Raw genomic sequence first — 144,179 nt, 5'->3', positions numbered from 1 at the left:
GCTGCTGTCCCCACATACTTCAATTCCCAAGTATCAGTATATAAATTTAATCCTGAAGATTGCTCTTCTTTTAATTTTATGGCACAGGAAATCTCTTGATGTTGTACATACAACAGAAATGCATTGCTATTATGAGATAGAAATATAAATATGATCATTCAGTTGCATTAACTTTGATTTGTACCCCGCGCCTAACACACCAGCAATATTCAGGACAAAGACACGAGACAAGTTGCTGGATTTTCTGTAATTGCATTGCTCCAAAAAACTGTTTGACAGACAATATTCTCATTGTTTTGACAATGTGCATTGTTTTGGTTTTGAGATGCAGTGAAAGCAATTTCTGACTTCTTTAGCTAGCAAGGAGATAGAACTGAGTATTAACTTTCTCATTGGTACATGTTTCATAAAAATATTGTCATATTATACCAGTATATTCTTTGAGAGTTGTTCAAGCATTTTCCCTGCCTTCTCCCTGTCTTCCAAAGATTTATTTCAGTATTGAACAATTACATTGTGTTAGTTTTCATTATGCACCCTTAAACTGTTATTACATTTTTCAGAATTTGTATTTTGATTGGTTTTTGTAGATAGTTGAGTACATTTTATTTATGCTGTAATAACAACAAATTCATATATGATTTGTTTACAAGATTTTTAATATCAGCGGTGCACTATTCAATGCATGCAGACATTTTGAGCCTGTATGAAGCCCTAAACCTGACTTTCATCTTTTGATGGATAAATTCAGCACATCTGGCAGCATCTGTGGAGGAAAAAAAACAATTAACGTTTCAATTACAGTTACCCATCATCAGAAGGAAAACTTCTTATGAGTTATTTCATTTTTTAAGTACGAGTTTGCCAGATTGTGCAAGGCTGCTTTTTGAAGTGCAAGTCATGTTTAACATTCCATCCAATGTTCATCTAAGCTCTGAATTCCCCAGTTTGACACCTGGGTCTCATTTTCATGTTTAAGGTGAAGTTCCTACTTGAATCCCATTTGAAAGGATAGTTGAATACTTGGGGTAATGGGACTTTAGGCAATAGAAAATCATGGCCATTTAAAGAGTTCAGAAAATGATCCATAATAGTAAGTACGTGTGCTAGTTAATTTAAAAAGTATATAAAATATATTTTCAGATGTTTTAGTGCTCAGGATGACTAAGATTTGTTTTTAGCTTAGAAAGCTGTATCTTGACTGAACACTCAAATCAAAGACAGGTGCAAAGAAATTCTTCACCACTCCTCCCCCCATTTCTATGATTCACCAAGTTTCTGACTGCAGACTAAAACAGCACCCTTTTGTGCTTTTTATATGTATCTATGCAATATTAATTAGATATACCCAGTAAATTTCTCTCAGAGAAAGAAAGGAAACTAGTCAGAATAGAAAATAGCCATATAGAACTTGAGAAAACTATTTTTCAATAATCAGTGTGTTGCACGTAAAATAAAACGCCTGGTTAAAATATTTTTCATTGCCTATACATGGAAACATGTACGTTTTATATATGCAAAGGAAAATTATGCTCAACTAAAGAAAACTAAACCACGGAAATCTAAAACAAAGTCGAATTACTGAGACATAAGCTGTTTCTCCATATTGAGCTGATAAAGAGATGAATGCATGTGAAACAAATACACATTTTTTTTTGAACAAAATAACCACTTCAAAATTCAAGTACAACTTGACAACACTCCATGACAGTTCAGCTTTTAGAATTAAATATTATAACAGTTCCTCTCCGTGCAAACCATAGACTAAATACAGTTGGTGCATTGGATTAATTTGGTCAGAGCATCTGACCAGTTTGATTGCTTGTTTAAATAACGTTAACAGCAGCCAGCATTGAAACGTTTGTATTCTACATTTGGGAACGTGAATTCAGTTTCTGCAACACTATAAATATTTTGGCCTCAGTTAATTTATTTCCAGGGAAGCTGAACTATTGATCATTTTTCCTTTGATGTGTCCTAAGAATGTAAAGAAATGCTAAATCTGACCTTTTTTTATTTTTTGAAGTTGCAATATTTACTAGAGTGGAACAATATTGAATCATCTGTTTTAACATTTTTTAAATTGCTTTTTGTGCTGAGCAATGATTGAACTTTTTCTGATGTAGTTCCCACCTGTAAAAATGTGTTGTTTTTATGAGAAAATAAGAATCAGTCAAGCTGAAGGACATTCTGCGCATTGAAGCACATCCCCTTAGTTGTGTAACTTTTTCAATCTCAGAATTAAACTGCATCTTAAATTGCTTTGCTGTCTTGTCATTTGTCTTTTTATCTTTCTCTTTGATTAAAGGATGCTCTTATTGATTTAAAGTGTATTTTTTACTAAATTAAACTTATGCCTGTTACTGTAATTCGGCTGGCTATTTTGATTGGTTGCCTCAGCTGTGCCATTTAATATTTTGTGCATTGATTAATTTTCCTCTCCATTATAGCTCTTGAGATTCTCTAACTTTTATAAGTGACCTTCACCCAAAATATTAACTTGTCTTTCCCTTTAAGATACAGACCTATTTTCTATTTCCAATATTTCTGTTTACGGACCAAGTTTTCCCCTCCTTCTGTCTTGTCATCCATCCTAAACATTACGTGACCCTCCTTCTTAAATTCTGCATCTTTTCGAACATGGCATATATACCTATGACATTATAATGTGTTGGCTTAATTGTATGCTTATTATTGTACACAAATTGTATTATAGCTCTTCAGTGATATAATGCACTTAATGTGCTCCTGTCCTCAAAAATGAACAGTTGAGCATGAATAACTTACAATATGCTCACATTTTTTTTGTTTGTGCTGACTGTATATCTAATGTTTACCAAAGTGTGAAGTAATCATTACCTTTTGGCTTGAATGCTGGAGCTTGAAGGAGTGCATCATGTGTGGGGAACAAGGAGGTGAGAACACAGGTCTAGAAGCCCCTCTCCCTCTTACACCCCCACCAGCATCGGTGTCCCCACCACCCCTTCCTCACTGCCCCCTCGTTGTTACTGTCTGCTTTCCCGCCCTTCCAAATTCCTGCCTCTGTCTCATTCTCGCATCCATATCCTCTTTCCACCCTCCCCAACCCCAATGTCCGCACTGTCCTCCCTCCCCATATGCTCACTGTCCCCACCCCACTACATTCACAGTTTCATCATGCTTTTGGAATTGCGAAAATGCCTGTTTTTGGATTAGTGTGCATGTTCAGGTGCAAGTGACTCTGTGTGTCAGCAGACACCACTGTAAGTATGTTACAAACTTCTCTGCTGAACACTTCCACCATTCCAAAAGAGATCTGAAATCTTTTGCAACAATCAACTTATCAGTGATGCGTGAAACCCCAGACGGTTGAGTTTTTGATTGTATCTAAGTCAGAGAAATCCCAAGAGGTTTTCCTTGACTTACCAAGCAAATTTAGGCATTCTTTGACTGATATGCCAGTCTGAGGATTTGCCTTTGGGTTTTGCTCGCAGACACCTGTGAAAATTCATGTTGATGATCCTTAATTCCCCATTGGACACTCTACCGACTGCAAGTAATCATAGCAACATTCCTCTGGAGTGGGGCTGCGACGAAAAATTCTAGGTATTGAATTCAGTAACAATTAATTTAAATTCATTGCATTAAGAAAATGTAGAAGAATGTTGCATATCTTAGGAGAGAAATTAGAGATGTTCAGTTCTTTGGAAATAATTGCACCATAGATCTATCCTGTAATTTCTCGCAATGATCTGAACCCCTGAGAATAGAAAAAAGCTTAAATAAAATTGTTCCACTGTAATAAACATCAAAAAATTTGTCCCAGGATGAGCACGCGAGGAGTAAGCCTCACAGCGCCAGGGACCTGGGTTCGATTCCAGCCTCAGGCGACTGTCTGTGCGGAGTTTGCACGTTCTCCCCGTGTCTGCGTGGGTTTCCTCCAGGTGCTCCGGTTTCCTCCCACAGTCCAAAGATGTGCAGGCTAGATGGATCAGCCATGCTAAATTGCCCATCGTGTTCAGGGGTTTGAGAGTTATAGGGGTTGGGTCTGGGTGGGATGTTCCAAGAGTTGGTGTGGACTTGTTGGGCTGAAGGGACTGTTTCCGCCCTGTAGGGAATCTAATCTAATCTAATATTCACTGTCCCTTACTTTACTTCTAAATTATTTACTTTGAAACAAAAGCTGAGAAGTTGTCCACCATTGTCCTTTAAATTTTCCAGCTGTGATGCAATTGATCAGTGGCTTTGATTCAGAGGGCTCCTGGTTCAATTTCCATTCCAGGACTTAAGCACCAGAATCAAGCCTGACATGGCATAACTGAGGGAGTGGATATTCTGACTGGTTAAGAAGATAATTAGCATGCTCACCTTCATTACTCAAACCGTTGCATAAACGAGCCACTTTGAGTGCTATGTTCAGTTTTGGTCACCTTGTTATAGGAAGGATATTGTCAAATTCGAGAAGATTCAGAAATGATTTACCAGGGTGTTGCCAGGACTGGAGGGTTTGAGTGATAGGGCGAAGCTGGGTAGACTGAGACTTTTCTCACCAGAGCGTAGGAGTTTGAGATGTGACCTTGTAGAGGTTTATAATATCATGAGGGAAATAGCAAAAGTTCTTTTCCTAGGGTAGGGGAGTTCAAAACCTGAGGGCATATTTGTGAGGTGAGAGGAGAAAGATTTGGAAATGACTTGAAGGGCAACCTTTTCGTACGTGGAATGAACTACCAGACTGTAGAATCATAGAATCCCTACAGTGTAGAATTAGGCCTTTTGGCCCAACAAGTCCACGCCGACCCTCCAAAGAGCATCCCACCCAGACCCATTGCCTATTTATGAACATATCCAAGTGGGTTTTAAACGTTGTAACAGTACCTGCATTCATCACTTTCTCTGGCAGATCATACCACACACGAACCACTCTCTGTTTAAAAAAAAAGTTGCCCCTCGTCCTTTTCTAAAATCTTTTAAAATCAGCTTAAAAATATCTCTAGTTTTGAACTCCCTCGCCCTAGGGAGAAGACCCCTGTTATTCACCTTATCTGTGCCGCTCATGATTTTATAAACCTCAATAAGATCACCCCTTAAGAAGGGTCTAAGGGCCTGAAAAGTCAGTGTATGTACTCCTCTGATGCTATTTGGCCTGCTGCATTCATCCAGCTCTGCACCTTGTTATCGCAGATTCTCCAGCATCTGCAGTTCCTACCATCTCTAATATATGAGAGGTCCCTTCATAAGCCTGACAACAATGGGGAAGAAGCTGTTCTTGAATCTATTGTTAAGTAGAGGAGTGAATATTGAAGCTTGTTGTTGGGATGCCATTCAAACAGTCTGCCTTTTCCTTGATTGTGCCAGGCTTCTTGAGTGTTGTTGGAGTTGCACCCATTCAGGCAAGCAGAGTGTATTGTGCCACATGCCTGAGTGGGCCTTGTAGAAGGTGGACAAGCAATGGAGAGCCAGGGGTTGAATTATTCACCACAAATTCTAGCCACTGAATGGCTCTTGTCGGCACAATCCTTACCTAAGTTGTTTCTAGATATTTAGAAAACCCGAAGTGTCAAAGAATTATGCCTTGTCTAAGTTGGGCATGCAAGACCCAATACATATATTCACAAGTATCTTGTTAGTGTGCAACTTATGGTGGAGTAAGAACATGAAACAGTGAATTCAATAAAACCCTGAAATCACTTGTCACCATCATAACAGTGTGGTGTTACTTCATTTTTAATTTAACTCATAGTTTGAACTCTTAATTTCTTCTTTTTTTCCAAAGTAGCTAAATTTTATGCTGTTTGGTACACTTAGATGGCCCTGTCTAATCTTTAGTGAGATCATGTGAGGATGGTGTCAGTTTCTGAAGTGGGGTGTCACGTTGAGGCTGTATTGGACATTGGTGAGGCCTCTTCCGGAGTACTGTATTCAATTTTGGTCACTCTGTGCTTGTTGTAGGAAGGATATTATTAAGCTGGAGAGGATGATGCCAGGAATGCAGAGTTTGAGATATAAAAATAGACTAGAAAGGCTGGGACTATTTTCACTGAAGTGCAGGAGGTTGTGGGGTGACCTTACAGTGGTTTATAAAATCATAAGGGGCATGGATAGGGTGAATGACAAGGATCTTTTACCCAGGGTTGGGGAGTTCAAAATGAGGGGGCATATTTTTGCGAGGAGAAAGATTGAAAAAGCACATGATGGACAACTTTTTAAAGCAGAGTGAGGTTCGTGTGTGGAATTAACTTCCGGATGAAGAGGTAGATGTGGATACAATTACAGTGTTTAATAGACACTTGGCTAGGCAAGGTTAGGAGGGACATGGCCAGGAGCAGGCAGGTGGGATGAGTTTAGTTTGGGCTTATGTTTGGCGTTGAGTGGTTGCACCGAAGGGCCTGTTTCCATTCTGTATGAGCCTGTGACTCTTAAGAATAGACTGGAGAGGCTGGGACGTTTTCACTGCAGGAGATTGAGGGGTGACTTATTGAGGTTTATAAAATCATGAGGGGCACAATAAGGTGAATAACAGGGGCCTTTTCCCCCAGGTTGAGGGAGTTCAAAACTAGGGGGCATATTTTTAAGGTGAGGGGAGAAAGATTTTAAAAAAGTACATGAGGGGCAATTTTTTCTTTAAAACAGAATGGTTTGTATGTGGTATGATCTGCCAGAGAAAGTGATGAATGCAGGTACTGTTACAGCGTTTAAAACCCATTTAGATATGCTCATAAATAGGTTTGGAGGGATACGGGCCAAATGCAAGCAGGTGGAACTAGTTTAGTTTGGAAACATGGTCAGCGTGGACTGGTTGGATAAAGGGTCTGTTTCCATACTGTATGATTCTATGACTATGTAAAATGAAAAGATATATTTTAGCAGCTTATTTTTCCATGTAACTTATTTGAGAGAAGCACTAAATAAGAGCACTTTGAGGTGTGAAACTGTATTTTGTGAACTTTTCTGGATTAATCTTATGAAAAGTGAACAGTGGCAGAACTTATTATCAGGGTGACTGGCTATGTACCTCGAGCTCATGTTCCTATTCTCTAATCATCCTGAAAATAACTTTTTTTTAATGTGTGGAATACTGATAGGCTAACACATGGTTTGGAGACCCTCATTATCAGCCTCAAAAGATATTGTTTAGCATTCTTTTGGATGATATACCTTCTGCCCTGAGATCTTTTCAGAGAGATTGTCGATTCTTTATTGCACTTTCTTAGACCGTTCTGCTCAGGAAATATTGGTCACCATTCATGAACTCTGTAAATATTTTCTTACTTCATTAACTTACATTGTTCACGTTTATGGAGAAGAAACCCTTCACAAATAGCTAAACCTTATCACTTGGCACATCTATTATTTACATTTAAATTTGATGTTATTTTCTCCAGACTTTCTATCAGTTCAGCCAGTAATTGATTGATTTCTGATTACTGAAAATGGAACTATTTTTGTTTTGATGGCTGCAGTCATTAGCATCCTTTAATACCTTGCTTATTTTGTTCAATTTCCACCTGATTCAATCTGTGATCCACAGAAATTTAATTCTAAAATATAATTCCTCTCTTTGCATTTCTGTTTACTACTAGCCATTCAGACTTACAATGGTCTGTGAGTAAATGATTAACCTTGAGTGCCGTATGTTTGACTGGACATATGAACCTGCTGTTCTTCGGTATTGGCCTTTGTTATTTAAGTTTAATCTGTCTGGTGTGTATGATGTCATACCACTTTTTATTATGAAAAACCTCTGCTAGTTCTTCTATGCTTTCTGCACTTTTGTTTCATTAGACCGTGCCTTCATAACTTATCTTCTGTAAAACCAGGATCATTTTATGAAAAGAATTATGAAAAAAAGAAATATTGAATAAAGTCGTTAACTTTTTACTTTATAATTTTACCTCGAAAATAGATGTACTTGAAGTTAGTGCCAGAGAGAATTTTAAGAGGATGCAGAAAATCTTCACTTTAGCTCCTCTAATTCCATGGATAGATATGTATGGAGACACAGAAATGTCCACGTCTCAGTCGCTTTAAACCAAATTTTAAACTAAGATAACCAAGGTGGCTGGTAGTTCAATAATATTTAGCATGTTGTTCAGAATAATGCCAACAGTGAGTGTTTGATTCCTGTTCTGGCTGCAGTGGACTTTACCTCCTCATCCTGTCCCGTTGAGTGCAATGCAATGACAAACCACCATTGACAACACTGCTGAGAAATTAGCTCCAGATTAAGTAGACACTGAGCAAAGGTCTAGTTTTAGGCTGGGCACAAAGGAGCAATGAATATTGAAACAACATTGACAGAAAATGTGCATTTTCCTTTATCACTTGATCCATTATGTGACATTTAGTCTTTTTTGCTGTATTTAATGGAGCATTTAACAATATCATCCAATAGTTAGTCTTGCCTGTTTAATTTAGTTTTATTTTCTTTTCAATGGCAAGTTTTTGAAAGGGTGAAATGTCACAGCAAGAGAAACATTATAGATCTCAGTTGGCAGGACAAACAGCTGTATGCATTCCAAGACCATCACATTGAAGGATCGTGAATCTTGCAGCATCATGACTAGAATAAAATATAGTTGGGTGAATTCAGTGTCAATTGTGTATAAAGAAAGAAATAAATTGAAGGGTATTTTTCTATTTACTGATGGGATGCCAATATTTATTATCCATTCCTAGATCCCTAAAGGGAGCTATTGAGCTGTCATCTTGAACTGTCTGTAATTTCTTTGGTACCAGTGCATCAACAATGTCATTAGAGAAAGGGTTCCAGCACTTTGGCAGAGTGATATTTTTCTAAGTCTCGATGTTGAGCAGCTCAGAGGGGAACTTGCAGGCGATGACTTTCCCTTGTATTTTCTGTCCTTGTTCTTCTGGATGGTGGTGTTTGTGAATTTGGAAGGTTCTCTACAAGGAGCCTTGCTGAGTTTCTGCAGTGGATTTTGTAGATGCTGCTGCTATGGACCAGACCAAACCCCCTCAAAACATATTAAGGAGATAGCCTAGAACCTAAGTATTTTTTTCTTACTTGATTAGTCAAACCAGCAAAACACACTTTATCCATACACTATAATTAAAATACAGACAAAATAAAAAGAAAAGAATCAGCTTAGGTGTAAGTCTATCAAAATACTTAATGAAATAATAAACTACTCATCAACTGTTCCAATTCGGTAACATCCCATAATCACACCCTTGGCGTAGACAGAGTCAGTAAAATAGATCATTTCTCAAGCAATTCCAGCAGCAGGAAAAGGATTCACTGCTTTTAGCTGTAACAGAGAGAGGGAGAAAAAAAGCTTCCCCAGCTAGCCTCAAGACGCCAGCAACTGCTCAAAGCTAAAACTAAAAGTCTTGATTCTGTAGAAATTTAACAACACCTATTCAGGCTACATCTATTGATCTAACTTTTGAAAAAAACAACACAAGCTGTTTGCTTCATTGGCTTGAAACAGACCACTTGACACCTTCCTCAGCCTCTCTTCATAAACACAAACAGGACAAGATGTACTTCTTAAAGCATCATCATGGTACACACTGCTGCTACTGAGCATTGGTGGTGGAGAGAATGAATGTTTTTAGATATTGTTCCAGTCAATTGAGCTGCTTTGTCCCAAATGATGTCAAACATCTTGAGTGTTTTTGAAGCTATGCTCATCCATGCAAGTGGAGAGTGTTCCGCCACACTTCTGACTTATGGCCTCGGAATGAGTGACCAAGTCCATGTGGCAATTTGTTTTGACATCCAAGAGGATGTGCTCACTTGCTGTCCTATGCCGGCATCACCCCACCACATTTGTGAGCCGTCTTCAGTATGTTGAGCCCCATGGATGGCTGAAGTATCTTCACCCAAGCTTAGTGGAAAATGCAGTAAACTCTGAGCTTTTCAGCCTCTTACTTCTGACAAGACCAATGTGCTATAGCTGGATTCTGTTCCCATCCTGCATGTTTGGATTTGCTGAGATGATTTGAATTCTGAGGGAACTAGTTGACAACAAAAGTTGAAGCAGCCACTCACATTGCCACTTGAAACCTACAGTGCAATTTTTCAATTAGTGGAAACTTCTTCACACTGCAAAACGTTCCTACATGTTACATATTGTTGTTCGATCACCTGGTGTGGTCATTCTTACTATGTAGGAAAAATAGCAGGAAACTATGAAGTAATATTTTAGACTGTCAGTCAGGAAATGTAATTAATGCCAATCTTCCTCCTGTTAATCTCTGAACATTCTTTTTAAAGCTGCATTGGACTTATGTTTTGGTAGCAGAAGATATCATGTGGAACGAGCAGGCAGGAGAGAAATATAGCAGGGCAAGGATTTTAATTCCAATTGTTCTCTGATCTCATTTTGCCTTTGAGAGGAATTTTGTGGAGTTGACAGGCTCCAGATGGGTTTTCTGTGTGAGGAAAAGAAGGTTGCTGAGAGAGTTTTATTTGATTAATTGTTAGAATAGAAGCAAATTATTGATTGTCTTCAGTCTGGGAGATGGTTTCATAGAGTCATTGCAACATAGAAAGATAGCCCATGTCATAGTCAACAGTCAATTGAATGCTGGGTACTGGGTTGGAAACAGCTGACACTTGGTCAAATGAGAAAGCAGTTAAACTGGTCATGTTGATGTCTGACATATTGACCTATAGTGGGTAAGGACAGCATGTTTCCTCCCCTAAAAGACCATAAGGTGTGGCAGCAGAAGAAGGCTGTTTAGCTCTTGAGTCTGTTCTGCCATTCAGTGAGAACCTGGCCGATCTGATAGCCTTAATTCAATTTTCCGATTTTTTTTTCCTATAAAACCTATTTCCTTAGTGATAAAAAAAAATCTGTGTACCTCCATGTTGAGTATACTTAATGGTGCAGCCTTTCCAACTTCCTGTGTTAAGAAAATTCCATGGATTCACTGTCCTTTGAGAGAAGAAATTTCTCTATATTTCTGTTAAGTAAATCAACCTTTCTGCGTTGGCTCAGTTAAGTCCCTAAGAATCTTGTACGTTTCACAAAGGCCATCTTTCACTCTCTTAAACTCCAATGAGTATAGACCTAATCTATTCAACCATTCCTCATAAGACAATTGTTCCAACAGTGATCCATGTGTATTTTTCTGGCAATCCAGTAACTTCAAGGTGTTTGTATATTTTTAAGTGAGAGTTTAAAATTCACGAACTGCGAGGGTGTAATTCTGATTCTCGTACTGAGATGTTCAAAGCCCAATTGTGTGAATAGAAATGGCACAGTATTGCCGGTGAATTAGTTCATGTTAATTTAAAGGGATGGTTTGATATTTTTAACAGTCCCTTCAACAGTGAACCAGCTGCATTTTCTGATATCTTAATGGTCTTTATCCGTATATTTTTAAGTAGGAATTTAAAATTCACAAACTGTCATAGTGCTGTTTTGATTTGCATCTTGTGATTTTCAAAGCCCAATTATGTGGAACAAAGTGGCACAGTATTGCAGGTGAATTGGTTAGTTCTAATTAAATGGAATGGTTAAACATGGAAATAAAATGAGGCATCATGTGCCAATAGAAGATGTTACCATTAGTTCAAGATGTTTGCATTTGTACATGTAATGTTTATGGTGTTTGAGAAGTTCGAGCCTTTTGGGTATTGCTGTCTGGAAATCCCACAGCGTCACCCTCAAAGAATTGGACCTTGTTGTGTAATATGAATGATTAAGTTATGCAATTAATGCCTGACAAATCATTGTTGTCATGTGTATAATAATGAAACCTGAGCTTTTGATATACTTGAGTATAGAAATTGAGAGCAAAAGTCAAGAGATTTTCCCAAATCATTATAAAACAGTTCAACTAGACTGTGACTTTGGCCCGATTTGGTGTGGTGGATTTTGGGCTGCATGTGTTGGTGAACCTCTGACCTCCAGGTGATTCCTCAAAGTATGATCTAACGGTTGCTAGGTATTTAAGAAAGACTGTAAATGTTGAACTTTCAGCTTTATTTCTTTATTTTCTACTTAAGACTAAGGAGGTCTGCAATGTGTTACTTTTAACCTTATTTCATATGTTTTACGCTATAGTGTATCTTTTAACTTTGTTCTTTCTTTCTACCTTGTTCTTAAGATTCTGTAAGTAGATACTTATACCTAGGATGGCATCATGTGTGACAACATTATACACTTTTCACTGTACTCCTGTACTTTTGTACTTGAGTACTTGTGACAACAAAATCAAAAATTCAATAGAAAGAAATGCTGAAATCTGAATGGAATAGGTGGTGACTCCTGGAGTATGTGTCTCAAGCTAGATCTTTGTTATGGTCATCCACGCAACACAATAATATTTTAAAAAATCAATTGTGCAGAAGAATCAATGGCAATAAAAGAAGTGGCTGAGTTGAGTTTAAATGCCAAAAAAACCCTTTCTTAAACAAAGATAACCAAATGTGACTAAGAGATATACTGGACACAAAAGATATATATTCTAAGCCAAAAGTTCAGGGTGAACATGGGGGGAAGTATGACTTGTCGGATAAAATATGGTTTAACACACCATAGAATGCACTTTAAATCATGGATACAGTAAACAGACATCCCATCTGGACATTAGTGACACTGTGGAACACCAACAAGTTTTTGGAGCGCTGCTCATTCGTCATTTGAAGTAACTTCACCTGACAAATGAGCATCACTCTGAAAGCTTGCGGTTTCAACTAAAGCTGTTGGATTGTAACCTGGTGTCGTGTGACTTCTGACTTTCTCTGATCCCAACTTTCTATTTGTTAATCTCTTCAAGCAACATAGCCCCAACCTTATAACAGATTTCCACTTCAATTACATTTATTTTATTTTCTGCAGTTAGATTTTATGAAAACTAAAACACAAGAACTATAAGCTCGATACTCTCAGCACATCAGCACTGACTAGTGCACAGTTAGAACTGAATGGCCTGCTTCTGTTGCTGTATATTTAGTGTAAGTGAGAAGCAATTTCGTATTGAATTCTTATATGCAAAGTAGAACTACACCACAATTGTCACAAAATGTGTTTGTAGGAGCTACACACTGAATTATTGTTTGAAGTTTCTCAAATATTAGCATAAAATATAACTTCTCTTGCATTTGTGTGTTGCAGTTTATTGTTGCATTACATCAGTTAGTATTACATTTTAAAACATAACAATATTCTGTAATTTGTTTCTTATTTTAAAAAAAACAGCTGACAATGAATAGACTTTGACTCTTCACAAATGTTCCTTTGATGTAAATGTTCCTTTCCAAACCCAACAGCAAAGATTTATCCTGTGTGTGTTTAGCGTTTCAAAAATTAATTTCTTGGAATTCCTTTCTGATTTTAGAAAGAAGGGAGAAACTGCATGCATCTGTTCTTTGAGAATATGTTCCTGTGTTGAACATCAGGTTCCTCGACTATAGCTTTCCTGATGTTTTAGCATGGAATTATTGAGTGCTTAGAAATACCTGATAACTCCAGTACATATAACTCTGAACCACAAATCTCTGTTAATATTTCACAGGATATGCTCACCAAACCACTCAGGATTATTGATAATGCTGAATGTTTTGTCAACCAAAATATTTTTGTCAACCAAACTAAAAGGCTAGTAAATGCAGAGCAACAAATTCCTTAATGATTCATATAAAAACTCCTATAATTTTTCATTTTCTATTGTATGTATAATTCAAGCTACTATACACTTACTACATATTCAATTCAATTATTTTAACCAAGCTTCAAGAACATATTTAGCATTAAAAACTTAGTTTCAAATCACAAGAACCATCAGCCACTGCCCTCCGCTCTTAGGTCTCCATGATCTGCAGTCCTGCTAGCAAGGTGGTTGTTGCCAGTGTGAACATGGAGAGTAAGAATTGTGAAGTTGCATTTAATTTTATTATTGAGAAGGCCACATTCTGCATACAGTAGCACGATGAGTAGTTTCACAAAGTTGAACTTGTTTTTGAAACAGAAGTCGTCAATAGCACCAATTCTATAAATATTTCAACCTTTTTTTTGGAGAAAGATGATAATTCCACAATTAATTGAGCACATGGCCAGAATGTTCAGTTTTGGCTTTGGAACTCTTCTGTTGACTCAGCTCCAAATCCTCTAATCTCACGACATGACCACCTAGATATTTAAATGAAGAGTCTGATTAATTGCATGGAGCAGTCTTTGCACCTTGTCAGGGACAACAGGAAAGTAGCCAAATCTGGAAGACCAATGGGTGGTCCACCTATCTATGATTGGCAGCCCCACTGGCCAAGGTGATAGTTGTCATTGTGAACATATAGAGAGCAACAACTTAAAGAAGGTAAGCTTGAATTTTTATTTTTGAGAAGGTCACAGGTGCCTGCCATCCTGGAGTAGCAACTTCTTTAGCAGATGTCAGTGGCTGCAGCTGTAAACATCAGCCATTTTTGATCTGAGTGGAGGAACAGTTCTTCTGTTGATTCATCATGCACCCATCTCCCTTTTCATGTCAAGGCTACGGTGTTAATCAGGACTATTTCCAAGCCAACATGGATTACCCTCTGAAAATTCCAGCTCATGGGGGATGTGTGTTTTAATAGCCTTATAATTAAGAATAATTGTTCTTAATTGATTGCCTGCTGCTTCCTGGTGGGCAAGTAATCTGAGCTATATCCACCATCATGAGAAATTGCTTGAGGTCAGGATCATGGCAGAGAACTGGCACATTGTGTATCCACCCATCTCCAGTTTCACTCTGACATATTTAAATACAGATTTAATTAGGAGTGAAAAGTTGTTGTTGTGCCCTCATAAAGAAAATTTGCAGAACTAACAATTCGTTCAGTGAGACTTGAAAACTCTGTTCCACTTTTGCCACCATAATCAAAACTAGGTATTACTGATAACAATGCATTTGACTAACATATGATTGAGCCTAATATTTAATTCTAATCTTTCAGAGAATCTTTATATTCAGATGCATACTTTCAAGTATTCTCCTTACCAGTAATTCTATTTTCATTGAATAAATTTGAGTAGGATCTCTTGTGTACTCTGGATTATTTTGTTCACCGATTCAGTTGATAAGAAATATGTTTATCAAATGTCTAGCTCTGCAAGTGTTGTAACATAAGGGATGAGCGAATAGAAGACAGCTAGCAAGACAGCAACATCAATTCAAGAAATTCAGTTACAGGTGATATCTTACATACAATGAAAGCCATTTATCCACATTATAAACCCTTAATGATCCTGCTGCTGCCTGCCTGACTCAAATGTCTCCGATTTATCTTTTGTTTGTGATCCAGTTTGCATTCTGATTGTGACATATTATGAATCTTAAGTCACCTTCAAAGTGTTTAAATGTATTTTGCGGAAGTGAAGTGAAAATAGTCAGGGAATTTGAATGTTTAACTTTGTATATGGTGCTAGGATTTCATGAATTTGTGCAGAGTTTTAAGTTAGCTAGATGGTATAATAGATTTGTCTAATAGATCTTCATTTTGTGCATGTACAATGTTATGTCATGGTTAACTGATATTGTTCAAACTTCTTGGCTAATATTGTTGATACTTTCTTAAAATTCAGTGCAGCATTCGTTTATAACTTACATTTTCTTCACAATTTAAAATATTTTTTGGTAATCTTATGGTTCTAATTTACAATAGCCATTTCTGGAGTTAGTAAGATTTCATGCCAGTGTTGTATTTTCAATACACATACAGATTACTTTATTCAATGTTGCCATAGGCACAAGACACATGGGAAATGTTTTCTGTTCAAAAATTGTTCTGTTCATTGGACTTTTTCATCATTACTACCTTGCTGTGTTAGCACACAGTAATGGTGCTTTTAATTAGTTGGGAATTATGTAGTTGTTATATTCATTTGTAAGCAAATTGAAGTATTTTCTATGATTTTGCTTTCATATTTCACAGTTGTAATTACTCTAAGCGGTAAGATACTGAAGCTGAAACAAGTTGTAAGATGGCTTCAACACACTTTTCATTCGATCTGAATTAATGTATGTGAATTCCTGTGCTATCCTTTAAGCTCTGGTTTGACTTTTGCTAGCAAAGTCATACGTAAACCTAGATGCTAAGTAATTCCTGTTGTGTCCGGCATACAAAGTGACTCAATTAATGATCCCGTTTCCGTGTTCCTCAACTAACCAAGAAGTTAGTTAGACCCACCTGCTGAAGTGCTTTTACTGGAGTTGGACAGCTCCATATGAAACCAAAGTATCTCCCCCTCAATGTTTCCTCGTCTTTAAATGTATCGCAATGAAGATTACAATCAGTGTGAATGCTGATAATTCACACTTTGCATTAGCATATGATGTCAACAATGAAATGAAGCTGATTGCAAAGCATCACTGAAATTGCTGCAGCTTGTTATTCAAGATCATTTTTATTGTATTATCTGAACTAATTCAAGATTTTCTGGCTGTCTTCTATTGCTGTTAATATTAGCTGTGCTTTCCTTGCTGAAGATTTGTAGCTCTGCTACAATGTATGTTTGAAAAATGCAAATAATCCCAAGACTCTTCACAGGAATGTAACTAGGCAAAAGATGATACACATGCCAGATAGAGACATTGTAAGAGGGAAGTTTTAGCAGAAGAAGGAGCGGCATATAAATTTAAGATATAAGTTCACACTAGGGGCCAAGAGAACTGAATACACAGCTGTCAATAGTGAGGTGATGAAAGTGTGGGGTGAACAAGCACTTATCTTTCTTCTAATTATTTATAATGTGTGTTAATGTGGTTGTGCCAACCGTTTGTAGTGTTGAGGGTCTGCAGATCAAACACATTAGTTATGTTCGTTTGATCACAAAAAGAATTTATGGAGATCTTTGTGTCATAATGCAACATAAGCCCATGCATAATAATTTTATAAGCTTAGTACCCATGTAAAACAGGTGCTTAATGTCTACAATGCTGGTTCTTGTTTGTTAAATGGTGTCTAATAGTTGCATCAAATAGCTCTATATGTCACCAGCAATTTCATTGTTCCATGTTGTCCTCAGGTTTGCTGCTGTTAAATCATGTTAATGCTGCATTTCATATGTGTTATGTGTGTGTTTGGCAAAAAAAATTAAAAATAATGTTCTCCTACATTGAATTACTTATATATTATATCATAGAAACAGACAGTTCAATACAACTTGTTGGTTTTGGTGCATGAGCAAAATAACTCTTCTTGGGCAGTCTTCGTCAGCTCCTCATAATGGACCTTTATTCATTGGTCAATTGCTGCCCTACATAGTCCTCTTTACCCAGATCGTTTCTGTTTTTATTGTTGAGGCTCCCCAACTCAAATTATGGGTGCATTGTAGCCGTAATTTTAACCTAACTACAAATGTTAACCTGTAGAGCCATTCATCCAGTTGGTTTATTTAGCTAGTCTGCCTTCTGTCTGACCGTGTTCTTGGTCCAATATTTTATTTGGATCCAGAGAGCAAGGTTAATGCTGTGGGGATATAGAGTCAAATCCAATGACAGCAACTAGCAAAATTTAAAATTCAGTCAATAAATCTAGAATTGAAAGCTAATATTAGTAATGGTGACCATGAGAATATCATAATTTGTTATACAAACCCTTTTGGTTCATTCATGTCTTTTAGTGTAGAAACCTTACGGGGCAGCGTATGATAATAAAATGTGAGGCTGGATGAACACAACAGGCCAAGCAGCATCTCAGGAGCACAAAAGCTGACGTTTCGGGCCTAGACCCTTCATCAGAGAGGGGGATGGGGTGAGGGTTCTGGAATAAATAGGGAGAGAGGGGGAGGCGGACCGAAGATGGAGAGAAAAGAAGATAGGTGGGGAGGTAGGGAGGGGATAGGTCAGTCCAGGGAAGACGGACAGGTCAAGGAGGTGGAATGAGGTTAGTAGGTAGGAGATGGGGGTGCGGCTTGGGGTGGGAGGAAGGGATGGGTGAGAGGAAGAACAGGTTAGGGAGGCAGAGACAGGTTGGACTGGTTTTGGGATGCAGTGGGTGGAGGGGAAGGGCTGGGCTGGTTGTGTGGTGCAGTGGGGGGAGGGGACGAACTGGGCTGCTTTTGGGATGTGATGGGGGAAGGGGAGATTTTGAAGCTGGTGAAGTCCACATTGATACCATTAGGCTGCAGGGTTCCCAAGCAGAATATGAGTTGCTGTTCCTGCAACCTTCGGGTGGCATCATTGTGGCACTGCAGGAGGCCCATGATGGACATGTCATCTAAAGAATGGGAGGGGGATTGGAAATGGTTTGCGACTGGGAGGTACAGTTGTTTGTTGCAAACCGAACGGAGATCGAACCGACCCTTTACATGAAAATGTTGCCGTCCCTTTTAAATTTTTTCCCTCTCACCTCAAACCTACGTCCTCTAGTTTTGGACTACCCCACCCCAGGGAAAAGACCTTGGCTATTCACCCTAACCTTGCCCTTCATGATTTTATTAACCTTTATAATGTCACCCCTCAGCCTCCGATGCTTCAGGGAAAATAGCCACTGTATATTCAGTCTCTCTCTGTAGCTCAAACCCTCCAATCCTGACTACATCCTTGTAGATCTTTTCTGAACCCTTTCAAGTTTCACAACATCCTTCCTATAGCAGGGAGACCAGAACTGAACCCAGTATTCTTAAAAAAAGGTCTAACTAAAGGCCACAACATAACCTCCCAACTCCTATACTCAATGCACTGACCAATAAAGGCAAGCATACCAAATACCTTTTTCATTATCCTGTCCACCTGGGATTCCACTTTCGAGGAACTGTGAACCTGCACACCCTCTTTGCTCAGCAACACTCCTCAGGACCTTATCATTGAATGTGCTAGTCCTGTCCGAGTTTTCCTTTCCAAAATGCAGCAACTCACATTTATCTAAATTAAACTCCATCTGCCATTCCTTGACCCACTGGCCCATCTGATCAAGGCCCCATAGTATTCTAAGGTAACCTTTGTTGTCCACTACACTATCAATTTACTGACTATACTTCCTATGTTCTCATCCAAATCTTTGATGAAAAACAGTGGACCTAGCACCGATCCCTGTGACATACCACTGGTCATAGGCCTCTAGTCTGAAAAGCAACTGTCCACCACCCTCTGCCTTGTCTTTGAGCCAGTTCTGTCTTGAAATGTGATCTAACCTTGCTAACCAGCCTACCATGAGGAACCTTGTCGAATGCCGGAAGAGTACGTCCACCACTTTACCGTCATCAATCGTCTTCATTACGTCTTCAAAAAACCTCAATCAAGTTAGTGAGACACTGTTTCCCACTTACAAAGCCATGTTGACTAACCCCTGTCAGACCTTGTCTTTGCAAATACATGCAAATCCCGTCCCTCATGATCCCCTCCAGCAACTTGTCCACCATTGATATAAAGTTCACCGGTCTATAGTTCCCTGGCTTTTCCTTACCACTTGTCTTAATAGTGGCACCATGCTGGCCAACATCCTGTCTTCCAGCACCTCACCTGTGGCTAGTGATAATACAAATATCTCAGCATGGATCCCAACAATCACGTTCCTAGCTTCTCACAGAGTTTTGGAATACACATGATCACAGGTGTAACCTGTGGGTCACTATGCCTCAGGCGAGGGGAGATGGTGACAAGGACAGTCCTTCATGGTAACCATAGTCAATCAGGAAATTGAACCCATACTGCAATGCAAACCAGCTGTCCAGCCAACTGAGCTAATCTTTTCAGAATACTTCTCAAAAATATATTGACAAAAATCTCCTAATCTTGCAAATCACCATCTGTGCAATTCCAATCCTCCTTTCTTCTCCAAAGTCCTACAATGTACTGTCACCTCCAAAATTCAAGCCCATATTTCCAAAGACTTAAGGATTGAGTTGATCCAATCAGATTCCCACCATTATAACACTCCTGAGGGTTAGAGGTTTATAAGAGGAATTAAAGCACTTGAAGATGATTATCAACCTATTAGATTTCACACAGAAAACTGCAGAAATGACACTGATCTTTTGCATTGGAATGCAAAGTTGGCTAATTCTAGGTAATTCTAGTACTCGCATGTTCAAATAATAATAATTTATAAAGTTATGGCAAAACTCATGAAGAAAAGGCTTCAACTTACCATTTACGTTTAAGACACCCAATCTGTAAAATAGCTATTGCAGTCCTCTTCTGTGGTGGTGTCTTTGGCACTGTGAATAACTCGTGTAGAATCATGGAATTCCTACAGTGTAGAAAGAAGCCATTTGGCCCCTAGGGTCTGCATTGACACTCCAAAGAGCATCCCACCCAGGTCTAGCCCTGACCCTGTCCCTGTACCCCCACGTTTGCCATAGCTAATCTACCTAGCCTGCACATCCCCGGACACCATATGACAATTTAACCTAGCCAATCCACCTAACCTTCACATCTTTTGACAGTGGGAGGAAACCAAAGCAACCCAGAGGAAATCCACACAGACAGAAGGAGAACGTTCAAATTCCATATAGTTGCCCAAGACTGGAATTGAATTTGGGTCCGTCGTGCTGTGAGGCAGAGGTGCTTTCCATTGAGTCACCATGCCACTGTAATAAAAATGTAGAGTAAATATTGATAGTCATTTTTGTACAGTGTTTCAGATGTTATCTTCTTTTAATCCCAAATGAAAATTCTGAAATGCCCTTTTATATGTACAGTATTTAGCTTCTCCTGTTGCAAATGTGTCAATGTTTTTTATGTGCATAAGAAGATTAAGGCATACATGATTACCTACAGTTTAAATAAAAACTAGTTGAATTGGTGTACTGAACACTTGCTGCTGCATGCTTGATGAAGGGTTCATTTCTATATTGTATCTGTCATACTCAATTTTCATATTTACATCATGTGATGCTAATGGTTGTGCCGGGTTCAATCAGGCATCGGAAAGAATAACAAAGTATGGGAATATCGTAATCAAATAATATTATGCAATAAAAAATGCACAGAAGTTGACATGACAGTAGCGAGAGCAATTATTTCTTTAGTTGATTAGCCATAACATTTTGATGAGGCACAGTTATAGTCAATTAAAATTCAGTTTCAATTCTGATTGACAAAAAACTCCATCCAATGGCCTTTTTTTGTTTCAGCAGCTACAGCAATTTGAATTTTATTCATTCTCTGATATCTGTATCTATTCCTGTCTCAGTTTTGTTTAGACTTAGTGTAAGCTTATTATAGTTAATCAAAATCCAGAACTTTGATTGACTGCCTAATTCATTAAGGATTCAACAGCTTATGTTAAGGATAATTTCAAAAATGTAATCATGAAATATACTTGTTGGCAGCATTTTACTGCGTGGTATCTTGTTATGTCTCAGATTTCCTACCGACCTGCTTACTTTTCAGAAACATCTAAACAGTTGTGCTATCATAATTTCTGAAAAACACTGCATTTATATTAATCAAGAATATATCTCCCTTCTTCCAAAAAGAGAATGGGCTGCTCCTATAGCTTTGTGTCTTACCTTCACAGACTTCTGAATCTCTCTCTATTCTTCTCACCAAAGGATAATTTCAAATAGTACTTAATTAATTAATTATTCTATGAACCAACATTTTATGGATATATTTAGAATTTTTCCACAATAAACTAAGACCTAATGTTGCCGAACTCTTAAAACAGACGTCAAACATTAACAGGCATATTTGAATTTCCAGTTCATTCCAGTTAATTTACTTCATGTGATCTGAGATTTGCTGATATATTGGGAGATGCACTGAATCATGAGCACTATAAATTTATATAAAATCTGTCTCTTTATTCTGTAAAGGTGAAACTGAAAAGTTTTGTCATACAGTTTCTGTGATTTGGATGTTTACATTTCCAAAATAAAATCAAACAGTCACTAAAACTAATTGTGCAAATATATAGCATAACAGTAATATTTAATGCTCATATTTTGAAAAGCCAACCTCTAGTCTTTTTTATTCTTGGTATTCATTTTATAAATCTATGTAAACTTAAATATTGGTAATTATGGATCAGAACATAGGGTAGGAGGGCTGTCTAAGATATTCTTTTGTGGAGGATTGTCAACCATTGTTGAATAATCAAATTGGATGTATATTCAAATGTTTTTCTTAATTATCTTGGGATACTAGGGAGAATTTGAGAGGAAAATCTGTCTGTGCAGTGGAAATTTCTTGTCTGAGTCCATGATAGGCTAATCTGAGAGTTTATTTTTGCTGATTTGGGAGTCTAGACTGCAACATAGCCTCAAGACTGGTCAGACTTATGCAGACGCGAAATTAGGAAATAACTCTGCACACAACAGATAATAAAAATTGGAACTCTCTTCAAAAACTGGTAGTTGATGTTAGGGATAATGGGAACTGCAGATGCTGGAGAATCCAAGATAATAAAATGTGAGGCTGGATGAACACAGCTGTCTGTTTCACATCAGAGCTTGATAGATCTTTGTCAACCAAAGGAATTAAATGATATGAGGCAAAGGTAGGTATATGAGGCTGGGTTTTACAGTGTTACTGGGTAAGCGATTTGGTGGTGGGGGGGCAGGGGTAGAAAAGAAACAGGGTGAGTGGTGTTTGTGCCCCATCCTTAGCTGCCCACCCCAGGGTAGTGCCATTTAAATCTCTCCTCCCACTGCCATTAGATTTTTTTTGCATAGTAGTGGAAGCATACACTTAGTGTCAGGGATATTCAATCCAGATAAATATGAAGTGATGCACTTGGGAAGGGAAAATATGCAAGAGATACCGGATGCATGGTCGGACTCTGAGAAGCACTGAGGATCAGAGAGACTTTGGTGTGCATATACACTGGTCAATTAAGGTGTCAGTATAGTGGATAGTGTGGTAGGAAGGCAGATAGCAAGCTTGTCTTCATTAGCTGATCCATAGATTTTAAGAGCAGGTACATGATGCTGGAACTGTATAAAATGTTGGAGTGGTCACAGCTAGAATATTGTGTGAAGTTCTGGAATTCACATTGTGGGAGGGATGTGATTACACTGGAAATGGTGCAAAGGAGAATTTCAGCTATGAAGAGGGTTTTGACAGACTGGGATTGCTTTCTTTAGGGCAGTGGAGATTGAGAGGCAACATAATTGAGATGTGCAACATTGAGGGGTATAGATAGGGCAGGCAGGGAGAAATTTTAACCCTTGATGAAGGAATCAATGACCATGGACTTAGATTTTAAGGTAAAGAGCAGAAGGTTAAGAGGAGATTTGTAGAAAAATCTTTGTCACACAGGATATGGTGGGAACCCGGAACTTACTATCTGTAAGGATGGTTGATACAGAAGCTGTCATAATATTCAAGAAGTATTTTGATGTGCACTTGGGACACCAAGGCATACAAAGCTGTGAGCCAAGTGTTGAAAAATGGGATTCAAACAGTTCAGTGGTTGTTTTTGGCCAGTGTGAACATGATGGGCCTTAGGGTCTTCTTTCTGTGCTGTAGATCTCAAAAAATAACAGTAAAAGCTGTTGACATCAATTAACTGAGAATGCAAAGATACCTGCACATTGCGCTACAGCAGGAGATGCATGTCAGCAATTGAACAGCAGTTGTCTGAAGTAAAAGCGAATATCTCAAAGACTCAATAAGGGTTTTTTTTTCCTAAAACTGCACTGTTTGATATTTCATTTTGTACTAGACACACTCCCATTTCTAAACTTTGTAATTCTGTGTGTATGTTAGATGTCACGTTTTATTCATTTTCTCAGAATAGAATTTATTTATTTCGCTCAAGAGAAATTTTATAATTACCAGCGCTTCGTCGGAGGCTCACTGATGATGTTACCTAGAATGGTGACGAAACGTCTGAAAACGAACCTTCCAGCTCAGCGAGCAAACTCACATCCAGAACTTCAACCTAAGCTACAAATCTTCTCAAAACTCGCTATAATTGTCTCCTTCACTTTTGATCTCGTAAACTGCATTTTGTTTCAAGTGTGATAAAGCTGTGCTGTAAATAAAAAAATTAAATCTTTTAGCAGCCAACAGTGAGGCGAAAAAGACAGAAACTGATTCACCTCTTCTCACTTGGTTGTTTATTGTTGCACTGTAGGTGATGAGAAGACTGTGGATTAGCCAGCTCCTTCCCAAAATGTAGCGCCCAGAACTGTACACACTTAATCAGTTGGTGTCTAACAAGTGTATGATACAAGTTCAGCGTAACTTAATTGTTCCTGTACTCGATACCCTTATTAATAATTTGTTTTCATAGCTGCTCGCTCTACCTGTCTTGCCATCTTTAGTGACTTATGCAACCATAGAATTGTGTCTCTCAACTACTGCTTTTGGTCAGCACCTTTTAGTTTGTAATGTTGTGATCAGCAATCATGTGCTAATGGGTATGATTGTCCACCTAGGAAATTTCATGTCATTGGTCATGGGTCCTTGCATGGCTGCTGAGCCCGATTATGGAACCACATGGCCAATCACTTAATTGGCACATGTTTCATTTGTCATGGGCCTCAGAATTACTGACATTTTCTTTTCGTGCTTCCTTCAAAGGCCTTAAAAACATAAGGACTGAACATTTGCTGATTGCAGTGTTTGTGTATTTGACACTTGTGAAAATGCATAGGAATAACTGATGATTTTGAATGGAAGAAAGTGATCTAAAACTGTCAGTTGAATGACAGACAAAAGACATTGCTGGTTTGAAAATGAACTTCAATAATTATTCAGCAATGTGAAAATGAGCGTGTGAAAAATGTTACCTCTGTTCTAGTCTAAAATTGACCTTTTTCTCCCCCAAGCTTCAACAGTGCAACGAGTTTAATTGAATGGATTTGGTCACCGTGTGCAACGATGAAAAGCCTGATTGTAACCTATCATATCATCTTGTTAATATTATTCACTAAATTATGTGATCAAAGTTTATATTTGCACGTCCCGTCAGCAGCAGTGCAGCAGATTTGGAGACTAAGTCCTCTGATCCCCAAATGCATAGGATAAAAGTGCAGTTGCCACAGTTCTAGAGGACCACAGGACTCCTTTCTCATGAGAAAAAGATGACAGGCGGTTATTTAGCTTGAGTGTTACCATGTCTCGATGAGGGGAAAGGTTGAGAAGGAGAGTGCTTCATGGTAGGTGCAGGGAATGAACCTGCACTGTTGGCATCACTCTTCAAAACAAACCAGTCATCTCGTCAACTGAATCTTTAAACTCAGTATAGTTAGCACATTCCATTGATTCCACTTCCAGCAAGCTGCTCCTTTAATTGAATAGTAAGGTGGTGCACAACTCAGGCTGATTATTATAATGACTCTCAACATGCTTCAGTTCCTGCATGTGCTAGGAAGAACAAAGATAATTTATCACTGAGTTGATCAAATTGTCTTTATTGGACTTATGGTTGCAACAATACTACCATCCAGAATCCACTGCCACCTACTCCACCTATACTAACTGCCAGTATCTTCTGTAAGGCTGCAAGTGGGAAAGAACTCGGCAAGCTAAATTATCCTTCTTGATGGTTAGTTCCTACAGAAGATAAAATGTTCCAAATACATTGAATATATTTATGGCAATTAACATGTAACTTCTTGTCAAAATCTTTACAACTTCAAGACAATTAATAATTAAATGCTTCATGCCCTTCAAGTGATTAATGGGAAAGTAAATCATCCTTTTGGACACGCGATTGGAAAGTTTTAATTTAGAAAAGAAAGCCAGACAAAGATGAATCTCATACATGAATCGTGAAGAATAATGTTAGCTCAAATTTGTATTATTGTTGAGCGATTTTCAAAAAAGAATGAGCCATTTTCATAGAATAATCCATGGTTCACCTCATTTTCATTTGGATAAGTTTAAAACAAGCTTGTTCTCTTCTATTGTGTTCACTACGACTTATTGACACCACAAAATGTGGCATATTGTATCCTCGTTGACACTGATCATTTCTACATTCTGTGTGTTTGATCATATCTGCCAATCACAATTCCAGTTTTGCATTGGATTTGGGTCTGTATCTATCTAGAATGTTTTTAGTTCTTGCACTGAAATACCACTGAATATTATAAAAAAATGATGACTACAGATTTGAGAATAAGTATGTTTTGAGGAAACTTTTGTATAAGAATCTCATCTGCCCCGCTGACTATTGTGGTCTTGCATTCGGTTTTTCCTGACGTGAGTTCAAGTGAAGAAGACCTTTAGTCTAATTTAGTTTCTTTCCAGAGTACAATCTGAATCTCACAAATGAGTCCTGGCCCTCCTGATGATAAATTCTAATTGTTCTCATGTATAAATGTGAAAATACTTTCTTACGCCTGTAATAAATTCACCATTTATTCTCCTGATCCTATGCTCACTTGGGTGCTACCTTGGTTCATCTGAGCATATTGTTTTGCAGTTCTGAAGAAGGGTCACCAGACCCTAAACTTTAGCTCTGATTTCACATCCAGTCAGACCTTCTCAGTTTTCCCAGCAACTTTTATTTTTCTAATGCTTTCCGTTTGTTTTGTTCGTTGAAGTATCTTGTCTAGCACTATAAAATGTCTCTGAACTGCCTCTTTTGAGGGTTGTGGAACCACAGTTGATTCAGTCATTTCTATTAACTTTCTCTCCTGACACTGGGACCAGCCTCATTAAAACACACTCCTGACTCGTTCCATGCCACTTGTATACTGACAGCAGAATTGTGCATAAAATTCCAAGATGCGTTCTGGTTAGGGTCCTTCATGGTTTTGTCATGATTTCTGAGACAAATCTCAGCTTATGAGGCAAAATAAACAAGACATCCATCAGAGATAATGGGAACTGCAGATGCTGGAGAATCCAAGATAACAAAGTATGGGGCTGGATGAACACGGCAGACCAAGCAGCATCTTAGGAGCACAAAAGCTGACATTTCGGGCCGAGACCCTTCGTCAAATAAAAAAGACATCCGTTATCTTTGGTTCAAGTTCATTGTATTAAGGAAAGTCAGTAACCAGCTGGTATGTTGGAAAGAAGACTGCCCTGCAGCCATAACAGCTGTTGTGGCCGAAACTGCTCAAAAATTAGTGATCTGTCCCTCTACCCCACCCTATTGACCAGCAGTTCTGGCAATACCAAAGCTTGTGGTGGGCACTGCCAAGACTGCACATATTTGTACATTTGATTTGGTGTCCAATTCTGAAGATGTTTGAAATCTTAGGAATTGCATTGTCCACATTTGAAAATTTACCGACCTATTGAATGAATCCAATATTGTGATTGTTTCTGATTGAAAGATAAGGACCAGGGAATTTTGTTGCATTAGCTGATTGTTGATAGGCACTTACAAATTGACTACTTTCTTAATTTGGATGGCGGTTGTTAGGGTTTTGATCTTGTACGCTTATTTCATTGCTTTGTTATAATCTTCGTTAATTAGAGTTATTGAATCTGTTATAGTAATAAAACTGAAAGCTGTTGAGGTTTCTACTGTTACAAATGCTGTTTTTCCTGACAAGTTTGCTTTTCCTTAACCAATATGGCATCAAGTTGAATGAAGATAATCCTTTTCCAAGGTAGCAAAAGGATTTTTAAAAGATCTGTGGTGGACAAAAAGGAGGCTGGAAAAATGTAGCAAGCCAAGCAGCATCTGAAGGAGGAGAAGCTATTGTTTTGGGCATTGCCCTTCTTCAGGATTGCATGTTGGGGTAGGGGGAACGGTGAGGGTAACGGAATAGTGGTGATAGGTGGACACAGGTAGTAGGTACAACCTGGTTGGTCAATGAGAGGGATGAATCCGTTTGGTAGCTGTTCAGCCCGGAGGACCTAACTTTTGATTTCTCTAATTTCAAATAACCTTTCCACCCATCCCCGGCTCCCTTTCCAGCACTAACCCCCACCCCACCCCACACCCTTCCATTCCAGCTACCAACCAGATTCCATGTTGTGCTTATTACCGTTGTCCACCTATCATCATCCCACTATCCTTCCCCACCCCTGTTGCCATCTACAACTCCTCCTACCCCCACACCCAGTCCTGAAGAATGATAATACCTAAAACGTTGATTTCTCCTCCTCCAGATGCTGCCTGGCTTGCTGTGTTTTCCAGCCTCCTGTTTGTCTATCTTGGATTCTAGCATCTGAAGTCTTTTTTTGTCTCTTTGAAATATCTATCACTACAAACTTTCTCAAAATAGCGTCAACCAGTAAGATTCATTGATTTTTGACTTTGTCAAAGATAGCTGCTGTGCCACTGATCGCATGAAATGTCTCCACATCAGAGATATTTTTGCAGTGAATTTTACACCATTCAACCAGATTCAAGCTTTTCATGTTATTTTTGCCGGTTTTAGGCAATTAAAATCTGCAACACGTCTTGGTTACTGAATGAAACTTGGGTATCTCACTCAAACCATTGAAAGAATAAAGAATTAATGAACCTCCTTCTTTGGGCTCTGAAACTTGAAATCCAAGAAATGATTTTTATTCCCAGTTCTTTACTTTAAGTCTGTTGTTCAAAAATTTTCTTGCTTGTTGTCAAATTTCACGTTGAATAAATTGTCCAAAACAATGAGATCACTGCTAGAACTCTGAACTGTGTTTCCCAGTCTATTTTTGTTTCAGGGATATGTTTTCATCTGAGCATAAAATCGACTTTGGGCGACCAATAAAATCATACAGTACAGAAGAGGCTGTTTGACCTACCATGTCTGCACAAACAAAAACTACTATAATTCTTTATTTAGCCCCACTTCCTAGCACTTGGCTCATTGCCTTGAATGTTGTGATATTTCAAGTGCTCATGCAAGTACTTTTTCAAGGTTGGAAGATTTCCTGTCTCAGCCACCCTCCCAGGCAGTGCATTCCAGATTCACACCATCCTCTGTGTGAAAACATAGTTTCTCATATCCCCTCTAAATTTCTTGCTCTTCATCCTGAAATTATGGCCCCTTGTTATTAGCCCTTTAACTAAGGGAAACAGCAGCTTTCTGTTAATCCTGTTCATTCCCTTAAAATCTTATACACCTCAATCAGGCCTCCAACTCAGCCTTCTCTGCTCTAAAGAACATGGCTATCCCAATTAATCTTGGGGAAGTTGAAATCCCCTAATATATTTAGACTATTTTTGAGTTTAATGCACTTCAGTAAGTTGTCTGTGTGTCAACTTCAGTGTTGCTCACTGACTGTTTTTGTCTAATACATTCCCAGCAGTGTGACTGCCCCCTTTTCATTCCTAAGCTATACCCACAAAGCCTCATTAGAAGAGCCTTCCAAGAATCGTTCATCCTTACTGCAGTAACTGATATTTTAATTAATGCAAATCCACCTCCTCTTTTACACCCTTCCTTATCCCGCCTGAAGATCCTATACCTTGGAATGTTGACTTGCTACTCCTGTCACTCTCTTAAATGACCTTTGTTCACTGATGTTCAGTCTGGATTTATCGTCTTATCTGATGGGGGATGTTTACTGCTCCCACTGTGTTCTTTTCCCCTGTAGTTTGATTCCCTATGACTGGCTGTAAAAACAGCTTTTACTACCTCAATTGCCTTTCCTAGTTTCTTTGTAGAAGTTTTCCATTCAGAGATTTTTCCTTCACAGCAGTTGTTGAGTTCTGTGGCTTTTTTTTGGCTGGTAGCTGGTCTTAAAGATGTAGTGAATATTCTTTCATAAAAATGATTTTTCATGTTATTTCTTTCTTCTAATGATTTCTGTTTCTTTATTTTCACTGCTTCCACTAGTTTTTAGGCTGTGGATCACCACCGTTTCTAGTCATGCACTTTTATGCCCACAATTAAGAGTTTGGATTCAAAACAAGCTGATCATGGTCAAGGATTGTCTTCAAGTTAGATTTCTTTGGGAAACCATTTATTGCATATGAATAATTACAACGATACATGGTAACTTGAGATATACCAGGTGCTAAACTTAGTATTAAATTATTTATACTATTCCCTACACATGCTTCTCTCTTAAATCTAACTTAACTCTGTTAACTCCGCCGCATCTGCTCCCACGATAAGATATTCCACTCCCGCACATCCCAGATGTCCAAGTTCTTTAAGGACCGCAACTTTCCCCCCACAGTGATCGAGAACGCCCTTGACCGCGTCTCCCGTATTTCCCGCAACACATCCCTCACACTCTGCCCCCGCCACAACCGCCCTAAGAGGATCCCCCTCGTTCTCTCACACCACCCTACCAACCTCCGGATACAACGCATCATCCTCCGACACTTCCGCCATTTACAATCCGACCCCACCACCCAAGACATTTTTCCATCCCCACCCCTGTCTGCCTTCCGGAGAGACCACTCTCTCCGTGACTCCCTTGTTCGCTCCACACTGCCCTCCAACCCCACCACACCCGGCACCTTCCCCTGCAATCGCAGGAAATGCTACACTTGTCCCCACACCTCCTCCCTCACCCCTATCCCAGGCCCCAAGATAACATTCCACATCAAGCAGAGGTTCACCTGCACATCTGCCAATGTGGTATACTGCATCCACTGTACCCGGTGTGGCTGCCTCTACATTGGGGAAACCAAGCGGAGGCTTGGGGACCGCTTTGCAGAACACCTCCGCTCAGTCCGCAACAAACAACTGCACCTCCCAGTCGCAAACCATTTCCATTCCCCCTCCCATTCTCTAGATGACATGTCCATCATGGGCCTCCTGCAGTGGCACAATGATGCCACCCGAAGGTTGTAGGAACAGCAACTCATATACCGCCTGGGAACCCTGCAGCCATATGGTATCAATGTGGACTTCACCAGTTTCAAAATCTCCCCTTTCCCTACTGCATCCCTAAACCAGCCCAGTTCGTCCCCTTCCCCCACTGCACCACACAACCAGCCCAGCTCTCCCCCCCCCCCCCCCCCCCCACCCACTGCATCCCAAAACCAGTCCAACCTGTCTCTGCCTCCCTAACCGGTTCTTCCTCTCACCCATCCCTTCCTCCCACCCCAAGCCGCACCCCCATCTACCTACTAACCTCATCCCACCTCCTTGACCTGTCCGTCTTCCCTGGACTGACCTATCCCCTCCCTACCTCCCCACCTATACTCTCTCCACCTATCTTCTTTACTCTCCATCTTCGGTCCGCCTCCCCCTCTCTCCCTATTTATTCCAGTTCCCTCTCCCCATCCCCCTCTCTGATGAAGGGTCTAGGCCCGAAACGTCAGCTTTTGTGCTCCTGAGATGCTGCTTGGCCTGCTGTGTTCATCCAGCCTCACATTTTATTATCTTGGAATTCTCCAGCATCTGCAGTTCCCATTATCTCTTAACTCTGTCCGCCTTGTGTTTTAAGGTTTTATCTGCTGACTTCCAAGATACATGCACAGCCGATAAGATAAATGCCAAACATCTTAAAATTGTGATTGAAAGCTAGCAGACAGACAACAATGAAAAATATTAAATAAAACTATATATTGAATGTGTAAAATGATGAACAAAGTCTTTGTTCGTTTTTAATTTTTTTTTTGTTTTATATGTGTAAATACATATGCTTAGAAAAAAAAGATCAGAGGTAAGCACGCGCATTTGGCAATTATCAGTGTCATTTGCCAATTCACCATTATCACTGATGTCAGCAAACGCTTCTGTGTTTTAATGCCCACTGGGGAGCATCTCCTTGAGATCAACAGAAGATTGCTTCAGGGTCCTAAAACCCTTCACAACACTACTGTACTATGGCTTCTTCCACTGCAGAAAGAAGTGTTTGTTGCAAACTGTATTGGCCCATATATGCTATATTAAAGGCCTAATAATTCCTTATACAAACAGATTTAAGTGATCACAATCAAACTTGCAATTTTCTTAAGCATTCTTTAAAAATAACTTAAATTTCCTGACTGCGTGCAATTCTGGTCTCCCTGCTGTAAGAAGGATGTTGTGAAACATGAAAGGGCCAGAAAGGATTTTCAAGGATGTTGCCAAGATTGGAGGGTTTGAGCTATAGGGAGAGGCTGAATAGACTGGGACCATTTTCCATGGGGCATCAGAGGCTGAGAGGTAATTTACGGAGGTTAATAACATCACGAGGAGCATGGAGAGGGTAGATAGACAAGGTCTTTTCCCTGGGATGGAGGAGTCCAAACTAGTAAGTGCATAGGACTAAGGTGAGAGGGGAAAGATTTGAAAGGGACCTAAGGGGATAACTTTTTCATACAGAGGGTGCTGCATGTATGAAATGAGCTGCCAGAAGTGGTGGAGGTAGAACGACAACATTTAAAAGGCATCTGGATGGGTATATGAATAGGAAAGATTTAGATGGATATAGGCCAAATGCTGGCAAATGGGACTAGATTTATTTTGGATATCTGGTCAGCAGGGACGAATTGGACAGGGGCTGTTGCCATGCTGTATATCTCTGACAATAGTAGCATTCTGTTTATTATAAATTTATGAATACTGTTTGTATTGTTGGAGAGAAGCACCTTATTTAAAGTCAATCAAAACAACGCTTTTGCAACAGCGATCTCTAAAAGTAGCATTTCTCTCCAGTCGCGTCTAATATAGCTTATAATATCTTTTACATAGAACAGTACAGCACAGAACAGGCCCTTCAGCCCACAATGTTGTGCCGACCATTGATCCTCATGTATGCACCCTCAAATTTCTGTGACCATATACATGTCCAGCAGTCTCTTAAATGACCCCAATGACCTTGCTTCCACAACTGCTGGCAACGCATTCCATGCTCTCACAACTCTGTGTAAAGAACCCGCCTCTGACATCCCCTCTATACTTTCCACCAACCAGCTTAAAACTATGACCCCTCATGTTAGCCTTTTCTGCCCTGGGAAATAGTCTCTGGCTATCAACTCTATCTATGCCTCTCATTATCTTGTATACCTTTTCTAACATACTTTCTGCAATTCACAGTCCGTCAGCATATTTCCAAATAATTTGTCATTTTCATTTAAACAATGGAAATAGTTAGACTAAATCTTTCAGTGGACATATTTTGACTCTTTGCTGCAGCAAGGTTCCGAAACTCAGCTTCCATCCAACAGTTAGAGACACGGCTATGTGATGCTTTGAGACTAGAGAATGTGTTGTATCTGAAAGACATTGAAAGATTTAAATGTATGAAAAACTCTCCGAAGACAATTGACATATGAAACATTTGGCCACATAATGCTACATGGAGTATTCAAATGATAAAATGCTGCAGGTTTTGAGGGCATTTTAAAATTTTTGAACAATTCAGAATAGGCTTTGATCTGCCATATGCAATAAGGAACATTGAGAATCATCAGTTTCAAAGCAGAACAAAGCTAGATTATACAATAATTTCTCCTCGTAATTGCTGTTGATGACAATGAATTCATTGGTTACATCTATGTGAGTATTAGGAGGAATTACTCTGAACTTTTTGTCAGGAAGTTTATCACAATTGTGCAGTCTGTGAATTTTGTCTGTGATCACTTCAATTTTTTACGAGTATGTTTGAAAAAATGATGACACACTGGTCATGCTAGTTGCTATTGTGAATGTACAACCAAGAGATATTGCAGACATTCAGTGAGTTATGAAGATTAGGGACTTGCTGGTAAATTTATCAGCTCTGCTGTTCCGCAAATGATATATTGTCCTTAGACTTTAGGTTGTTTTTAAAGTTTTGCTGGATTTTCGCATCAGTTTTCCACTACATTTACACACAATATTTGGGCTCCCCTTTAAAAAGAATATGCCTAACTATAAAAGAACAAGCTAATGAAATATGAGGCTGGATGAACACAGCAGGCCCAGCAGCATCTCAGGAGCACAAAAGCTGACGTTTCGGGCCTAGACTGTGCTCCTGAGATGCTGCTGGACCTGCTGTGTTCATCCAGCCTCACATTTCATTATCTTGGATTCTCCAGCATCTGCAGTTCCCATTATCACTGATATAAAGAACAAGGGTCTGCTTAAGAGTCATCCGTACATTTGGTTTGTTTTTTCCTATAAACTTAAAGAAAATCAGTTACAATTTCAATTTTGTTTTAACTTGTACTTTGTTTTAGTTTTTTTTCTGCTTTAATTCAGTGTGTGTTACCTTTTCATTCTCCCTGTGTAATTTGACATTAATTCATGCACCTTAATTCACGCACCTTAATTCACCTTCCATCTCCATCATTGATTGTTTATTTATCAATCCTGTTGTTTAATGAAATAACTTGTCTGGTCCATTATTCAATAAACCTCCATTGCCCTCTGCACCCAGCACTTCTAGTAAGTTATGGTAGAATCATAAATGAATTTGCATGTGCAGAATAATGTATAACGTTACGGCACATACCATAAGATCTGCATGATTTAGCCAAATCATTTTCCTTTTATCCTGAAATGTTTGTGTCATAAAATGGAAGGTGAAACTGTCTGGTTTTACACTGAGAGATAGTAGGAACTGCTGATGCTGAAGTCTGAGATAACAAGATATAGAGCTGTATGAACACAGCTGGCCAGGCACAAAGTCACCTGCCCCTACAGACTGAGATACACCTGTTCCCTCAGTCACCATTGCTGCTGTCAGATGGACCTTTTTGAGAGAGAACCCACAGGCTTGCATGGAATCCCCAGGCACGCAATCAGACCCTGCACATATCAGTGGGCCTGAATATTCACTTAGATCTTTAACCTCTCCTTACTACAATCTGCTTTAAGAAGACCACCAGCATCCCAGCACCAAAGAAAACTCATGTATCCTGCCTCAATGAATACTGCCCAGTTGCTCTGACCTCCATAATTATGAAGTGCTTCGAGTGGTTAGTCATGACTCGCATTAACTCGAGTCTCCCAGCCTGCCTTGATCCCTTGCAATTTGCTTGCCATTGCAACAGGTCCACAGCAGGCGCCATCTCCCTGGCACTAGACTCATCTCATCCCTGATACATCTAGATAACAAGAATACCTATGGCAGGCTCCTACTTAGTGACTACAGCTCTGCCTTCAAACCATAATTCCAATCCAACTAAGTTTCTGGTCTACTCTCTGCAACTGGATCCTCGACTTCCTAACTCTCAGACTGCAATCAGTAGGAATAGGCAGCAACAGCTTCTTATGGTAATCTTCACAAGCCTCACAAGGCTGTATACTCAGTCCCTTATGATACGCTCTATACACTCATGACTGTGTTACCAAATTTCACCTTAACTCCATCTAAGGGTTTGTTGATGACATAACTGTTGTAGGTCAGATCTGAAACAGTGACGAGGCACAGTACAGGAAAGAGAGCAAGTGCATGGTGTAAAGATCACAATCTCTCCTTCAGTGTCAGAAAAACAAAAGAGCTGATCATTGACTGCAGGAAGCAAGGTGGGGTGCATGCCCCAGTCTGCTTCAGTGGTGATCGACGTGGTAGAGAGTATCAAATTCCTGGGGGGTGATCACCAACAATCTGTCCTGGTCCCTCCATGTTGATGCGATGGTTGAGGAAGCACGACAACACGGCTACATCCTCAGGAGGTGAAGGTAATTTGGCATGTCCGTAAAGACATCTACAATTTTTATAGGTGCACCAAGTAAAGCATTCCATCCAGCTACATCGTGCCTTGGTATAGCAACTGTTCTGCTCAGGACTGTAAGACGCTACAGAGAGTTATAAACCTAGTCCAGTCCATCGCAAAAGCCAACCTTCCATCCATTGACTCGATCTACACTTTCCGCTGCTCAGGAAGGCCGCCAACATCAAAAACCCCTTCCACTCCGGTTATAATCTCTTCTTTTAGACAGAAGATACAAAAGCTTAAACGCACGTACCAACAGTTTCAAGAATAGCATCTTCTCTGCTGTTATTAGACTTCTGAATGAACCTCTCAAATTTTAAATTTAATGTTGATCTTACTCTTTGTGCACTTTTTCTGCAGCTATAACATGGTATTCTCCACTCTGTTCTTGCCATTTTGCATTTCATGCAAAACAAAAATGCTGACTCTACCTAGATACATGTGATAGTAATAAATCAAATCAAATCAAAGAATAGAAACCCTCCATGAAGCTCCTTGAATTGGGTGACTTTTGGTAGATTTCAGCCCATTGGTTTCCCTCGGTGATTTGATTCCTTGCCATAAATTTTTGAACAGAAGAAACTTCATTCACGAACCATCAAGAAATTAAATTGCATGGCAGAATTTCAAAATATATAACAAGCAAAGGTCACGTGCATGTAATATATACATGCACCAGGCAGACATTGTTGTCTCTAATGACCAGAGGAATAGAAGAGATGTGAATCAAGCAGTTTGGTCATATTTTTGTATTTTCCAACTAAATAAGTTCTGAAAACACAAGCTGAAATACTGCTTTGAGGTTTGGTGTCAAGCATAGCTTCAGTATATACTGATGACGTGGAGGAAGGAAGTGAAATGTATGGAGGGTTAAACTTGCAGATGGCACAAAGATAGGTGAAAAGGAAAGTTGCAACAGGAATACAATTTGCAGTAATATATTGATTGGTAACAAAGTGAACAAAAAGCTTGCAAATGGAGTCTGATCAGAGATAATGGGAACTGCAGATGCTGGAGAATCCAGGCCCGAAACGTCCGCTTTCGTGCTGCTAAAATGCTGCTTGGCCTGCTGTGTTCATCCAGCTCCACACTTTGGTATCTCTGCAAATGGAGTGTAAAGTGGTGAAATGTGAAGTTGTTAATTTTGGAAGTAAGAACAAAAGAATTGAGTATTATTTAAATGGAGAAAATCTGCAGAAAGCTGCAACTCAATGTAATTCGGGGTACTTGTACATGAAATATGGAAAGCTAGCCTTATGGCCTTATCCTGTGAATTAATTAGGGGAGAAAACTAAAGTGGTCGTGAGTGAGAGACCTATTTGAGGGGTGGCACGGTGGCTCAGTGGTTAGCACTGCAGCCTCACAGCGCCAGGGACCTGGGGTCAATTCCCGCCTTGGGTGACTGTCTGTGTGGAGTTTGCACATTCTCCCCGTGTCTGCGTGGGTTTCCTCCAGGTGCTCCGGTTTCCTCCCACAGTCCAAAGATGTGCAGGTTAGGTGGATTGGCCATGCTAAAATTGTCTGTAGTGTTCAGGGGTGTGTGGGTTATAGGGGGATGGACCTGGATGGGATGCTTCAAGGGACGGTGTGGACTTTTTGGGCCAAAGGGCCTGTTTCCACACTGTAGGGAATCTAATCTAATCTAATCTAAACTAAATGCAAAAGGTAATCAGGAAGGCTCATGGAATGTTGGCTCTTATTTTAAGGGCTTGGAGTATTAGAATAGGGACGTCTCACTGCAACTGCACCCGGAGCAGACACGGGGAGAATGTGCAAACTCCACACAGACAGTCACCCAAGGTGGGAATTGAACCCATGTCCCTGGCACTGTGAGGCTGCATTGCTAACCACTGAGCCACCGTGCCACCCCTCAAATAGGTCTCTCACTCATGACCACTTTAGTTTTCTCCCCTAATTAATTCACAGGATAAGGCCATAAGGCTAGCTTTCCATATTTCATGTACAAGTACCCTGAATTACTTTGAGTTGCAGCTTTCTGCAGATTTTCTCCATTTAAATAATACTCAATTCTTTTGTTCTTACTTCCAAAATTGCGGGTGAGACAACCCTGGAGTACAGTGAGCAGTTTTGGTCCCGTTATATAAGGAATTATAATATTGCATTGGAGGTAGTTCAGAAACATTCACTAGAATAATTCCTGCAATGGAGAGATTGTCTTATGTGCAAAGGCTTAATATGTTGGAACAGTTCTCACTAGAGTTTAGGAGAATGAGAAGTGACTCATTGAAACTTGTAGGAATCTTAAGGGACTTGATGGTAAAAGTTGAGAGTATGTTTACCCCGTGGGAGAACCTCAGACCAGGGGGCATATTCTCAGACTAAATTAAAGACTGAAACGAGGAGGAATTTCTTCTCCAAGGGTTCAGAGTTTTTGGAACTGCTTGTCACACACAGCTGTGGGACAGAGACATTGTGTATATTTAAGGTTGAGATAGATAAATAGATTCTTGATCAGTAGGGGAATCAAGGCTTATGGGAAAATGGAGAATATGGGGCATGTTGTATCAGCCATGGTCCTATTGAATGTTGGAGCAGGCCTACTCCAGTTCCTATTTCTTTTGATGGTGACTGGGTAAATTTATTCCATCGAAGTGAGCACCAGAAGGTAGTGGATTTGTGAGGGATAAATAGCCGGAGGTATAGCTCTGCATAATAGTTTAAACACAATAAAAAATATGAGTCTACTGAAGTATAATGCACCCGATCTTCTGACAACTGCCCTTTGCTCAATGCAGTCAGTTGATGACCACCATTTCTATCTCCCTCCATCAAGTACTTATTTATTATTAGAATGGGAATTCGATTGTTTATTTGCATATACCTTCACTTATCTGACATAACTTGATGTGCTTGAGTGAAAATTTAATGAAATGTGTAATTTGGTAGTTTAATTAGACTATTGGCAGTTAAATGGCATTTTATGAAATAACATCTCCATGAGAAATGGATGTTTAACACCTTCTAGCTTATTTGGCAGTTTTAGACGTAATTTCACATGAAACTGCTCTTTGCATAGAGCCTCCCTGAGTGGACATGAAATTTGTAGAAGCAGTCCATGGAGTTATTGCTCATTTTCAACTTACTCTTAAGGAATTTTTACTTCGTAATAATTGGCTGCTGTTCTGACATAGCTCAGTTAACTGTATGTTTGTTTTAAAATAGAGAGTGATGCCAACAGTGCTGGTTCAATTCCCAGACCAGCTGAGGACATCCATGAAGGCCGCCCATTTCTCAACCTCACCCCTACTATGAGCTGTGGTAGCCCACAGGTTACACTTATCGTCTCTTTCCAAGGAAAGAGTAGCCATAAGGTCCTCTGGGACTATGGCAATTTTACCTTTACGCCTCAGAGATAATGGGAACTGCAGATGCTGGAGAATTCCAAGATAATAAGATGTGAGGCTGGATGAACACAGCAGGCCAAGCAGCATCTCAGGAGCACAAAAGCTGACGTTTCGGGCCTAGACCCTTCATCAGAGAGGGGGATGGGTTGAGGGTTCTGGAATAAATAGGGAGAGAGGGGGAGGCGGACCGAAGATGGAGAGTAAAGAAGATAGGTGGAGAGAGTATAGGTGGGGAGGTAGGGAGGGTATAGGTCAGTCCAGGGAAGACGGACAGGTCAAGGAGGTGGGATGAGGTTAGTAGGTAGATGGGGGTGCGGCTTGGGGTGGGAGGAAGGGATGGGTGAGAGGAAGAACCGGTTAGGGAGGCAGAGACAGGTTGGACTGGTTTTGGGATGCAGTGGGTGGAGGGGAAGAGCTGGGCTGGTTGTGTGTTGCAGTGGGGGGAGGGGACGAATGGGCTGGTTTAGGGATGCGATGGGGGAAGGGGAGATTTTGAAACTGGTGAAGTCCACATTGATACCATTAGGCTGCAGGGCTCCCAGGCGGAATATGAGTTGCTGTTCCTGCAACCTTCGGGTGGCATCATTGTGGCACTGCAGGAGGCCCATGATGGACATGTCATCTAAAGAATGGGAGGGGGAGTGGAAATGGTTTGCGACTGGGAGGCGCAGTTGTTTGTTGCGGACTGAGCGGAGGCATTCTGCAAAGCGGTCCCCAAGCCTCCGCTTGGTTTCCCCAATGTAGAGGAAGCCACACCGGGTACAGTGGATGCAGTATACCACATTGGCAGATGTGCAATTCCTCCGCCTCCGCCGCATCTGCTCCCACGACAAGACATTCCACTCCCGCACATCCCAGATGTCCAAGTTCTTCAAGGACCGCAACTTTCCCCCCACAGTGATCGAGAACGCCCTTGACCGCGTCTCCCGCATTTCCCGCAACGCATCCCTCACACCCCGTCCCCGCCACAACCGCCAAAAGAGGATCCACCTCATTCTCACACACCACCCCACCAACCTCCGGATACAACGCATCATCCTCCGACACTTCCGCCATCTACAATCCGACCCCACCACCCAAGACATTTTTCCATCCCCACCCCTGTCTGCTTTCCGGAGAGATCACTCTCTCCTTGACTCCCTTGTTCGCTCCACACTGCCCTCCAACCCCACCACACCCGGCACCTTCCCCTGCAACCGCAGGAAATGCTACACTTGCCCCCACACCTCCTCCCTCACCCCTATCCCAGGCCCCAAGATGACTTTCCGTATTAAGCAGAGGTGCACCTGCACATCTGCCAATGTGGTATACTGCATCCACTGTACCCCGTGTGGCTTCCTCTACATTGGGGAAACCAAGCGGAGGCTTGGGGACCGCTTTGCAGAACACCTCCGCTCAGTCCGCAACAAACAACTGCACCTCCCAGTCGCAAACCATTTCCACTCCCCCTCCCATTCTTTAGATGACATGTCCATCATGGGCCTCCTGCAGTGCCACAATGATGCCACCCGAAGGTTGCAGGAACAGCAACTCCTATTCCGCCTGGGAACCCTGCAGCCTAATGGTATCAATGTGGACTTCACCAGTTTCAAAATCTCCCCTTCCCCCACCGCATCCCTAAACCAGCCCATTCGTCCCCTCCCCCCACTGCACCACACAACCAGCCCAGCTCTTCCCCTCCACCCACTGCATCCCAAAACCAGTCCAACCTGTCTCTGCTTCCCTAACCTGTTCTTCCTCTCACCCATCCCTTCCTCCCACCCCAAGCCGCACCCCCATCTACCTACTAACCTCATTCCACCTCCTTGACCTGTCCGTCTTCCCTGGACTGACCTATCCCCTCCCTACCTCCCCACCTATACTCTCTCCACATATCTTCTTTTCTCTCCATCTTCGGTCCGCCTCCCCCTCTCTCCCTATTTATTCCAGAACCCTCACCCCATCCCCCTCTCTGATGAAGGGTCTAGGCCCGAAACATCAGCTTTTGTGCTCCTGAGATGCTGCTTGGCCTGCTGTGTTCATCCAGCCTCACATTTTATTATCTTGGATTCTCCAGCATCTGCAGTTCCCATTATCTCTTTCTATTGGCACTGCTTTGAGATCATAAAACAATTCCAGATTCTACAGATGTTATAAAGGAAATTTTTGTTTTCCTTGATAACAAGGTGTAGAGCTGGATGAATACAGCAGACCAAGCAGCATCAGAGGAGCAGGAAAGCTGACATTTCGGGCCTAGACCCTTCTTGAGAAATTATGTTTCCCTTACTACACTGCTTCTAGGTCAAAGGTCATAATCGAATTGATAGAATCCCTACAGTATGGAAACAGGCCCTTTGGTCCATTCAGTCCACACTGAACCTTCGAACATCCCACCCAGACCCATCCCCCTATAACCCACCTATTCTATACATCCCTGAACACACTGGGAAATTTAGCATGGCCGATCCACATAGTCTGCACATCTTTGGACTGTGGAAGGAAAAATGCTGACACAGAGAGAATGTGCAAACTCCACACAGACAATTGCCCGAGGGTGGAATCAAACCTGGGTCCCTGGCACTTTGAGGGAGCAGTGCTAACACTGAGCCACCATGCCACCAGATCACCACCTAACAAGTCTTGCTGGAATTTACTCTGTTGTTTTCTATATCAAGATCTACTTTATTAATGTCAAACCTGTGATGGAATTTAATTTCAAAACCATGAGTGCTTAACACTGTTTAATTTGTTATTTTTATATTAACTGAAAATAAAATCTAGCGAATTTAACTTGTAATTTGTGCTATTGCAGAAATGGATCTGTAGATAATTCAAATCAACTAAATTTCACCAAGGTTTTGGAAGTTCACACAGAGATGTCATTTCAGTAACATAATCACCTGTGATGACCATAAATGCAGCCTTTCTAGAATGGAACAGAATTGTGTAAACTGTTGTATTCATGGTGGAAAGCCTTTCTGAGATTCTTTCATTGCTTCTGTTCAGAAGGCGTTGCAGCCAAATTGCTGTTGGAAATATTTGAAAGGAACTACTTCGTCATTAACCACTAACAACTCTGTAGACTTAAAATTGAAATTTCACTAGACCCAATGATAAACTAATACAAAATTAAAATACTGAAAATGCTGGAAGTTTGAAACAAGAACATAAAATAGTGCATTACTTTTTTAACTAAACTTCATTATAAACATTAATTTAAATTGAAGTTGGGGATAGCATGTGTTCAAGAAGAGAGCAAAGGATAAATCAAACTACAGGCTGATCAGTCTAATCTCAGTGATGGGGCAACTATTAGAAGCAGTTCTGAGGGACAGAAGGGGAGATCAAATCTGACAAATTTGATGGAAATTTTTCAAGAGGTGGCCAAGTAGATTAGATTAGATTCCCTACAGTGTGGAAACAGGCCCTTCAGCCCAACAAGTCCACACCGTCCCTTGAAACATCCCACCAGACCAATCCCTCTGTAACCCACACACCCCTGAACACTACGGGGCAATTTAGCATGGCCGATCCACCTAGCCTGCACATCTTTGGACTGTGGGAGGAAACCGGAGCTCCCGGAGGAAACCCACGCAGACACGGGGAGAATGTGCAAACTCCACACAGACAGTCCCCCGAGGCTGGAATCGAACCTGGGTCCCTGGCGCTGTGAGGCTGCAGTGCTAACCACTGAGCCACCGTGCCATCCCAAAAAGTCCACACTGCCACTTGAAGCACCCCACCCAGACCCATCCCCCTATAACCGACCCACCCCTGAACACTATGGGTAATTTAGCATGGCTAATCCACCTAGCCTATCATAATGAGGGGTTAGAGGATCATGAGTCTTTGAGCACAAGACACAGACCCTTCGGTCCAAACATTCCATGCCAATCATAATTCCAAACTAAACTGCCTGCACTTGGCCAATATCCCTCCAAACATTTCCTATTCGTGTAGTTATCTAAATGTCTACTTCTTGTAACTGTACCCACACCCACCATTTACACTCCAAGTTCATTCCACACTCAAAAATATTGCCCCTCAAGTCTTTAAATCTTTCACCTCTCAGCTTAAAAATATGCCCCCTTGTCTCGAAATCTCCCACCCTAGGGAAAAGACACCTGCCAATCACCTGATCTACACCTCTCATTATTTTATAAACCTCTACAAGGTCACCTCTCAATCTCCTGCACTCCGCTGTAAAAAAAGTGCCAGCCTATCCAGATTTTCTTTATAACTCAAAATCCTCTATTCCCAGCAACATCCTGTAAATCACGTCTGAACTGTCTCTAGCTTAATAATGTCCTTTCAATAACAGGAGACTAGAACGGAATGCAATACTCCAGAAAAGGCCTCACCAACGTCCTGTACAACCTTGATGTAACGTCGCAATTCCTACACTCCAAGGTCTAAGCAATGAAGGGAAGCATTCTAAATGCTTTCTTGCCCACCCAATCTAAACGTGAATTAAACTCCAAAGAATTACATACCTAAAGCCCTAGGTCTCTCCATTCTACAACACTGCCGAAGGCAGTATCAATCTTGTCCTTGTTCGTTTTACTGAAGTATAAAGCATTTCATTTATGTAAATTAAACTCTATTTTCCACGCTGACCCATTTGATTAGGATCTCTTTGTAATCTTAGATAACCTTCCTCACTATCTAGCATACCACCAATCTTGATGTCATCTACAAACTTAGTAAGCATGCTTTGTATATTCTGATCTAAATCATTTAGATATATGACAAACAAAAGTGGACCCAGCACTGATCCTTGTGGAACACCACTGGTCACAGGCCTCTAGTCTGAAAAACAACCCTCCACGTTCAGTTAATAAAATGTGAGGCTGGATGAACACAGCAGGCCAAGCAGCATCTCAGGAGCACAAAAGCTGACGTTTCGGGCCTAGACCCTTCATCAGAGAGGGGGATAGGGAGAGGGAACTGGAATAAATAGGGAGAGAGGGGGAGGCGGACCGAAGATGGAGAGTAAAGAAGATAGGTGGAGAGAGTGTAGGTGGGGAGGTAGGGAGGGGATAGGTCAGTCCAGGGAAGACGGACAGGCCAAGGAGGTGGGATGAGGTTAGTAGGTAGCTGGGGGTGCGGCTTGGGGTGGGAGGAAGGGATGGGTGAGAGGAAGAACCGGTTAGGGAGGCAGAGACAGGTTGGACTGGTTTTGGGATGCAGTGGGTGGGGGGGAAGAGCTGGGCTGGTTGTGTGGTGCAGTGGGGGGAGGGGACGAACTGGGCTGGTTCAGGGATGCAGTTGGGGAAGGGGAGATTTTGAAACTGGTGAAGTCCACATTGATACCATATGGCTGCAGGCCTCCACACTCAGTCGCTGGTTCCTGCCATTAAGCCAATTTTGTATCCAATTAGCACGGCCTCCCTGAATTCCATGTAATTTTCACAACAACACCAGTGTTGTGTTCTGAGGAAGGGTCACCGGACCTGAAACGTTAACTCTGTTTTTCCCTTCTCAGATGCTGTCAGACTTGCTGTGTTTTTCTCCTATGTAATTTACCTTTACTAATTAGTCTACCATGTGGAACCTTGTTAAAGGCTTTACTAAAATCCAAGTAAACAATGATTACTGCTCTGCTTTTGTCGGTTTTTGAGGAAGTAACCAAGATGATCAAGTTTGAGACACACTATTTCCCTTGCACAAAACCATGCTGACTATCTCTAATCATTCCTTGCCTCTCCAAATGCATATAAATCCTCTCCTTCAGAATAATTTCTAATAGACTTACCCACCAGGAAGTCAGACTCATAGGTCTATAGATGACAGAAATATTTCTGCAAGGGACTCCACAATTTCCTCCCCAAGTTCCCACGAAGTCCTGGATTACATGGGATCAAGTCCCAGAGATTTATCCACCTTTATATTTTCTAAGACCGCCAGCACTTCCTCTTTTGTAATTTGAGCTGTTTTCAAAACATCAATATTTATTTCCCAGAAATCTTTAACCTCCATTTCTTTGTCCACAGTAAAAACTGATGCAAAACATTCATTTAAATATCACTCCCATCTCCTAGGGTTCAACACAAAGATGACCTCTTTGCTCTTTCATCGGCCTGTGGGCAATGTTTTTGATGTAATCCATTTGGACTTCAAGGCTTTGGATAAAGTCTCCCATGGGAACTGATAGCGAAGGTAAAAGCTAATTGGATCTAGAATTCATTCAGTGGCACAAAGCAGAGTATGATGGTTGGGGGGTGATTTTCTGCAGGGAAGCCAGTGTCCAGGGACAACTGACAGGGTTCGGTGTCGGGATGTATGCTGTTCATGTTTTATTTAAATGATTTAGACTTTACTGGAGCAAAGTTAATCAAAGTTTACAGATGATACAAAAAAAATTGCTGGGATGGTTAACAGGGGGGAAGGATAGCCTTTCAGATGGGTTGATAAGTGGCAAATGGAATTCACTCTTCGATCTGGATAAATGAGAGGTGATGCACTTGGACAGAACAAACAAGGCAAGGGAATACATGATAAATGGTCAGACCCTGGGAAGCACCTCTGATCAGAGACACTTAGTCATGCATGGACACTGGTCCCTTAAGTTACCAGAACAGGTGGATAAAGTGGTTAAGAAGGCATATGGTATATTTGCATTTATTAGCCAAAGCATAGTGGTTATGAGTAAGAAGGTAATGTTGGAACTGCGCAAAATATTGGTTACGTGACATCATGAGCATTGTGTGCAATTCTGGGCTCAACATTGTACGAGGCATGTGATAGCAATGGAGAGGGTGCAGAGGAGATTTACCAGGATTTTTCCTGGGTTGGAAAGTTTCAGTTATGAAGAGAGATTGGACGAATTAGGGTTGTTTTCCTAAGAGCGGAAGAGATGTAAAAGGGGCATGATAGAGATGTATAAAATTCTGAAGGACATTGCTAAGGTAGACAGGAAGAAATTTTTGTCCTTTATGGAAGGATCGGTGACCAGGGGGCATAGATTTAAGTTAAGGAGCAGAAGCCAACTTCATTCAGAGGAAGGTGAGAATCTGGACTTGCTGCCTGTCACAGTGATAGAGGAAGAAATTATTGTAGCGCTCAGAATTTAGGTGTGCATTTGCAGTGCCCAGGCATTACAATGCATTGGGCCGAGTGCTAGAAAATGGGATTAGAATAGTTAGCTTGGTGTTTTTGCTTGGCGTGAATGCAATGGGCTAAAGGGCAGTTTTATGTGCTGTAGATCGCTCAGATTCTAAATGGCAACAGTCACAAATACAATTTCCATGTTTAATTTCTGTTAAATGTCAGAAATTGATAGCCCTTTAAGCAATTTAAATTTTATTTATACCCCTTACAATTATCGTTACAGGTGTGTGCACATTTGTCAATTACTATGTCCTTTACCAGGAATAGACTTCAGATATGCAATAAAAGAGATTAAAGAGTAAACGAAATAGTTATTCTTCTAGTGAACCTGACAGGCTACTTAGGATACATCAGAGGTTCTCCCAAATTTGTGATGCTCCTTGCTTAAGAAGTGGCAGATTATTGAGAGAAAATCTCAGGATCCTGCCAACAGTTGCTAGTCTTTATATTTAGTGGCATTTTTTGGTTTTGACTATGGGTTTCATTAATTTATTTGTCTCCAGTTTCTTTCTTAAGATCATTGACCTCAGTTGAACTAGAGATAATTAGAGCTCCCTAGATACAAAACCATAGACATCAAATGTTAAGAGTGCTCCCTTTATCTATAAATGATAAATTATACATGTTGACATTTAATTATGATTCAGAAAAGCAGAGGCTGAAGAAATTTGTTTCTGCTGACAAAGTAAAAATATAACTCATTAGATAATTTAAACTTGCGTGTAGCATATATTTTAATAATAGAATGCTGCATTTGTGATTATATCCAAATGTGCCACTCTTTACTGTTATAACACATAATTTGCTTTGGGTTCTCTCAACTTGTGGAGTAACCGAATGACACAAGAACTACTACTGTGTTCGATACAGACTTTATAATGAAATACATCATATATTTGTGAATTTCAGAATTGTACAATATTCCTCTGGATAAATACTTAAAAAATAATAGGCCCTGCTACATTAAATATAATGATCTTGTACATTATGACCTGAAAATATGGGCATTCTCTTTTACTGAAATACTGACAAGCTATGATGTGGAGGTGCCGGTGTTGGATGGGGGTGGACAGGGTCAGAAATCACATGACACCAGGCTATCGTCCAACAGGTTTATTTGAATAAACAAGCTTTTGGAGTCCTACTCCCGCTTCAGGTGTTAGTGAGAGATGTAGTATCAGACACAGAAGTTATAAGTAAAAGATCAAAGGGTCACACCGCTGCAAAGGATGAACTAAATCAAGTCTAAGATGATGTTACATCTTTAATCAGTTAGAAGGTTTTAATTGATTAATTAGCTGACAAATTAAGGAATGGTAGACGCACTTCATTGTGAATAAAAGTAAGATGATGCATTTTGAAGTAAGAATTACTTGAAAGATTTTCAAAGAAAAGTTGTGGATAGTTATTGACAGCTCAGGGAAACAATTAAATTAATGTGAAGCTCTGATCAAGTACCTTCTCCTTAAAAGGGAGATGTATTGATTTAACAAGCACATATTATAAAATGCCTGTAAGCGCTCTTTTATATTTTGTAATTACCAGTAAGGATTGTTTAGGAATAGACATGTTAGTTAAATGGAAAAACTAGAGAAGCTGGGAGTTGATCAGAACAAGTCAACAGGAGATTTAATAGCAGAATTAAAAATTACTTAGTATTTTGATGTCAGTAAGGGTGTGGGACTAATTGGAAAGCACTTTAAATGAGTCAACTAAGCCACAAAGGGCCAAATGGTCACTTTCCGTGCAGGTCCTTTTGGCTATATCAGTACTCTTGCCATCTCATTGGTCACTGATGTTTTGAGTGGCATGTGCAGCTCCTTGCTCAGCATCCTCAGACTTCATGCTTTTTTTCTTGTACTGTTCGATGAAAAGAAGGCCATTTATTGCCATTCTCAATTCCCCTTCATCTGAATGGCTTGCTAGGTGATTTCAGCATGCAGTGAAGAACCAACCCCCATTAACCATGAAGGGTCTAGGCCCGAAACGTCAGCTTTCGTGCTCCTGAGATGCTGCTTGGCCTGCTGTGTTCATCCAGCTTCACACTTTATTATCTTGGATTCCCCAGCATCTGCAGTTCCCATTATCACATTAACTGTTTGTCCGGATTCACGAATGGGCAAGAATTTCTTATTTTCTTCCCTGACGGACATTATTGAAGCAGATGGATCTTTGCAACAATTGATGCAATTTCCTGATATCATCTGAGACAAGCTTTATTTCCAGATACCCTCGGAGCATTAGCATGGATCTCTGGATTATTAGTCCAGCGACTACCATTGCCTGATCGGCTCACCCTATTATACCCTGATATTTACGCTTAGGGAGGTAGACAGTCTGGAAACTGTGGCTTTAACAGCAAGATTCCAGCTGGCTGTTTTTAATTTGATTCCCATTCAAAGAGAAAAAGCAGCTTTTGTTGAAGAAAAGCACTAATATCACTAACAAAAGGAAAGTGCTAGTCAGGCAGCCCTGTTTTTAAATATGCAAAACAAGTCTGACCAGCATGTGTCATTTGCGTATTTTGCTGGTATAAAGTGCAGTTTCCAGCTAATCGGGTAAAGAGACTGGCTGGCTGTGGGTCCGAAAAGCCCATCAGAGAATGCTGTAGATGTGGTGTTAGAGGATGGGATCTGGAATGTTTTGAGCATAAGTTGGAGTGTTTTGTTTTGGCAAAATAACTTTGGAGTGCTGCAAAAATACTTGCCTGCTGGATCCCACTTCCCCATTGTCGCATTCCCTGAGCCCTGGGAAACCCAGCTGGCATAAATGTTTTTGTTTTTAAAACTGAGACGTGCAAGCATATTAGCATACTTGCATTACTGGTCTACCTGTTGGAAAGAGGTAATTCTCAATTCCCTAATTTGCCTTAGTTAAATGAAGAGATGGTGCAATCTTAGCGGGTTTCAGATTGTTCAGAATTTAGCTCCTTGCCTCTTGCCCAACCATTCAGGTGAGTTTGGTGCAGTTGTAGTTCTCATCTCCACACTCCTCCTCCCCGAACCCCCTACCACTACCACTACAGCACTTAGTGTCCCAATTTTTAAATGGCCATCTGATGGGAATTGTGACATTCCGTCTTTTCTCCTTGATTATCTAAGCTTTCTGCCTCTCTTTCTCTTTCCCAGTTTAAATGAATGCTTCTGTTCTTTGGGAATTTTTCACTCTTTTATGTTGTTCACTGTTGTAATTCTTTATTCTCCATACAAGAAGAGAGATTATGTTTCTGTTTATAACATTTTCTTAGACAGTTGCTGAGACAGGCTGTTCCAACATACATCACAGGAACTCGGTTGGTGCTTTCCCAGGCTGAAATGTTTATTTCAATTTGCTTGCTTTGCAGAATGTACTGCTCATTTGTCTTTGATATGCATTTTACTTATCATGCCTTAGATCCGTTTTTAGTGAATTGTTTTTGAAAAGGTGGCAACTTCAGTGAATTATTCACTCACTTGCTTTAATGACACTAGTGTGCAATTTGAGTGATGCTAAGTACAGCAATAATAAGGTAGCTGCACATTAATAATACAGTCATTGTGTTGTTTGCTTTCAAAAGACGTGTAATGAGAGCCAATTGTTGGAATTAAAATTCAGTCCTTAAAGCTTAACTGCATAGAATGGTTAAGTAGCATGTTTACACCTGACATCAAATTTGTACATGATAATTGTATATTCATGAATTTATATGAAACGAACATGCTTGGCTCTAAGTCCCAAGATTATATATTTCAGACAATACATAATTTCATTTTTGCAATATGCTTCTTGAGTTTTTTTTGAGCTACACCTTTTTTGATCTAGTGAGGTTAAAAATAAGGCTCTTTGAGAAGATGCTTCATCTTTAGCTGAATAGGGAAGTTAAGAGCAGTATTAAATTAAAACCGGTAATGTACATATTTGCAAGGATTTGTGATATGTCAGATGGTTGGACAGATTTTAACAACAAGCAAAGAATGACTAAAATGGCAATAAAGAGGCAGTAGAAAACAAAGAAAACTTGCGGAAGATAATTGAATATCAGGAGGTTATAAAGAGGGGGTGAACTTGAGGCAATCACCATCACCAGGGAAAAGCAGCTAGTGAAAGTATTGTACCTGATGACTGACAAGTCCAGAAGACTGGATTACCTAGATCCTCAGATCTTAAACTAAATGGTTGCACAGATGGTCAGTGCTTTAGGTTATAATTTTTAAAAATTCTTTGATTCTAGACTAGTTCTAGTAGATTGGAAATTACAAATGTAGCACCGTTATGCAAGAAAGGGCAAGACAAAAAAAACACTGTTTAGCCTACCATTTGTCATGTTAGCATGGATGAAGGATTAGTTCACTACCTGGAAACAGAACAGGAATAAATCGGCCTTTTTCAGATTGGCAAGATGCCACTAGTGAAGTGCCACAAGGTTCAGTTCTAGTCCCTCATCTATTTACAACCTATATCAATGGTTTTGAGAAGGGTACTTACTGTAGGGTACATAAATTGGCCAACATTAAAATAGGTAGAGAAGTAAGTTTTCAAGAAAAGGCAAAGGGACATAGGATAAGAGCATGATGAAAGAAATGGCAGAGGGAGTATAGTGTGAACTCATCCATTTTGGCATAAGGGATAAAAAAGCAGGATACTACTTAAATGGAGAGGGATTGCAGAACTCAGAGGAATCTGGGTATCCAGACACATGGCTCACATTTTAGGATGTAGTCATAGCAAGTGATTCAGAAGGCAAATGGAATGTTGTTTGTTGCAAGGGGAATGGAATATAAAAGGAGGGAAGTTTTATTGTAGCTATGCAGGGTGTTGGTGAGGCTACAGTTTATATGCCCGTTGGAATTTAGAAGAATGAGAGGTTATCTGATTGAAATATACAAGAACTCGTGGGATCTGGCTAATGTGGATACCCATAGGAGGTAACCTCTGGTGGTGACTAAAAGTAGTGTTTAGAATAAGAATTCTCTCTTTTTAAGTCTGGGATGAGGAGAAACCTTTCCACCTGAGACTCATTTCAGTGTGGAATCATCTTCCCCAGAGGTAGTCTTCAAGTTAATTCAAAGACAGACTTTTGATTGACAAAAGTGTTAGAGTTATGAGATACAGATAGGAAAGTGGAAATAAGCATGGGAGTTTAAACCAGATCAGCCATGATCTTCTAAAATGGTAGATCTGGCTTTCAGAGGAGAAAACTACTGAGCAGTAATATCTCTAGACTCTTAATCCAGAGATTAGGATCTTGGGATCGAGGTTCGAATCTTGGTATAGCAAATGATGGCATTTAAATTCAATAAAAATTTAAAAATAATGGTCTAATGAAGACCACGAATCCACTGTTGATTGTCAGGAAAAACTGTTTCTCTAATATCTTTAGGGAAGGAATCCGTGTCCTTACTTGGCTTGGCCCACAGCAATCTGGTTGACTCTTAGCCTCCCCCTTGGGCAGTTAAGGGTAATCAATAAATGTTGGTCTAGCCAGCAACACTTTCATCCCATGAATGAATAAAGGAAAGGTTTGAATGAGTTAAATGAATTTAATTAAAATGAATTTAAAAAGGGCCAAGTCTGTGCTCCTAAGACCTATTTTACTGAGACTGTAGTTTACTCACTTCTCTTTGGAGTATACAGGTGTATATGTTCACATTTTCCAGTTATTTCAGTTGATATTTTTGTGATGTGACTGCAATCTGTCTTCTCCCTTATTTTCATTGAATGCTGAAGGATATTGACATCTGATTCTGTAAGTTGACCGCAGAGGAAGGTTCATAGAGAGACAGAAGCAGGCTATTCACGTTGTTGAGAATATTCCTTCACTGGGTTCCTCACATCATGGATAATTCAATTTCATTAACTCACATTTTCTCCATTATCCCTTGTACTCCCATCTCACAAAACTCTAACTCAGCCTGGAAATTCTAATTCACCCTGTATCAAAAAGCCTTTTGAGAGAGAGAGTTCCAGATTTCCCGCGAACTTCGGAAGTAAATATGTTCCCTGATTTCATTCCTAGCTGTAATTCAAAGGTTAGTCTTCCTTGTTCTGTGTTCTCCTGCCAAATTCTTTATCCCATTCAATCTGTTGATCATTTCGAACACATTAATTAGATCATTACTTAACTTCCACTCAAGGGGATATAAACAAGTTTCTGCCTACTTTTCTCATGATTTATGACTAAAAGGCCAGCTGTAGTACTGGCGAATCTGTGATGGCTTAATATAATGTAAGTTAATTTATTTGTGGAGAACCAATGGCATTGTCAGATCACTGTAGTTGAGTTGCTAATGTAAATTGCGAGCAGAGTTGGATTTCTTTTCTCATATCATTTGGAAGTTGAGAGTTCATCCTTGACATGAAGCATGAAGGCTAAAAATTAAGTTGAAGAGAAGAGCAGAGAGTTCTTGGGCCTCTCTGTTAGCTTTGATTTTACTTTGTCTTCCATAGGAAGTGGGAATCACTGGCAAAATCAGCATTTGTTGCCTGTCCCTGATTGCCTTTCAAGTGGTTGGTTTCCTCAACCATTTTAGAGGGCAGTTAAGAGCTTAACCACATTGTCTTTCTGGAGCCACATGTAGACCAGAGCAGATAGGATGGCAGATGGACTTTAACAATAATTGATGACAGCTATTATTTGACAGAAACCCCCTCCCCCAGCTTTATATTTCCATTTTACTGGTTGAATTAACATTTACCTGCTAGCTTAGGTGAATTCAGAACTTGTGTATTCTTTGTCACATTATCCCTATGTCACTTTTGTTCCAGGACCTCTTATTGACAAGTGATATCAGTTGTACAGTGGAAGTGTTATAAAGTCATTGAATCACAATTGTCCAGAAAAATGTAGTTACCTAGTTCTATTTTCAACTTGGATACAGAACTGGCTCAAAGGTAGAAGACAGAGGGTGTTGGTGGAGGGTTGCTTTTCAGACTGGAGGCCTGTGACCAGTGATGTGCCACAAGGACAGCTGCAGGATTCACTGCTTTATGTCATTTATATAAATGATTTGGATGTGAACATAGTAAGTTTGGAGATGACACCAAAATTGGAGGTGTAGTGGACAGTGAACAAGTTTTCCACAGAGTACAATGGGACCTTGATCAGATTGGCCAATGTGCCAAGGAGTGGCAGATGGAATATATAATATTATCAAGAATGATGAAGTGTTTCAACTCGAAACATTAATTTTCCTGCTTCTCTGATGCTGTCTGACCTGTTGGGTTTGTCGAGCTCCACATTTATTAAATCAGGGCAGGACTTGTACACTTAATGATAAGGTCCTGAGGAGTGTTGCTGAAGAAAAAGGACTTGGAGTGCAGGTTCATAGGTCCTAGGAATCCCAGGTAGACTGGACAGTGAAGATGATGTTTGATATGCTTGCCTTTATTGGCCAGTGCATTGAGTACAGGAGTTGGAAGGCCATTTTGCAGCTGTACTGGGTATTGGTTAGGCCACTTTTGGAATATTGTGTTCAATTCTGGTCCCCTGGCTATGGGAAGAATGAAAGTTGAAAGGATTCGGAAAAGATTTATAAGCATGTTGCCAGGGTTGCAGGGTTTGTGCTGTAGGGAGAGGCTTAATAAGCTGGGGCTATTTTCCCCAGAGAATCAGAGGCTGAGGGGTGACTTTATAGAGCTTTATAAAATCATGAGGGGTATGGATAGGATGAGTATCCAAGGTCTTTTCCCTGGAATGGATGGTTGCAAAACTAGAGGGCATAGCTTTAAGATGAGAGGGGAAAGATTTAAAAGGGACAGAAAGGATGGTGTGTTTATGGAATGAGTTGTCAGAAGAAGTGGTGGAGGCTGGTACAATTACAACATTTGAAAAGCATCTGAATGGGTCTATGTATAGGAAGGGTTTAGAGGGACATGGGGCAAATTCTGCAAATGGGGCTAGATTAATTTAGAAAATCTGGTCGGCAGGGATGAGTTTGACCAAAGGGTCTGTTTCCATGCTGTACATCTCTATGATTCTAATTATCGTAACAGTTCTTTCTGTTACAGTAACATTTAATAATTTTTTAAATTGCATTGTTGAGTTTTAATTTGATGATTTGCTATTTTGATCATACAGGAAAAAGAAGAACGACTTCTGTGATAAGTTTCTGACATTGTTATCGGTTAGCTACCTCCAAATTTGTGGGGACTAAGGTTTAACATATCATCTTAAAATTAACCATTCAGAAAATATATTGGAGTGATTTGAGATTCTTCATCTGCCCATTAAATCTCATGATTCATCAAATGAAAATGTATATCAGCACATTGTTAGCATTATCAGTATTAGCAATTGAATGACTGGCAAATGGTCAGTGTGATCATGATCATAGAATAAATACCAATAAAATACAGATAACACGTTATACGTTATTCAAATATTACATCAAAAACCTGAATGAAACAGAACAAAAGGAAGAGCATCATTTTCTCCAGAAAGGAAAATGTGACAACAGCCATCTCCTTTCTGTTGCTGAGCAATGGCTGTACTATTTTCATTGGCTGGGTGGCTGGTTTGTGACGCAGAGTAAGGTTAACAGGATGGGTTCAGTTCCTGTGTTGCCTGAGGTTTCAATGAAAGGTTCTCCTTCTCAACCTCGCCCCTGCTGAGGTGTGGTTACCCTCAAATTAAACCTCCACCAGGCAAGTCCCGCCCCGTCTCCCCCCTACCACCATCTAGCTCTCACGCGGTCATGCTCTCTCTCATTAGAAGGAGAGAAACTGTTGTGACTTTACTGCCCAGTAATCTTAGAATGAGATTAATCTAAATGCTTTTCTCTTTACTTTTAATATTATTTGGTATATCAGATTGATATTTGGGTGTAACAGTTAACTGGATGTGTATGGAAAATTTTGCTGTAGGGATTCCGAGACATGCTCTTGTGTTTTGTAAACGTGTTGCTCAAATCACTGTACGTGTTGGCCTATCTTTCAATTTTTTAAACCTTGCAAAATCCTTCTAAAGTTGGGGTTTAACTTATTTGCCAAGCTTGAAACTGAAATATTGGCATTGTTGTCAGGTTATTGTGAAGTACAGCTAACATAAACCAAACACTTCTGAGCTGAAGCATTGAGGCGAACCACTAACGTGTATATAGCATGCTGTGAGTGAATAAGTGTTGATTTTATAGAAACGTAGAAAGATAGAGGTTTGGAGCAGGAAAAGGCCATTCAACCCTTTGAGCCTGCTTTGCCATTCAGCCCTTTGAGCCTGCTTTGCCATTCATCATGGTCATGGCTGATCGTCCAACTCAATAGCCTAATCCTGCTTTCTCTCCATGACCTTTGATGCCATTTGCCCCAAGTACGATATCTAGCTGCCTCTAGAATACATTCAATGTTTTGGCATCAACTGCATCTGTGGTAATGAATTCCACAGGCTCACCATTCTTTGTGTGAAGAAATGTCTCCTCATCTCCGTCCTAAATGGTCTACCCCAAATTCTCAGACTGTGACTTCGAGAACATCCTCCCTGCATCTACCCTGTCTAGTCCTGCAAGATTTATTGCAGTTTTTTGAGACCAAAGACACTTTTTTCCATCTCATTTTGTTAAATCTTACCAGGAATTTTCTTGTTTTCTCTGTATTGCTCAATGATGTCAAACATATTAAAATCTGAGGTTCAGCATTCTCATGCATTTCATAGAAAGCAAGGAATTTTCATTTGACAAATTTCAGTTGGCTCATTTCATTTCCATGGAAAATGTTTAGTTCTATCATCAAAACAAAAAATGTCTTGTACAACCTAGAATGTTTTGAGGGAATTTAAATTCTGATTAAAACTCACACTTTATTGTTTGCATCCCAGTCACCCAGTGGTACTCCTTGCCTCATTCTGTACCATTTTTTAAATGGATGAGTTGCGTGTGTGTGTGTGTGTGTGTGTGTGTGTGTGTGTGTGTGTGTGTGTGCGTGTGCATGCATGAGTGCACTCTATTTTTTGATCTATACAGGTGAATTGTTATGAAAGTTTTGAATCAGTTCATTGTAAACAATGAATGTGAACAGAATGATAAGACATTAAAAAGGATTAATCAAGCAGCATCCCTGTGTGTCTCGGGCTTAGTTTACAATATGTGTTACCAAAATAACACCACTGAAAATCCATAGTCTGAGAAGATGGGCTTGGAGCCATTACAACACTCCCAAAATCGTGCACCAAAAAACACTCTGGTACATATTTCCTGGATTGTGTAGCTGCTGGCACAGCTGCCAAAGACAAGAAAATCTGGCCCAGATGCATTAACAAGAACTGGATTGTCAGCAACTGCTTAGTAGGTACTATGTAACAAAGTTACATTGCAAACATTCTGTGTTTGGAACCCAATGAAGATATGTTTGGTTTGCTTTGATTTATTGTCACATGTACCGAAGTACAGTTACAGATCATGGGGTGAAAACAAAACCAGACAGAGGCATGGAAGTTACAATGCACAAGGTGTGCGCTAGGTCAGATCAACATTAGCAAGATTTGAAGTTAGAGAGTCCATTCATCTGTTGAATAACGGCAGGGAAGAAGCTGTTCTTGAACTTGCTGGTGAACATGTTCAAGCTGCAGAATCTTTCTCCTGATAGAAGAGGTTGCAGAAAAGCATTACTGGGGTACAATGGGTCTTTGTTGACAACCTTTCTGTGGCAATGGCCCATGTAAGTGGAGTCCATGGATGGAAGGTTGGCTTCCATAATGGTCTGGGCTCTGCACGCCACCTTCTCTAGTTTCTTACAGTCTTGGGCAGAGCAATTGCCATACCAAGCCATTATGCACCCAAACAGCATGCTTTCAATGGTACATCTGCATAAGTTGGCGAGGGACTTTGTGGACGTGCCAAATTTCCTGAGCCACCTAAGGAAGAAAAGGCGTTGTTGTGCCTCCTTGACTGTCGCATCAACGTGGGAAGTCCAGAACAGGTTGTCGGTTATCGTCACTCCTATGAACTTGCTGCACTCCAGATAGGGGCATGTTCTCCTCACTTCTTTCTGAAGTCAGTGATCAGTTGTAATGAGTTTTAAATGTTACATGCAGTTTGAATATTATTCTACTGTTGTTAATATGAAGCAGGTTGAAATACAATACTCCCGCTAACTAGCTGATGACTGTCACTAAAATGGAAGCAGTCAAGTGCTGGATAACTCAGCAGATCAGGCAGCACCAGATAGTTAAATTAAAGATGATTTGGAGTGCCTAAACCACCTTTGTGCCCATCCCATGCAATTACATTTCCACTTTACCAGCGGTTGAACAAGTGTACGGGTACGACACTGCTTCAGCATTTAACCAGAGATGATTTTCACCTGCCTTTGCGCATTTCAATGTATGTTTTTTTTTGTAAGGTGAAACTTTTTCAAAGACTGAATCAGTTTTTTTATGTATTCATAACTGACTTTTAAGCAACCACAGGCCTTGACGGCCAAAACAATTTAAATTTAATTCAACTGCTCCTCATCTCCCATGACCACCCCTCCCCAGAGCCCCACCTCAACAACTGCCTCCATTGGGAAACACTGCACCAGGCATGAAAGTGATCTAGAACTTGTCTCAAATGAGCATGGGAATCAACTTCAAAGAATCCTGAAGATTTAGCCAGGCTGTCCAGTTTCTGTTTCAACACTAGAAATGCTGCTTCAAACATTCTATACACGCATGTCAAATTTCTCAAAACAGTAGAATGTTCATATTTCGCAGTTTGAAATAAAATGTTGGTGTTTTGAATTAATTCCCATCAATGATAAATTGTGGTCACAAAGCTAGCTGCCAAATTGTAATGATTTTTCCTTGTACCTATTGGGCTTTCTGTCGCTTATCTCCTCAAAGGCCGAGCAAAAGTTTCAGTTCTACAGCTGTTACTTGCTAATATTGATTTATGTTTGTTGCAATGATTTTATTTAGTAGTGAGCTGTGCTGCATAAAATGTTAAAATAATATCTTCCTGCCTAATTTCAATAATTTGGTTTGATTTATTTCTTCAGACCATATGTTTTGCTTATTGCAAATTAATTTACAATTTTATCAATTATCATTGATTTAGGGCATACGTATTCAATTGCATATGTTTCCACTGTAAGGCAATGGTGTAGCATTGATTGTGAACTAAAACAATGCTTTTCCATCTGAAACTTTTATGTATGACACAGGCACGGGCCTTTTGGCCTAAACAGTTCATGCTGATGTTTATGCTCACTCAAATCTCCACCTATCTTTCCTGATCTAAATCTATGATTGATGTCCTTTTTTACTACGTCTTTGCATGCCCTTAAATGCACCTTTACAATTTCCTTCAACTATTCCCAGTTCCAAATTCTTACCACACTTTTTGAGTAGAGATACTTTCTCTAAATTCCCCATTGGATTCCTTGGAGCATTTCCTAGTGATGGCCTCCAATCGTACTCTTTCCCACAAGAATGTTTAGAGATAATCAGCGTGGTTTTTTGTGTGAGGAAAACTGTGTTTCACAAACTTGATTGAGTTTTTTTTGGAGGAAGTTACCAAAAAGGTGGTTGATGGCAGACCAGTAGATATTGTTTATTTGGATTTTAGTAAAGCCTTTGACAAGGTTCGCCATGGTGGATTAATTAGTAATGTCAGGTTATATGGTATTCAGGGTGAGCTTGCCAATTGGATACATAATTGGCTTAACGGCAGGAAACAAAGTAATGGTGAAGGGTTGCTTTTTGGACTGGGGACCAATGACCAACTATATTCCATAGGGATAGTTCTGGGTCCTCTTTTTGTTATGTCATTTATATAAATGATTTGGATGAGAATATAGAAGGCATAGTTAGTAAGTTTGCAGAAAACACCAAAATTGGTGGCATAGTAGACAGTGAAGGAAGTTTTCTAAGATTACAAAGAGAACTTGATCAAATTGGTCAATGGGCTGAAAAATGGCAGGTGGAATTCAGTCTGGATAAATGAAAGGCATGACATTTTGGTACAACAACTAAGGGTAGGTCTTATACAGTTAGTGGTCGGGCCTTGGGTAGTGTTGTAGAATGGAGGGACTCGGGTGCAGGTACCTAATTCTTTGAAGTTTGCATCACTTATAGACAAGGTGGTTAAATAACAATTTGGCATGCTTGCCTTCATTGCTCAATCCATTGAGTATAGGAGTTGGGAAGTCATGTTGATGTTATACAGGACATTGGCGAAGCCTCTTTTGGAACTCTGTCCACTCCTGGTTGCCCACTTACGGGAAGGATATTGTCAAACTGGAGAGCGTTCAGAAGAGATTCATCAGGATGTTGCTGGATCTGGTTTGAGGTATAAAGAAAGGCTGGATAGGCTGGGATTTTTTTAGTAGAGCGTAGGAGGTTGCGACAGACATTTATAAAATAATGAGAGGTACAGATAGTTAATGGTAGTTGTCTTTTCTCTAGGATGGGGGATTTCAAGACTTGGGGGCACATTTTGAAGGTGAGAGGAAGAGTGATTTCAAAAAGACATGTGGTCATTTTTTTACATAGCGGGTAGTCTACTTGTGCAATGAACTTCCTGAGGAAGAAGTGGATTTGGGTACAATTACAATGTTTGAAAGGCATTTGGATAAGTACATGAGTAGGTAAGATTTGGAGGGATATGGACCCAGAAGCAAGCAGGTGGGACCAGTCTAGTTTGGGATTATGTTTGGCATGACTGGTTGGACCGAAGGGTCTGTTTCCATGCTGTATGACTTCTTGAGAAAATATTCTCTGTATCCACTCTGTCAAAATTTTTCAACAATTCAAAGACTTCAACATGTCATTTTGTCACCTTTGGCCAGGAGAATGGATGCCCAGCTAGTCAGTTCTTTGCTGAGATTGATACCCATGAATTTCTCAAATCATGCTTATAAAGTTTCTGTCCATGTTTTCCAAAGCATGCATGAGTACACATTTACTACACCCTCGAAAAGGAAATTTGGTGGCCAGCCCATAAACTTGGAACACACCTGCCTTGCAGTAATGTTGCAACAGCTGAGCTAAATTAAGGGATAATTTAGTCAGTTGCAGGATGTTCCACACTCTGGAGCTCCTACAGTTTTGGCAGAGCACTTGATTTGATTTGATTTAATTTATTACTGTCACGAGTACCAAAACTGAAACATATTTTGTTGCAAGGAAACCAGACAAATCATTCCTTACCCAAGTACATCAGGGTAATAGAACAGAATGCAGAATATACTGTTAAAGCCACAGAGAAGATGCAGTGAAAGATCAACTGCAATATGTGAGAGGTTTGTTCGTTAGTCTGATAACAGTCGGGAAGAAGCTGTTCTTAAATCTGTCGATATGTGTATTCAAACTTCTGTTTGTACTGTCCAATGGAACCGGGTAGAAAGATTATAACCAGGTTAGGGACGGTTGTTGATAATTGTTAGCTACTTGCCCAAGGCATCAAGAAGAATAGACAGAGTCAATGGAAAGAAGGCTAGTCTTTGTGATGGCCTGAGCTGTGTTCACAACTCTCTACTTTCTTGTGGATTTGGGCAAAGGAGTTGCTGTGCCAAGCTGTGATGCATCCAGATAGGATGCTTTTATGGTACATTTATAAAAAATAGCAAGAAGTATGGTGGACATGCCGAATTTCCTTAGCCTTCTGAGGAGCAGGGGTGTTGCTGTGCTTTTTGTGCTGTGCTTTTTTGATTGTTACATCAATGTGGATGGACCAGGATAGATTGTTAGTGATATTTACTCCGAGGAACTTGATGTCCTTGATCACCTCCACCTCAGTACCATTGATACAGACATATCCTCCACTTCCTAAAGTCGATGACTAGCCTCCTTCATTTTGTTAACATTGAGGGAGAGATTGTATATCCTTACACTGCACCACTAAGTTGTCTATCTCCTTTCTGTACTCTATTTTGTTGTTGTTTGAGATCTGACCCACAATGGTGGTGTCGTCAGAAAAATTTATATGTGGAGTTAGAGCTGAATTTGACCATTCAGTGATCAGTGTTTAAGGAGTATTGTGAGGGGCTGAGTACACTTATGGAGGATTGTTTGGGGGCATGGTGAAGCCTGCGGATTTTACCCTGTGCAAGAGGGTAATGTCTTCTAGGTGGTCAAGCGGAGGCTGAAGAAAGTACTCCCACTGCCTTACCATATTTTTAACAGCTATTTACAAAAAAGACTGCCCACTTTCCTCCCTTTTGCCCATACCAACCACATTTTGAAATGGGCAAGGCAATATTGGGATCAATTAAGATTTTAATAAACTCAGTTGACTGTGAATTATTTATTGATACATGGTGAGCAGCCTGTGGATTTCAGTACTGTTTCACTGTTCGTATTATAGTGGGACGATCATGCACCAGCCTATCTTACGTGCTCCCCTGCCAAAACCACAATTGGTGAAGACTTGCAATATCCAGCCTTATAACCTTTTTACAATAAAGCAAGCGGATCTTTGAAGTGTGGTTTGATGTAGGTTTACATGACATTCCTACTTTTCTGCTATTCTATCCTTTTAGATATAAAATTGCATGATTTTTTTTTTGTTCTGGCCTTGCTAACCTGTGGTGCAGCTTTTATTTAATGGCACATTTGTACTCAGATTCCTTTGTTCCGTTACCCCATGTAGATTCACATCTGCCAGTGATCTTCCTGTGCTGCAATCCAAATTGTACTACTTCACATCAACTTGTCTTCATTTATCAATTAAATGCCCATTCTGTAAGTTTATTAATATAATTTTAGTCGCCTTCTGTGTTGACCATTCCCTAAATTTGGCATCATCTGCAAAAATATCATGCAAGTCATTATTATGGCAACTTGTCTGCCACAATTCCACTCCCCAGTGTAACCTTGGTTATGCACCATTTATTTAGATAACATTAACTACCTGAAAAGCTCCTGATCAAGGCATGAAATGTGAAGCCAAGATGGTGCACTGTGTCACTGGATAGGGTGATGCTTGATTTTGATTGATGAGAGAGCTCAGAGTACTGTTAGTGAAATGCTGTTATCTTTCTGAAGTTCCCCATGCTGAAATAATTGACATGGATAGCACCATGTCTGGAGTCTTGTGACATTGCTTCAAGTGCAAAGACAGACTCAAAGGAGGGAATGATTTCAATGTCATTAGCAAGCCAGCAAAAATAGTCTCCAGCAATAACAGTCTCTGGATGGAGGCAAGCAGATGAAGATCTGTCAGTATATGGGAAGTTACTGATGCCACTTTCTCTGGATCACGTCTATTCACTATGAATTGGAGAGTCAAGCAGCCTGGACAGGACGATTCTTCATTGCACTGGCTGTAAGGAGCCAGCAGGGCACTATATATTGCATCCATGTTTCTTCTGAGAGCACACTGCTACCGATTTGCAGAATTCATTGACTCACAGATAGAGGAGAACTATGCGGTCTTGAATCTACAGGCCTTGCTCCTATTTCTTGAAGCTGCCAGAGAACGATGTACTCAGAAGGACTGGCAGTGCTATCCCAGTAGTTATTAAGGTGCCAGATGCTTATTTCAAGGAGCAACCGGGGACTGGTGTTGCATTCTGATCCTCCACTCACAAATACACCCAGGAAGTCACCGATGCAGTTTTCTCCAGATCACACCTATTCATATTTTTCTCACTGTGACAGGGAGAATCAAACAGCCTGAGTAGTGGGATTGTCCATCATCGCTGACTTCTCCCTGCCATGTTGCTTTTAGAGCACACCACTATCAATCTGCAGAAGTCATCAGTGTAAAAGACTTCTAGTTCATCAGTACTGAAAATACATGTGACCATCAGTGCTATCCTGGAAAACTCGCAGGTTCCTGTCCCTATGCTATGGAAGATTCCTGTTGCAACTTGAGACAAAAATGCCTGATGACACCTTTTACAAAGCCCGCCAACTGATGCGAAATGAAGATACAGTACTACGCTGTGGAAAATAACATCAGTCTTTTGAAGGTGAAGTTTTGATATCTGGACTGCTGTAGTGCTGGACTGAGGGGTGCAGAATCACCCAGAAATGTGTGCTACATCGTTGTGGCTGCTGTACCCATCTCCAATGAAGCAATGAAAGAGGGAAGGTGCTGGAGTCATGAGAAATAAGGGAGGAACAGCAGCCCTCAAGGATGAGGATAATCCATCCCTTGTCAGAGAATTCCCAAATCCAAGAATTCACATTAATGAGCTTTTGCTTCACTCCCTCTAAGGTTAGCATACGCTTTCTTAAGTCAAGAGACTAAAACTTTACACTTTACTCCAGGCGTATTCTCATTAGGGCCTTCTATAACTACTTAAGAGTTCTTTATACTTATACTCTCATCCCTTTGTAATAAAGTTGATGACTTTAGTCATAAGGCAATGGACTCAAGCCTCAAAAGACAATGTTTTTAATCCAAGCTGACTCTTGAATTCAGTGTAGACAGTACGGTGTTGCCAGAGGTGCATCTTTCAGATAATGCATTTTGCGAAGACCCTTCTGCCTGTTTCAGGACAAGATCCAATCATAACATTCAGAAAGAGGAGGAATAATTGTCCAGGAATCTTAGCCAAAAGACATAACTGAAACAGATTAACTAGTCATGTATTGCTGTTTGATGTATATAAATTTTCTGCAATATTGGCTTATATTACCTGAATGACTATACTTGAAAAGTACTTAATTGTCTGCAGACAATTAAGCCCCAAGGTGGTGATTGATGCAACATCAATGTACGTCTTTAACTTAAAACTCTATAACAAATTAAAAACATTTATAATGTCAATTTAAAAAAAACACTTACAGGGACATTCTACAAAAAACAGCAATCAGTTAATACATGTGTAAGACTGTATGTAGTTCTTCAGTATATTAGTTTTTGTTAAAACCTACCAAAGTCTAATAATCTCTCCGAACGAGACTAACTAGACCAATTTTTAATAAGGAATCCTGAATTCAGATTCTATTTCAGGTGTTATTGAGCTCGCATACTTTCATGTCTATTTTATCCATCTTAAAAATGTTTAAAGTACCCTCTCTGAGCTCAGTGAACCTGCCATCTGCTGATATGTAGCAATTGAAACTGGCCATGAAAAAATCTAATAAACTTATTGAGTCTTTTGCCACAATTGATAAATAGGGATGCAGCTAGCATTCTTTACTACATTTTTTTCTTCTAAGGTCTGTTTAGATTTATATTTTTAGAACTGAAGTAAGCAGACAAATAGCTAAGCTCAGAAAGCCCATGTGATCCATTGTTAGAAGATATGAGATACCACACAAGTAAAATGTGCCCTGAAAGATTTTCCATTTTCCACATGCGGAACAGTTGATTTTACTTGATGCAAATTGTGATGTATATACTCGGTGCATTAGGGAATTAAATCTGTACAGCTCCATGCTGTGGCAATGAGACAAAAGTGTGATTTCTACAGTTAAATTTAGTTGATGCCTTTACCAAAGCATTTCTATTGGCTTCACTTTGTCACATGTTTGCCCTTTAAACTGGAATGAACAAGATAGATTTAGGGGTCCCCCTTCATGCATCTCAGTTAATTGGTTTGTGTATTTCATTCACGCACACATTTATTGGCAGTCACAGCTTAATGTTGCTCTTGGGAGACGAAATCTATTTTTACACTTATAAATTCACAAGGTAGCGTGAAGTCAGCTGAAGTCATAGATAGTCAGAGTCCGCTTCTTTATAGAGAAGCTAATTGTGCATGTGGAATGAGTTATTGATTTACATCCAACTTCGGGTATATTGAAAAATGCAGCATTTGACTAAACAATATTATAACTATGAAATAAGTTAATAAAAACTGTTTTGATGTAATCATTGCAGAAAGTTTGATAAATGTTTGAATCCTTTATTACTGGCTTACTGATGCTAAACCTGCTGTTGCTGATGGTAATGTGTTCTTTATTTCGTATTAAGATAAATTTTAATGTACACAAGGATCAGATGAGTGGGTAGTGCCTGCAGAATTAACTGTTATTAGAAAGCTGGCTTTGACCGGCTGATTTAAGTATTTTACGCAGTACAGGAGCTTGCAGACAAGCAGTTCCCTTGGGAGAAACGAGTTGCCTTTTAACATATGTTAATCATTCAATTGGGCTGATATTGATGTAGATTCTTCTGCTTTAACATGGTTATTCTAACTTCCTGAAAATTTCTTGTTATAGAAATGTGAGAACACTCGCAATTGAGAGCAGTTAGGTTCGGGAAAAACGCCAGCTAAGTATTCTGTACTCAGCTGCTTTCTTACCAGCTTGAGTAAAAGGGTTTGTTGAATGTTTGGTTAGCCTAGCTAGGAGAGAATAATCAGACATTGGTAGGTTTTAACAATAACTAGTATATTAATGAACTATTTACAGCTTTATACAAGTGTGACTAAATCTGCAGAAGCTATGATTCTTCCCTTCTCAAATCTTTCTCTCTCACCATCACAGTGGATAGTGTTAGCTGCACTTTCCATCATTAACCCTTTCAAACCCATGTGCTGTGGAGCTGGTTCACAGAAACTGTACTCAAAGATTACATCACCCTTCAGAGATTTAATTAATACTTTGGAGGGTCTCATCCATGTTTTGGAGATTTGTAAGTTTAACCTGCACATAGAGCTCTGGTTACTCAGATCAGCATAAGTATCAAATGTGCTGCTGTTCAATAGACCTCAGTTGAGGTTGGACATGACTTGCAGGTTGAGGTAAAGTACAAAGAAGGCTACATCTATCACAAAGGATTTGTAGACAAAGGACTTTGGTGTGTCTGAACATCAGTGTATCAGAAATGTGTGATGTAGAAAGCTGGGATGCCAGCTATTTTGTGCTTGTTGGAACAGAACTACCGGTGGTCATGCCTGACCAGTGTCTGTCAAAAGTCTGCAATATATTCAGAGATAATAGGAACTGCAGATGCTGGAGAATCCGAGATAACAAGGTGTGGAGTGGATGAATACAGCAGGCCAAGCAGCATCTTGGGAGCAGGAGCCTAGACCCAAAACATCAGATTTCCTGCTCCTAAGATGCTGCTTGGCCTGCTGTGTTCATCCAGCTCCACACCTTGTTATCTTCAATATGTTCACCCTTTTTTTTTCTCATAAATCCTTCCAGGGCGCTGCTTGACATATTTGAATCCTAATCTCTCAACCAGTGGCCCATTAGTAACAAAACTTGTTGAAACAACCATATCCAAGAGTCACATTTGCTACACCATCCCTTATCACTAACGTGAAGAAGTCCTGCAAACAAACAAACATTCCTTTCACATTATTCACCATCAATTTATGCCTTCCCACAATTGATAAACTGGAAAGGCCAGTTGCAAGTGTACATACACGAATGGATAAGGTAGAAAAGTGATGCAAAATAATAATTGTGCTTCAAGCGCACCAGAGGCATACTGATATGGCCATGTCTCGCACACTCAATGTCCAATCCCTTGTGCAACTATACATCTTTATTCTTTCCCTCACACTGCTGTGTAATATAACTCCTGAGGTTTCAGCAGAAGTGGAGACAGCTGCTCAGCGTATTGCTCTGGCTGTTCAGTTGCATTTTGCTAATTCAACTGGATTTTTAACTCCTACGTGGGCTATGCTTGGCTATTGGGAAAGGAAGCAGCATGTGTGATACTTACTTCAGGGCAGTCAACTTATGAAACACTTTGAGTAAAACTCCCACTCCTATGCCTCAATCACATCCCATCAAGACTATAAGAAGAGAAGAATGTAAATTTAGCATTAGACAGTTGCAATTGGTATTCTGTACATTAGAATAAATATAGAGTTATGGAATCTGAAAAAGAGTTGTTCTAAGACATGTTAAAGATAGAGATGCAGTGGACTCCAAAGAGGAACAGTCCAACTAGATAGCGTGCCCTCTAGAGAGGAGTAGGAGCATCAACATACAGAGATGCCTTGGGAAACAGAATCCATGAAGGTATATTAATGCAGTTTAAGCCCCTAAAAGCGTTGCAGTCCATTGAGGTAACAGTATCAAAACAAAGTAATATGCATTCCCTCCGTCAATATCTTTTGTGATGCAGCATCTGTATCCAGCTAAGCAGAATAGAGTCCTTTGCCCTTCAGCACAGACATGCCGTTGCTATCCCTAACTCAATCATCTGCTCTTGCTAAAGACCCCATCACCATATGAAGATACACCAACTGCTACTAATGTCTTTCAGGGAACGAAATCTGCTTTCCTCACCTGATCTGGCCTAGATGTGAGTCCAGACCCACAGCAATGTGGTTGATTCTCAACTGCCCACTGAAGTGGCCTTACAAGCCACTCAGCTGTATCAATTGATATGAAGTTTCAAAGAAAAAATAAAACCGAAGGAACCCCCTGGCATCGACTTACGCACCGGACAAGACAATAGCAGAAACAGCCGTGGCAACACTGCAAAATCCTCCTTACTAACATCTCGGAGCTAGTGTGAAAGTTGGAAGAGCTGTCACATAGAGTGGTCAAACACCTGCCCAAATCCCAGAATCATACCTTATAGGCAATGTCCCAGGCCCTGCCAACACCATCCCTGGATATGTCCTACCCCATCGGTAGTGATATACAGTCAGGAGGGAGTTGTCCTGGGAGTCCCCAACGTTATCTCTGGACTCCATGAAGTCTCATGACTTCAGGTTAAATATGAGCAAGAAAATCTCCTAATTTTACATACCGTCCTCCCTTGGCTAATGACCCTGTGCTTCTCCATGTTGAACAGCACATGGAGGAAGCACCGAGAGAGGCAAGAGCACAAAATGTACTCTGGATGTGAAATTTCAATTCTCACTACCGAGTGAGACTCGGCAGCAGCACTACTAATGGAGGTGGTTTTGTTTTAATATAGAAAGCTGCTAGACTGGGTCTGCAGCAGGTGGTGAGGGAACCAACAAGATGGAAAAACATATTTGACTTGATCCTTACAAATCTGCTGGCTGCAGATGCATCTGTCCATGACAGTATTGGTAAAAGTTACCAACACACAGTCTTTATGGAGACAAAGTCCTGCATTGACATCGAGAATGCCATTCATTGTGGCATGTGGCACTATCACTGTGCTAAACGGGAGAGATCTAGCAACTCATGATCCATGAGGCAGTGTGGCCATCAACAGTAGCAGAAATGTACTCCAGCACAATCTGCAACCTCATGGCCTGACATAGACTCCACTTAACCATTACCATCAAGCCTGCGGATCAACCCTGGCTCAATGGAGAGTGCAGGAGGGCATGCCAGGAGAAGCACTGGATGTAACTTAAAAATAAGATGTCAACCTGGTGAAGCTATCAAGCAGGACTACTTGTGTGCCCAACTACGTAAGCAGCAATTGATAGAGCTAAGCCATCCATCAACCAAAGGATAACATGTAAGCTCTGCAGTCCTGCCACATTCAGTCGTAAATGGTGATGGACAGTTAAGTAACTCACTGGTTGATAAGACTCCACAAACATCTCCGGATATCTACCTTACAATGTGGAAAATTGCTCAGGAAATGTGGAAAATTGTACAAAAAAAAGGACTAATCCAACCTGGCCAATTACTGCCCCATCAGTATACTCTCAATCATCAGTAAAGTGATGGAAGGTGTCATCAACAGTGCTATCCAGCAGCACTTGCTCAGCAATAAGTGGCATCCAGTTTTCGTTCTGTCAGGGCCTCTGAGCTTCTGACCTCATTGCAGCCTTGGTTCAAACATGAACAAAAGAGTTTAATTTCAGAGGTGAGGAGAGAGTGACAGCCCTTGACATCAAGGCTTCATTCAACCAATTGTGGCATTAAGGAGCCCAAGCAAAACTGGAATCAGTGGGTATCGGGGGCAAATTATCTGCTGATTGTACTCATTACCTGGCACATAGGTTGATGGCTGTGTTTGTTGGAGGTCAGTCGTCTCAGCTCCCAGAATCTGTGCAGGAGTTCCTCAGGGTGGAGTGTCAGGCCCTGTCATCTTCAGCTGCTTCAACAATGACCATCCCTCCATCATAAAGTCAGAAGTAAGGATGCTCAGCGCCATTCGCAACTCCTCAGATACTGAAACTGTCCGTGTCCAAATGCAACATTATCTGGGCAATATCCAGGCTTGGGCTGACAAGTGGCACGAAATATTCATGCGACACAACCGCCAGCCAATGAGAATCTCCAATAACAGGCAATCTGACCACAGCCCCTTGATGTTCAATTGTGTACCATCACTAAATCCCCCACTATCAATATCCAGAAACTCACCTGGACTTGCTACATAAGCACAATGACTGCAAGAGCAGGTCAGAGGATAAGAATATTGCGATGAGTAATTCCTCTCCTAATTTCCCAAAGCTTATCCACCATCTCCAAGGCTCAAGTCAGGAGTGTGATGGAATACTCTCCGCTTGCCTAGGCACGTGCAGCTATAACAACACTCAAGAAACTTGACACCAACCAGAACAATGCAGCCAACTTGATTGGTTCTACATCCCCAACCATCTACTCCCTCCACCACCGATGCTCAGTAGCAGCAGTGTGTACTCTCTATAAGATACACTGAAGAAATTCAGCACCATACAGGACTCCTCAGGTACTGAAAATCCTTAGTCAGCACCTTCCAGACCCACAACCACTTCTGTGTAGGAGACCAAGGACAGCAAATACACAGGAATACCAACACCTGCAAATTCCCCTCCAAACGACTTACCATCCTGACTTGGAAATACATTGCCATTCCTTCATTGTTGCTGAGTCAAAAATCCCAGATTTCCTTTCCTAAAGGCATTCAGAGTCAACTTCCAGCATGTGGTTCAAGACGGCAACTCGCCACCACTTTCTTAAGGTCAATAAATGCTGGCCAGCTGTGACACTGATGTCCCGTGAGTAGATAAAGAAAAATTGAATTTTTGAGCTGACTCCTGCTCAAAATCTTTTCCCGCTCATAGAGTGAGTTCCAAATCAATCACTTGATGGGTGTGGTTCAGTAGGAAGTAGACAGTATAAACTGTCAAGTAAAAACTTTGGGATCATAATTAAGTGCATAATCGTATTTCACTCACTGTTGACAATAAGTCATGATGAGTGAAGATATTAAGTCTTGTGGCCAAATGATGTTTAATTCTATTATCAGGTAACAAACAGAATTCCATCTTCAGAGTACAGGCACATAGAGACTCCATTGATCTGCAAGCCCCTCTTCATTGTAGCTGTTACTTGTTCAATCTTTTGGGGGCAGATCTGCCTCTGCTTCTCTGCTGTTGTTTGTTCTGAAAGAAGAAACTTGTTACAGTTACAGTGATATTAGTCCACCTGGGTAAAGGAAAAGCACTCATTGAGGGATTGGCATAAGGATGAAGCTGTGTGCCATAATGGATGGAAAGCTAAACATGTAGATATGAGAGTGTGCATGTTTGGGAAGGAGTGGATGCACTGGCAAGATTAATTGCTGTGAATGTTGATCTTCTGGTGTAGGCTGGAGATGGTAGATTTGAGGTGATACACATATCACGATGTAAACCATGTGTTAGTATTCTCCGCTTTGTTGCTCTCTCTTGGTCATTAGATGCTTCCTTATTTGGATCCAGAATAGTGACACCATCAACTTAATAGGAGTAAGAGTAGGCCATTTTACATCCCCAACCAGCTCCATACTACTTTATCTTTAGCACTAAGTTTCTTTCTGCCATTCTAAGGAGCAGTGTGTCCCTCAAGGCCCTCTAAGTTGCCAGTGACAAATCCATGATGACTTAGGAAAAGCTGCATCCTACTTTGCATGTTTCAGCACTGCTTTTGCCATCACAATTCAGATATACTTGAAGTGTCTATGTAAATTCTCATTTGACATCACCGCATTGATCTAAGCAGTTGAGAAACATGAAAATCGATGTGTATGAAGTAGTTGCATGAATGGATCGACTCATGACACCTGTTCCTGTCTTTTGCATGTGCTATTGTGACCTCGTTGGTGTTGATTGACATTTGATCCTGGACACTCTGACAAGATCCACTATTATCCTAAAGCTGCTTTGGGCATGCCATGTATGCTCTGCCAGAAACAGGATCGTTGCTTATTGTTTGCTGATACTTGGTCCTGACCCCTTTTCTTTGTAATTTTTCTCAATGGTGGTTTGCCATGGCCATCCATTGTCAGGGACAGGACAAAGAGGCAGGTCCCAAGTCTACATCAGCCAGAAGAGTATTCAAACCTATGTTGTCCAAAATGTCCAACTCAGAAATTAGCCACTTAGTGAGCTAACTGTATCCCTATGCTGGTGTTGTCACAATTTTAAAGGCATTTTAATTTCATTAATGCTTCCTAATATTTAAATTCCTCAGTCTGTGGAATGTTAAAAATATTTTCTTGAGCACCTTCTGCCATTCAATTATGTTTCTCCTGTTTGTTTTATGCCAACATGTCTGGCATGGATACAATTCTGGAGTTAAATTGCTGATGTAAACACTGGCAACCTGTTCCTACCAGTGAAATGATTTATCACTTCCGAGCACAATAACTCTCGAGGTGTTGTACTTTAAATATTGATCTAGTCTGAAGATGGTATCTTTATCATTGACACAGTAAGGTTACCCAGCAGCAAAAATTCAGGGTAAATAACACCTGGTAGTAAATTCAAGATAAATAATACTTCTACCTGGTTGTTGTCTTGTTAATTCAGTTTGGTATTAACTTGCTATATTTTCTCAAGGTTTTACCTTTCTGGAACAATCTATTTCAGCTAAACACCTCTTGTGCTAATAAGCAGTAACGTGAGGGATAGTAGTGCTGGAAAATAAAATATTTCTACAGTTTAGGTTCAAATCCACTTTGGATAGATGTAGCCCTGAATAAGTCCCATGTAAAGGTTCCTCTGCACCACCTTACCAATCTGTCTGTCTTCACCCTGTGAAAAATATGCTATGTATGTGTTGCATTTCCATTTCCTACTTCCATTTTTTTGGGATTTCTGAATGATTTACTGCCAAATTAAAGGCTGTTCTGCAGATCCATGCCCATAAAAGAACTCAATTGAAACTTTTTTTTTGCATAGGAACTTTAGAGGTGGTGGTTGTTAGGGAAATAGAAGGACAGTATAATAGTGCTCTATAAAACCAATTTGAACTATGTCTCATTCACAAGCTGACAAATAAATATGACGTGGTGTCTGATTTTGTGCTTGGAAAATTCTGCAATAGATGTATTGAATGCATATGTAATTGACTATGGTGTGAAGACTAATTTGGAGAGAACTTTATTTGTAATTTCCATCTCTCTTCCCTTATCCAGAAGTAACTAGTGTTGAGCCCTCATGTTCAATGATGGAAACAACAGCCAGAAACAATAGGAAACACTCTTCAACACGAGAGTAGCAAGCTGCCCAGTACATATAATAGATATAAACAGTCTGTTACTAGTTGACTGGCTACTGCTGATCATAGTTATGTTGCTACTTCTTCAAGATATGTACTTGGTACCTTCAAAATTGACACTATCATGTATCACTATTTGACATCTATTATCACTGGCTCCAAGACTTTTCTAACTGCCAAAAATGATATCGTACTCCTTGAGTGAGAGCTCGGGCACATATGGACTTCTGTATCTTTTGCGAGCTCTTCTCCAGCTCAATTTAAAATGTTTGTTTTGATAACATGGAGTCTTTTGACCAGTGTTGCATAACCCTCAGAATAACTAGCGATAAATTTCTGATACAAAGTGTCAGATTTATATTGAGTTGTTGATGTTCATTACCAGCTTGGATTTCTAGGATTGAGCTACTATCTGCGTGGGTTTTTAGTGTGTCTGAAGTTAAAAAGTAATTTGTAACTATCTTGGTAACCCTGGCAATTTTTAGATGCAGGGATACTAATGTCAGCTTTAAATGAGTGGTATTTTAGGAAGCCGTATCAGAGATGTTTTGGATTTTTGAAATAAAAATGGAAATTCCTGGAAAAACGGAAATTCCTGGACAAACTCAGCAGGTCTGGCAAGCAGCTGTGGAGAGAAGTTAGAATTAACATTTTGGGTCCAGTGACCACCTTTGGAACTGACAGCAGCTCGCAAAAGATTGGTATTTATGCAGAAGATAGGATGGGGTCAGGGTGAGGAATAAATGATAGGTGGGGATAAAGCCCAAAGAGAGAGATAAAAATAGTTGCTGAGACAAAGGAGTGGGTGAATGAATAACTGGTAATTATTAGTGGCTGACAATAGATCGTTTGTGGTGACAGCTCATGTGTTGATAAGGTTTGGTGAGTGAGAGTGGGAGAAAGACATGCAGTAGAGCATTAGGGCATGAACATATTCCTCCATGACCTTCCACTACCCTCTCACACCAGGCCTTGTCATCACTAAGAACCTAACTCCTTCCCTTATCAGGAAACTGCTATATAGAGCCACCCTGTTTGTTAGGACACCAAAATCCATTAACTCTACTGCCAGGTCCCAAAAACCCAGAAGTGTTTGTTTAATCCGAGTGTTAGCTCCAGGAAGAAGCTGTTACAGTTTCAGTTTAAAAATTGGAGTCCCAGTGACTTAAACCTACCAAGGTATTGGGTACAGTGATACTGGTGTGAATTTGACATGAGTGGTGTTTTGGGAACTGTACTGGGACGTATTGGGTACGATACAAAAGCTGTTCTTATCAATTTATAAAGGACTATTTGGCATAAATTGGATGATACTTTTATTGTGTTTAAAATCTTTTGAATTTTTATTCAAAATTGTGTGGATTATTTTGTTTTGTCTGATTTTCTATTGTAATAAACTTCTATTTATTGTTAAAGCAAAATCTGCAGCTTCCTGTACTTACGGGTCAGCAAGAGACTGTTACCTTAAACTAAAGCTAAGTAAAATATAGTCTATCAAGCCAGGTTCTTAACTGCGTTCTGACTTGTTCTGTAATAACATCTGCTGAGATCATAACATTTCCTGAGATGACAAGGTGTAGAGCTGGATGAACACAGCAGGCCAAGCAGCATCAGAGGAGCAGGAAAGCTGATGTTTCGGCTCTAGACCCTTCTTCAGAAATGGGGAAGGGAAAGGGGATTCTGAAATAAACAGTGAGGGGGGAAGGCGGATAGAAGATGGTTAGAGGAGAAGATCGGTAGAGAGGAGACAGACAGGTCAAAGAGGTGGAGTTGGAGCCAGTAAAGGTGAGTGCAGATGGGCAGTTCGGGAGGGGATAGGTCAGTCCAGGGAGGATGGAGAGGCCAAGGTGGCGGGATGAGGCTAGAAGGTAGGAGGTGGGGTGGGGCTTGAGGTGAGAGGAAGGATAGGTTAGGGAGGCGGGGATGAGCTGGCTGGTTTTGGGATGCGTTTGGGGAGGGGAGATTTTGAAGCTTGTGAAGTCCACATTGATACCCTTGGGATGAAGGGTTCCCAAGCTAAATATGAGATACTGTTCCTGCAACCTTTGGGTGCATCGCTGAGGCCAGATGTCAGCTCTCTGACACCTCCTACCACCCCCTTGATTATGACCCCCACCCCCAACCACCAAAACATCATCTCCCATAGCATCCACAAGCTCATCACTTCAGGTGACTTCCCACCTCATCGTTCCCCAACCCCGCACTGCCCATTTCTATCTCCTTCCAGAAATCCACAAACCAGACTGCCCTGATTGACCCATTGTCTCCGCCTGCTCCTGCCCCACCGAACTTATCTCCACTTATCTCGATTCCATTTTCTCCCCTTTGTCCAGGAACTCCCCACCTACATTCATGACACCACCCACGCCCTCCACCTCCAAAACTTCCCATTCCCTGATCCCCAACACCTCATCTTGACCGTGAACGTCCAGCCACTATACACTTGCATACCCCATGCAGATGGCATAAAGGCCTTCCGCTTCTTCCTGTCCCGCAGGCTCAACCATTCCCCTCCACTAACACTCTCATCTGCTGAGCTGAACTCGTCCTCACCTTTAACAACTTCTCCTCCAATTCCTCCCACTTCCTACAGACAAAGGGGTGGCCATGGGCCCAAGCTGTGCCTGCCTCTTTCTAGGTTACATGGAACAATCCCTCTTCTGTACCTACACTGGCCCTGAACCCCACCTTTTCCTCCGTTACATTGATGACTGTATCTGCACTGCCTCTTGCACCCACAAGGAGCTCAAACAGTTCATCCACTTCAACACCTTCCACCCCAACTTGATGTTCACCTGGACCATCTCCAATACCCCTCTCCCATTCCTGGACACCTCTGTTTCCACCTCTGGCAACCACCTGGAAACCGATATCCATTTCAAGCCGACCAACTTCCGCAGCTACTTAGAATACTCCTCCTCTCTCCCACCTTCGTGCAAACATGCCATCCCCATTCCCAATTCCTTCACCTCCTCCGCATCTGCTACCGAGATGAGGCATTCCACTCCCAGACATTCCAGAAGTCTTTGTTTTTCAAGGACCGCAACTTCCCTTCCGCAGTGGTCAAAAACACCCTCAATCGTGTCTCTCACATTTCCCACAACTCCTGTCTCACAACCCGTCCCCATAATAACAACCAAAACAGAATCCCACTCGTCCTCACGGACCATCCCCTCCGGATCCAATGCATTATCGTACGACACTTCCGCCATCTGCAATCTGTCCCCACCACCAAAAACATTTTTACCTTCCCACCCTTGTTTGTTTCCGGAGGGACCACTCTCTCCGTGACTCCTTTGTCCGTTCCACACTCTACTCCAGCCCCACCACATCTGGCACTTTTCCCTGCAACCGCAGGAAGTGTTACACCTGCCCCTACACCTCTCCCCTCACTTCCACCCCAGGCCCCAAGAAGACCTTCCACATCTAACAGATGTTCGCCTGTACATCTGCTAATGTGGTATACTGCATCCACTGTACCCATTGTGGCTGCCTCTACGTTGGGGAAACCAAGTGGAGGCTTGGGGACTGCTTTGCAGAACACTTACACTCGGTTTGCAATAAATAACTGCATCTCCCAGTCGCGAATCATTTTAACTCCCTCTCCCATTTCTTAGACATCATGTTCATCCTGGACCTCCTGCAATGCCACAATGATGCCACCGAAGGTTGCAGGAACAGCAACTCATATTCCACTTGGGAACCCTGCAGCCCAATGGTATCAATGTGGATTTCACAAGCTTCAAAATCTCCCCTCCCCCCACTGCATCCCAAAACCAGTCCAGCTCGTCCCTGCCTCCCTAACCTGTTCTTGCTCTCACCTATGCCCTCCTCCCACCTCAAGCCGCACCTCTATTTCCTACCTCCAACCTCATCCTGCCCCCTTGACCTGTCCGTCCGCCCCGGACTGACCTATCCCCGTCCTACCTCCCCACCTACGCTCTCCTCTCCACCCATCTTCTCCTCTATCCATCTTTGGTTGCCTCCCCCTCTCTCCCTATTTATTTCAGAACCCTCTCCCCATCCCCCTTTTCTGATGAAGGGTCTAGGCCTGAAACGTCAGCTTTTGTGCTCCTAAGATGCTGCTTGGCCTGCTGTGTTCATCCAGCTCCACACTTTGTTATCTCGGATTCTCCAGCATCTACAGTTCCCATTATCTTTGTCCAGCATCAAACTGACTGCGCCATAATTCCTGATTTTGTATCTGCCTCTCTTCTTAAATAGAGGAGCTTTTCCAGAGTCAGTAGAAGCTTTGAAAATGATCATCAATGCATTCACTATTTCTGGGGTCCCTTCTTTAAGTACTCTGATTGTGTGGCCCTGTGATTGATTGGCCTTTAATCCCTTCAATTTTCCCCAACACCATTTCCCCAATAATACCAATCTCATTCAGGTCCTTGCTCTCCCCAAAATTTCTGGTATGGTATTTGTATTTCACCTTTGTGAGCATAGGACCAAACTCTATTTAGTTGGTTAGCCATTTCTTTGTTCTCCATTATAAATTCCACTTTTCCTGACAGTACGGGACCAACATTTGTGTTCGCCAGTCTTTTGGTCTTCACATAGTTTATAAAAAACTTTACAGTCAGTTTTTTTGTTCCCTACAAGTTTACTCTATTTTCCCTTTCTTAATCAATCCCTTTTGTAATTCTTTGCTGAATTCTAAACTCCTCCTACTCCTCAGGTTGTTGTTTTGACTGGCCAATTTATGGGCCCTTTCCTTGGATCTAATACTATCTCTAATTTCCCTTATAAACCATGATTTGACTACTTTTCCCATTTTACTTTTGCATTAGATGAAAATGACCAATTGTTGCAACTTGCGCATGGGCTGTTTAAATACTTTCCATTACCTTTCTACTGTAATCCCTGTAATGTTGCTCAATCTATCATGGCCAAACCATGCCTCACACCATCACAGTTTCCTTTCTTTAAACTCAGCGTCCTTGTTTCAGAATCGACTATGTCACTCAACATATTACGGTCACTCGTTCCCAAAGGGCCTTGCACGTCTAGATTAGCAATTCTTTCTCTCTCATTACACGTGACTCACTTTCAGATGGCATGTTCTCTCATTGGTTCCTCAACATTTTGGTTCAGAAAAATCACCCTATATACACTCCAGAAATTTCATTTCTCCAATATTGTGACTACTTGATTTGCCCAATCTGTACGCAGATTAAAGTCACCCATATTGACATACGTTGCTTTACTGCGTATGTCTCTATATATCTCTTGTACACCAAATGTTTTTAAATACCCTCCAAAATTTAAAATCTAATATGGTTTTTAATTTTGGATCGCAAAATCTGATTTACTCATTAGTCAATGAACCTTTGGTTGATTGTAACGATTATAAAGAACAGGAAAGTGTACTAGTAACATCTTTGTTTATGATTTACCCTCTTATCAATTCTTTATTACGTCTCAAATTTTGAAATGTACTGTCTCGCCATTAAGGTTGTGACAAACAAAAGAAAGTATGAATTCTGAAAAAATATGTCTATGTTGTACACTGAGTTTGGCAGTGATGTAGTTTTTATGAGAATAGATGAGTATTGTATTTCCAGTCAGAGCTCTACTAATAAAGCTACTAATCCTTCCAACAGATGGCTTTTTCATTGCGGCAAAGAGGACTAAAGACTTTCTGCAGAACTGTTCTCTGCAGGCTCTAGCATGTGTTTAAGTACCTTACTTGATTCCCTGCAGTCAAGATCTAAATCCACGAAAGAGGGATTAGTTTTTTTTTTCAAATTTAATCATTTAGAGAATGTGGATAGCATTGACGGAACAAACAATTATCTCCTTTCCCTCTTTGAGAAGGTGGTGGTGAAGTGCTGCCTTGAACTACAGTAGTCTGTGTCCTTTAGATACACTCAAAATGCAGTAACCTTAGGATTTCCAGGGTTTAGAGCCAGTGACAATAAAAAAAATTGAAAATATGTTCCATCAGAATGGTGTGCAGCTTGGAATGGAAATTGCAGGTGCCAGTGCTCCCATGTGTTTGCTAGACTTGTCTTTCCAGGTAGGAGAATCCTGGATTTCAGACACCCGATGAAATCTTCAGTTGCTGCAACACCTTTTGTAAGTAGTACACACAGCAGACACATTGCATTCGTAGTGGACAGATGAAATATTTAAGTTGGTGGAAAGGTCAGTGATCAAGCAGACTGCTTTGTATTTCAACTTCTCGAATATTGTTGCAGCTGCAGTCACCCTGATAAGTGGACAGTATTCCATCACATACCTAATTTGTGCCTGAGAAATGAAGGAAAGGCTTTGGTGCACCAAGGAGATCAAAATATTCAGCTTCTGACCTGTGCTTGTAACTGGGTAATTTGTTCACTTGTGTTTTTTATTTAGTCATGTGATATAGACATTGCTGGCTAAGCCAGCATTTATTGCCCGCCTCTGCTTGCCCTAGAGAAGGTGACAGTAACCTGTTGTCTTCAACTACGGCAGCCCATATCCTTATAGGTAGACCCGCAGTGCTGTTTAGGAAGGAATTTCAGGATTTCAATCCAGCAACACTGAAGGAACAGCTTGGACGGGTACTTGCAGGTAGTGGTGTTCCCATGTATCTGGTGCCCAAGTCCTTCTAGATGGATGTGGTCGTGAGTTTGGAACATTCTGTCTGAGGAACCTTGTTGAAGTTCTGCAGCACATCTTGTGGATGGGACACACTTGCTACTGAGCGTCAGTGGTGGAGCAAGTGGATTTCTGAGGATGTGGTGCCAGTCACGTCAGCTGTTTTGTTCTGGATGCTGTCGAGCTGCTTAAGTGTTGTTGGAGCTGCATTAATCCAGGCAAGTGGAGAGTATTCCATGTATAGCCCTGATTTATACCACGTACTTGCAAACAAGTTTCAGGGAGTAGGGAGTCAAGCTACTTGCTGCGGTGTTCCTCACCTCTGATCTGCTGTTGTAGCCACAGTATTTACATGACTAATCTAGTTTCAAGTTTCTAGGCAATGATAACCCCCAGGATGTTGAAAGTGGGGAATTTATGGTCGTAACACCATTGAATGTCAAAGGTAAGATGTTACATTATCTATTATTGGAGATGATCATTGCCAGGCGCTTGCATGGTGCAATTTACTTGCTCAAGATTACTTACCAATTTTTAGACCAGTTCTGAACACTGTCCAAGTCTTGCGACAACGGGTTATGCTTCCGTGTCTGAGGAGTCTTGGGGGAGGAAAGGTCATTTATGAAGTGACTGAAGATGGTTGGGCTTAAGATAGTAGCCTGAAGCACTAGGACACCTGTGGAACAATGGTCGTGCTCCTGCCTCTGGGCCAGGAGGCAACAGTCCAAGTCCAACCTGCTCCAGAGGTACATATGAACATCTCTGAGCAGGTTGATTAGAAAATAGCTACCCTGAAGATCTCCCACAGAGATGCCCTAGAGCTGTGATGATTGACCTCCAACTATCGCATGAATCTTTTTTTGTGTCAGGTATGGTCTTGATGTCAAGAGCAGTCACTCCCACCTATTCTCTGGTATGCACAGCTTACACGCTTGACTAGGTCTGTAATGAGGTCAGCAGCTGAGTGGCCCTGGCAGAACACAAACTGACTATCAGTGAGCAAATTATTGTTGAGCAGGAGCTGCTTGACAACTCTGTTCATGACACCTTCCATCACTTTACCCATGATTCAGAGTAGATCAATGGAGTAGTAATTTGTCAGGTTTGGTTCTTCATACTTTTCTGTACAGGACCCGTGCAATTTTCCACATTTCCCCCCCCAGATGCTGTTCGTTATAATCATCCCATTGTTTAATGTGGTCTATCTATTCTATTTTGACTTCACTCCTAATCCCTTAATTTTCTACATCTACTATTCACTTCTGTGCTGTCTTCATGTAATGTATGTGCCTCTTTCCTAATCCTTAACTATCATCCTGTCTTAATTGATCCATTCTTCAAATGATTTGTAACCTCATTTTTGTTGCAAAATGTATGCATTGCCCTATTATGGTTAGGTTGAAGAGTGACCTTAAAAATATGTATTTAAGATTATGAAATCTGCACGTCTTCATCAGTAAAGAGAAACTGTAGAGGGCTAATACTTCAGCCTGATGATGTTGCAACATGGAATCTTCATCTTAGAAAGTTCTGTAAGCCAAAGTTAAAAGTATTTCCAATAATCACATTACCCTTTTCATGTTGATTAAAAGCCACATTTTTTTTTACAATCCAGTATGTACATATTGTGCAAGTCCATAGGAAACACTTACACAATGGCAGACTGAAATGACACTTTTTCAGTTTAGTGCCACTTCTGAGGAGATGGAATGAGTATTGATTGACAAAGGAAAATATTTCCCTGTGATAACAGATTATGTCAGGTACTTGTTTTATATGTTATCATATTTCTGTGAAGACAGTCACATGCTTTGACACATTTCACTAACTGTACAAATTTGCGTCACTGGCTATGAAATTTATTCTTATTTAAGCTTCAATTCATTCGAACTTAGAAATCTGTTGACTCTCATCAAGATTTTATGTTACACTTAAAAAAATTGGAAAGAGATCTGTTTCAAAATCTGTAAAATCTGATGTAATCCTTGTTATAAAAATAATTTGAATTAATGTGGCACTATTAATGTGTTAAAGCATTTCAGAGTGAACATTATTTGAAAATGAGCCACGTAAGAGTTAGAGCGGATTCAGTTAAAGACATTGGATTAAAGGGCTGCACTAAACAAATGAACAGATCTTGAGAGGTGGTGAGTTTTAAGGAGAAAATTCCAAGGATTAGAGCCACAGCAGCTGAATGCTTGGCCATTAGTAGTGGAGTGAAGAATATTGGAGATATGCCAGAGAATTGCAGAGCTGAAGGAAATAGCAGTGGTCGGGATTTGAGAGGCCTGGAAGACATTTAAATACAAAGAATTTTAAACCATGATTGGGCAGGCATAATTGGTTCATAAATTCAGGAATGATGTGCAAATGAGACATTGTGGTTTTTGAATGAGCTCAAATTTATAATGGTCGCAAAGAAGGGTATTCAGGAGAGCAGTGGACTAGCCCAATCTATGGAGCAGCTTCCATAAGCAGATAAACCTGAAGGATGGATAGAAATAGAAGGAGCTACAGTGTTGGAAGAGGGCGATCTTGTTGGTGGAGTAAATAAGCTCAGCCAAATAGGAACTTCCAGGTTCTTAAGGCAAAGGAAAGAGATGGAGTCAATTCCTAGGGAACAGTTTGTTGTCAAACCAAAAATAATGATTTTAATATTGAAAATATTTGATTAAAGGATATTTCTGCTTATCCAAGATAATAAAATGTGAGGCTGGATGAACACAGCGGGCCCAGCAGCATCTCAGGAGCACAAAAGCTGACGTTTCGGGCCTAGACCCTTCTTCAGAGAGGGGGATGGGGTGAGGGTTCTGGAATAAATAGGGAGAGGGGGGAGGCGGACCGGAGACTAAGGGGGTGGCCATGGGCACCCGCATGGGCCCCAGCTATGCGTGCCTCTTTGTAGGTTACGTGGAACAGTCCCTCTTCCAGACCGACACAGGCCCCAAACCCCACCTCTTCCTCCGTTACATTGATGACTGTATCGGCGCCGCCTCTTGCTCCCCAGAGGAGCTCAAACAGTTCATCCACTTCACCAACACCTTCCACCCCAACCTTCAGTTCACCTGGGCCATCTCCAGCACATCCCTCACCTTTCTGGACATCTCAGTCTCCATCTCAGGCAACCAGCTTGTAACTGATGTCCATTTCAAGCCCACCGACTCCCACAGCTAACTAGAATACACCTCTTCCCACCCACCCTCCTGCAAAAATTCCATCCCCTATTCCCAATTCCTCCGCCTCCGCCACATCTGCTCCCACGATGAGGCATTCCACTCCCGCACATCCCAGATGTCCAAGTTCTTCAAGGACCGCAACTTGCCCCCACAGTGGCCGTGAACGCCCTTGACCGCGTCTCCCGCATTTCCCGCAACACATACCTCACACCCCGCCCCCGCCATAACCGCCCAAAGAGGATCCCCCTCGTTCTCACACAACACCCCACCAACCTCCAGATACATCGCATCATCCTCCGACACTTCCGCCATCTACAATCTGACTCCACCACCCAAGACATTTTTCCATCCTCACCCCTGTCTGCTTTCCGGAGAGACCACTCTCTCCGTGACTCCCTTGTTCGCTCCACACTGCCCTCCAACCCCACCACACCCGGCACCTTCCCCTGCAACCGCAGCAAATGCTACACTTGCCCCCACACCACCTCCCTCACCCCTATCCCAGGCCCCAAGATGACTTTCCACATTAAGCAGAGGTTCACCTGCACATCTGCCAATGTGGTATACTGCATCCACTGTACCCGATGTGGCTTCCTCTACATTGGGGAAACCAAGCAGAGGCTTGGGGACCGCTTTGCAGAACACCTCCGCTCGGTTCGCAACAAACAACTGCACCTCCCAGTCGCAAACCATTTCCACTCCCCCTCCCATTCTCTAGATGACATGTCCATCATGGGCCTCCTGCAGTGCCACAATGATGCCACCCGAAGGTTGCAGGAACAGCAACTCATATTCCGCTTGGGAACCCTGCAGCCCAGTGGTATCAATGTGGACTTCACCAGCTTCAAAATCTCCCCTTCCCCCACCGCATCCCAAAACCAGCCCAGTTCGTCCCCTCCCCCCACTGTACCATACAACCAGCCCAGCTCTTCCCCTCCACCCACTGCATCCCAAAACCAGCCCAACCTGTCTCTGCCTCCCTAACCTGTTCTTCCTCTCACCCATCCCTTCCTCCCACCAAGCCGCACCTCCATCTCCTACCTACTAACCTCACCCCACCTCCTTGACCTGTCCGTCTTCCCTGGACTGACCTATCCCCTCCCTACCTCCCCACCTATACTCTCCTCTCCACCTATCTTCTTTTCTCTCCATCTTTGGTCCGTCTCCCCCTCTCTCCCTATTTATTCCAGAACCCTCACCCCATCCCCCTCTCTGATGAAGGGTCTAGGCCCGAAACATCAGCTTTTGTGCTCCTGAGATGCTGCTTGGCCTGCTGTGTTCATCCAGCCTCACATTTTATTATCTTGGATTCTCCAGCATCTGCAGTTCCCATTATCACTTTCTGCTTATCCTCACTGGATATTGCACAAACAGTGTGACAAATTAGGGAAGACAGAATATCAAAAAAGTGGTGGTGAGATGCAGCTGGGTGTTGTTGGTTTACGTGTAGAAACTGAAATGTTTGTTAATGTTGCCGAGAAACAGCTTGTAGGTAAGAAATAAGAGATGGTCATGGATAGATCTTTAAGGTCTCCAGAAGTAATGGTACAAAAGCATAAAGAGGAGCCATTTCAGGTGATTCTATCACTACCATTGAACAAATAAGAAAGTTGAAAATAATCTCAGCCTGCTGAGCAACCCAGAGAAAGCCATTAAAAGGATGAGGGGGGGATAATCTGGCAAGGAAAAGTCATGTACAATGTAATTTATGACTGTGTTCAGAGTTAGTTCAGTGATGCAACAAGAATGGAAGCCTAAAAGCAGGGGTTTTCTAGATTGTGGGAAAACAACCAGAATATGAGAATGCCAACACATTTAAGACAAATAAAGGGAGATTTTAGATGGGGCTGTAGTTTGCAAGATCATAGATCATCGATTTAGTCAAGTTCTTTTTTAATAGTTCTCTTCACTGTTAGATAATATTTGTCACAAGACTGACAATTTAATTTTATCCTTGGAAATATTAAGTTTAATGTAAACTAATGTTAAATGCTACATTCAGTGTAGTTTTTAGATGTTGGCTTTCAAACAACCTCTACCATTTTATTACTGGACAATAAAATGTGAGGCTGGATGAACACAGCAGGCCAAGCAGCATCTCAGGAGCACAAAAGCTGATGTTTCAGGCCTAGACCCTTCATCAGAGCTCTGATGAAGGGTCTAGGCCCGAAACGTCAGCTTTTGTGCTCCTGAGATGCTGCTTGGCCTGCTGTGTTCATCCAGCCTCACATTTTATTGTCTTGGAATCTCCAGCATCTGCAGTTCCCATTATCTCTGATACCATTTTATTACTGTCTGCTTTTACTTTCTTAACATATTAGGTGCTAGCATTTAGTTGACAAGGCAGGTAAACCTAGCATGAATTGAGATAATGGTGACAATCAAGGGTTGCCATAGTTTCTAGGATTTCTTATTTCATTGATATCTATATTGATCATCAAGACTAATTATTTTCTTCAGATATCCAGAAAAAATGTGTTTCAGGGCTCCAATTCACTTTTTATGGAGAGTTAGTGCACATTCTACCAGTTAGCTGCTGTGTCCATCACTTTAATATTTTCAAGCCTCCTCTCATACATTTATTCGACATTGCCTTTATAATGGAGTCCCTTTTAGTTTGCAACATCCTTCTTCATAAATATGACACTAATCACATTGCTGCAGGTACCAAATAAAGAACCAAGAAGAGGAAAATGTTTGCTTCATTGTTTTGGGGTCAGTCATCAAGTCTATGAATGGACTGAAATTTGAATTTGATTTTGATAAAGGCATCTCAGCCAATAAATCTCCTCCAAATACTGAAACTGACATCCAGTCAGTTTTTATTGTCCACATAAGCAGTCAGACAGGATGTGGGTTTAACACCTTTCTAAAGGATTGCACTTAAAACAATTTAAACACACTCAAACTATTGCAACACTCATGAAAGTGTCAGTCTAGTTTGTTATGTACTTGATTCCATCTGGTGCTTGAGGTCCTAATTGTCTGACTTAAAAATGAGTAAAACAGACTAAGTCATGCTAAGACTCACCGTGGTCGTCATCATTTCTTAATTTTGCCAGCCGTGACTGCCAGCTTGCAGTTTCAAACATTTTGATTTGAAACTAAACTGCCTCACAGAATGTGCAAGTTTTAAGAGAATTGTAAATCAAATCGGTGTTCATTAAAAGGGCCAAAGATAACATTGGAATTGTCATTCTGGGAACTTGTATATAGCCATTAAAACTGTTATTTTCATTCATTCTTTTAGATATCTTAGTCGTGGTAAAAACTTTTCCAAGGCTACTAATTGCTATTAAATTGAAACATGTGAAAAAATCTTAAAAACAAATTCCAAATGGGTTTTTTAAAGTGATAGGCATGTTATGGTGCAATATCAAGACAAAAGCTTTGCTGTTGTTTCATCCAATCTTGCAGCTCTTGGTTTGTAGTATTGGCAATCTGCCAGGGACCTTACGGAAAACAAATTATGGTGTAAATATGAATATATTGATAATGGGTTACACATTCCTTTGATTTCCTATTTGTATTTCATTTTTGTCCATGATACAAAAGTACTCTGAATCAAGGTGACTGGAATTGTATTTTGGATCCTCGGTTGGCACAAGTTCACAACTGAACCATACTGGCCAGATCTGGCTCCTCATTTGCACTAAACTAGCTGATCACAGACAGAAGTATTGCTATTGATCTTCACGTTCTGAATTAGCAATTTAAAAGAAAGTCAATTTGAATTGGCCGTTCCCAAACTCGATCCTACACTGTGGTTGGCTTAGTTTTGGACTGATCTACAGTTCTTGCCGGTGGGATGTTAGTTTAAAAATCAGAAAGTGAATTGATTTATCACTGTCAGTCCAAATCCTAATATCATCTTTAAAAGTCTTGAGACTCTATGACAATGCTGTACTGAAAAATTCAAACAATTCAATTGATTTCTATTTTTTATCTTGTTTTCTCTTTATCCCTCTTAGACCAGTGTCTACTACAATCATGCCACCTTTCTTTTCGTTAAACAATAACTTCTCAACCCTTCATTATGATACTTTCATATTTTCTTGCCACTATCCCTGGCTTGATTCCTTCTGAGATACAACTGTAACTTCGTTCTGTGCCTCTCTTTGGCAACCCCAAAGGACTTAGAATCATACAGCATGGAAACAGACCCTTTGGTCCAAGCAGACCAGCCCATAGTACCCACATCCACCACTTCCTCTAGAATTTTATACCACACCCAAACCACACTCTGTGTTTTAAAAAAAAATGCCCTCCATACCTTTTTAAAAATCTTTCACCCTCAACTTAAAATTGCTCCCAGTCTCGAAATCCCCCACCTTCATGAAAAAACAGCAGCCATTCACCTTCTCTATACCCTTCATTACTTTATAAACCTTCTCGAGCTCCTAAACTCCAGTGGAAAAAATCCCAGCCTAGCCACCCACTCCTTATAACTGAAACCTCTGTTCCCAGCAACATCCTGGTAAATTTCTTTTGACCTCTCTCCAGGATATTAATAACATTGTTCCTAATAATTTATCAAGACACTTGGGGCTGGCTCATTTTAGGCAACAACAGCAATTGCCCCATTCCTCTCTCCCATCAGCCTCCTGACCAGTATGCTGCCTTGGGGCTTACCTTGCCAATTTTCTCCCGGTCCAGCATATTCCCTTTGCTGACCATTTAGACCTTCACAGCCGATAAACTGTTGTCATCTTTCTTCAGAGATAATGGGAACTGCAGATGCTGGAGAATCCAAGATAATAAAGTGTGAAGCTGGATGAACACAGCAGGCCAAGCAGCATCCCAGGAGCCAGGTGCTCCTGGGATGCTGCTTGGCCTGCTGTGTTCATCCAGCTTCACACTTTGTCACTTTTCTTCACTTCACCCTGCAAAATGTCTGTTTACTTCTGAAAATGCCTTTGTAAGCATGACCTTTATTTTAATGATTTGGATGAGAATATAAAAGGCATGATTTGTAAGTTTGTGAATGACAACAAAATTGGTGACTTTGTAGACAGTCTAAAACTACAAAGGGATCATGATCAAATGGGTCAATGGGCTTAAAAATAGCAGATGGAGTTCAATCTGTATAAATCTGAGCTATTTTGGTTTTCGTACAACAAACTAGGGTAGGGCTTATATAATTAATGATAGGGCCTTGAGTAGTGTTGTAGAACAGAGGGACCTGGAGGTACAGGTACATAATTCTTTCAACTTTGCATCACCTATAGACAGGATGGTTAAAAAGGTATTTGGCAGGCTTACTGTCATTGCTCAATCCTTTCAGTTTTGGAGTTGAGGTATTATGTTGAGGTTGTACAGAACATTGGTAAGGCCTCTTCTGGAACACTATGTCTAGTTCTGGTCGCCCAGTTATCGGAAGGATATTAACAAGCTGGAAACGGTTCAGAAGAGATTTATCAGGATGTTGCTGGGTATGGAAAGTTTGCGTTATAAGGAACGGCTGGATCGGCTGGGACTTCTTTCACTGGAGCGTAGGAGGTTGAGAGGTAACCTGATGGAAGTTTATAAAATAATGAGAGGTATAGACAGAGTTGATGGTAGTTGTCTTCTCCTAGGCTCGGGGTCACATTTTTTAAGGTGAGAAGACAGAGATTTTAAAAAGATATTAAAGGTAAATTTTTTTATGCATTCAGTGGTTTGCATGTGGCAAGAACTTCTTGATGAAGTGGTGGATGAGGGTACAATTACAACATTTAAAAGCTATTTTGAGGGATATATGACTGGAAAGAGTTGGAGGGATATGGACCAGGAGAAATCAGGTGGGACTAGTTTAGTTTGGGATTATGTTAAGCGTAGACTAGTTGAATCGAAGGGTCTGTTTCCGTGCTGTATGACTATAACTCTGTAGCTTAATTGTAGACAATGGCATTGACATTGTGACATTAATTAAAACCCAGCAGATGTGTAATGGCAACATTCCCTTTGAAGAAACCTCCCACTGGCCACCTATTTCACAAATTGCCTTTCAAGATTTTCGTAGTCCATTGTGGTATTTAACATGAGATCAGACCTTAGCTTGATCCTCTACTCCTCTAGCACTTGATTTTTCTTTGATAATTTCACCTTGTTCCACTGCTCTCACCTCTTCAAATTTATTGTTTTCTACACCCTTACAAGCATGATGAATTTTTTCACCACAATATCTCACTGCTTCAGCCTTTGTGCTGGGTGATTTGCCACTCTTGATGATTTCAAGCTCAATTTCAACTCATCATGACAGGGGAGATCAACGTATCAGTAGAAAATTTAAGGCCGAAGCATTGAAACCACCTTCAGCCAGAAGTGCTGAATGCATGATTCGGCGTGGAGTCCTGCTTTGGTCCCCAGCATCATTCCAGACTAGGAATCCTAGACTTAAGCTAATTTGAGTCGCTCGGTGGCATCAAGAAATGGGTGAGGGCATTGGCTTTTGCAAAGACGATGGGCCCCAACAATATTCAATAGTACTGAAGATGTGCTCCAAAATCAGCTGCACTGCTCGCCAAGCTGTTTCAGTGAAGCTCCAACATTCACAGTTACTCAACAATGTGGAAAATTCAGGTATGTCCAAAGCACAAAAAGCAGAACAGATCCAACCCAGCCAAACAGTGTCCAATCAATCTATTCTTGATTATCAGCTAAGTTATTGAACTTGATAAATCATGCTATCAAATGGTAGTTGTTCAGCATTAACCTGCTCCACTGATATTCAGTTTACAGACCACCAGGACCACTCACCTCCTGACTTCATTATAGATGGGCTCCAATCATAGACTGAAGAACTGACCACCAGAGACAAAGTGAGAGTGACTGGCCTTGACATCACGGCAGCATTTGACTAAGCATAGCATCAAGGGGCACGGAATAAAATTAAAGTCAGTGGGAATCAGGGAAATCTTTCCTTTATTAGACTCATATCTAGAAAATGAAAGATGGTGATGGTTGTTGGAGATTTGTTATCTCAGCTCCAGGATATCACTGCTGGAGTATCTCAGGCCCTGCGATCTTCAACTGCTTCAGGAATGACTTGCCTTTCATCAGGAGGTCAGAATATGGATATTTACTGATCATTTCACAATATTGTACAAGATTTGTAACTTTTTAATAGAATAATACCTGGAATGAGCAGATTTCCTTATGAGGAAAGGCTAGGTCTATAGCTTTTGAAATTTGGAAGAATCAGATGTAACTGAATTAAAACACATAAAATCCTGTAAGGACTTGACAGGGTGGATGGCAAAAGGATGTTACCTCTTGTGGGAGAATCTAAAGTAGGACTCAAACTTTAAAAGTAAGGGGTTGCCCATTTAACCAGTGATGAGGAAAGAATGTTTTCTGAGGGTTGAGTATCTTTGCAATTCACTTCCTGCAAAGGAGTGGTCCCAGAATCTTCAAATATTTTTGAAGCAGATTGGTTCTTGATCACCAAGAGGATGAAGGATAATTAGGGGATGCATGGGAATGTAGACTTGAGATTGAAAATCAGATAGCCATGATTATTTTGAATTGCAGATCAAGCTTGAAGGGCTGAATGACCTGCTCTTGTTCCTTGTTCATACGCCCCTCAGTAACTGAAACAGTTTGTTTCTACATGCTGCAAAGCTCACACAGGCTCCAGCTGATACACAGCAGTAATATTTACAGTACAGAAGTGCCATGCAAGAGAAAATACAACCATTTTTCCTGATGTTCAATGGCAGTACCTGTACTGATTCCCCTGCTGTCAATATCCAGGGAATTACCATTGCCCAGAAGTTAATCTGAACCAGCCATATCAAGAAATGTGGCTTTAACAGAAGAGCAGAGGCTAAAATTTCTGCAATGAATTACACACAAAAGTCCAAACACCATCCACAATACATGAGTTAGGATTTTAATGCATGCTGTCCACTTGCCTAAGTAGTTACAACTTCAAGAGCATTCAAGAAGTTCAGCACCAAGGAAAATGCAGTCTGCTTGATTGACATCCTATCATCACCTTCGTCATTCACTCCTTCCACCACTGGGAGGTTGTTTCCACTAGCAGGTGAAACTAGGACTAGAGGGCATCCCCTCAAAACAAAGAGACGATGATGTAGGACTGAGATCAGGAGGAACTTCTTCACACAAAGGGTTGTGAATCTGTGGAATTCCCTGCCCAGTGAAACGGTGAAGCTACCTCGCTGAATGTTTTAAGGCAAGGCTAATTATATTTTTGAACAGGAAAAGAATTAAGGGTTATGGTGAATGGGCGGGTAAGTAGAGTTGAGTCTCAAAAAGACCAGCCATGACCTTATTAAATGGCGGGGCACGTTCGAGGGGCCAGATGGCCTACTCCTGCTCCTAGTTCTTATGTTGTTATATTCATGAAGGCGGATCACCACCACCTTCTCAAGGGCAGTTAAGAATGACCAATAAATGCGCTGACTAAATAATGAAAAAAGCATTGGCAACTTCGGACTTGTTTGAGAGATGTCATCGCATGACTTTCCACCCATAACATCCCCTCCCCTGCCACCTCCTTCATTGGTCACCCAAAGTGTCAATAATCGTAGAACCCCCATCTGCCTGTGGCTTTTTTGCATGGCTTACACTTGACTGCCAAAATCTTTTCACTTAATTGAGTGATTATGAATGTAGCATACACAAGACAGCTGCCATAATGCATGTTATTCAACTTGGACTTCGAAAAACACAATTATTTATCAAACTAAACTTGATGACCACAGTTGTAGAATTATAGAATCCCTACAGTGTGGAAAGTGGCCATTTGGCCATGGAGTCTTCACCAACTGTCCGAGGAGCATCCTAACCAGACTCAACCCTTTCCCCATAACCCTGGATTAAGATGGGTAACCCACCTAGCCTACACACGAGGAGCATTTTTTTCGCATGGCCTATCCGCCTAATCTGCACATCTTTGGATTGTGAGAAGAAACCAGAGCACCCTGTGGAAACCCACACAGACAAAAGGAGAACATGCAAAGTCCACACTGAGACTCACCAAAGGGTGGAATAGAACCCGGGTCCCTGATACTGTGAGGCTAACCATTCAGCCACCTTGTTGCCCAGACTACAAATAAATAGCTTTTTTTCGAACATAGAGTAAAGCCAGACAAGGGTTGGGTAATTTTTATCACCGTGATAATCATATGCATTTTAACATGATTTATTTCATTGCATCCTATGATTACAAACAAGTGGATAGGGTTGGCAAAACATCTTTCCATGAAAACATTATCATTTTAAATATTTAATAACTGTAAAATAATAAATCATTATGTGCATTTTTGATGTTTGAAGTGAAGCGTGTGTACAGAGTAGGCTATTTTTAGCATGCTCTTGTGACAAAATCAATACCAGCCTGTACAAAATCCCTGTAAGTCCAGGCGCTGCAGAATTGGATGACTATTTTTAATATAAAGGCCATCACTAAACAGTGAACCATTCACCGCACAGACAAAGCAGAGTTCAAAATTATATCTTAAATTCAGTTTAATTTTATTGTATCCCAATAAAAGGTACTAAATTTGTTTGGAAAAAAAATCTGTGCTTCAGTTTTGCTGAGCTGCTGCTATAAATATCTTAGGAAGAAAACGGATTTGATTCGTGTGAGACATGCATTGCTATGTTATACTTGTAGTATTTCTTTGCTGGAGATTTCACAGTATGATTTCTGTTTACTATTTATAGTTTAGTTACATAGTGTTAATTGCATCATTTTAACTGAAATCCTTAATTTATTTTGTGTTCACACTGGACACCAATACTTGTCTGTGTCAGTTTTAGCTCTGTTTGTATTTTAGCCCCATATGGCTGGAAAAAAATGACCTAGCATCATACAGTGTAGAAAAAGGCCTGTTGGCTCACCATGCCTATGCCAACCAACAAACACCAAACTACACTAATCTCGTTTACCTGCACTTGGTCCATACCCTGACATTTAAAGTACACTTAAAATATGCATCATAATTACCTTAAATGTTGTCACAAGAACATTGAGTAGTTGCTGCTTAGATGATTTGATCCATTCAGGGACAGCAATTTGCTGAAGGGATCTTGGATCACTGCATTTTTTGTAATCTTTGACACCTTTTATACAAACCACTGAAAGAAAACCCAATACATTTCATTTGTTTTAGAGCTGACAAACACACAGGTGCATTTTAATCTAAGATAACAAAGTGTGGAGCAAAAATTCCATCCCCTATTCCCAATTCCTTCACCTCCGCTGCATCTACTCCCAGGCTGAGGCATTCCACTCCTGTACATCCCAGATGTCCTCGTTCCTTAAGGACCGCAACTCCTCCACCCTCGCCCTGCAGTGGTTGAGAACTCCCTCAACTGTGTCTCCTGCATTTCCCGCAACTCATCCCTCGCACCCCGCCCCCGCAATAACCGCCAAAAGAGAATTCCCCTAGTCCTCACGTACCACCCCACCAACCTCTGGATACAATGCATCATCCTCTGACACTTCCGCCATCTGCAATCCGACCTGACTACAAAAGATATATTTCCATCCCCACCCTTGTCTGCCTTCCAGAGAGACCACTCTGTCCACGACTCCCTTGTCTGCTCTACTTGCGCCTGCAACCGCAGGAAGTGCTGCACTTGCCCCCACACCACCTTCCTCACCCCCATCCCAGACCCCAAGATGACCTTCCACATCAAGCAGGTGTTCACCTCTACATTGGCTTCCTCTACATTGTGGAAACCAAGCAGAGGCCTGGGGATTGCTTTGCAGAACACCTACGCTCTGTTTACAATAAACAACTGCACCTCCCGATTGCCAACCATTTTAACTCCCCCTCCAATTCCTTAGACGACATGTCCATCCTGGGCCTCCTGCAGTGCCATAATGATGCTACCCGAAGGTTGCAGGAACAGCAACTCATATTCCACTTGGGGACCCTGCATCCCAATGGTATCAATGTGGATTTCACAAGCTTTAAAATCTCTCCTCCCCTGACTGCATCCCAAAACCAGCCTAGCTCGTCCCCGCCTCCCTGACCTGTTCTTCCTCTCTCCTATCCCCTCCTCCCACCTCAAGCCTCATCTTCATTTCCTACCTACTAACCTCATCTGCCCGCTTGATCTGTCCATCCTCCCCGGACTGACCTATCGCCTCCCTACCTCCCCTCGTATATGCTCCTCTCCACCTATCTTCTCCTATCCATCTTCGGTCCACCTCCCCCTCTCTCCCTATTTATTTCAGAACCCTCTCCCCCTCCCCCTTTTCTGATGAAGGGTCTAGGCCCAAAATGTCAGCTTTTGTGCTCCTACGATGCTGCTTGGCCTGATGTGTTCATCCAGCTCCACACTTTGTTATCTCGGATTCTCCGACATCAGCAGTTCCCATTGTCTCTGGTGCATTTTAATGTGTTCTGCCTCTTAAATAAAGAGTTTTACATTCAGGAAGGAATTTTCAGAAAGGTTTATTTTCCATGCCTGTGATACACCAGTATATTTTACAAATGCGTGAATATGAAATGCTCCGAATTGAAGCATGCTTTTTGAAATACAAAATTGGCATGAACTTCTCTGCTCCCTATTATTTCAGTGGTATTCTGTACTGTCAGCCTCAATCCTGAAAAGTATTGGGGTTAAGTTGCTATGTTAAGAGTCAAGCAGTGATTGAAATGCAAATTACTTGCTCAATTCCTCTCGTTTTGAGAAATGATTTTTGTCCTCAAGTTTTTTATTCAAACTCATTCATGCATTGTCATGTCTTAAAATCTGCCCTGAACTGCACAGTTGCACAACGTTTTATGAAAATTTTAATGTGAAATTCTATAAGTAGTGGTCCTTCAGAATGCAATTTCATTTATACAGTTAATTGCTGTGGTCCACATTTTACCAGTCGGGCAAATTAATTTCTTTGGAATTTTTGGTCACTATCCCCCATTGAGAGCCCTTTGTTGTTTTATTCATGAGGAAACTTTTCATAAATGTTTGTAAACTTACATTAGGTTGCCCAGAGACTATCTTCTTTCAAAAGCAAGGAGACCCAAACTGACATGAATGCCTATACATTTCTGGTATCCGCACCAGTTCAGTGCCTTGATATCTTTTCTAAAAGACAGCAATCAGAATTGCAAGCAGTATTCTAAATGTGGTCCAACAAAAGTTTGATACAGGTTTCGCATAATTTCCCTCCTTCACAATTCTATATAAATAGCAAACCAATTAGAACAGATAAATTACAAAAGTATTCACCTCACTGGAGTTGTGTGCTGGAAATCAAACCCTGCTGTTTCTGGAGTTGGCACAAAAGTTAAAGGCGTTTAAAAGTATGCAGAATTCCTTGTTTTTGTTGTCTTGCAAACTGAGGTTGGAGCACTGGTGAGGTTCCTGCACTCAGTAATTGATATTTGTTACAAAGAAATAAATTTGAGCTATATATAAATGATGTATAAGTATTAATTGAAACTGTAACCTCCATATAGACTTGCACATGTGCATGCTTGCATTCAAGGCAGTTCAATGTTCCGTGTTCACAGCGTCAGCTGAGATTGACCTTTTAGCTTGTCAAGATGCAACTTATTGATTCGTCTTCTCCAGATACTTTCAGCTGCTTGTAGAAGGTACAGGGTGATCAGTTCCCACTTCTAAAGACCTTTGACTTATTGATTAAAAGTCACAGCTTATAGCAGCACCTGGAAAAGGGAAATAAATTGGTCATCTTCAGGTTTAAGATACTTCGTACTGCAGAGCAAAGAAAAGCTGTTTCTCCACTGGAGTTCTAATAGTTTCCGATAAAACATTCACACCCAAGCTGTCAAGCTACCTGGAAGCCATTCGCATAGTTCATGGCTGGGCTCATCACAAGTCCACAGACCAATCAGCAGATCAGCAAAACCTTCATTTGTAAATGCCCCTGGAGTTCCAGTACATCTGCAAACGAGATTTCCACCACTGCTTGGACAGGCAGCTCTGTAAACAGTACGTTCAAAAAATTTCAGGTTAAAAAAGCACAGCAATCCTTCAACAATCCTTTGTTTTTAAAATAATTCTTTTCCCATTTTAGTCCAAAATCAAGAATACAGAAAAAGAAAATAAGTACCAAAGTTTCACTGACACTATTCCCGACCTCTTCCTCCACTACATGGATGATTGTATCGGCGCCGCCTCATACTCCCATGAGGAGCTTGAACAGTTCATCAACTTTACTAACACCTTTCACCCCAACCTCAAGTTCACCTGAACCATCTCTGGTGCCTCTCTCTCCTTCCTGGACCTCTCTGTCTCCATCTCTGATGACAACCTTGAAACTGATATCTATTTCAAGCCCACCGACTCTCACAGCTACCTGGACTACACCTCCTCTCACCCACCTTCCTGCAAGAATGCAAACCCCTACTCCCAATTCCTCCGCCTCCATCGTGTCTGCTCCCAAGATGGGGCATTCCGCTCCAGAACATCCCAGACATCCTCATATTTCAAGGACTGCAGCGTCCCCCCAACTTCGGTGGTCGGAAACATCAACTGCATCTCTCGCATTTCCTGCACCTCTGCCCTCACTCCCCCTCCCCGCAGTAAAAACAAATACAGAATCCCCCATGTCCTCACGTATCACTCCATTGACCCCCGGGTTCAATGCATCATTGTCTGCTACTTCCACCATCTGCAATCTGACCCCACTACGAAGGATATATTTCCCTCCCCACCCCATCTGCCTTCCATAGGGACCACTTTCTCCGTGACTCCCTCGTCCGCTCCACACTCCCCACCAGCCAAACCACGCCTGGTACCTTTCCCTGCAACCACAGGAAGTGCTATACCTCCCCCTTCATCTCCCTCCCAGGCCCCAAAAAAACCTTCCACATCAGACACATGTTCACCTGCACATCCGCTAATGTGGTCTATGCATCTGCTGGTCCCGCTGTGGCCTCCTCTACATCGCTGAGGCCAAGCGGAGGCTCGGAGACTGCTTTGTGGAGCACCTGTGATCGGATCACAACAAAAGACAGCACCTTCCACTCACGAACCACTTCAACTCGCCCTTCCACTCCCTGGGCGATATGTCCATCCTATCCACTCCTCCCACCTCACTGACCAATCCCTACCACTACCTGCCTGCACTCACCTATCACCATCCCACTTACTTCCCCAGCCTGGCCTGCTGTGTTCCTCCACCTCCACACTGTTCTCAGGCTCCAGCATTGGCAGTTCTTACTATCTCTAGATACAAAAGTTAATTTTGTCTATGCAGAATAATTTAGTTATGTTGATGTACAATATGGTAGCAAGTTAGCAGTAAATTTACAATGTCTAAACTCAGAGGTTTTTAATATGTACCAATTGACATAGTTGTGGGCAAAAGAAACAGTTTAATTTTAAGAATCTGCTTAGAAAGCCCACAAACGACTGCAATTTGCAGAGATTCACAATAATACTTAATTTGATCTTGGTGCTTCCAGTTTTTGGTTGGGATTCGCTTCTAGTGCAATATTTTTAAACTAATGCTAAAGACTGCAGAAATTAGATTTGATCTTGAAATTTTCCTGTCTTCTCCTGAAGTTTGACTGCTTTCAGACAAATCGCATTGAAAATATTCAGCACAATCTTATGAACACTCAAGGCCTCAATTTTTTTCTGCTTTAATCTACCTATGATGAGCATCATTCTAAAAAAAAATTATAGTTCCCAAGATTAGAAGAAAATTATTTGTTTGCTGAAACTTTACAGAATTTTCTACCACAAATTAAAATATTAAGCCCTCAATTTTCAGTCCCGGGTTTGGAATACAGGATCGTATTATTTCCTGGCTCCTCAAATACGGTGATGAGTTGAGTGTTTTGTATCAGGGCCCACTGGGAGACTGGTTACACGATCCCAGGAGAAAAATACAGGATACTGTGTGTGGTGATGGGCTAGACTGAAAGCCTCCATCCCATGGACCAACACTGTATTGAATTGCAAAACCTTTCTTTACAGAAAACAGCCCTCATGCACTCATGCCTCACACCCCTCTCATCCTATCGCACACACCCTATCCATACCAACTCATTGCATCTCATGCCCCCACCCCACTTTCCCTTGTGCCTGTTCTGTCACTTTGCCTTTCATGCCATTGCATACCCCCTGACCAATCCACGTTATCTTTTATAGCCCTTGTGCCAACTCATTGTCAATTCATGGAGACAGGACTGCAGATGCTGGAAGCTAGAGGCAATAAGTGTGGAGCTGGAAAAGCATAATGGGTCAGACAGCATCTGAGGAGCCGGATAGTCAATGTTTCGGGCCGAAACCTTGACATCCCTGCTCTTTGGATGTTTGACCTGCTGTGTACCTACCATGCCCACTGCAGTGGCATTAGTTGAATGGCAAAGTATGCTCAATGAACCAAATGGTCATCTCCTTATATTCGCTGTGTTACTGTGATTCTTAGACAACTACATTAATCTTATACGTGCTGGAATAGATTGTTTATTGTTATAACAGCAGACACTGGAATTCATAGTCCCATTCAAAAAGTCTGTAAAAACTTGGAACTGTCACTCAACCTTTGGTAGTGGGTGGTTGTGAAATGAGTCATACAGCACTAATCCAGTAATGGAGACCTTCAGGCAATATGCCAATAGGCTAATGTCTTAACAATGATGGTGGTGAATTAAGCACTTCACTGGAGAAAGAAGATCCACAAATATCTTAATTCTCCAAGATGGGGGAGCCGAGAACATCAGTGCAAAAGAGAAAGTAGAAATATTCACTATTTTCAGCCAGAACTACCAGGTGAATGATTCACCTTGGCCTCTTCGAGTCCCCAGCATCCCAGATGCCTGCCTTTAGCCAATTTTATTCACTCCATGTAATACAAAAACAGCTGCAGGCACTGGACATTGCAAAGATGTAGACCCTGACCACATTCCAGCAATAGTACTGAAGGCATGCTCCAGATCTTGTCACACCCCAAGCAAAGGTGTTCCAGTCCAGCTACAACACTGGCATCTACCTGACAATGTGGAAAACTGCTGTGCACAAAAGAAATAGTTTGAGTCCAAGCCGGTTAATTACTGCCCCATCTCATTCATCAGTAATGTGATGGAAGGTGCTATCATCAGTGCTGTTGAGTGGTGACTGCTCAGCAATAACCTGCTCCGTGATGCCCAGTTTGGGTTTTGCCAGGGCCACTCATTTCCTGACCTCATTACAGCCTTGGTTCAAACATGCCCAAAGGAACTGAATTCCAGATATGAGGTGAAAGTGACTGTCCTTGACATCAAGGCTACATTTGACCAAGTGTGACATCAACCAGTCCGACCAAAACTGCTAGTTGGAGCCACACCTGGTTCAAAGGAAGATAGTTGTGGCTGTTGGAGGTCAGGCATTTCAGTTCCAGGATATCTTAGAGGAGATTTTTTCAGGGTAATGTTCTAGGGCCAATTACCTTCAGCTGCTTCATCAGTGACCTTCCTTTCATCATAAGTTCAGAAGTGGGAATGTTTGCTGGTGATTGCACAATGTACAGTATCATTCAGTCTCCTCAAGAACTGAAGCTGTTCATGCTGAAATTCAACAAGGCTTGGACAATATCAGACTTAGCCTGAAAATTGGTAAGTAACATTTATGCTATAAAAATGACAGGCAATGACCATCTATATTAAGAGATCATCCAGCTGTCCCCCCTTGACATTCAATGCTGCTGCTATCACTGGATCCCTCACTATCAATATGCTGGAGATTATCACTGACTAGAAACTGAACTGAATTAGGCATATAAATACAGTGGCTGCAAGACCAGGTTAGAGGCTAGGAATCCTGCAGTAGAGAATTCACCTCCTCACTCCCCAAACGCCATCCACCATCTAAATGGCACAGGCCAGGACTACACCATATTAGAAACTTGACACTAACCAAGACAAAGCAGCTGCTTCAATTGGCACTACATCTACAAAAATCCACTCCTTCCACCATTGTCCAGTAGCAACAGTGTGTGTCATATTTAAAATGCACTTCAGAATTTCAGGAAAGATCAGTTGGCGGCATCTTCTAAGCACAAAACCACTTCCATTTCGAAGGACCTGTGTAACAGATACATGAGAACACCATTATTGTATGTTCCCCTCCAAGCCACAAAGATATCCTGGCTCGCAGATATATCAGAGCTCCTTCACTATTGCTGGGTCAAACTCCTAGAAGACACACCTCAACAGCATTGTAGATTTATTGGCAGCACATGAACTGCAACGGTTCAGGAAGGCAGATCACGGCCACTTTCTCAACGACAGATAAGGATGGGCAATAAATGCTTCCCAACCAGTGATACCACATTCTCATGATGAATAAAAACATATCAAGTAACAAGGCATGTATCTTTTAAACACTCCAGACATTCTGTCTTCCAAAGGTTAATGACAGTACTTTTAAATGCCTTTTCAGCTTGATTGCTCCCTTTGAAGGTAGCTTTTGACACTTCTCCTTGGTAGCTTTGACAGTTGCATTTGACAGTTATTCTTGAGAGTTTTGACATTTGTGTTTGACATGATAAGTGAGCTTCATAGTTCTAAGTTTGTGTACTTTTCTACGTATGTTCATGCCGATGTTTATCAATCCCAAAGGGCACCTGAACTCCCCCAGAATTAGCCCTGAACCATATCTCTTACCTTACCTCTCCAAAAGCATACTCTGGCTGTCCAAACATTCACAAAATTCCGACCTGTTCCTATAATGTCTAGTCTGTACACTGTGTTTCAGACATCCACATTATCAAAATCAAACATGAGTTGACACAACTGCATTATTTCTATGGGCAGCTACCTCTACAAAATGCAACCTGTCATTGTGAGAATGATAGTAGCTGTGTCTAGTGAACGGTCTTGACAACAAGACTTCCAATTTCTGGATTAGTCTGCGATTTACACCCATACTGGAAGGCCTGAAAACTGGAATCTTAGAATGGCCCTCTTTTTCAACAGATCCTTTATCTTTGCTGGAATTATTGTTCTTTGTGTGCATTTTCCATGTACAGATTTATTCTTCCATCTGTCTTTCTAAAGCCTGCAGCTGCAACTTTCTCATGTAATTATACCTGACACAACTCTCAGCAGTGCTGGTGTTCCCTGGAAAGCAGACATTTATCCCTGCCCAGCTGCAAACACATTTCATGCAGAACCAGTAGGACCACATGACCCATGGAAAAAAATCCTCCTACCTCTGTACAGCTTCAGTGACTTTTCTTCTGATTTCTTTTCAAGATTCTCTCTCTCTTGAAGTAAAGATTCTCTCTTTAAAGTAACATAACAACTCAAAAATAATTGACAGGTTTCCAAGCTACTTCACAACTGTTCACTAACTTCTTGCATTCACATGAAAATGCAGTCAGGAGAAGCTTGGTTTGAGGCCTGCTCGATGTTAAATTTACAAATAGTTACATTATTTCACACATATCATGCAAATTAATCATTATGCATTTACATCAATTATCATTATTCCCCTGTTGATTAATTATACTGGGGTACCATTACACCTTGTTTCAAATGCTCTGAATTGTCAGCTTTTGAACGACATAAAAACATTTCCTGAAATAAATTGTATCAACTTTGCAATGACCCTGCTGAAGACAGACAATCAGATTAGCAATAAGGCTAAGATGACAAGATGGTCAACGTACCAAAGATCCGGATGACATACTGCAATAAATGTCGCGGACACCAGCCAAACAAGATGACCCAGTACAAGAAGAGAAAGGATTCCATGTACAGACTGGATAGAAAGCACTATGACAGAAAACGGAGTAGTTATGGTGGGCAGACAAAACCTATGTTTCAAACAAAAAGGCTAAAACTCAAAGAAGAATGTGCTGAGACTGAAATTTGTGGACTCTAACTGTCAATCAAAGAGAATGTTGGCCATCAAGAAATATGAGGGCCTCAAGCTGGGAGGAACTGCCAAGTCATCCAGTTTTAAGATGCAGCCTTTGTGTGCTTTGGAATACAAATTCACAATAAAGGTAACTAAAAATAAAAATACAGACCTGGAATGCCCAAGGCTGAAGTTTATGCACCCAGGTTTGGATTACAATCCTTTTGCTACTGTTTGGATTGTAGAAATTATATAAAGAATTGTGGATTCCTAAGGCTGACCGATACCTTATTAAACATCATTCTAAGTATCATCCTAACTCCTCCAACAATTTTACACCTTTATTTTCTATTTAGATTATATTTATCCTTCAGTTCGTTGCACCTAAAAGCCATAACTTCTATACCCATTAAAACATCTATACAATCAATTCTCTGAAATTCTCCAGTGCAGCTTTGAGAAGATTATATGAGGGAGTAAAAACATGGCTGATTTAAAATTTTAATCTCCTTGCACTTGCCATTTTTCTTGTTGCTGTATGGAAAGTACTAATAACAGGAGTTGAATGTAATGGGAAGGGGCTTACACCTAAAACCCACCTTGCCTTATGACTATAAGAAATAGGAGTAGACGCTGGCCATTTAGCCTTTCAATGAGTATGGCATCTGCTCCACGTCAATACCATTTTTCTGCACTATGCCTGTTTCCTTGTTGTTGTTAATATGTAGAAACTTGTCAATTTCAGTTTTGAATATACTGAGTTTTCACAGCCCTCTGGAGCAGAAAATTCTGAAGACTCAACACCCACTGAGGGAAGAAATTCCTCCTCATTTCAGCTGTAAATAGTTTGCAGTTTATGTTGACACACTGTTCCCTGGTTCTAGACCCTGCAACCAGGGTAACATCCTCCCTGCATCTATCCTGTCGATTCATGTAAGAATTGTCTATATTTAAGCAAGAGCATCTCTCATTCTTCTAACTATCAGAGAATGTATGCCCAGCCTGTTTAATCTTTTCTTACAGAACAATCTCTCGATTCTAGGGATTAGTTTGGTGAACCTTTATTGAATTCCCTCTATGACAAAATATATCCCTCCATGTAAGGAAAACAAAATAATTCTTCAGGCATGGTCGCACCAAGGTTCTATATAACTGTGGGAGGAAATATTTACTCTTAAACTCAAATCCTCTTGTAATAAGGGCAAACACACTATTGGCTTTCTTTATTGCTTGCTGTACCTGTATGTTGATTTTTATTGCCTCATAAACCAGTCTCTTTTGAAGTTCAACACTCCACAGCCTCTCCCTGTTTTAGAAATGCTTGTATTTTTGATTCTCCTACCAAAGAGAATAACCTCACATTTCTCCATGATGTTTTTCATCTGCCAAATGTTTGCCCACTCGTAGTTTCTCCAAATCCCCTTGAAGTGTGTTTGTACCCTCCTCACTACCCTTATTTTCACCTAGTTCTGAGTCATCTGCAAACTCAGAAATATTACGTTTAATCCCCAAACCCAAACATTTGTATAGGTTGTGAACAAGTGGGAGCTGAGCAATGATCCTGTCAGTCTGAAAATGACCCATTTATTCCTGCCCTTGATTTTCTGTCAGTTAACTAGTTTCAGTTCATGCCAATATATTCCACCCAATTGTTCTAATTTGTTTATTAATCTTGTGTAGGACCTTCTCAAAAGGTTTCTACAGATTTAAATGTAGTGCATGTAGTAGTTGTCTCTCCTATTCTGCCAGTTGCATCTTCCAAAAACACAATCAGGTTTGTTAAACATGATTTCTATTTCATAAATCCATGTTCAGTCTGCCCAGTCCTACCATTATTTTCAAAGTGTGCTGTAAACTTCCTTCATTATAAATTGTAGCATTCTTCCGAAGGCAGATGGTTGGCCAGCAGGTCTGTGGTTCACCATATTGTGACTGCATTGGCGCTTTGTTGAGCTTCACAGGGTGCTTTTAATGTAACAGACTGAAAATAGTCATTGATCTTTCACTCCAAAATAGATGTGATATGATCGGACTGGTGGAAGAAGAGGGTTCTGTCTTTTGCAGTTAAGAATGTAGCTGACTTATATGTATTCTTTCCTTTAAATTTGCCCAAGCCTTTATAGGGTTTAGCCTACTTAGTTTATGTTACTTTACAAAAAAAAAGTAGTTTTGGTATCTGTTTCCTTATAGGTCTGCCTTTTACGTTGAATGTTGTGTGCTTCCAGTAAAAAGTATGTACGATCTAGTTTATTTTACTTCTGGTATTGCGCAGTTTCCTATTAAGTGCACGTTTGTATTTTAACTTTAATCTGAAAAGAGCCCAATTAAGAAGTTAAGATAAATCGTGAAGTTACACTTTGCTATACAAATTATACATGGAGGCTACCAAAATTGCCAAGGATTTGTTGGCATTTGTGGCCATTTTAGTTGTAAATTATTCGGAAAAGTTATGGAATGACTTTCACAAGCAAACTTCATCTGAGTTGCACACTGTTACAGTTATAAAGCTAAGCACAAGAAATATGAATATATGAATTCGTAGCTGGAGTGCTGCAGCACACTTCAAAAATAATGGTAGCATTGAGCAGACTAAACATGAATTTATGAATAGAAATCATGTTTAACAAATCTAATCGTGTTTTTTGAGGATGAAACTGGCAGAGTAGGAGAGACAACTGCATGCACAACATTCAGCTCCTCGAGCTAGCTGTACCTTTCAGTAAAATCATAACTGAGAAGATCATAGCCTCAATTCTGTTTTCCTGCTTACCCCATGAACCTTTGCTTCCCTTAAGTCAAGACTCTATCTAACTGCTTTAAAAATACTAAAGGACCCTGTCTCCACTGCTCTCTGGGAAACAGGGTTCGACAGACTCACCAAATTTGCAGTCCTCTAAAAGAAAATAAATCCCATATCTCCATGTTAAACGGGAGACCTCATATTTTTACCCGTGTTCCCTAGAATTGGCTTCTACAATGGGAAACATCTTTTCGGCATCCACCCTGTCATGCACCCTCGGGATTTGCAGTGATATCACCTCTGATTCTTTTAATCTCCAACGCATACAGGCATACAGCCTTTTCTCCTAAGATAACTCACCTCCCACACCTGGATACAGGAATCAGTCAAGTGAAGTTTCTTTCCACTGCTTCCTTTATAATTATTTCCTCTCTTTAGTAAGAAAACCAAAATTTGTACACCCCTCTTGATGCAGTCTGGCACAGTAAGATAAAGTATCAATTTTCAACTTCCATCATTTGATTGTTGGTGCTTGAACCTAACATGAAGTAACATGTTATTATTAATGCAAACTCTGACCTAAAATCCCTTAGCCACAGATATAAGCAAGATCTACAGATTCCTCTAGAAATTATTCTAAAGTAGATGTTATGCATGGGAAGTTCAAAAGCAACAACAGGCAAGAAATGAGAAGATGTGTTAGTGAAATGCACTTGGATAGTGGGAAGAATTTGGTTTACGCTTTGATGCCATATTGAAAACAGCCAGTCTAATATGTTCGGAAAAAAGCCTCCCAGATGGGACTTAGAATACTGAAGCAAAACTAGTGGCTCAGACCTTTAAAGTTGCAAATGTGAACTTTCCATGACTAACAGCTAAGAACATTTTCACATATTGGTGAGAACATAGATCATTTGAGAGAAACGTGTTTGAAGCCACGTTAGAAGCAAGCACTGTATGAGGGAAGCTATGGAAATTCAAAAATTCCACATGTGGATTTAATGATGTATCGAGGATATGATATTTTTCAGTTCGATCTATCTTGGCTAAAGTAGACTTTACTCAACTCAAAGTAGGTGTAGCGAAGTTCTGTCTTCAAAAGAAAATCTCTCGGGCATCTTTATGATGCATGCGATTGATTTTCTGTGCAGAATTTGAGTAATTTATTCTGAACAAAGTTAAAGGGAAATTTCAGATAGGAAGTCAGGCTTTGAAATATAAATACAGGCTACTACACAGAGCAGAATAGGTCAAAGGCAACCTTAAATCAATAATCTTACAGAGTTACTCATATCCCAATAGATCATGCTAGGCCTCAACAAAACAATAATGCTGCATTGAAAAAAGAAACAGACTATTAGAAATCTCATTGGACAATTGAAGTAGTTATGCACTCAGAAAAAACAAGATGCTTGTTTTGACGTACTGGAACAAAGTACTATGCTGAAGCACATTCCGTTGAAGGATGTTTTTAAAGCCAATAAAACGTTTAAAAATTAAAGAGAGTAATTGTACTTAAATTTCCCACCTTAGAAGCCCCAAAGGACATAAAATTTTTCATTTTCAGTGGTACATCATATAACAAACTGCCAGATGAGAATTCAACTACAACTTGTTTCATAATATTCTAAATGGGTGAGAATGGAAATACTTATTGTGGAAGCAATTGATATAGGATTTCATTTGTCAAATGTTTTAGGGGAAATTCAAATCTGAAAGAGAGATTTCCCAGAATCACAGTGAGATGACAAGTAGGAGACCATTTGGCCCACTATGCCTGCGTCAGGTCTTCAAAAGGGCATAATGACCTAGTGCTGATCTCCTGCTTTTTCTCCGTATTCTTTGCACATTATTTATATCCAAAATTGTCTTGAATGCCTCAATTGAAGGTGGCTCCACCTCACTTCTAGGCAGTTCACTCTACACCCTAACGACTCACTGAGCAGAAAAGGTTTTTCTCACAGTACCCTTGCTGCTTTTCCACATCATTTTCAATCTATGCCCATCATTCTGGTTCCCTTTATGAGCAGGAACAGCTCAAGAATAGTTTTTATTGCATATTCTCAGAGGTGGTACCAAAGTGGTATTGTCACCAGATTAACGTTCTGGGAGCATGAGATAAAATCCTACTGTGAAAGATGTTGATGCCAATCATTAGAAACACTTAATTTGTTTCACTAATGTATTTTAGAGAAAGAAATTGGCCATCCTTACCTGCTCCAGCCTACATATTACACTAGAACAATAACTATAACTGCCCTCTGAAATGGCCTAGCAAGCCACTTGGTTGTTTCAAACTGCTACAAAGTCTAAATAATGGAGAGAAACCAGCAACATAGTAGTAAACAGTGGGGAGTGAGTTTTTCTGGGATTTAACATTCAACATTTAACATTGACAGTTGATCTAATTAAGTCTTACAGTGTCAGGTCAACTAATAGCAAGGAAATAGCTTGCTGCTTACCACCCAGTGCCACTCCTGCCAATGAATGAGTACTTTTCTATCTTCAACAACACTTGAAGGAAGCACTGGGGATGTTAAGAGCATAGAATGTACTCTGGGTAGGAAACCTCAATAACTGTTGCCAGGAGTGGCTTGCTTACACCACTACTAACCAAGTTGCTTGAGCCCTGAAAAGACATACCTGCTGGGCTGTATCATGTGGCATGTTATGGTGGAACCAACAAAAGAGAAAAATCTAGTTGACGTCATCCTCAGCAGTTTACTGTGGTGAATGCATCTGCTCATAACAATATCAGGAGGAGTGACCAGTGCACAGTTCTTGTGAAGGTGAAGTTCTATCTTCATATTCAGTCTGTCCGCCATCATGTTGTATGGCAATCGCACCATACTAAATGAATAGACTTCAAACAGGTCAGGCAACTCTGAGCAGGGCATTGATGAAATGCCACATGCTATCAGCTGCAGCAGAACTGCATTTGATAGCAATCTACAACTTGATGACCCAGTGTATTCCCCACTCTACCATTAGAGTCAGGATGGGAGATCAGCCCTGGTTCACAAAGTACATGCGAAACAACAGAAGCATCATGCAGTAGACTGGACTAATTGGTCCGACAACCAAATGGATTAGATATAAGCTCTGCAGTTCTGCCACATCCAATTGTGAATGGTAGTTTTTCAACTGATCGCTAATTGGAAGTGAAGTCTCCATAAATACCCCATCCTCAATGATGGATGAGCCAAACATGTAATTGCAAAAGCCAAGGCATAATTTTTAGCGTCATGTTTCAATCTGAAGTGTTGAGGGATAATCCATCTTGGTCTCCTTCTGAGGTGACCCAGGATCATCTATGCCGACCTTCAATTAATTTACTTCACCCCATGTGATATCAGGAAACAGCTGAAAACACTGAATACTGCAGGTATGATGGCCCCTGACAACACATTCAGAATAGTACTGAAGACTTGAATTCCATAACTACCTACACTCTTAATCAAGCTGTTCCAGGACAGTTACAACATTGGCATCTACTCAGCAATTTGGAAAATGACAGGTATGTCCTGTGGACAAAATACAGAGCAAATCCAATTCAACCAATCACCAGTTTTTCTCGATCGTCATCAGAACACACTTGCAAAGGAGTAACTTTCACACTATCACTAGTTTGGTTCTTGCCAGGGTCACTCAGTTCCTGGCCTAATTGCACCCTTGATTCAAAACTGGACAGAAGCGTTGAACTCCAGAAGTGAGATGGTCATGACTGCTCTTGTGATAATGGGAACTGCAGATGCTGGAGAATCCAAGATAATAAAATGTGAGGCTGGATGAACACAGCAGGCCCAGCAGCATCTCAGGAGCACAAAAGCTGACGTTTCGGGCCTAGACCCTTCTTCAGAGAGGGGGATGGGGTGAGGGTTCTGGAATAAATAGGGAGAGAGGGAGAGGCAGACCGAAGATGGAGAGAAGATAGGTGGCGAGCAGTTTCAAGGCCGAACAGATTACAAGAGAGTTGCAATGGGAGAGAGATTCCCTGAGGTTGGTCCGGAGGGAGGAGGGTAACTTCTTCAGGTTAGGCATCCCTGCAAGAGGCTTCGCAGTGAGGTTAAAATTGTATCAGTGATAATGGGAACTGCAGATGCTGGAGTATCCAAGGCATGCCTGCTCTTGGTTTGTTTTATAAAGTTTAGAGAAGAGAGGGGATTCTTAATTGTTTGTTTCTTGTTTTATTAAGGTTAATTATATCATCGGGGTGAACATCGATGATTATAAGGCTTGAGCAAGTATAAATACTGACATAGGGCAGAATTTTATAAGGATCTGAGTGTCTTGGGCTATGGCGAGATTTGTGGCAGAACCAGACAAGTTCATTGGGACTAACTTTAACATTGGGAGCATCTTACGCATCTTTTATACTTTACACAAATGGCGTAGTGTGTTTCTTGCCTGGTAGCAGCAAGTTGCCAATGAAGGGAGAATATTGCTTTTTAAATGCCTTGTTGATGGCCCAACTGACCTCGTTAAAAGTCAGCTTTCTATCTTAGCAAACTTGTGAACAAACTAGATGTTGAGAAAATTCAAAATGGAAATCACAGCAGCTATCTGGCAACTTCAGCTGGCTGAGTGCTCCAAACAACCTCCATGTTGAAAATCAGGCACCAAATTCTGAGTGCTGTATGTGCGCCAGCCACAGACAGACATTAACATCTGACAATTAATAGCTCCTTAGACCCTCATGGCATATCTGCAATCCAGTTAGAGGATACTTATACACTTCAGTGCTGCAATGGCAATTACCATTGTCATGCTGAAGTAAGGACACCGTGCATACTGTGCATTCAGAGAGACACATGCAACTTATGGAATGGACTAGGCTACATCTCCAGGCTCTTCACTCACTGTCATTGTAGTCACTCACTCACTCACTTTGAGTCTACCTGAATGTTCACAGCATTCTTTTCTTGCATTGCTCTGCCTTACCTTTTTGCACTGTGCCCTGTCAGCCAGAGACAACAGGCTCATATTACTCCTGTCCAGCCGTTCTGTTTAGTGCAGATGCACATGGTTGTCAGCAGATCCCGGTCAAGTCAATAGGATAGCTTTCAGTCAGGGGGTTCTGGTACAGTATGTCAAGTATTGCTTCTGATACCGATGCAGGGGCTTTACAGTGTTCAGTTAGCCACAGAAGGCAGTCATCAGGACACTGTCCACTTAAGTCAAACATCATGTAGCTCACCACCCATCTGAGTCTTTCTGACCTAGTCGGGGCTATTTCCCCCCAGAATGAGAAAGCGCAGTTATTAAGGTTGGTGAAAGTGAATGGTACAATTACAGTTGGTAGTGTGACCTGAGTAAGAGAGAAGGCAGTGCAGAAGGCAGGCGTGGTTAGTGGTGATAGGAGTTAGAATGGGTGAGAGTAAGTAGGGCACATATTTTATGCAGTAGTGAGAATTGTAGAATCTGAGCCTTAATGGAAGATGGATACAATAGCAGAGATAGAATGGGTATGAGGTATCAGAGAGAGGATGGTGGCACTTATTATTGTCATTGATCTTCTTGTACATTCCCCAGATGGCTGAGGCTGCCTCAATCTAAGGCAACCTCCGACCAGTCTGACATAATCTGGTGTCGTGGTTTCCATTGCTGGTTTGGGGGGAGAGGACTTCCTACCTTGAAATACCCTGTCCAGCAGGACTTCTCCGTCCCAGCTGCAATAGTAATGAGGTCAGTCAACTGGATCAATCAGGGAGCTCTAGCTGACATAAAAAGAGTGAGTCTCAGAGATACTGACACTCTGGTGCTGGACTCTATATGGAGCTGTACTATAATCAAGGACAGTTCATGTGTAAGTAACAAGTGACTTGGAGATAGGATACCAGCCTCTGTGGAGTTATTACGTCAGCTATACATCAGGGCACTGATTTTCCCTTATATGATAAAATGTCAGGAACTAGGCAGAGCTCCTCTGATCTAACATTGGTTGTCCAGGTGCACAGTGGGCTTTTCAAAATGACACCGGTACAAGGAATGTTGCTGGATTCTGGGATTTCCACTGAATGGTGAGTTGTTGAGGGAATGGCATATGGTAAGACAGGACATAATGGATGTCAAGGAGCTAGGGCTGGCAATTAATGTGGTGAGTTTGAAAGATAAGTGAGAAAACCTGCTGAGTTTCACAGTGGAAATCCTTCCAATGCCTGTACAATTCTGACGTAGCAAAAAAAACCGTAAGATTCAGCCCACAATTAGACAAGCCGTCTTTAAAGATTTGTTTTTGTTACAGTGTCCCTTTTGAGGGGATGTAAGTAATCTAATTAGTCTCCTTGTTACTTCTGATTTCTCGAAAGACTATTAAGAAAGACATTTAAGACTACAATATTGGTTAAGGCTGAGGCAAACATTTATAATATTGCATTCTGTAAATAAATCTAGCATTACGTAAAAGATTGGTGTCTGCTTTCCTAGTTTATCAATTGGTTTCAGAATAAATTAATAATAATGAAGAGGAAACTGTTTCGGTGACAGCTTTGGTAATCTGGATGAGTACACATCCATATGAGGTCAGAGTGATGACTATGATAAAGGCAGGAACTGAGACTGGTTGGATAAACTTGTGAGAGAAGGAACAATGAAAATAAACAATTTTCATTGCTAAGTTAATAGTCATGAAAAGATTGAAGAATTAATGATGTATGGCAACAGCAATAAAATATATTGTACTGTTCTTTCCACATTTTCTCTCACAGCAAAATACATGCACATCCTTTAATGCCCAGCTGTTGTGTAAGTAATTTACCATGGAGAAGGTACCATGTAGTAGTAATATATAGCTGTGGCTTAAGATATATTTGAGTTAGTAGTAATGAATTGTGATTTAAACAATATGGATATTATTTTGGATAAATAGTGGTGTGTTGTGTTGATAAAAAGATTTCATGGCATTTCCTTGAAGAAGAGCAGGGGCATTATTCTTGGTGTACTTTCGAGGATTTATCTCCCAACCACTAAGTGAAACAGATTAGTTTATTATTATCACATTGCTGTTTGTGGAATCTCGTGCACATAATGGTTGCCACATTCCCTACATTGCAGCAGTGAATACACCTCAAAAGTGCTTCATGACTGTAAAGCCCTGTGGTCGTGAACAATGCTTTAGTTTTCTTAACATGTTCATTTCTAAAATTATGTGTTCAAAATATACAATAAAATCTAATGTCCGATGTTTCAGCATTAGCTAGCTCTTCAATTGTCATGAAAAACCTTTGAACAGATGGTTTGTAAACACACGTTGCATTAAAATGGCATTCAACCAAACATAACGAAGCGTGGAGCTGGATGAGCACAGCAGGCCCAGCAGCATCTCAGGAGCACAAAAGCTTATGTTTCGGGCCTAGACCCTTCATCAGAGAGACATTATCACTTCAACCAAACATCTTGGGTAATACATTAAAAGACTTTCAGTCACTTTAAAGGACAAAGTGTCAGCCATTGCTCAGTGATAACACTTGCTTCTGCAGTTACAAGTCTCAATCTAAAGGTTTGAATGACTAGTTTGACACTCCATGCAATTTTGAGGTAGTATCATACTGTCAGAAGCACTGACATTTTAGACCAAAGTTCCTTCTACCCTCAAAATGGAAATTGCTTGAGAAACTCAGCAGGTTTGGCTGCATCTGTAGAATCCCCACAGTTCAGATAGACGCCATTTGGCCTATCAATTCTGCACTGATCCTCAAAAGAACACCCCACCTAGACCCACCCCATCCTCATAATTGCATATTTTCCATGGCTAGCTTGTACATCCCTGGACACTTCGGTGAGATTTAACCTGGCCAATCCATCCATCCAGCACATCTTTGTGATTGTGGGAGGAAACCAGGGCAGAAACCTCACAGTTGCTGGGAGAATGTACAACCTCCTCAGACAGTCAACCAGAGCTGGAATCAAACCCTGGTCCCTGGTGCTTTGAGGCAGCAGTGCTAACCACTGTGCCACCATGTCACTGCTATCTGTGGAGAGAAAACAGAATTAATGCTTTGAGTCCAGTCTGAAATCTTAACTCTGTTTACTTTCTACAGGTGGTGCCAAACCCCCTGCTTAGTTTCTCCAGAAATTTCTGTTTTTGTTCCTTTCACGTCTCAAGCATCTAAAGGTTTTTGTTTCATTCCTTTTCTGTCTTCAGTGGACATAAAGTATTCCGTTACATTACATTACTGCATTGATCAACATGTATCCGTCATATAACAGCACAAAAATGGATTATCTGGTCATTCGAACGTTGCTGGTCACAAGAATTGTGTGCAATTTGGCTGTCATTTTCCAACATTCATTATTACAACATTCAACATCCTTCAAAAATCTTTCATTGGCAATTAATCACATTAGGGCACTTATTGCTGTTGAAGTTACTATCCTCTGCGAAACTTGAAGAAAACGTGCTGAATGGATTATCTTTATTTGCTTTTGGTATTCCAGTAAATCTCAACTGCAGACAATTTAAAAGCCTACAATAAAGGGGGTAATGTTGAAAAACAGATGTAACAAGAAGCAAATTTAAATAAAAACAAAGAATCCTGAAATTTGCTACTAGTTGATACTTCCTGAGAGAGAAGAGGCAGATTTACAGCTAGAGATCCTTCTGTACTTTTTATTCGATAGTCTACATTTAAAATATTTTCTTGTCCATTCATTTCCAAGCTTATAAGCCTCCTGTATAAGTTTAGAAACTTTCCTATTTCCGAATTCCCACAATTCCAAGTATGCATTTTATTTCCCTTTTAAATGGCTTTCTATGATGAATTTGTTGATCTCAACTCACATAATAGATGGGGAAATACATTTGCTGCCAATCTCCAAGCTACAGAGAATCAAGTCTATACATAGTTTCTACTCCTTATCACTGTTGCCAATCACTGCTGAAAGCTGAATGTGTGGAATATATTACCACTGTTGAAGAGCTGACTGAAGCTCATTGTACAGATATACACATGAAGAATGCAATAAAAGATACTGAATAACTGCTGGCATTTTTCTAATTGTACCACGATTTGAGAAACAGTATCATTTTATTTTGCATATATGGGCAATGCTGGTTAGGCCAGCATTTATTACTCACCCTTAATTGCCTAGAGTTGAGACCCAACCCACATTGCTGAAGTCACATGTCGGCCAGACTAAGTAAAGATGACAGTATCATTCCTGCAAGAACATTAATGGACCAATTGGCTTTTTCCTGGCAATCAGTAGCAGTTCCATGGTCATCATTAAGCTGTCAATTCCAGATTTTTGTTATGGACTCATAGACTTCCCACAGCATGGAAGTAGGCATGGGGAGAATACGCAAACTCCACACAGTCACCCGAGGGTGGAATCAAACTTGGGTCCCTGGTGCTGTGAGGCAGCCGTGCTAACCGTTGAGCCACCATGCTGCCCTTTTGAATTCAAATTCCACCATCTGCCATGGTGGGATTTTGAACCCAGGTCCACAGAACAGTATGAACGTCTCTGTATTAATAGTCAAGTGATTACACCGTTAAGCCATCATCTCCCCCCGATGTTGTGATTGTTTTGCTTTCCTTGTATTAAAAATATCCTTGAGATTGGAAATCAAAATTGCCCTAGTTTTTAATCAGGACTGAAAAAGCATCCATTTGTTTGAGAATATGTATGTGTAATGCCAATAGATAACATTTGCTGAGATAAAATTGAAAATAAGAGCATGCTAAAATCTCAGCGGTGTTGTTATTGATTTTCTATTCACCAAATTTTAACACCAGATATTTTCTTTGAAATTTAGTTATCTCTATTGTTTAGGTATAATTTTATCAGACAACAGTGTATGTTCAATTAGCCAAAATATGGCCTGCATGCTTAAGCTTGAGAAGCCAAACAAGTGCTGCGGTTCCACGGCTGTTCATCTTATAAAATTTATGGCAATATGTATTTGTGGAACAAAAGATATTGAGCTTCTATATTAATGTTCCATAGTTTTTTTTATTATTTAAATGAACAGTAAGACTAGGTAAAATATGGATCATAATTGTCATCAGTTTTACGTGACTGTTTCTGAGTTGAATGATAGAACACCACAGATTTAGTTTCTGGTCTCTTTTTTAAAATTACTCAAGTAAATCAAGTTTGGCAGGAGACAGTCATTGCTGTGAAGGAATCATGTCAGACATGTGGCAAAATAAATCATGAATGCTTTCAAAGAAAATGTCTCAGTTATACATCTGTCTCTATTATCCTAATATGTGATTTTTAAAATTATATTTCACCTACTCACATGAGTGCAACTTTTTAGTTGTGAATATATGTTCCCAGAATAGTCGTGCTAGGATTTTTGTTTAACGCGGATACCAAAATGAAACTCTTGCCAATCTGTCTGAAAATATTCACACATGTTCAATTGCTTATAAACACACATTTGAATTTGAATGCAGTTTGCAACATAAGATACTTGACAAAAATCTTTTAACAGTTTTTACATTTCTGGTAACTGCTACATTTTTAAACTGACAGTTTGGAATTAGTAGCAAGTTATTTTAGCTCCTTAGGTGGTAGGACACATTTTGAGGGATAAGGAAACTGTGAAACTGCATTAGTATCACCTGAACCACCAAGACACCTGTGCTTTCACAACTAGGAAAAAAAGTCAGTGATGTAAAGGGATTGAAGAAAACAAGTCAGAATGGAATCAAATTCATGATGGAAAGAAAATCAAATGTGAAAATGTTTTGAGGGGTAGAAATCATTATTGTGTAGTTAATATTGTGTAGGATTGTGTTTGTGGAATATCTTTCAGATTTAAATATTTTTTATTCATTCTTTGGATATGAATGTGCTGGTAAAGCAGGCATTTATTACCTCTGTTTATTTGCCTGTTTGCCTGGAAATGGTATATATCAAAACGTAATGGAGGGAATGAGTCTGGGCCAGGAAGAAACTAATTATAGTTTGAAGAAAATGCAGATATGTATCCTGGAATTTTTGAAGGATCCATTTATAATGGGAGATTGAACAAATTGGGATGTTGGCTGATGGGACAAATTTTGTACTGGCAAGTTGTGATTTGTTTTGGAATGTTGAGTTACTTTGGCTGCTTTGGTAGAATTTGTCACAACTGCCAAAATATGAACAGATCTTATTTATAACAGAATATTTAAGGTGGATTACCCTGCAGCCTCTTCAGTCAGCTGTTCTTAATAGTAAAGATGTGTTTTTGCAGCTTTGTAGTTACAGAGCAGTTGTCTGGGAGACTTGTGTATTGATCAGATTAATACCAATAATCTGGGATTCAATCCCCATTTCAGCTGAAGCAGACTGAGACTTGCAGTGAAACGTCATGGCACTTTTCAGGGCTTCAGCAAATAATCACCAAATACTTGTGTAATTATGAAAACATCAAATTAACATAGCCTGGCAATGAAATGTACTCTACTGTTCACTTGTTGTCCTTGGAAAAATTGATAAATTGCCATTTTTAATTACTACAGTCTGTGTGGTGTGAGTCTCCCCATAATGCTTTTTGAAAGGGATTTTCTGCTCAGTGACAGTAGTGGAATGATCTAACAATTCCATATCATGATAGTATTGAAGGGAAACTTGCAGACAGTGGTATTCCATTGCACCTAGTGCCCGTACTATGATTGGGTCCAGGAAAGTGGCTGGTAAATGTTGTACTAGATGTAGATACAAAAGCTACGTTTATTTAAGCATAAAAAATCTATATACAGATCAAAATTTCATTTCAGCCACTAGGCTGCAAGAGAAAATCATCTTGTGTAGTCATGTGATCTCACATCATTTCTCAATGTTGATATGTTACCTTATTTACATATTCATGTTAACCCTTTACACCTGATCTCCCCATCCAAAGCCTCCGACTGCATCTCTGATCCACACAGCTGTGGAAGTTTCACTAGTCTGGCTTATTGTATTTGCAGCTGTCTCAGAGGAGATTGAGAATTCAAGGTGCCTATGCATTCTCTTGAACTTTGTCGGGCAGAATTGGAATAATCATTTCGGCTACCTTCCCATTCCTGATGAACTGGTCAACTATATAGTCATTCCACCAGTACACTTTGGTTTCCTCACGCAGTCCTGTTTCTGTCTCTACAAGAAAAGATTGCAGATGCAACATTTTCTGAAGAACTTGGCCTTGATGGTTTTGATCATGAATCTACATAAACTGTCCAGCCTTGGAGGCCTGGTAGTTTGTGGTGATTATTGGGATTCTGTTATTGTAATAATAGTATAAGCTATCTTATTTACATATTCACATTAATGACTTACACCACACTGCCCTTATTCTTCCAGGCAGCATAAATCATGAATTTAGAATGCGCTACTGAGGTAGCCATGACAAGTATCCACATCATGTAACCTAGAGCATTTGAAGAAGGCAGTTCATTGCTATCTTCTTGAGGGTAATTAGAGTTAAATGCTGGCCTTGTCAGTGGTTCCTACCTGTTATAACTCTCACTTAACCAAAATAATATGTCATTTTATGTTAACCAGAAAGAACGTTGGTGTATGTCATATTCATATCCTCTGAGCATTTTTAATGAAAAAAGAGCCATGTGCATCTGTTTTGAATTAGTCACTGCCTGTGTGCCAAATAAGAGCACCAAATGAGCATCTTGTTTACTCAAAACAGGTGATTCTTTGATCAGTTTATAATGAATCAAAACTAAAGATTGGCACTGATCATGAATATTCAAAATTGCTTATCTGTATTTGCTTGTACTTGGCTGTGTCAGTTTATTTTGAATACAGCTTTCAGATTTTTCCTTTTAAATTACTTAAAGCGTAAAGAAACAAGGTAAACTACATATTGGATGATTACAAGCATTTTAATTGACATCTGCTTAGAGCGTACCTCTCATCTTTTTCTAAATTGCTGAGATGTAATGTTTCTCCGTACAGTCAAGTCCTTAATGCCTTTCATTAATTCTAGTTCATTACATTTTTATCCTAAACAGGTGAAACTAAGCCTTTAGTGTGGCTTTGTTTCTGGCACTGTGTACACAAGCAGTACGCTGCAGTGCAGTAACACGTTTATTTAATGATCAGTTATATAAAAATCAAAACTGACCATAGGGAAGGATGGCTTCAATGGCAATTGAAGTGTAACCAATATTATCAACATACATCAGACCTTCTCTTTTATTTCAGATTTTTCAAAAACTAGGATTTACAATCTGTGACTCATCTTTATTCATGTGGATAAACACGTAGATTTAATCCATTTATAAGAATTTTATGATGGCAACTTGTGGGTATTTTTTCTTTTACTTTTCATGTGATATGGGCATAGCTGGGAAGCCCATTCTTCCCTTGAACAGATAGTTTACTGAGCCATTTTAGAGAGCAATTCAGAATCAATTACGTTACTATGTGGCTGAAGTAAACCAGGTAAGGACAGGATGTTTCTTTCCCTAAAAGACTTTTGTGAATCAGATGAGCCTTTAATGGCAATTGATATTTAGCCTTCTCTGAGACTAGCTTTCAATTTAAACTAATTAAATTAATTAATTAATTACATTCAAACTAATGCCCACAGAGCAGTAACCTGGCCCCCTGAATTACTTGTCACCATTGCACCACTGTCTTCATTTCTTCAGAGTAGTCTCTCCATACATAAGGTTGCTTTGGTATGAAATTATACCAGAATAAAAGTATTTTGATTAGAATGTTTTTATATTTATGTATGAAAATTTTAAATCAATATATAAAATAATGTAATTAGTTTTTTAAAATGTGGACCACAGCCACCAAAGCAGAGGAGGCAAGTGGAATGAGAGGGCTTTTGCTTCTCTAAAATTTGTTACACAATCTCATTGAATTATTTTAAAATCTCGAACACTTTGCATGTTTAGAGTTAAGTTGAAACTCTTTCATACAATCATTTTACCTTTTTCCTGAATTATTGTTTAAAGTTTAGGTTAAAGCCATGAACTTTTAGTTTAAATATTTATGACTAAAAATACTTTTCATTTGTTTCTTCTTTGGCTAAAGCTGGTCATTAATTTTTATTTGATGGAAACTATGTAGAATTTAATTCTTTTGATAACCTTCTGTCAATTTTGAACTTCAATTTTAAGTTGGGTGTCAGTGAAATTCTGAAAGAACTCTCAAGTCTTTAGATACTGATGTATGAACGGAATGTCCACTTCCGCTGTGCCAACGGTGAATATTCCCCATGGTGAGAATAAAATGGTATCCAGCTGAATATCATAGAATTAGAGATTAATGTCATTTTGCAGTCACCAATTTATAGTGTAGAAGTGTTTATGGGATGTGGAAGGGGATGTGCTTTCTTGGAGACACTGCTGGCAAAGTGAAACTTGTCAGATGTGGAGGGTTTTCCCTAAATAATAATTTAAAAGTTTATGTTGTGTAGGTAGATTAAATTTTCTGCTGAGTAAATCGCATGCAGCAAGTTTTCAATACTTGTTCTTAATTTTTTCTTTGTAAGTGAACAGACTCTGCAACACAACCAAAGTTTCAAAGGGATCAGTTTGGAACTTTGATCTCTCAATAGTGAAGAAGCAGTGTGGTTTTGAGGATTGCCGGTCTCAGTTGCAATCATATAGCTCACTCGCAGGCACCTGGAGAGAGATCAGGGTCACTACTATGTTCAGAACATGAAATGACTTCTACAGTAGTTTGTGATTCTAAACAGGAAAAAAATCTGTTTTGGAAGTTCTGCATTTTATTTCATCCTGAGCTAAACTTCTGACTTCACACTTCATACCTTTATCCATTACCATGATCAGTTACATTCACCTCTGAAATCTTGCCCATCTCTGTCCTACTTCAATCCACTTTGTTTCATCCATGTTTCTGTTCAATTCACATTTGATTATTCCAGTGCTATCCTGAGTAGCCCTCGATCTTCCACACTCTGTATGCTTTTAAAAAAAATTATGCTCATCTAAAGCACTGGTTCTAATATCCTGATTGAGATCAAATTCCATTTACCCATCATCCATGTGCAATGACCAAAATTGATTACCAGCCCAGCAACACCAGAATTACAGAGTCTCATCTTGAGTTCAGATCACTCCATAGCCTTGTCCCTTCCATCCCTCTTAAACCTCCTTTGGTCCTGTGTAACCTCCAACATGAATCTGTTGTGTAAGACAGTTTCCCTGACACTTCCATTGATGGCTGTCTAGTCACTAGGCACCAGAACACCCTTTCTAAATCTCTCGGTATGCCTTTAAGACACTCCAGTGGCAATACAAGTATACATCTAGATTCTTCCTAAATGTTAGAAGAAGTTCTGACTCAACCATTCTTTTAGACAGTGGGTTCCAGGTTCCCACCACCCTCTGGGTGAAATGAATTCTCATTAACTGTCCTGTTTGCCTTCCATCTCCTCCTAGAAGTCAATGTCCTCTAGTTATTGACTCCTGTACAAATGGAAAAGTTCTATCCTATATATCCTATCTGTGTGCCTCATAGTCTTTTGCACCTGCATCAGGTCACTTCTCAATATTTGTTGCTCCAAGGAAACCTAATCAATCGTTACTCATAGTCCAGACCCTCCTGTCCAGGTTCATCTTGTTAAATCTCCTCTGCATCCTCTCTAACGCAATCACAAACTTCTAAGAATATGGTGACTAAAACTGCACCCAGTACACCAGTTGTGACCTAACCAGTGTTTTATACAATTCCAGTATTGCCTCCCTGATCTCAAATTCTATGCCTTAGCTAATAAAGGCAAATATCCCACTGCCTTCTTAACTATCTTATCTCCTAGCTCTATTGCCTTCAGGTCTGTGGACCAGGGTTCTGATCTTCAGTACTTTCAGGGGTCTTACCATTCATAGAGTAATCCGTTGTGATAGCCCTCCCAAAGTGTATTACCTCATACTTTACTGCATTCAGTTCCATTTCCCACAGCTCTGTCCATCTAACCAGTCTGTTGAGATTCTTCTGCAGTTTAAGCCTATCCTCCTCCAACCATTTACCACCCTACCAAATTTTGTGTTGTCCATGAACATATCTACTGTGTTTAAGACCATTTCATTTAATATGCACCATATTATAGCAGGGGTGCAATACAAGCCCTGTGGAATCCTGCTGTAAACAAAATTCCAGTCATAGAAATATTTCTCTCCCATCACCCTCTGCTTCCTCCCTCTCAGCTAATTTTGGATCCGATATGCCACTTTGTCATGGGCTGTTTTCTTAACCAGTCTGTCATGAGGAACCTTGTCAAAGGCTTTGTTAGACCACGTCAAGTGCATTATTCTGATCAATGTTGCTGGCTACCTCCTTTGTTCTCTCTAATTTCTCTAGCTGTTGAATCAGTCTCTGAGGGCTGTGCACGGCAGTGGCTGGAGAAACCAGAAGTGAATGCATCTGCATGGTATTGGTGTGCTTCTCGGACTTTTCTGCCCTTACTGTTTTTTGTAACTCCACTGTTGTCGCTTCTGACTCCCACACAGGTTCAATGTCAGCCTCTCCGCTTCTGGGACCTCTACAATCTCGCTACTCCTTAAACCAACTGCCCTGCTCCCAAATCCCCCAAGATCATAGGACTAGAAGTACTGTATTCAGTCCATTAAATCTGCTTTGCTATTTAGTGAGATTATAGCTGATTTGATAATCCTCAACTCCATTTTCCTGCCTTTTCCCTGTTATCCTTGATTCCCTTATTGATTAAAAATGTATCTCAGCCTGAATATACTTACCAGCTTAAACTCTTAGCCCTCTGTGGTAAAGAATTCCACAGATTCACTATCCTCTGAGAGAATAAATTACCTTCATCTCTGTTTAAAATGTGCATTCCCTTATTCTGAGATTATGCCTTCTGGTCCTCAACTGTCCCTCAAGAGGGAAACAACTTGTCTGCATTGACCCTATCAAGTCCTTGAAGAATCATTCATGTTTTCATTCAGTCACCTCTCATTCTTCTGTATTCTAATGAGTATAGGACCAACCTACTCAAGTCTTCATCATTAAACAATACCTTAGTACCTGATATTAACCTAATGAACCATTTCTGGACTACTGGCAAAGGCAGTATATCTCTCTTAGATAAAGGGCCAAAACTGTTCACAGAGTTCTAGCTATGATTTGATTAATGCCTTGTACAACTTTAGAAAAACCTAAATCCTTTTATATTCAAGATAATAAAATGTGAGGCTGGATGAACACAGCAGGCCCAGCAGCATCTCAGGAGCACAAAAGCTGACATTTCGGGCCTAGACCCTTCATCAGAGAGGGGGATGGGGTGAGGGTTCTGGAATAAATAGGGAGAGAGGGGGAGGTGGACCGAAGATGGAGAAAAAAGAAGATAGGTGGGGAGGTAGGGAGGGGATAGGTCAGTCCAGGGAAGATGGACAGGTCAAGGAGGTGGGATGAGGTTAGTAGGTAGGAGATGGAGGTGCGGCTTGGGGTGGGAGGAAGGGATGGGTGAGAGGCAGAGACAGGTTGGACTGGTTTTGGGATGCAGTGGGTGGAGGGGAAGAGCTGGGCTGGTTGTGTGGTGCAGTGGGGGAGGGGACGAACTGGGCTGGTTTTGGGATGCGGTGGGGGAAGGGGAGATTTTGAAGCTGGTGAAGTCCACATTGATACCATTGGGCTGCAGAGTTCCCAAGCGGAATATGAGTTGCTGTTCCTGCAACCTTCGGGTGGCATCATTGTGGCACTGCAGGAGGCCCATGATGGACATGTCATCTAAAGAATGGGAGGGGGAGTGGAAATGGTTTGCGACTGGGAGGTGCAGTTGTTTATTGCGAACCGAGCGGAGGTGTTCTGCAAAGCGGTCCCCAAGCCTCTGCTTGGTTTCCCCAATGTAGAGGAAGCCACACCGGGTACAATGGATGCAGTATACCACATTGGCAGATGTGCAGGTGAGCCTCTGCTTAATGTGGAAAGTCATCTTGGGGCCTGGGATGGTGTGGGGGGCAAGTGTAGCATTTCCTGTGGTTGCAGGGGAAGGTGCCGGGTGTGGTGGGGTTGGAGGGCAGTGTGGAACGAACAAGGGAGTCACGGAGAGAGTGGTCTCTCCGGAAAGCAGACAGGGGTGGGGATGGAAAAATGTCTTGGGTGGTGGGGTCGGATTGTAGATGGCGCAAGTGTCGGAGGATGATGCGTTGTATCCGGAGGTTGGTGGGGTGGTGTGTGAGAACGAGGGGGATCCTTTTTGGGCGGTTGTGGAGGGGGCGGGGTGTGAGGGATGTGTTGCGGGAAATGCGGGAGAAGCGGTCAAGGGCTTTCTCGACCACTGTGGGGGCAAGTTGCGGTCCTTGAAGAACTTGGACATCTAGGATGTGCGGGAGTGGAATGCCTCATCGTGGGAGCAGATGTGGCGGAGGCGGAGGAATTGGGAATAGGGGATGGAATTTTTGCAGGAGGGTGGGTGGGAGGAGGTGTATTCTAGTTAGCTGTGGGAGTCGGTGGGCTTGAAATGGACATCAGTTACAAGCTGGTTGCCTGAGATGGAGACTGAGAGATCCAGGAAGGTGAGGGATGTGCTGGAGATGTCCCATGTGAACTGAAAGTTGGGGTGGAAGGTGTTGGTGAAGTGGATGAACTGTTTGAGCTCCTCTGGGGAGCAAGAGGCGGCGCCGATACAGTCATCAATGTAACGGAGGTCTGGCCTGTCTCTGCCTCCCTAACCTGTTCTTCCTCTCACCCATCCCTTCCTCCCACCCCAAGCCGCACCTCCATCTCCTACCTACTAACCTCATCTCACCTCCTTGACCTGTCCGTCTTCCCTGGACTGACCTATCCCCTCCCTACCTCCCCACCTATACTCTCCTCTCCACCTATCTTCTTTTCTCTCCATCTTCGGTCCGCCTCCCCCCCTCTCCCTATTTATTCCAGAACCCTCATCCCATCCCCCTCTCTGATGAAGGGTCTAGGCCTGAAACGTCAGCTTTTGTGCTCCTGAGATGCTGCTGGGCCTGCTGTGTTCATCCAGCCTCACATTTTATTATCTTCGATTCTCCAGCATCTGCAGTTCCCATTATCACTGATACAATTTTATCCTTTTATATTCATTCCCTTCGAAATCAAGACCAACATTACATTTGCCTTCCCTACTACCTGCTAAATTTGAATACTAGCTTTTCATGATTTTTTGGTCAAGGACTCACAAATCCTTCTATTCTGTAGCTTTGTGCAGTCTTTCTCTATGTAAATAATATTCAGCTCCTCTATTCTTGACAAAGGGACTAACCTCATATTTCTGCACATTATATTCCACATGCCAGGTTCTTGACTACTTGCTTACTTAATCAGTCTATATTTCTCTGCAGATTCTTGGTATTATCCTCAGTACTTGACTTTCCACATATTTTTGGGTCTTCTGAAAATTTTGCAGATTTATTTTCATTATTAAGATACTACGATATATTGTAAATAATTGTGGCCCATTCACTGAGCCTTGTGACACTCCGCTAGTTGCCATCCTTAAAATGCTTTCCTTATCCCAACTCTCTGCCTTCTGTTATTTGCCCAATTGTCTTTCCATACTAATGTACTCGCTTCAACACCATGATCTTTTAGTTTATTAATTAGCCCAATGTATGGTATCTTTTTAAATGCTTTCTGAAAATCCAAATATATTGTCTCAACCTCCTCGCCTTTCTCTATCCTTCTTGTGTCTGTTTGCTGTCACAAGTTGGCTCCTCAGTATGGCATAGATACTTGAAAATAAATTTCAAACATAGAATTTTCTTTTCAGGACAAAGTCATTTTCTTGCAAACATCTTGATCTTTGTTATGTTACAAACTTCTGATAGTAAATCCTCAAGTGATGAATCAAAGATGCCAACTAAAATTATTTTCAAAATATTTTGAGTAATATGATTTGGTTTGTATTTTCCATTTCATTGTTAACTTTTTACTCCGTTTATTATTATAGTTTACTGAAATTACTGAAAAAAAAGATTGAAACCACATCTAAAATGTCAATAAGTCCACAACTTCACCCCTGAATCACTTCCCTAACCCCAGCCATTCACCCAACTAATTGCCTCGACCTGACCAACTACTCCCAGATCTGCTCATCCCACTGACCAACTAACTAGATTACACCTCCACCTACAGTCCACTAACCCGAACCAATTCCCACCCTACTCATCTACCACTTCATCCTCCCAGCCATCCTACCCATTCATCCATCTCTCTTCCTCATCTACCTTGCCATTTCACTCGCACCAACTCATCCAATCACTCATTTACTCAGCAATTCAATAATTTTCAAAAGCTGGATCATTAAATTTAATATATGGAAGCTGGTATCATGCAAGGGGGCATGCTTACTCCCATGCGCATGGGTTCTTCCTGATGCACCACTGTTCATTCCTTAGATAGCAAAAGGAATTTGCAGCACTGTCTTGTTGAGGGAAGGACAAGTGCAGTGAGAAATTACTTTTTATTGCTTGGAAGATTCTGGCTATAGTCTTCTATAATATAAACTTGGGTCTGAGACCTGCCGTAAATTCTGGCCTGGCTCCAACTAATTGACAGTTGAAGTATCATATACTGATGGTATTTCATTTCAAAAGACTGAACCTAGCAGATAGCAGTCTACACTTTTCAGAAAAAAAGTGCCAGTGTTCCATAATGAAGATAAACAATGTTATTGCTTTCATCTTCTAACCCGTCATATGCTAGTCCTCCGGACATAAAGCATCCCATTCACCCTTTTCGTTATTTTCTGTACCCATTTATGACAGTTTAATAAAGGCAAAATACTGTGGCTGCTGTAAGTCTGAAACAAACACAAAGAATGTGGAGAAACTCAGCAGCCTAGCAACATCTGTGGAATTTTGAGTCAGGTATGTCTCCTCTTCAGAACAGGAGAAGATAGCTGAAGAATAATAATAGAGGGTTCGAAACATTAACACTGTTTCTCTCTCCACAAATGTTGCCAGACTTGCTGAGGTTTTCTGCATTCTCTGTGTTAATGACAGTATAATGATCTCTTAATCTGGGTCCTCGACTCTTTGTCCATTGTTTTTATCTTTTCACGTTTAGAAAATACCCTGTTCTATTCTGTTTACATCCTAAGTGGGTCATGGTTAGATTGAAGTTAACAAAATGTGAAGCTGGATGAACGCAGCAAGCCAAGCAGCATCTCAGGAGCTCAAAAGCTGATGTTTCGAGCCTAGACCCTTTTTCAGAGAGGAAGGGTCTAGGCTCGAAACATCAGCTTTTGTGTTCCTGAGATGCTGCTTGGCCTGCTGTGTTCATCCAGCTTCACACTTTGTTATCTTGGATTCTCCAGCATCTGCAGTTCCCATTATCTCTTATCTATGGTTAGACTGAAATCTTTTTGCCACAGTTTTGCCTTTTCATTTGATCTAATAATTTGTCTTTGTAATTTTCCATTGTAATTACTTACAGTATTTTCTGCCTTTGTGTACTTTGGACATCTGGATTCCTGTCCTGTCATCTAGTTTGTTGATCACTTCAGTGAATGATTAAGTTCTCGCTTATAAATCATTGCAGGACATTTGTTAGTCACTACCAATTAGAAGGCCTTCCCAAGAGCCCTGCTTTCTCTATTTTGCCAATTTTCAAACAATAATTTGCGTTCAACTCCATGTCTTCAACGATAGCTGATGACTCTGATAAGAGACTATCAAATGCCTTTTGAAAGTTCGTATCAATAATATCGATGAATAAAGCCATGCCTGTAAAAATTTGATAGATTCATCAGACATGATGCAGTCATAGAAATCCATGCAAATTTTCTCCTCATGTTGAATGTTTTGCAGATGATCAGGCTCTCTTTCCTCAATTTTAGAGTCTAGCAACTTAGCAATGACAGCTGTTTAACTAACTGATCTATATTTCTATCATCTCCCACCTTTCTTAAATAATGACTGAATGATTTCAAATCCAAATGATAAGGTCACAGTTGGAAAGAACTTTGAAAGATTATTGTGAAGGTATTTATGATGTTGTCACCTACTTCTTTAAAAACCCAAGGTTCCAAAGATTATGTTGTGATTTGGCATTCATACATGCCACAAATTTCTCCATTACTGCTATTTTTCCCTCAAGTCATAGAGCCAAACAGCACAGAAACAGACTCTTCAGCCCAGCTCATCCATGCCAAAAAGGTATCCCAAACCTAATGAGTTCAATTTGTCTGCATTTTGTCTATAACTTCTAAAACCTTTCCCATTCATGTATCTGCCCAAATGTCTTTTAAATTTTGCAATTCTACCCACTTCTTCTACTACTTGCAGCATTCAATATGCAGACGTCCCTCTGTACAAAAAGGTTGCCCCTTCGGTCCCTTTTAATTCTTGTCCCTCTCACCTTAAACCTATGCCCTCTAGTTTTGAACTCCCCTACACTTGAAAAAAGACTTTGGCTATTTACATTATCTGTGTCCCTCATGACCTGAGGAACCTCTATAAGGTTGCCCCCTCAGCTTCTGACGTTCCAAGGAAAAAATTCTGGGGTATCGTGATTTATAGGCATTCAACTTAAAAATGTTCGTACTTACAATTATAATCCAATGCAGGGATGTAATTTTAAATATTTGACATACAAACACTTCCTGTACCTAAAAACAGCTGCTTTTTATTGTCCTGATTTGTGTTCCAACTTGCGTACAAATGAATGTAAGCCTTTCGCAACCCGGGCGCCATGTCTACAAAATAGGGGTGTGGATGCTTCAAATCTACTGGGCACTGGTGAAAGCTGCGAATGCATTGGAAGCAATTTGAGAACTTTGACTTGACTAATACCTGGAATGGATAGGTTGCTTTCCCTGGAAAGATTGGAAAGCTATGATTGTATCTGCTCAAGTTCAGAAGAGTAAGGAGCAATTTGAGTTAAATGTATAAAAGCCTAAGGGATCGCGATAGGGTGCACATGGAAAACATGTTTCCTCTTGTAGTATAATGCAAAAGAAGGCAGTCACTAAATTCAAAACAAAGGATCACCTGTAAGACAGAGAAATAGTTATTCTATCTCTGAGGTCATAACTGTGGAAAAATAATCTTTGAATATTTTTAATGCAAAAGTAGGTAGACTTTTCATAGGCTAGGGTATGAAAAATTGTCAGAGGTAAGTGGAAATGTGGACTAATCACATTAGCCATGATCCCTTTGAGTAGTGGAGCAGATTCCAGGGGCTGAGTAGCATACACTTTTTTTTTTACTAATTCTTATGTATTTATTTTCAAAAGTAGATAATTGGCTGTAAAGTGATTTGGGACACACTGAGGCAATGAAAATTTGTGTGAAAATGTAAATTTGTTTTTTCTTGCAAAAACTCAAATATAGCTATGATATTATCACTTATTAGGAAACATACGATGACCAACTAAAAATGAGTTTATTAAAATATATTTTTGTGCTTTTGAAATAAAAATTTACACCAAATGCTCTCTTCACCATTGTTGAATATTTGAAACAAAAACATGAAAGCTTCGTATAATATATTCTGACTATGGGTGAATTATGTGATATATTTACTTTCCAAAAGATGTTCTGGTAGACACCTGCAATTATTAATAAGCTTGCAATAATGTTATCGCAGTTGTTAACCTTTTGCACAGAATGCAAGCCTGCAGTAATGTTATTGTGATTGACGTTCATGACACAAGAAATGCTTTCATTTTCTCTGTCTCTAAAACCAGCATAAAGATATACAGGTACTCCCAAGTTACTTCAGCATAATTTGAAATTTAAAACCTCTGTCAGGGCTTTACAGTTTTCTATATTGCAATGCTGGTGACCTATCCATCTGCTTCAAAGTGGATTTCATGTCAGAAATGAAATACCTGTCTTGGATAAAATTTCTTTTCATTCATTCATGAGATGTGTATGTCACTGGCTAGGCAAACATTTGTTGCCCAATTTCAATGTCCTTGAGAGGGTAGTAGTGAGTCGCTTTCTTGAACCACTACGGTTGAAGTAGCATAGGTACCCCCATAATGCTGTTAGCAGGGAGTTGTAGAATTTTGACAGCAATAATGAAGGAATGACAATTCAGTTCAAATCTGGTTGATGTGTGGTTTGGACAGGGGCAATATTTCCATGTATCTGGTGACTAAGGCCACAGGTTTGGAAGGTCAGGGAACCTTGGTGACCTATATACTTCTGCCGATATGCTAGGTAATCAAGTGGGTAAGTATGGACTGTGGTGGATAGGATGCCAATCAAGCAGGCTGCTTCGTACTGGATGCTGTTGAAGCTCTTGAGTGCTGTTGGAGCTGTGCACATTCAAGCAACTGGAGAGTATTCTATTATACTCCTGACTTGTATTGTGTCAATAGTGCACAGGAGGTGCATTACTCGCCACAGTGTTCCCAGTCTTTGACTTGTTTCCGTAGCTGCAGTGCTTATATGGGTCAATTCATTTTATGGTTTATTTTTGATAAACAAGCCGTTATTAATGACCTCCACAGAGCTCTGTGCTGGAGCCTCAACATTTAAAAATTACATCATCAATAACGTAGGTGCGGGGGAGTGAGGGCCTTGTAGCTAAATTCACAGATAATACCAAAATAGGTAGGAAAGTATTTTGTGAAGGAGACATGAAGTTACAGATGATTATAAATAGGCTGAGTGATTGAGCAAATATCTGGTAGATGGCTTGTAATGAGAGAAAATGTGATGTTCGCTTTGGCAGGAGAATAAAAATACAGATTAATGCTTGAATGAAAAATAGACTGCATGATTCGAGTGTGCAGAGGACTGCAGGGGTTCCAGTCCAGTAGTTACAAAACAGTAGTACTCAGGTACAGCAGATAATCATGAAGGCTAATGGAATGTTACTCTTTATTACGAGAGGAATTGATCATAATTAGAATTCTGAAAACGTTATATCGGACTAAAAATGTTAACTTATTTGTCACCCTGCAGATGCGGATAACCTGACTAAAGTTTTCTAGCACTTTGTTTTTTGCTACTCCTCCTAATTTTTTAAATTGTCTACCACCAGTCGTGATAGCATGTGTCAGTACTGCAGAGACAAGATCAAATCTGTGGGTTTCGAAATTGCTTAACTCTATTTAGTATATGCTGTTCTGCTATTTGGCATATGTTGTAGTTTCACCAGGTTGACATTTCATGTCTAGGTATGCCTGTTGCTGTTTCTGGCGGATGCATTTACATTTGCCTGCAACTGCCTTATGTCGTCTTCAAAAAATTATTCTGTCTTATCTTGGTGTCATCTGTACACTTAGTTGAAACAAGATTGATTCCCAGCTTGAAGGTAATATGAGAGTGGTAAATGTGCCAGGCAGTAATGCTTCAGATTGTGATTGAACCTTATCCTGCTGCTGCTGATTGTCTATGGCATCTTAAGAATGCACAGTTTTGAGTTGCAAGGTCTTAGTGAAATTTGTCCCATTTGGGCAAGTGATGGTGCCACTTAACAGAATGGAAGGTATCCTCAATGCCTCCATCATGATTGTGCAATAGTCACTCCATCCAGTACTGTCATGGACAGGTACATCTGTGACATATAAATTATTGACGACAAGGTCAAGTAGGTTGTTCCTTCTTATATAAAATACAGAACTGCAGGTGCTAGTGATCTGCAGCAAAAACAGAAAGTGCTGCAGAAACTCAACAGATCTGACAGTTTCTGTGGAGAGAAGAACAGAGTTAATGTTTCAAATCCAGTGACCCTCCTTCAACATGATTCTTAGCAACATGAAGTAGTATTTTGACATTCACTGAACTCCTCCACAAGGAAGGTTATTTGTTGTTACAATTTTTTATTTTATCTTGGTTATTTTTGTGTCTTGTGCTTTTTGCATATCATTTAGCATTGTTGTTGACTGAAATATTCTGCAAATGTAGTAAAGATGCACAGAAAATTTCAAACTCTCAAATGAGACCTTTAATCTCCAAGTAAATCAGCAATTAATTACCTTAGTAAACAATTAAATTCCTTGCTTTTATGAGGACATGTGTCTTCTTCAATGCAAGTGGTGTTGATATATGAGCATACAGTGCATTTTAAATTTCAGCATCCAATGTAGAATAACCACTCGCAAGTGCATGAGGGATTACTTGGAGGGTAATGCTGTCTGTACCTCAAAAATGTGCATAAACCGCAATCCTAGAAAACTGCCTAATCAAGAACTACTGCATTGCAACTGCACAAGTTCATTTTATGGCCTCTCCATGATATTGCCTATTTTTGTTGTATTGCAGACTACATGATATTGAGAGATTCTACCTGCTAAAAGCAAAATTATCTGTTTCGCTTAGGAAGCTTGTATTCGTTTAATCCTAGCTAGATTCAAAATCGACTCCTAAAAATGAATAGGACAGTTCATGTACAACTTTATCACCAATATCCCTAATTATTTAAAATTAATATGTTCCCTACAAGACAATCTCTCTTTCTAAATGGGCTTTAAATACAGTGTTACTTCATTTACACCTTATGATTTTATTTTTTTATGAGAATGAAAGAGAATGTTTCATTGTGGTAACTTCTTAAGAAAGAATTTGCATAACTTGTTTCTTCAGATCAGGTCCGGCAAAGATCATATTCTCTAAGGAATGATTTCGTGTTAACTTCACAGCATTTACTGTAGCAAATATTGAACTTTCTCATCTAACTGTTGCCCAAGACAATCCATCCAGTTCTGTTGGCCCATTTTTGTTCATTGTGTGCTACTAATTAAATGCCTTGTTCAAACTAAAAATACCAGTTTTGTAGTCATACCTTTATTCTGGCTGGATATTTCAATCATGACAAATTGAGATTAAGTGGCTATCTCCGATTGTAATTCTATTTCAGTTAATAGAGTTAGAAGTCAAAGATGTTGACAGACGGAGATCGTAAGATATGGTAGTATATCGGTTTTTCCATCCAATAAAACTACCTGTAATATATTTTGTGAGTACTTGTAGAAAGCATATAATTTATAATTTATCCCATCTTGCGTGGGTGTACCTTTCAAATGCAGTTCGGCAGTGAATGATGTACCACTGTTCTAGTATTTGGCAAGTTAACTGATTTTATTTCTCCAGATGATACAGTTGAGTTTAATGTCCTTCACTTGGAAAGATGAAAAGTCAGTTAAAGTTTCAATCCCTGAGTGCTCTTTGGGGACATCTGCCAACTATGTGTGAAAGGGAATTAAGTCTCATAGCAATAGCCACTGGATGTTTCATCAAAAAATCAATCGTTCTATAATTGTTTTTAGAACAGAGGCAAGAAGGGAGAGAATTAGAATAGTAGTACGAACTTGGAAGTTTGTAAGTATTTTTGTAAACCTTGACCTTTGCTTTTTTTTTTCCCTTTTACAGATGTTTTTGTAGCTGGGAAGCCCTGTGATTGTGATGTAGTGGTAGAGTGTCGGGCCGGTGACCCAACGTCTCTGGAAGTGAAGCTGACCAATCAGAGCAAGGGCACAGTCGGTCCTTTTGCTCTCACTGTCATTCCATACCAGGACTATCAAAACGGCGTCCATAACAATGATCTTGGAAATGCCGTTACTTCAATTGGATCGAATACATTCTACATAGATGCGGTAAGTAGACCCTCTCTAAATTATAATGCACTGTATGTCTTCTGTGTAACTACCAGAAAAGATGTGGTTTATTAATAACAGCAACTTACATTTGTAAGGTATTCCGGGGCATTTTGCAGGAGAATTATAAACACAATTATGGCACAATGCCTCATAAGGAGATAAATGGTCCGATGACCCAACGTCGAGTCAACAAGGTCATGGCTCTGAAATGTTTAGTAAATTGAAGCAAATAATTCCTATACATGTAGTAAAATAAAGACGAACTTTATTGGACCAAGAAGCAAATGAGCATTGTATGCCTTATGGCAATGTCAGATCTGATATTCAGGGGGTTAAATTTACCTTGAGCAAAGAGGCACCTTGAGTGATGAGTTCGTTGATTTCCCAATTTATTGATTTTGATTTTTATTGAAGAAAAAATGCACAGGCAGGTTTATACTCTGCTGCTGATCAGCTGGTGTCATTTTTATGTTGCACGCAAAGTGGATTTCACCTCCAGAATCTCTCTTACTATTTGACCAAAGGTGAAAGCTTCAAACAGTTATTTTCTGCTGCAATCATTGTAGGACAGAACATGATGTCAAAGTAAATTACCGATTTAAGAAAAAGAAATCTAAAATTGTCATTTTGTATAACTTCAACAAGTAATTGAAAATCTTAGTGTATACTGCTTGAATGTTGTACAGCATAAAGGTCTTAAAGTGGTTCTGAAATGTGGGATTATTGGTCAGGATTAAACTTTGATCAAGGCTAAACTTGACACTTAAAGCAAAATTCTTTATATTCAGAGTGATTGAATGAAATATTTAGTTCTTACAGAGGGTACAGAAGAAATTTTACAGTGATACCAGGGATGAAAGGTGTCAATTATGTGAAAAGACTGAAGAAGCTGGGGTTGTTTTCATGAGAGCTGAAGGAGTTGAGAAATTTGTTAAAGAATTGCTATGATCTGGATTTGACAGTCTGAAAAGGTTGTAGAATCAGTCTAAATGCTAAATGTAAAGAGAATTAGATAAATACTTGAGGTGCAAGATATGAGGGTTTATAAGAAGAGCAGGAGAGTGAGTTTGGTTGAAAATCTCAATCAAAGAGCCCGCTCAGGTTTTTTAAAAAAATTCATTCATGGTATGTGGATGTCACTGGCAAGGCCAACATTTATTGCCTATCTCTGGTTTTGAGAACGTGGTGAAGAGCTGCTGCCTTGAACTACCACAGTACATTGGTGTAGGTAAACATGCATTGCTGTTTGACATAAAGGTCTATATTTACTATTATGCAGTTCGCTCTGTGATTTTGTTCTGTGATTGGCTTTTTTTGTGGAGAGCAATTAATTTTTTGCACTGTTGACCAAAACATGGGAAATGATCTTGCTTTAAAACAAGCATAGAGCATAGAACATAGAAAAAGTACAGCACAGAACAGGCCCTTTGGCCCACGATGTTGTGCTGTGGAATAATCCTAATCCAAAAATAAAATAACCTAACCTACATTCCCCTCAATTCACTGCTGTCCATGTGCATGTCCAGCAATTGCTTAAATGTCATTAATGACTCTGCTTCCACGACTACCACTGGTAAACTATTCCATGTGCTCACAACTCTCTGGGTAAAGAACCTCCCTCTGACATCTCCTCTATACCTTCCTTCTAACACCTTAAAACTATGACCCCTCGTGACAGTCAATCGTGCCCTGGGGAAAAGTCTCTGGCTATCGACTCTATCCATGCCTCTCATTACCTTGTACACCTCGATCAGGTCTCCTCTCTTCCTCCTCCTCTCCAAAGAGAAAAGTCCGAGCTCAGTCAACCTCTCCTCGTAAGACAAGCCCTCCAGTCCAGGCAGCATCCTGGTAAACCTCCTTTGCACCCTCTCCAAATCCTCCACATCATTCCTATAATAGGGCAACCAGAACTGGACACAACATTCGAAGTGTGGTATCACCAGGGTTTTGTAGAGCTGCAGCATAACCTCGCGGCTCTTAAACTCGATTCCCCCTGCAACCTAGAAGATAATTTTGTGGATTTTAGAACAAAGTACTGGAACTCATTGTGCTTTGTACCTACAATGTTGCTTTATTTGAGTAGTGAGGAAGATGTTAAACATATCAGGTGCGTGTTCATGTTCATGTTCACGTTCATGTTTGTCCTTGAATTAGTTTTTCAATTGACCACTCCACACAGGAACAACCACTTTACTGAATCCTGGGAAAATCTCTATAGTCCTGTGTGTAGACAATACAGCAGAAACATCTAGCCTGCAAAGAGACAGTATCTCAATCTCTCTCTTTCTCCATCTCCGACATGGCGAAATGACAGAAAACCCTCCACCAGCTGTTTTCATTCATCATTTCCGTGTAAAATGCTCTTTCTGCAAATTTCCTGTTCAAGGGGACAACACTTTCAGAGACATTGAAAGAAGTAAATTCTCAAACAGTGAATGAAAGACAGCATCACTGTGCAAACGACCTTGTCTCATCAAAGAACTGAAAGGAAGCAGAAAGTAAAGAACTCATCAATGATTTGGTATTGGTCCTATCAAACTAATTCTCCCTGATGTTTTAACTTTTCTCAGCTTTAATATCCTTATCTTGTTTCCTTGTGTACCTGTATATGTGTGGAAATATTTTTAGGAAAAAGGGGTAGTGTTTTAGGGGCAGCATGGTGGCTCGATGGTTAGCACTGCTGCCTCACAGCACCAGAGACCCACATTCAATTCCACCCTTGGGCGACTGTGTGGAGTTTGCACATGCTCCCCATGCCAGCATGCGTTTCCTCCAAGTGCTCCAGTTTCCTCCCACAGCTCAAAGATGTGGAGGTTAGGTAGATTGGCCATGCTAAATTGCCCACAGTGTCCAGAGATGTGCTGGTTAGGTGGATTAGCCATAGGGAATGTGGGGTTACAGGAATAAAGTAGGAAGTGGGTCTGGGTGAGATGCTTTTCAGACAGTTAGCATGACTCGATGGCCTGGATGGCTTGAATTGGCCAGCTTCCACATGGTAGGGATTTTTGAGAAATTTAGTTTATCGAGTTACACATTGGTAGTTCGTTTCTTTTTTGCTACTGGTTAAAAACAGTTTGATTACAAAAAATAGTTATTTCTTTGTTAATGAAAACCTGCTATATGCATGTGCTATTAACCTAAACTAAGCAGTTAAATAAAACTAGAAAATTTGATATTTTCATCAAATTTTCAATTTTGTGGGGCTTGATTTCCAATGCAGTACCCTAGGAGATTTTGATCAAGTAACACGTAGGAAAACTGTTTGAAGTCACACGGGCAAGAGATGATGAACAGACAAAAAGTATTATCAATATAATCACATGTTTTGGTTTGAACAGGATTGGCTAATAGAGTTACATGTATTACTTCAAATTGAACTAATATTTAAGCATTTGGATAATTATGTTTTGTTCTTCAGTTATCTTTGCCCAACCCCTCTAGTGGGATACATTGAATTTCAGTTCGTTTTTCAGTGCTATTAACGTTTTAATCCAGCTTTCTTTTGCAAACCTATCTGCAGTTCTAGCTTTTACATCCTTCTAAGTTGTTTCTTTGGTTCTATTTTCACCACCTTCTGCAAAAGCCTGATTCGAATATTTCTCCATTATTGTTTTGCTCTCAACTACAAACTCATTGTTTCACTTTAAAATATCCCCACTGCTTCCAGGACTATCCTTTCAAAATGTTTATTAATTCTCTGTTTTGAACACCAGTTTTCTGTTGTAATAACTCGTTCTGCTGTCTTCCAATATGTTTTATATTTTCCTGCGTTTCCCTGAGTGTCAAATTTCTACATTTATCATATACCTTTTTTAAATGTAATTTTAATCTCAACATCTTTATTTGCAAACAAACCCTGTCTTTTACTTCGGAGAATGTATTTATTATTTTCATGTCATTAATTATCTCCCATTTCTGGTTTACAGTTTTCTCTGGCATTTTTTTGAATGAATTATTCTGTGTTAGAACCCCACTCGTCCAACTGAAATGCACTAATTTTAGCCAAGCATCTTTGTTATTGCCTTCCTATTTTTACGTCATATTCAGAAATAATTTTCTGAACATAAAGTGAGATAAGTCACTCAAAATGCAACATCACATTACTTTATGACACTAATGTCACAAAATTTGTTTATTTACGGCTGTTGTTGTTTTTCTTTTGTAAAAAAAATCTTTTCTTGTAAAGATACTGTGAGTTAACCTTAAAGAAGCCATTTTTGGCGTAACAGGTTTTATTGCATAAATAGAACTTACTAGTGAGTGATACTACTACTTAACAATGTCAGTTTTTTGTGTATGATGGTAATTAATACACAACTTAGCATGCTGTGTCCGTGGTATTTTAATGGCTAGGTATGACTTTCAAGTTGTACATTAGTCCATCATTATCATGCAAAATAATTGCGTGGCTAATGGAATCTACTATTCTTGTATAAATGCTAGAGCAGCTTCAAGCAAGGGCAAATGTGCACTTAATGTACAAAAACAGAATAGCAGTCTCTGGTTCACCATTTAATTGGATGAAGTTGCTATATTTGCACAGTAGATGCGTACTGAACTTTCTACAGGAAGTTCTATTTTGTCCACTTCAGCTTAAATACTCTGTGAGAAGTTTTAATTACTACTTGTCAGCTCTCTAGAACTGTAATTAACTATTACACATTTGGAATCTTATTCCTTCAGCTTTTGAATATTATTAGAAATTTTTGTTTATAAACATAATGTTCTTCGCTATCTTCTATTTCTCTTTCATGTCTCATGTTCTCTCTCTCTTTCTGAACCCTCTGTTTACACTTTCTTCGTACTGGGATCATTAATTTCATATTTCTTCAATCAGGTTACACTTTTAACAACTTGCCATGCAAAAGGTTTGAAGTCCCCAAAATACGAGGGTAAATGTAACTAAAAGCAAATAATATTACCATGATTAGGTGAGATCATTTACATTGTCTGCTATACAAGAGTATTTGAAACTGCCACAAGATTTGATCATTTACACAGTGTTACGTGAAAGAGGCAACTTAGTCTGACTGAACTCATCCACCTAGGAATGTCTACAACGATCCACGATACCATCTGAGATAATAGGAACTGCAGATGCTGGAGAATCCGAGATAACAAAGTGTAGAGCTGAATGAACACAACAGGCCAAACAGCATCAGAGGAGCAGGAAGGCTGACGTTTCGGGCTATCAGCCTTCCTGCTCCTATGATGCTGCTTGGCCTGCTGTGCTCATCCAGCTCTACCCCACCATACCATCTGGATGCCTTTTAAATGCCTTTGCGATTTTGGCCTCCGCTTGCCTATTTTGAATTTCAGCTGCTCATTGAACTTTGTTTGAATTTGCCTTTTTACGAATTATATTAGTGACCTTCTGAGCAGAGGTAAATGGCTTATCTTTAAATAGTACTCCAACATGAACATTCTCCATTGTGTTCCCTCCCTTAATCTTAGAAGCATACAGTACAAAAGCAGCTCTTTGACCTATCAAGTCTGTGCTACTACACTAGTCCTTCTTTCCTGCAATAGCTCCATACTCCTGAATGTTATGACACTTTGTGTCAGTTCAAGTAGTTTTTAATGGTTGTGAGATATGTAGAGAAATGTTCAGCTGTCAGGCCTCCAGGAAGGGGAATTATCGAGATACGTCAGCCATTGTGCATATGAGAATGGGTTGTGAGATTTTCTGTATCGGGTACCCTCCCACACTGCATTCCAGACCCCCATCAACCTCTGGGCGAAAAGCTTTTCCTCAAATCCCATCTTTCACTTTAAAATGATGACCCCTTGTTACTGATCCTTCAACAAAGGGGAACAGCTGCTTTCTATTCACCCTGTCCATGCCCCTCATAACTTTATACACTTCTGTCATATCTCCCCTCATCCTTCTTTGCTCCAAAGAAAAGAACCCCAGCTTATTTGGCCTTTCTTCATAGTTGAAATGCTGCACCCAATACAACATGCTGGTGAAAACCAAAAGAACTGCAGATGCTAGAAATCAAATACAAAAACAGATATTGCTGGAAAGGCCTGTTGGGTCTGACAGCATCTGTGGAGAGAAATCAGAGTTAACATTTTGGGTCCAGTGACTCCTCTTCAGAACAGGATCTGAAACTGACCTAACATTTTCAGGTCAGTTTCAGATCCTGTTCTGAAGAAGAGTCACTGGACCCAAAATGTTAACTCTAATTTCTCTCCACAGATGCTGCCGGACCGACTGAGCTTTTCCAACAATTTCTGCTCTCTTAACATTCTGGTGATTCTCCTTTGCATACTTTCCTTTGCAATCATCTTCCTTATAGCGCAGTGACCAGAACTGGAGACAGTAATCTAGCAGTGGTCTAACTAAAGTTCCATACAGCTTCAACATAACTTCCTTGCTATTATAATCTATGCCATGCCTCTTCACCTATGCTATTAACCTGCCCTGTAACCTTCTGGGATCTATGGACAAGCACTGCAACATCTGTCGATTCCTGTGAACTTCTTATGTCCTGCCATTCATTAAATACTCCCTTCTCTTGTTACTGCTTCCAAAGTGCATTGCCTCACATTTACCAGGGTTAAATTCCATCCGCTGCTGATCTAACCAACTCAATTATACCCTCCCATAACCTAAAATCTTCCCCCTCATTGTTAAGTTAGCAGATCTTTGTGTCATCTGAAACTTACTTACTATTTAATTCTGTCTTACATCATTCTCATCTATATCATCTTGAAATGTAAAACAATAAGGGACCCAGCACTGATCCCTGTTGTATACCAGTGTACACCAGGATCCAGTCACATAAACAGCATTTTATCACCACACCCCATGTCCTGCCACTAATCCAATTCTGGAATCAACTTGTCCAGGTAATTTCATTTCAAGACTGAGTATTGCACTTTCTATTGGACTCAGGACATTAAGTTTTCTTCTCCCATCACAGATGCTGCCAGACCTGCTGAGTTTCTGTAACACTTCTTGTTTTTTATTTAAGAAACTGCACCTCTTTGCTCTATTATTTCTCTTCCTTTATTTAATAGTGTCATAAGATTATAGTGGCTTCACGTTTTCTTTTTTATTCTCTCTCTGCAGTCAGGTCTCAGATATTCTCATGGCATTTTCTTTGGAAAGTGCATGATTGCCTTTGTTTTGAACTGTACACTGTAAATTCCCATTAGGCTGGTGATTAAGTTCATTCTATTCCAGTTAGCAGAGTCTCCATAACCATGGTACCTAACATTTAACGTAATCAATGTTGTCAGATAGATTAACAAGGCATAACCTGACTTGTATCAGATTTTAATATTTAACTTCTCATTGTAGCATGCTCTAATTTTCTTTTCAAAATATTTAATATACATTCCATTTTTTTGTAATCTTCACACGCAGTAAACCCTTACACTTTTAGATGAATGTTCTAATTGTAATCTGCGTCAATTGAATTTCCTTTTTGTTTCTTTCCAAAGAAATATAAAAATATGTAATATGAACTTGACTGCTAATATTAAAAAACAAACTGTGTTCGAAACCCTACAGTGTTGTTTAAAGTGCAACTGAACACACAGCCAGAAACACACTCGATCTGCTCAATACATCCTTTATAAATGTAAATATTTATGGACCAACTGTTTATAAGTAGAACCTGGGTTAATGTAGAGTATAAAATGTGAGGCTGGATGAACACAGCAGGCCAAGCAGCATCACAGGAGCACAAAAGCTGACGTTTCGGGCCTAGACCCTTCATCAGAGTACATACTTTCTAAAGTATAAACCTGTTTTACACCACATGATCTTAAAAGGTTCTTGAGCAATATGCCACAAACAAGAACCATAAGATCAATGAGATCAGTGTCAGTTATTGATTTTGTGCTCTGGGATAAATTGGTTGCTCTGTTGCATAATGTCTGTTGGTGGGCCCACAGGAACAAAAGCACAATGGGTTGAAAGCTATCTCTATAGTAGGTCTGTCCTTGGTAGGAGCTGTCTGTTTGTCTGATGATAAATGGTTCCTGTTTTATGTTATGGGCTTTTCTGTGAAATAGCATTTTTTGTTTTATTTTTCAGGTGAAATCCACTGAAGATTGTGTTTGCAGTGGAGCTCTCCTATTCCTGTATGCTGGAGATTACTACTTGAATATAAAATTTCACGATGACAACTCAAATAGGGAGCTGCCCCTTTCTTGGTTCTGCTTGCCAAGTGTTCATGTGCGTGCCATGGACCCAATTCAGCAAGCAAAATTTTAAATTTATATGAAAGAAAATATTATAAGATTTAGTGAGTTAGATCATTGTAAATATTGACTAACCAGTCATATCTGCCAACAAAATCTCACTGAATATTCTGGTTTAAAATTACGCTGGCATTCGTCCAAATAAAAAGCTTCTAGATTTTTCTGTAAAGCTTGCTTAGCCAAATTTTTACATATCCAAGGGATTAATAACTACTGTCAGTAAAATTAATTGTTAGTAATAAACCTCTATTATAGAGGAGTCAGGTTGTACCTTTGAATGAAATAAAAGACACTTGATCATAGGTTGGTACACTGCCTGTTCTCTAATCAGAACCTTGTTAAAATTATAAAGACAAATTTACATTTCTTGGCATGGTTAGGTAAGAAAATGGTGCACAATGACATTTAGTTGTTAAATTTGTTTCATAGATTTTAGCTCTTAAGAATAATGGGAATAGAAGGAAGGTTGACAGATAATATCAGTGTTGTAATTATGAAGGCATGTATTCTTTACAAGTCTGATATGACAATGCTGTAAAGCTCAGTCTTAATGCTCAGTTAGTTCTTCATCTTTCCCACTTGGTGCACTGTTCAAATGTATGGGCACAATGTCTTGAAGGTCTGTTATATCTGTATGATACCTACAGTTGTTTTTGAGAGTAAGGCAACATGTCCTGTTCACACTGCAATGAATTAGCTGCAGCCCTTCAGAGGTATTCATTAACTTTTCCTTTCTTCCCCCCTAAGATGTTAGTAAAACCATTTTTAATCTTACCAATAAACAATTTAAAAGAAAACAACTGGAAAGCCAGTTACAAACTCAGGGTTTTTTTACATTTCAAAATTGTTGTGATTTATGAATAATCAATTTCATGATTACTTTGCAGTAGAATATCTGCAATTATTATAACATAATTAGTGGGATTATGCCACAGTTTCAGTTGCAGTGTTAACAAGGCAATGTCTTTCTTGTTCATACAAAATTCAGGAACTACTGTAACTGGCATCTCTGTACAGAAACCTAACGGCTGTAAAGATACGTTTCTCTTCCTGTACCTGCAAAACATTGTAACTTTGGAAATAAATTTGGCTTGCATGTTGATCTGTAATCAGCAGTTTTCATTCTAAGTACTAGTTATTCTTTTAATTGAACATTTAAATATGTCAAGATTGCTTTGAATGTACAGCATATGTTTTCACTCAAAAGTTTGAATCTCACTTGTGATATCAAACCATAAAGAGTAGATTAATTAGGTGCGCATATCTTGGATGTTCACAATTTCCAAGAGACCTATTGTTTTCAGGGTATAAAGCAAAACCATTTTTTGTACGATGAGGGAGATGATCTTCATGGATGCTTTAAAATTTGAGATTGCTTAATATTATTACATGGTCTCTAATTTATATTGTGCTATGTATCTGTATAATGTTCATTTGAGAAGCACAATAGGGATGATTTTAAATTCCCAACATCCCTCCTCCAAAGGCTAAAACCCCATGATTTTACTTTGCCTGAATGCCAAACTGAAAGTCTGTCCACCACGGAAGTGCATTTAAACAGGCAAGTCACATATTTCTGACATTATTATGTTACTGATTTTAACTATAGGCTGTTCAGAGACCACCAGCTAATGTTCATGAGTCTTTAGAAGCAAAGTTTGTTTTAATTTTTTAAAGGCTCTTTGTGCATCAGGAAGAGCTAGAGTGCTGCTTTTGATCTAACAAGGACACCATGGTCATCCACCTTACGTCCTCGGGCATCTCTCAAATTCACCGGTAATGAATCCCCTGCCCCAAAATAAACCTTCCTTACTCTCAGGGACCAAATTCATGGACTTTCAGCAGCCTCCTGAACCACCTGAGGAAGGAGTCAGTGTCAACAAATGTTAATGATGTCCAAGAGTTAAAACCATTCAATCTGATTGAAAGGAATCAATGTTTTGCTGCTCCAAAATGCCTAACAACACACTCCAAATTGATATCAGGGTTTATATCTCCCTTCTAATCTCCAGCTTCTTCTCAAACCCACATCTCTTCAATCAAGAGGTTAGGAGAAAAAGCAGGCCATTTTCAAAGATCCATTGATAGTTACTTTGAATAATGTGTATAACTGTTGAAAATGATTTTAATTATTACTTATTTTCATATAGGGGAAATTAGAGTTAAAAGAGTTGTAAGGCTGTAACAGGAGGGGATTTTAACTGACAAAGTATTAATTAAGATTACTTATGTTTGCAAGGTAGGAAAGGAGCAAAATTATTAAATTTCATGCAGGAGAACCTTTTTTTAGCCATGTTGCTGAAAACCCAATAAGGGAGGTTCTGGACCTAACATTCTGATGTGAGGCTGGAAGTGTAACAAATATGAGTGGGGGAGCATTTTCAAGATGACCACCATAACTCAAATTGAAGATAGTTATGGAAAAGGATAGGCATAGGATAGGAAGAAAAGTTCTAAACTGGGGAAAAGATAATTTTGCTCAGAAAAATGCAATTTGACCCAAGTGGACTGAGAACAGTTGCTTCCATAAAAATCTGTCAGAGCAGTGAAAGACATTCGAGGAGAAAGTAGCCAGAGTACTGGGCAAATATGTTCCCATAAAGACAAAGGCTTGGATCAAGATTGGAGAAGCCTTGATATTGAAGGACACAAAAGTTAAGACTAAGAAAAAATAAGCTTCTGGCAGGTACTGAGGGTTCAATATGGCAAAGTCCCTTAAAGAAAATAAAAAGTGCAGGGGGACCTTGAAAGCAAAATTAGGAAAGCTAAGACAATGCATGAGAAAACATTGGAGGCTATAATAAAGAATAACCCAAGTTTGTTTAAAACATTTCAAAAACAAAAAAAAAGCAAGGCAAAGTGTAGAACTTGTTAAGGACTGTAGAGGTTGTCTGTGTGTGGACCATGAAGATGTGGGTACTGCCCTTGATGAATACTTTGCATCAGTCGTCTTCATGTAAAATGCCACAAGAGGAGTGTGGAATGTTAAAAGAAACTAACATAGAGATAGAAGAGATGCTTGTGGAGTTAGCAGTATTAAAAGTGAATAAATGTAGACTACATTAAAATTAATATCCATTTGAAGAAGCATACATTAATTAAAGATAGCTTGGTTTTGTCGGGGGAGATCATGTCTGGCAATTCGGTCGCATTTTCTGCAGAAGTCTACTAGGTGTGTAGATGCAAATAGCGCAGTTGATGTAATCTACATGGACTTCAGTAGGCTTTTGCATAGTAGGCCGGCTAAGTGCCAATGGGATTTGCCAAGGGCAATTCGGCAAACCGGCTTAGTGGCAGAAGGCAAAGGATAATGGTAAAAGAGTGTTTTTGTGACTGGAAACCTATGTCCAGTGGCATACAACAGGGTTCAGTGCCGAGTCCCTTGCTGTGTGTTTAGCCACATTAATGATTGATACATGAATATAGGAGACATGTTCAAAAAATTCACAGATGACACAAAAATTGGTAGGATGGTAAATAGTGAGGATGAAAGCCATAAATGGCTGGAAGATACTAATGGACTAGTCAGATGGGGCAGAGCTGTAGCAAATGAAAATGAGTCAGAAAATCTGAGGTAGTGCACTTGGGGAAGGCTTTAAAGGCAAGTGATTATGCTATGATTAGTATGACCCTGGGATGTTTTGCAAATCAAAGGGACCTTGATGTGTCCACAGATTCTTGAAGGTTGCAGGGCAGGTAAAGTCTAGGATACCAGCCTTTATTGCCAAGACAGAGAATACAAGAGCAGGAGAGTTGCCCTGAAATTGTATAAAATACTGGTTAGACTACAACTGTCCTGTATGCAGTTCCGGTCACCACAATATCAGAAGCCTGAGATTGTATGAGAGAGGGTGCAAAGGAAATCTAATCAAATGCTGTCAAGGATCTGAGTAATGAGGAACGATTAGGTATCTGGAGTGGACATAGCTTTAAATTGAGGGGTAATAGATGTAGGTCCTTTACTCAGAGTAGTAAGGGCGTGGAATGCCTTGCCTGCAACAGTAGTAGACTTGCCAACTTTAAGGGCATTTAAATGGTCATTGGATAAACATATGGATGATAACTGAATAGTGTAGGTTAGATGGGCTTCAGATTGGTTTCACACGTCGGCGCAACATAGAGGGTCGAAGGGCCTGTACTGTGCTGTTATGTTCTACGTTCTATGTTCTCCTTGGAGCAGTGAAGGTTGAGGGGGACCTGATATGAGTGTAAATGATTATGAGAGGCATAGATAGGTGGATAGGAAGGCACTTTCTCCAGTAGTTTGATTGTAAAAAAGCAATGACTGTAGATTTTTGGTAAGAGGGAAAAGGCTTAAAGGAAGACCAGAGGAGTCTAGGATTCTCTGCCTGAAGAAATGGTTGAGTCAGAAATACTCCTAACACCTAAGTACTAATTAGCAATTCACAAATTGCCATTGGGTCAGGGGCTATGAGCTGAGAGTTTGAAAATGGATTTGTGTCGTCAGATCTTTAACTGGTATGGATATGATGGACAAAATAGCCTCCTTTTGTAAATATCTATAATAGATTAGAACAAGGTAGATACTATAGACTTGCCAATTGTTGAGGGGTCAAGAACAGGAGACCATAAGAACGAGATTCAATTGTCGTGAACAGACCCCCAGTTTGTTCCCCAATTTGTCATGGTTCCAAACAGGGCATCCACTTGTCCACAGTTAGTCTTACCAATTTTTCTTGATGCACCATAGAAAACATCCTGTCTGGATCTGTCACAGCTTGATATGGCAAATGTTGTCCCCAAGACTGCAAGAAATTACAGAGAATTGCAAATGCAGTCCTGTCTATCACAAACATTAGACTTCCTTGTATTGACTCTGTCTACACTTCCTACCGCCTCAGGAAAGCAGCCAACATTAATCAAAGACCACTCCCGCCCTATTTATACACACTTTCACCCGCTTCCAAGAGGAAAAAGAAACAAACGTTTGAAAACACATACCAGCAGATTCAAGAAGAGCTTCTTCCCCACTGTTCTCAGACTTGTGATCTTTCTCTGCACCATCTCTGTAGCTGTAACGTTATAGTTTGCATTCCATTCTATTACCCCACTGTACTTATGCAAGGTACAATTTGTCTAGATAGCACACAAAACAATACTTTTCACTGAATCTCAGTACATGTTGTAAAATAGTGTACTTGGTATTTTGTTTAGTGAGAATGACAACACTGGGGTCACCTAGTTCACTGTAAATTAATGTAATAGAAATATATTTCTAAT

General features: G+C 40.3%; 1 protein-coding gene across 2 annotated transcripts; it reads left to right on the top strand.

Moving 5' to 3' along the window:
* The first annotated feature begins 44,731 nt into the window (after positions 1-44,731).
* Positions 44,732-140,040, top strand: LOC132209589 (trafficking protein particle complex subunit 9-like). Of its 2 annotated transcripts, none has more exons than XM_059646083.1 (3): positions 44,732-44,817; positions 130,495-130,718; positions 138,772-140,040. In XM_059646083.1, exons 1-3 carry the CDS (start codon positions 44,799-44,801, stop codon positions 138,949-138,951), a joined length of 423 nt encoding a protein of 140 aa, XP_059502066.1. In that variant the 5' UTR covers positions 44,732-44,798; the 3' UTR covers positions 138,952-140,040. The 2 variants fall into 2 exon arrangements, with proteins under 2 accessions (XP_059502066.1, XP_059502067.1); XM_059646084.1 differs by lacking the exon at positions 44,732-44,817 and adding an exon at positions 127,263-127,347.
* The last annotated feature ends 4,139 nt before the right edge of the window (positions 140,041-144,179 follow it).

The sequence above is a fragment of the Stegostoma tigrinum genome, chromosome 5, assembly GCF_030684315.1.
Source record: "Stegostoma tigrinum isolate sSteTig4 chromosome 5, sSteTig4.hap1, whole genome shotgun sequence".
NCBI lineage: Eukaryota > Metazoa > Chordata > Chondrichthyes > Orectolobiformes > Stegostomatidae > Stegostoma > Stegostoma tigrinum.
Note: the sequence above shows the minus strand (reverse complement) of the source record. Positions and strands in the feature narration are given on the sequence as shown.

Excerpts from the sequence above, each read along its gene's own strand:
- LOC132209589 (XM_059646083.1), top strand. Across the intron at positions 130,719-138,771 it reads ATACATTCTACATAGATGCG|GTGAAATCCACTGAAGATTG; the intron begins GTAAGTAGACCC and ends TTTATTTTTCAG.